A 104,336-nucleotide genomic window follows, 5' to 3' on the forward strand; every position below is an offset into this window, starting at 1 on the left:
AGAAGCTCTAGCCTGTCCGTCGGTTAAGCCGTTGCTGTTCCCGTGCCTGCAATTAAACGAACCCGATCACGAGCCATGTATGTACGCAACCACGCATCACCATCCATGATCTCACTTTTACCTGAGTGCGTGCACTATATGCCCAGGATAGCAGGAACGGATTTGAGGCTCCCAGCAATCCACGTCCAGAGATAAAGAGGAGAGAAAAAGAGAAAGAAACCTTCCTTCCAGTCCAATCATAACCTGCAAGATTATAAGCAAATTAATTTGGTTCCCACGAAAAAAATACAATAGTACTAATAGTAAATTAATTGGGGGAAAAACATGGACCTCTCATGGACGCTTTGCCTTTGCACCAAGGAAATCTGGGTCACAGATGGGGATAACCACCACCAGCCAGCTGCAGCAGCATCGGACAAGAGAAGAAGGATCAGGCTCCCCCATCAATCCTATCATTATGATCAGCTTCTTTTACCCACTCACAAGCCTCCTCCTTTGGTTCCATGTCTCTCTCGCCTTTATTTTTTTCAGCCGCCGCATCACATGCATGATACGCATGGCCCATCATCCTATGTAGCAAGAATCTGACTGATGTTTCAATTATCAGAATACGTTGTACCAGCTTCACGAAGATGTTTCCAGGCGCTAGCTATAGCTTCAGTCCACACAAGGACTGAAGCCAGCAAACACTGGTTTCAATTATCAGATGTACTAGCAGAAGTTCTTCACGATACCTTGGGAGGGTTTTCTTTTTCTTTTTCCCTCTTCCAGCTCACCTTCCGAGTTCCGATCATCACAAGAAACATCAATTCAGGTCCCGATAGAAGATGACCGACGCTGGCAGGTGGAATGGGGAGAAGCAACAGCAGTAGACATATCTGCACAGTCAAGAGGAGAAATTTCTAGCACAAAATAGCTGGAAGACAAAATCTTAGATAACACAAGCACACAAAATCTCAATTTAGTGGTTTCACCAGTAGAGGAACCCTAGTGTGTGACACTTCACATGTTTGCATTGTTTAAACAAAGGTTCTTGCGAGATCAATCTGATCTTTAACTCCTTTTTGACTCATAAGTTTAACTCCCTTCTAAGATCTACTTATAAGTTATAACTACAGCATTGGCAGTATAATTTTTACATCCTGATTTGTTTTTCTTCAGTTTCACATGAGTCAACATGTTAAATTCATGAAAAATTGCAGATACAAAGTAACCAATATCTGTGAGTATATAATTATTTAGCTTTACAAATGCATGAAAAATATCAAAAAAAGAGATTCGTCAGTTTCTTCTCACTTCGTCAGTCTAGCAACTAAGTAAATACAAGTACATATATCTTCTTCGATGATCAAGCCACCACCATTTTTAGATAATGGATAAAATCCAGCCTCTATATCCAAAGTGGATATACACAGCCAAATCTAGCCAACACCATATAGTTGCAGTACACGATTGACAATCAAAAAGACATGTTCTTAATCTAACAATAGCTAAACGTGTGCCAATATTATCATGGATAATTAAATGAGAACATACATTCACCAGACGTGCAAAAAGAAATGACAAGATGTGCAGAAGGTACTGATATCTAAGATGACTATGGGTGGTTGCTAGCAGCTAATAATATTTCCTTTTATCATGAAAGTGTGTTTGTTCCACTCATATTTTATTTAGGACACTGGGCATTAAATAAGCATCAGAAGAAAATGTCATCCACAGTGATAACCAGCTGCAAGCACAAATAATCATAACCTCAATTGATTTTTTTTTCTAACACAAGTTCATTGTTCCCTCTTCTCACTTCTGTTACTATGAACCTAACTCGCTATCAAGATGCCCATCACTTTTTCGGATTATCTTCAGCCATCCTGTGACTAAAACTTATGAGCAGATCAAAATGCAAGTGTCCCCTCAGATATCCAAGTGTAAAGAAGTTTCTATAATTGGATCGTTAAAATTCTTGAATCCATCCTTCACCATATGCACGAATCTATAATATGTCAGCAAACTAGAATATACTACGTAGAGAAGAATCATGATGTTTATGAACATTCCAGGATGCCAGATCAACCAATAGGCACTTATATAGCATGAAAAATAAGCTAAGAGATAAACAATGTGTACATATAAACAGAAGAACAGAGGAGCAAACTCCATTTGATGTAACCTAACAAGACAACCTGAAGTAGAAATCAACATATATAATAGCCTTTTCAATTTCAACATATATAATCCAATAGCGAAGATGTCACGAGCAAGGATTATGTGGAGAAGAATCGGGATGAATGGGGATAGATTGGATTATAGTAGATGAAATAACAAGGAATACGGTCCTGAACCTAAACGGCGCGACGCTCTCCGTCGCACTGAGAAGGCAGGCCGATGGGCACTAAGATAAATATTGATCTAATGCCTAACTGACCTGGGATAGGATCCCTCCTTATATAGATGGAGGGCTACTTAATCTAATCCTAACAAACCTTATCTAATCCTAACAAACCCTAATTCTATCTCATGGGCCTAGGACTCCCGGCCCAAAGCCCATGACATTACTCCCCTCTTTTTGAGCAGCTCGTCCTCGAGCTGCAGCAGACCCTGCTAGACTCAAACAAAACACCATAACCTAAACTAAGACTCTTAAGCCTTTTACATCTCGGCTTTTATTATGAACAAAAATAAGAAACAATTCATGCGCAGGAGGACCTGGTCCTACAGAAACCCTGAGCAGGAGGTTAGGCCCACACGGTGGCCAAGAACAACAGCATGCCTCCCACCGAAGCCCACTTGTCCAGCCCAACAGCAAAGGAATAAATAGTTGACTCGGATGCTTCATGGGCCAACGTGGAAACCACCCAGCCCAGACCAGCCAACCCAATTGGGAGAGGACAGAAACCCTATCCTCTTGTTCTTCACGAGGCCACGCCGCCAGAAACGATGCAGCCGTGATCGAGCCGCGAGCTTCACGAACCAACGTGTGGACCCGGCGCGATCTGCGCCATCGCGACGCACGAGTGCCACGCCCACCCGTCGCGCTCGCGACTCGAGCCGCATGCACGCCGCCTGGCTTTGCTCCAACCGTCGCCAGAATTTGCGCCACCAACTGCGGAAACCGTGTCGCATCGCCTGGAAATCGTGCCCGAGAACCGGACACCCAAGTCGTGTTGTCGCTGTCTTCTTCTCCACCACCATTGAGGGCGCCAATGGCGACGGTGCCATCGCCAGTCCCAGCGGCAAGGTCGAGGTTGCGCAGCCACTCCCAGACTTGGCGCCGCGCGCCCTCGCGGACGCAAGGCCACCGCATGCCGGTATAATGGTTCGGCCTCCTCAAGGAAAGCAGCCGGCTCGGTTGACTGAGCCGCCAAGGCCCAGAGTTGCGCCGCCAAGTTCATCATCTTCTTCGAGATCTCGGCAAGACCTTCACTAATGTTGGGAACCGCAGCGATCTCAGCACCCATGGGCACGGAACCGAAGCTCTGATACCAAGTTGTCACGAGCAAGGATTATGTGGAGAAGAATCGGGATGAATGGGGATAGATTGGATTATAGTAGATGAAATAACAAGGAATACGGTCCTGAACCTAAACGGCGTGACGCTCTCCGTCGCACTGAGAAGGCAGGCCGATGGGCACTAAGATAAATATTGATCTAATGCCTAACTGACCTGGGATAGGATCCCTCCTTATATAGATGGAGGGCTACTTAATCTAATCCTAACAAACCTTATCTAATCCTAACAAACCCTAATTCTATCTAATGGGCCTAGGACTCCCGGCCCAAAGCCCATGACAAGCCCATGACAGAAGAACCTTCTTCGAGGAGCAGCTTCCCAACCATCTCAATCTCTTAAAACTATCCAGTATCCACACATTGTCATGACTGAAAACTCATGTGCAGAATCTTTATTTTGCCGATACATCTTTTATCTTATAAAAGTATAAAACAGAAAACACTGAAGAAAAACAGATAAAATCTGTTATCTCGCTTATGACTTATCAATTAACACAAATTAGGTTATTCCATTAAGACTTATAAATCAGGCTGGAAGGAGTAGCTTTAAATTGAGGTGGCCTAAAATTCTTTTTTTTAAAGAAAAAAAAAGTACACATCCACATATATCCCCAAGAAAACAGATCGAAATGTTGTAAACCTATAAATGAAATAAAAAGTTACTAAAACAGAGACTACTGAAACTAAAAAGGCACTACTGATTTTATCTTTAAAAGCTGATAGTGCTGGAGGAATCATTGAAAGAGATCATCACGGTCCTTCACTAGGTCAGGCCGCGATTTCCATAACCCTGGTGGGTTATACTCCGTATAGAACGAATTTTACACAATCGAGAAGGTTTGGCATCTGCCAGTGAGTGACCCTAGAAAATCGAAATTAGAATAAGCAAAATTTAATACCATCTGTTTGTCGCAGAAATTTACTAACACTAGATGTTTCGACATGTATTTGTAACAAACCTATGGTACATTTTTTATCATGGCATCAAACTGCTTAGAAACCACATAATTGAGCATTGCCTGATCAATCAGTTGGTCCTAAACAGCATTTTATGCACAAATCTAGGCGATTGAGATGCTATTCATTTAAGCCAAAAAAAAAAAAGTAACCACTGTGTGTGAATAATTCAGAAGATACCGCTAGTCATGCTGTCTCTTATAGCATAAAGTATGCACAGAAAATCTATATTTATGAATATACCATTATCGAGATACTATTATTTGGAAAAGGTAAAGCAGTCAAAATTTTACCTGGTTTTGCATGAGAACAAAATGAGAAAGCAACAATCGGCTTCTGTTCAATCTTTCACTGTAGTATTTCCATAGAAATCCATCTTGAAATGAAGTGGAAGGCCCAAGCTTTCACTGTGAGCAAAACAGAAATTTACCACTTCTTCGGATTTTCAGCAATCAGAAAGTGAGCAGTAAATCTCAGTAAGGATGGATGGTAGAAAATAGTTGGGCCAAAAAACGTTAAAACATTTATGTAATTAGTACAATGCAATCCAAATAAAAGGAACCTGTAAATTACATCCCTGGAAAAGGGAAAATATAAAAAGGCTAAACAGGGGCAAGCACTAAGCACTCGTACAGCAACGGTTAAAACCAAGGCTTCATGAGGATCAGAAGGTCGTAATGCATAGATGTGCTGATATATGTCCATTGTATCCAAGTCAAATTAATTCATGCCTGCAGTAGATAATCACAATTCCATACTTTACCAACTCCCTAAAAGAAAAGAGAGCAAAGGAAACTGAAAACAAAATAGCAAATGCATACCTATGATGTTACAGGCATTGGACTTTGGCACCCATGCAGCTGCAGAGTATTCTCAGGAGGCTGGGATTTTTTTTGGTCCAGAGCAGGATTAGGAGGAATATAGGCCATTAAGGTAATTAATTTATCAGGTATTAGTGTAGACGACTATTGTTATTAAGTTATCTGTGGAAGGCAGGACCATGGAATGGATATCATCCATTAGATTCATCAGATCGGACGTTTAGGACTGCCTGTGCACATGAAGATCTGGACAGAGCAAAGAGTATATATTAAGTACAAATTAATTGTTTTGGAGAGATTTGGGTTGGGGGAAAGGATGAAGGATCCATCTTCAATACAAAATGATCAAACCAACCAATTGCTAGGATTACTTGTAGCAACCTTTCATGTATGGTAAAAGTTTGAAACTAGTGCTTTTCATGTTATATATAAGTATAGATACAGATATGGTAAAAACAAGGCAGAAACTGCTCTGCGGTCTGCACCAATGCATGGAATGCATAGCATGTAAAAAGTACACTTGTCTTCTGACATATGCCACTTTGATGCTGATAGTTATGCTTATTAATTAACCCATTGTGACATATGTCCTACTTGTTCTAAACTTGAAAAAAATTATCAACTCAAAGGCCAAATCAAGAACAGAAGTACTGAACTGAACTAATAGTGGACAAATGTGAAAATCACTGAACTGAGCAGCAGTACTTTGGAAAACAATAAGCAGACCTGTACATACGCATGTAGCCCAATGCAAGGTACTTTTCTTCGTTAATTGCTAGTGCTAACGGGCAACCAGGCACAGCTCACAGACCATACCCTAATTGTTATTAGGCTTCCATGTAGATATGGCATAGATTATCCTTCCTTTCCACCCTTGAAGGAGCCATCCACTGTCTTCATCAATGACAAAGTCTTTGTGATAGATGTCTTTCACTTTGTCCTTGGCTTTCAGCACAATGTCTTGGTTTAATGGAGACTGGACAAATCCAGCCCTCAGATTCCTCACTTGCCACTGTTTGTATGTCTCCGGTCTCTCGACCCTGTCTGAGCCTTCACATGCAATCACATTGAGTGCTTCCCGGCCAAATAGATCTCTCTCAATTAGTGCACGCTGGGCATCATCCCGTGGCACAGTTGTCTCGAGCATGTCAAATAATGCAGAGAAATGAAATAATGCCTCACGGAACCGTGTGATGAAGAAGGGAACGCTGTATGACCCATTCACAATGCCATGGATAAAAATTGCTGGGTTCACTTGCCTTATGGTATTGAGCACCCTATTCCTAGGACTGTCTACGGCAACTGTTTCATCAATAAGATTTCTGAACCGATACAAACAATTAACAATCACTACTTCATCTTTCTTAATATTGAGATCCTCAACACGGATTGTTTCCCACTTTGATGCAATGCCTTGGTACTCAAAAGGGACACCAATCTTCTCAGCATATTCTGCAAGCCTCTGCCCTGTCTCTTCGATGCGCTCAGTTGGGCGGAAACCTGGCTGAGGTACATCAATCCCTGTGATACGCAGCTTTGGTGGCCCACCTTCCCTCTTGAAGAGACGTCTAATCAGGCACGGCCATTGGAAGCCGAAGTAAATGCCAAAGTCAATGATATGCACCTTTGATGCATTTTTTGTCAAACTCAAAATTGTTTGATTTGAAAGAAAATGTGAGAGCCTCTTGAATGGGCATGCTGCAAGGTAAAGATGGTATGCCTTGAGCATGTCAGAGGCTGTTGTCCGTTTTGCCACAAGTTTATGGTAAAGTTGGCTCCCTGTTCCAGCCAAGCGAGCCTCAAGACCATCTGCAAAGCAATACGCCAATCTCTGGGAGCCATCTCCATTTGGCTTGGCATGCTGCCTTATTTGCTTTAACAACTCATTAGCAGTCCGGCGGTCATCAGCTGCCACTGCCTGAGCACAGTGGATGAGTAGCGTCCTAAGGTCCACCACATCCTTCTTAGTTGGCTTCCGTCCCCGTGATCGGGTCCCACTTGGTCCTTTTGGCTGAGCAACTTGAGAATTCTTGGAAGCCTCAAAACGCATCATTTTTCGAAGATCAGTTGCCTTCTTCTCAGTTTGACGAAGCAGAACATCAAACATCTCAATCCAATCAGGTTCATCAGAACAAAATGCAGACTGTTTACTATTCCGTCCTTCCATCACGTCAAGGTCTTCACTCTGTCTGTTTTTCTTTACCTTCAAAACCTCTGCCTTGCTGCCATTCAGAGAAATAGCTTTCCCTGCTTCTTGACGTTTTGCAACACCACCGGCCTCTAAATCAATCACTACCTTATCGCTACCCGGGAGAAACTTCTGTGCCTCGTCAACACCTCTCCTGAAATCCCATGTTGGAAAGCTCTCAAACAAATACTCAGGGATCCTGCCATTACTAATCAAAGGATCTTCTAGTGTCTCCATAGCATTGCGAACATCACTTGATGGGCCAACCGGCGGTTGAGAAGAATGACCAGACAAGCTCCGATACTCACTGTGTCCAACATAACGGCATTGGCTGCTATCGACCGCACCACTAATGTTGCTGCTAGTAACAGAACTAGCCAAGGAGTGTGGATAGCTGCTAGTGCTACTCTCACTCGGGCTGTCGAGGGGCCAAGCTACCAGCTGGCGGTCAGGGGAGGGCGGGAACTTGTGCCCAAGAATGTCATAGAATGGCTTCGCAGCAGCGCGGAGCGCCGCGGACTCCTCCTGGTACATGCTGACCTTCTCATCAATGTCCTCCTCCATGAGCATGCGGCTGATATAGTTGAGCGACTCGTCCGAGATGAACTCCCAGTCCTCTGGGTTGTCGGTCCCCGAGCTGACGGCGGCCCTCGACGCCGTGGAGGAAGTGGCGGAGCTGGGTCCGGCGTCCATCTGGGGCACGATCGCCGGCTGCGGGCCGGCGAACCTGAAGTAATCGCTCTGGCTGCCGTGATCCGTGTAGCCATCATAGGACAAGCCACAGAACATGCCAGATAGCTCCCCGAAATTGTTGTCCAGACCCATCGATAGCCTCCAAAAATGGCACACCTGCTTCACCTTTTCATGGTTAGCGACAAGCTCAGTATACTCAACTTTTGGTTTTCAGCTGATCAAAACCACAAGTGATAAAAAATCAGCTGAACCACACGAATTTGTATCGGAAAAACAAACCGCTAAACTGTTTTTAATTAAAACTACAACACAAGCAGCTATTGATACCACACCACGCATCAAACAAATCGGAGAGAAAAGGGGAAATCAGCAGCAAGCCGGAGCCCCAGATGGATTCCCAATCTCTCCACCACACCAACCCAACCCAACCCTCTCATCAAATGGAGCAGCGGACGAGAGAGAGAGAGAGGAATGAGGAGCACCTCACCTCCGGTTCGGTCCCAGCCGAGACGGGGACGCACGCGGCGTCGCTCCCTCCAAAACCTTTTCCCCCTCTGCGGCCCACCGGTTACCGGGGCCTTCTCGCCGGCGGCGAGCGAGATGCGCGTGGCTCCGGGGCCTCGCGGCTGCTGCTGCTGCGGATCGGAGATGGCGGTGCGTGCGGATCGAGGAGAGGAGGAGGAGGAGGAGGGGTACAGCTACAGCGGTGGAGGAGGAACACGGGGAAGAGAGACGGGAGGAGGGAGAAGGAGGAGAGGGAGAGGGAGTATGGGGAAGAGGGCATCTTGGTCATCCGCCATTTCCGACCTTTTTTTAAAAAAAAGAAAAAAATGGAGCTCTTGATGACACGTAAAGCGCCCTAGTGGTAGCAAGCACTGTGCTGGATCGCTGGTACTATTATTACTCTTTTTTATTCTCTATTCGTACAAGGTATCCTCTGTGCAAGAGGGGTTTTTCTAGAATAAATTCCTAGGGAGTTTGAACTAAAGAGTGTTTAGGCCAAGTGACGTAAAGTTTTGGTGTATCACATCGAGTATTATATAGGTATCGTATGGGGTATTGGTACATTAATAAAAAAACTAATTACAGAATCCGTTAGTAAACCGCGAGATGAATTTATTAATCCTAATTAATCTGGCATTAGCAAATATTTACTATAGCACCACATTGTCAAATCATGGAGCAATTAGGTTTAAAAGATTCATCTCGCAAATTAGTTGCAATATGTGCAATTAGTTATTTTTTAACCTATATTTAATACTTCATATAGGTGTTTAAACGTTCGATGTAATAGGGTAAAAAATTTTGGGGTGGAATCTAAACAGGGCCTAACTTTAGTGCTATTGCTTCTTCCATCTTAAAATACACCCTCCAATTTCATAATTATTGGCTTTTTAATAATAATAATAATACAACCTCTAAAATAAATGTATATAATAAATAAATACAATTTTACTTTTATTATAATGTAGTAATTATAAGATAAATCTATATAACAATTATATTGTTATAGTATCTTAAAACTAAATGTTTTTTAAAAGAGTAAATTTCAGAAAACTACAACTTTAGTGATAAAACTATCAGTTTGCTGCAACATGTTTCAGTTTGCTTCAACAATAGCGTGGGAAATTATCACAAAACTGCAACTTTTATGTTATATGCTGCTACAGTACATATAGGTGACAAATGTAGTTGTTTTCTAATAATTTCTCACGCTATTGTTGCAGCAAACCGAAACATATCGCTAATATTGCAGCAAATTGATAGTTTTGTTACTAAAGTTGTAGTTTTCTAAAATTTAATCTTTCTAAAACTACTGAAAGATAAAATTTTTACCTCAGTTTTATCCAAAACGGTAAGAATTATAACCGGAGGGATTACTACGGATTTGAATGGATCTATTGTTCATGTTCGTAGTACCGGTTTGCAAAAGGAGTACATACAAATTTCATGTGTTAGGACAAAGACTTTTAACGCGTCAAATAAATTTAGAGAAATACTACATGATAAGTATTATATCAATTTAGAACGTGATAGCTAGGTACTATGTTGTATCAAACTTTATATCAACATGTACCATACTTAGTACTGAGTAGTTATTAAGTCTGGTACATACAGTAACTATGAGGACTGCAGCCTGATGATCCATGTGCCGGTACTGGTGTACCATGTGCTAGTCATCCCGTATATTTACATGATAGAAGAAATCTGCTTATATAAGTAAGTTAATTGTACTAGCATAATACTCCTGCGTTGCAATAGGTAAACTTTTTTTCTTAATTATCTAATATATTATCATTATACTAATTTTGTTGTCTCTTCATAAAGAGGAAAATTTTCATAATATTTTATTGTCATATTTTCCTTTCGATGGTATCTATGATATGAGGGGGCTAAAAGAAAAACAACTCACATTTCGTGGGTCCCGCATGATAGTTGGGTGGTGGTGGCGCCGCTACCACCACTATCATCTTTTATATTAGTATAGATGCCTATTATTTAATATCTAGTTACTTCTCTAATCTTTTCGCAAAATTTTGTTGCAGAACGTTCTAAAACACCATGTAAATGTTGATTTTGCCCCATATTCTTCTTCATTTCTGCCGATCGATCCGAGTCCAAAGCAAGAATGAGAATGGAGTCCATGATCGAGAGAGCCGTGATAGTGAAGTTACTGTAAAGTGTTCCCGCTTTTCAACTGGATAAATTATTTTTGTAGTGTAAGTGTCTTTTAGCAAACAATGCAAACTTTTTTTTTTTGGAGAAAATAACCGCAAACTTTGAGATCTTCAACCAAACCAAGTGTTATTTTTTTCCACTGGTGTATTCCATCAAAGTTCGTATCTTTCAGCGCCCTAGCTTATAGAAATTGGTGTCCTTTTCTTTTCCCAGTTTCCACAGCTAAACGGTACGTTGAGCCGTATGGGTGTGAGCAGCTACTCCCTCCGTCCTAAAATATAGGGGTCACATATATTTTGGGACGGAGGGAGTAGCAGTGTCTCCACATATATCAATTTATTTTGGGACGGAGGGAGTAGCAGCTAAAACCAAGGGACAAATAATCTAAGATAATGAGATCGAGCAAGTGGCCAGCTTAATTAGCCGCGGCCATTCAATCATGTCAATGCTTAATTCGATAGTATGGCGAAGCGCTGAGAAGGCAAGATGTCAACATGGAACAGCATATATTGGATTATTAATTGAGACCTCAGTTCACAATCGAATAGCAGCCTGTCAATAGGACATTTGAGAGGACAAAAGGTGACCAAAAAATGGGGGCCAAAAATCTAGCGACAGAATTTTAGCAAAACCATTATTATTTTTCAAAATATATGTGGTTTCATAGGTATACATAATATGTGTCTATACTATTACTTGTGTCAAAGCAAGCAATTTCAAACCCCAAATCATCCTTTCTTGAGTATTAAATTTTTTTCTAGCTATTTTATAGTTTTTTTTCTTATAGAGATAACTTCATTTGCACTACCGTCAAAATTATCACTTGATTGTTAGGAAGCTTTTTTTTCCCCCATTGAACCATGCTTCAGTAAAACTCTGTACCTCCATCGCCGAAATCCATCTTCCGCGTGTTGCATATATATATATATATATATATATATATATATATATATATATATATATATATATATATATATATATATATGTCAAGGTACTAGTGTTATTGCACTCTACAATGAAATGGACCTTGAACTCATCTCATGCTTGAGGAAAGTGGTATATCACATTTCATTTGCACAACAAGCTTAACATACATGACCAAGTGTACTTTTTTTGGAACAGCAAGGGCAGGATAACTGCCACCTTTATAATAGAAAAGAAGAGTTTATTTAAAGGTGATGGATGTACAACAAATTTTCCCTTAGACATATAAGATTCTCGTGCCATGTGCAATTTATGACTCCTCTCACTCTTCCCATCTTGGTTATAAATATAAGTCAAGCTCCAACTATGGAGAAGAAAAAAATACCAAAGACATCAAATCAAGCCCATTAAGTGCAACACAACCATGAACAGATGAGCAATACATGTTTGCTACAAACCTACGCCGAAACTCAACTAAAATCTCCTTTTCCCCATCACGATTTTTCTAGGTTGCGTCCTCCACATGATGAGGATGGGAGGGGAGGTGTTGGGAAAACGACGTTCAGAAACTTCAGAATCTAATTGCCCGGCGGCATCCTCAGCTCTTCTAAAGTGGTGTTTGGATCAGGGATTAAATTTTAGTCTATGTAACATTGGATGTTTGACACTAATTAAAATTATTAAACATAGACTAATAATAAAACTAATTGTATAAATGAGAGCTAATTCACAAGATAATTTTTTTAAGCGTAATTAATTCATAATTAGCATATGTTTATTATAGCATCACATAGGCTAATCATGGATTAATTAGACTCAATAGATTAATTTCGTGAATTAGTCCAGTATTATGAAATAGGTTTTATCATTAATCTACGTTTAATATACTTCTAATTAATGTAAAACATCCGATGTGATAGGGTCTAAAATTTAAAAGTGATGACTAATTGAGCATCCACGTGTCATCCCACTGTGCTCGTTAATTAGGAGTGTTGATCCGTGAACCCGACTCTATATGTTGGTTTTGGAGTTAGAGAATAAAGCACAACATAGTTAACTAGCAAAAGACTTGCATGCATGCTTAACAAAATGCCTATATATCATGCTGACATCGTTAATTCTTAGCGGCTATTTTTTCATATGGACTTCTTGATTTGGGACTCATCTGGAGGTTGAAGCCATATAGCATGCATATAGGAGGCCACCAAGATGCAATAACGATCCTAAAAGGCTTTATGACGGATATAACATAAATAGGTTGGAGGAGGTTGCGGGTGTTGGATTTGTACACCAAAGGAAAGATCGCACGGCAATTCGGCAACAAAGATGTGGTTAGCACATCTCAGTTCTCAGGTCATCTCCGGCACATATTAAGCGATAGATTATCACATAATTAATTAAGTATTAATTAAAAAAATTAATATGGTTTTTTCAAGCAATTTTCTAGAAGTTGAGAAAATCTAAAGTCTTCAAACCTGCATGGAAATGCAGCTCCCACGGTATTTTGCACTGGCGTGGCCACTGTCGCGTTGCGACACGTCAGCCAGCGCCGGAAAACGGTTGGATTTCACGAGCACTCATGCCTCCGCGTCATCTCTATAAATTTTGCAGAAAAACCCTCGTGTTTACAGATATTTTGTTATACGTAGCTGATCTTCCCCATCTCCATCAGGCTTGGTAAGTTTTTGTTCTTTTTAGTGTTCTTGGTAGACCAATGAAAATGATAATGGTGTGATGTGCAAATTGATGAAGGTGTGGATGATATGATGTGCATGTTGATGTATGAATACATATGCACTTTTTTTGTGTGTAGATGTAATACACGTTCTTGAGCAGTGTACAGGTTCTGTGATAGGGTTTATTACTATCTGTCAAATCTGAGATGCATGTTCAGTCAGTTATTTACGATGGTACACATGAACGAGGATAGCTATATGCTATTGTTTTTCTTTGCTATCAGACCTCTTGAGTAATAACCTATTGAACTGCCCGATAGACCATATTTCTTATGTATTCATCTATTTTGATTCAAAGATATCAGCTTCAGAGTTCACTTCACCTTCAACTTGCATGGAGCGCGTCGGCGCATGGTTCTCCTCAACGAGTCTTGGCTCTGCCGTGCCCCTCCTCGCGCCGCCCCTCCGTGTTGACAGCCATCTGAGGTTGCCTCCCCCGCTCCACGGCGACCTCTGCCTCAGCGCCCTGATCCACAGCAACCTCCACCTCGGCTGGAGCTGGGAAGGTCCTTTCCACAACACGGTGACCTTGGCCTCAACCTGTTGATGCTACGCTCTGCTGGGCAGTGAGGCCCTCGATGTGGTAAATCCATTTATATGCCAATTGCTTTGCCAGTTGATAACTGCATTGATGCTGTAGCTAGTATGTCATATGCTCGCAATTTCTAACTTCTTTCCTTCTTTGATTTAACAAACAAAGTATAACCTTGCTCTTTTTAGTAAAACAATCTTTCTCTAATGAGTACTTGTGAGAACTATGTATTTCCACGCTTCAGTTAATAGAAGAGCATGCCTTATTTGATAGTATTTGCTTATGAGAACTCAACATTATTTTTATCCTTGGAAACAGTTGGCTTCAAAACTTATATGCTTTTTTATTTTCATATGAGCAAGTTCAGATGCATTTCATTGCGCAGTTCCAGTGGAGCTGAATGTAGCACTGGGATTAATTATTTTGTACAGAATTCAAATGCGACTTAATATTTGAATAAATTCGGTCTTCATTGAAGTGAGGTTTAATATTTATGAAATATATTACAGTTGCTTGGGCATAATGTGCTATAAATTTAGATATGTTAGACTATGTTATCAAAACAAAATGTACATATCAGCATTAGGGAACAACATCCGACAAAATTTGGTTTCAAATACTCGAGCTATATGTACTTTCTCCTTATCTGAACATATTGATGAGTGTTTTTGACTTTGTGGCCATCGGTCCTGTGATTTTTCTCCAATACACAGAAATGGCATTGATTTATTTTGGAAAGGGAGTGTGTGCGAGTTGTCTATTTCAAGAATAGATTGGATCTATCCGGCTGCACTTTAGAATATTTTTTAGTATTTTTCGAATAAATAAGAAAAGGGTACACGATCTCGACGAATTACTTCTGAATAAATGCAGAAATCATATGAAAGAACCATAGCATTTCGCGACCTATTGGTAAATCAAATCAACTTTGATTCTCTATAGACCAATAATACGAGACCATTAACACGGTTAAAGCTAAACTGCTTGAAGTCTAGGCAAAAGGGGGTACTCTTTCTACAACTATATTAGTATTAGTACCAAATGCTTTAAACAGGAAATAGCTAATGTAGAATTTATCTGATATAGAACACTCATATCGATAAAATGGTTTGAACTATTTACTAGAAGGGGCACTCTGCCCTTTTTTATCCAATGCCGAATCGATGACCTATGTATAAAAAAAGGAGAAAGTTTTTGGATTTGAAGAAAAAAGTAGGAATTCTATCCATTTTCATTTTCCATTTTTCTATTTAGTTTTTCTTAATGAAATTCAAAATTTTAACTAAAGGGAAAATACAAATAAAAAAACAACTTTGCTGCCCACGATAGATTTTTATCTAGGCGGAAGAGTCCTCTTAATATTTATCTAGTCTTATATGGGTTTCGGTATATTGAAATATAAACAGAAAAGAGAGGGTAGAGGATAGGCTCATTACATTAAAAAAAATATGGAAGTAGCCATAGGAAAAAAAGAAAAAAGGGAGCGTGAGAGCCAACTGAATCGAAAGATTCATGTTTGGTTCGGGAAGAGATCATAAAAGTTGTAAACTTAATAGCAAGGTAATCTACTTTCATTAAAAGATTTATTAGATAATCGAAAACAAAGGATCTTGAGTACTATTCGAAATTCGGAAGAATTGCGTAGAGGAACCATTGAGCAGCTCGAAAAAGCTCGAATTCGATTACAGAAAGTCGAACTAGAAGCGGATGAGTATCGAATGACTGGATACTCTGAGATAGAACGAGAAAAAGCAAATTTGATTAATGCCACTTCTATTAGTTTGGAACAATTAGAAAAGTCTAAAAATGAAACCCTTTATTTTGAAAAACAAAGGGCGATGAATCAAGTCCGACAACGGGTTTTCCAACAAGCCGTACAAGGAACTCTAGGAACTCTGAATACTTGTTTGAATACCGAGTTACATTTCCGTACGATTCGTGCTAATATTAGCATTCTCGGGGCCATGGAATGGAAGAGTTAAATTAATTAGGCCTTGAACTTCTACTTTCCTTTAGAATTTAGGCATTATTTTTCCCCTTGCTTCCGAAAAAAAATAGTAAAGAAACACTAATGGCAACCCTTCGAGTCGACGAAATTCATAAAATTCTCCGCGAACGTATTGAACAATATAATAGAAAAGTAGGGATTGAGAATATCGGTCGCGTAGTTCAAGTGGGGGATGGGATTGCTCGTGTTATAGGTCTTGGTGAAATAATGTCAGGCGAATTAGTCGAATTTGCAGAAGGGACTAGGGGTATTGCTCTGAATTTTGGAATCCAAAAATGTTGGGATTGTATTAATGGGCGATGGGTTGATGATACAAGAGGGCAGTTTTGTAAAAACAACAGGAAGAATTGCTCAGATACCCGTGAGCGAGGCTTACTTGGGTCGTGTTATAAATGCTCTGGCTAAACCTATTGATGGGAGAGGCGAAATTGTAGCTTCGGAATCTCGCTTAATTGAATCTCCTGCTCCGGGTATAATTTCCAGGCGTTCTGTATATGAACCCCTTCAAACGGGGCTTATTGCTATCGATTCGATGATTCCTATTGGGTGCGGTCAGCGAGAGTTAATTATTGGGGACAGACAAACCGGCAAAAAAGCAGTAGTTACAGATACAATTCTCAATCAAAAAGGGCAAGATGTAATATGTGTTTATGTAGCTATCGGTTAAAGAGCATCCTTCATAGCTCAAGTAGTAACTACTTTCCATGAAGAGGGGGCCATGGAATATACTATTGTAGTAGCTGAAATGGCGGATTCCCCTGCTACATTACAATACCTCCCTCCTTATACGGGAGCAGCCCTGGCTGAGTATTTTATGTACCGCGAACGGCATACTTTAATAATTTATGATGATCTCTCCAAACAGGCACAAAGCTTATCGCCAAATGTCCCTTCTATTAAGAAGACCCCCCGGCTGCGAAGCTTACCCAGGGGATGTTTTTTATTTGCATTCACGCCTTTTAGAAAGAGCCGCTAAATTAAATTCTCTTTTAGGGGAAGGAAGTATGACTGCTTTACCAATAGTTGAGACTCAACCTGGAGACGTTTCCGCCTATATTCCTACTAATGTAATCTCCATTACAGATGGACAAATATTCTTATCCGCAGATCTATTCAATGCTGGAATTCGGCCTGCTATTAATGTGGGTATTTCCGTTTCCAGAGTAGGATCCGCGGCTCAAATTAAAGCCATGAAACAAGTAGCTGGCAAATCAAAATTGGAATTAGCTCAATTTGCAGAGTTACAAGCCTTTGCACAATTCGCCTCTGCTCTCGATAAAACAAGTCAGAATCAATTGGCAAGGGGCCGACGATTACGAGAATTGCTTAAACAATCCCAAGCAAATCCTCTTCCAGTGGAAGAGCAGATATCTACTATTTATATCGGAACAAGAGGATATCTTGATTCCTTAGAAATTGGACAGGTAAAGAAATTTCTGGATGAGTTACGTAAACACCTAAAAGATACTAAACCTCAATTCTAAGAAATTATATCTTCTAGCAAGACATTCACCGAGGAAGCGGAAATCCTTTTGAAGGAAGCTATTCAGGAACAACTCGAACGGTTTTCCCTTCAGGAACAAACATAAATTTTGCACGTCTACTCTTGTTAGTAGAAGTAGTAGAGGAGAAATCGTTGAGAAAGATTTTTCATTTGAATCATGCAAAAAAGTTTTCTTAGTTTTTAGTATAGTTATTTAAAGAATAGATAGAAATAAGATTGCGTCCAAATAGGATTTGAACCTATACCAAAGGTTTAGAAGACCTCTGTCCTATCCATTAGACAATGGACGCTTTTTTCATATTTTCTTCTTTCTTTTCATTTTTTATCGGACCAAGAGAAAAAATTGTTAGACCAAAACTCTTTTAGGAAAGAAAAACAAATGCATATACAAATGTATGATGCATATATCATAAAGAAGGAATATGGAGCGGGTAGTGGGAATCGAACCTGCAACCCCACGGTTATGAGCCTTGTCAGCTACCAAACTGTTCTATCCCCCACCGCCCACGGTCCATCAGGTATACGGGCCCCGCAGGCACCCATGGTCCATTAGGCCTTCACACGTGACCATCGGGCCAGAGATGTTAACCTAGTCTGGCTCTGATACCAATTGTAGGATCGTAAAGGGCCGTTCCCACCCCAAAAGCTAGCCTTTGAGGTGAGGAAAGGTCCTTTACGATCCTACATGGCAAACTTTTCCTTCACTTGAATTTCTCCATTCCAAACTTAAATACTTAATCTAATTGTTTTCTCTTTCCTAATATATGTCTTGCATTTTCTTTTCTCTTAGCCTATATCTTAAATTACACCATTTAAGATCTAATTCATGTTCCTCATTCTTGGTTTCAGATTGCTCGAACTACAGTGGACATTAACCGTACTGCATTTGAGGGCCTCATTTTTGGTTGCCCTCACCCGGGCAGATGTGGGATGCAGCCTGTGGTGAGTCCAATGAATTTGCACCGAGAGTGGACTGCTGCTGGTTACTCATAAATTATTCCTGAACTTGGTTTTATACCCTTATATCTCCTCCTTAATAAAGCGATAGTAAATAGAAACAGGATTGACCGCTCTTTGCTTTTCATTTTTAATTAACAATCCTTGATGTCATTTGTAATGTTCCTGCTTCGGTGGCTGTTTTTTATTTTATACCTGTAGATGATTACAGGAAAAAAACATATATTGATAAGTATATGTCATTTGCTAATTCCATTTTATTGTACAGGTTGGGAACGAGGTGGCCGAACTGACCTTCTGCTTGCTTCCTGCAGATGACGATGGTTGAACAGAGTTGCTCCCTCTCCCGGCCTCCCACCATCTTCTCCTCTCTGTCTCTCTCTCTCTCTCTCTCTCTCTCTGACCATCACCTCCATCGCTGTCAGGGTGATGCTTGAGCTTAACCAGTAGGGTCAATCTGATTGCACTCCATCTCATTTGTGAGTTGGTTCTTCCCTTTCTTATCTACCTTGCATCAAAATTTGTTCACTTGCATTCTTTTGTTTTGCTTCAGGTCAAATAAGGTTGAATATGTAAATAATTTACCAACATGATGTTTTCATATTGGTTGGTTTAGTAAGTTAACACTTAATACCAATTAATGAGATCATAGGTTTTATGCATAGATCATCAATAATAACGTAGAGTGACCTCCAGTCTATTTATTTAAAGTGAATGTTGGGTCCCTACTTTTATCCTTTTTTAAAACTGTAGGCTCCAGGCCCAAATGTATTTATTTGAAGTGCATTCCTCAATGAGCTATGGCTATATTTTACCACCTAGAGGGGTACAAGTATCATCATAATTAGTTTATTGTCATTTTTCTTATTTTAATTTTGGTGGATCGGAAACGCCAATCCTCCCATAAGGTGACATAACATTTGGCTACCATGGCCTTCGTTCTCTCCTTTTTTTTTTTGGCTTTGTGCACTTTGCATCTGGTTCGTTTTCCCGTTTTACCGTTTTATACAATCATGGCCTTCTCTCCTCATCTGCATTCTCCTTCGTAGGTCAGGATACCTCATCATGCGGTTAACTTTGGTTAGTGAAGCCTCTGACTATGATCATCTCTTATTTTTAGGAGGTATGATCTTCTTGAGTTCTTTCAATTGAGTTGCACTGCCTCTCCCAAAAACAGCATGATCCTCCTCTGTTGTGAATTTGCATAATTCCAAAATCCAGATTGTACTGCTGTTGTCATATACAAATGCAATTTGTACACGATAACTTAGTAGCATGTCTCGAGGATGACAAAATATTAGTTACTTATACCAATTGCATACTGGTTCCCTTATATAATATAGTACTTGTGTTGTTTTTAAAAGAGGTATTAAGATTAGATTACCAAGAATTTTGTCTAGCTTATAAATCATGATCTCCTGCAGATGTGATGGCATATTAATTATTCTATTGCACACATGCATATTTCCATTCAGAAAAACAGAGAGGTACATCAACTGGGCATAATCCCATTCCATTGCTTTCCATATGCAGTTAAACGGTTTTGTTGTCATTTTTTTTGAGAATATTGTACCGGTGATATTCAAATCCATTTATGTTGTGTAGTACCAAAGTATCGTGCATCTCTATGATATATCTTCATCATAAAGAAAAGGATTCAGTTTACAAATCTACTAAATTTCTGAGCTCGATCTTTCTTGGATCAAAGCTAGATATAATATGTTTGTGAGCTCAATATTCAAACTCATCTAATTATTTCATAGTGTACAAAAAAAAGACATAACATGCATGAGAGTGACCTATGCAAAGCAATAACAAATAGTTAAATACTTCATGTTAATTCTGCCTCTGTGTATTTCTACTTTTCTATTTTGATGTAGAGAGTATTGTTAGCTTCTCCTGGCATTGGATTGTTACAATAATTTGCATTTGGCATGACACGCTTTATATCTCAATGTTCCACTGCAGGTTCATGGAGATGATGATGGGTTGCTTCTTTATTGAGCCCTACCCACTCTCAGGGTATGATGTGTGTTGCCTCCATACACGTTCCCATGAACTATACTGCTTATGTTTTATTTGATATGCCTTTGGATTTAATGAACATATTGACGTGGCAAATTATGAGCAAAGAACAATAAGCTTCTGTAATTATATATCAATAGGATTTGCAATGAAGATAACTATGTTGGCAAAATTGGTTGGAAATTTATGTTGCCTTCAGCTCTATAAGCTGAAAATTTTGTTGTGGAGTAGATTGGTTTGACAATCAACTTATTCAGCTCTGTATTCACCACTAACAGATCATTTTAGATACACTTGATTTTGTTATTATTTACAATCCCAATCCATTCACCCAGAACAAACAGGAAAGGGAAGTTTTGACAAAATATAAGTTCCCCTGCGAGGGAAACAATTTACTGCTGAAATTGTCTATTTACAGTACTTTGGACACATATATGCATGAGAGAATATAGCACCTCGGCTGATGGTCTTGGGGGTGGCATGAATGATGGCAACAATGGCATTGGCACGTTGATCTCCTTGCCGGGCTGGTGGCGCTGACATCCTCCTACCCCACCCTTGCTGCGCCATCGGTTGTCCAGGTGTCTCCATGCTGGTCGGTTGGTTGCTCTGGTGGCACAGCTATCAATCTCCTTAGGTATGACTAGGTGGTGGACGCTGCTGATCTTGTGATACAACGGTTGATTCGGCAAGGAGAGGCTTCTAGCTGGACAGTGAAAAATTATTTGTGTATCTTTGGTCTTTTGGTCTAAGTTGAGGGTGGTTTGAATCTTAAATTATTGTACTACTGTTTCCAGAGGCATTTCGTTTTCCTTTTTATTATGATTTAAATATGTTCTTGAGGTATAATATGCAAAACATATTGGTTCAACTTACTCTATAATTTTGTATGCAAATATGGCTACTCTGGGTATGGAGTACCTACTATAAAGATAGCTTATTTGTCGTGTAAAATGAGCTAATCATACTATATACAGGCTACATTGAAGTTTGGCTGGTGGTTAATTATAGTAGCTGTACAATTTGATGTTATTCCAGAACTTAATGACAACACTGATGCAATATTAGTTTTGTGATGATTTCCATTTTTCTTTGCCTATACGTAAATAAACATCAATAAAAACACAGAATCCTCCTGGCACCATTGGTGCAGCGCGCAAAGCGCGCGTCCACCGCTAGTATAGTATAGAACACATCCTAATTGGACCATGCAGCTGGTTCCCCTTCCCCTGCCGACCTGAGTCGAAAGCAAGCTAGACAAGAAATCAAGTCCATGCATGGCAGCCTAGTCGAGATCTGAATTTTATCTTCTTAAATAGTACTAGTAAGAGAAAAGGAGAAGTATAGAAAGTGACGTTATTTTAAGTTTCTCCCATCCTACCCACTGCCAAATATATTATTTAATGGGATAAGTGTAGAAAATAACCATAAATTTACAGCCTCATCTTTTGGTTTATGCTTATGCTTATAAGCTAAATTTTGAATTTTCAACTTTAAATTTGGAGTTGATTTTGAGATTTTTTTCATCGTAGTTTATTTTTCAGCCTTTACTTTTAAATCGCTAAGAACACGTACATAAAAGTTTTATTTATAAATTATTTTTCGTTTACAAATATGTCGTTTCGCTTATTCCGTCAATAAGCGAAACAATGGAATACTTAAGTGTTATACAGCCACTACTCATTTTACAATTTTTACAATCCTACCCCACTGCTCATTTTACAATTTTTACGAAGTAGCCCCTAATATTTTCTGATAGCATAGAATAGTCTAGTGTTTTAAATAAGTGATTACGGAGTATCATATAAGTATATACTTAAATAAACAAACAAGTAATACTAATATTTGATTAAAATATATTTTGTTTTTGACATTTATAATATAATTTTTTTTACACATAGCCAAGCAAGTGTATTTTACTAGTCTCACGACAATTTGCACAATTAGCCCAGTACTCACTCCATCTATTTTTGATAGGCATATTTTTAAAACTGAAAAATTTACTTTGATAGGCATATTTCAATCCAACCACCTATCCTCTTAATAACTTTCTCAGATTTAATGCGTGACTCTCCATTCTTCCACACAAGATTGGCTACATGGGCATCGAGAAATGTAAATATTAATAAATCGCTCGTTTACGAGGAATAACTAGTAGCATGTTTAAATGAATGTTAAGTAGAATTACTTATCATTGGTCATTGTGCCAAGATAAAATATGACTATCAAAAATAGATAAAGTAGATGAAGGAAGTACATTACTCATGATTCGTTCACATTTGATCGTCATATATACTCTGGACATCAAGTCCAAGGACTACATTTATATATCATCGAACGAGCTATGTGGTCGCTTCGTTTCCGCTGAGGGAAGGAGAAGCAACGAGCATGCAAATCGATTAGAGCAGGTACAATAGCACGCTATAAGCCAGCTGCAAATATATTTTAATAAGATAAATGAGGAGAAGAGAAGCAGCGGGCTACAGATTTATAGCCAGCTGTAGCATAAACTCCAAGACGAATTGTGTGTATGACAGGTGGGACCAAATATTAATAATGTAGTATGTAACTATTGTATGAATGCGCTATTAGATTAGCTATAATTAAATTGGAGCCGGTAGTTGGCTATACTATTAGAGTAGGAGTATTTGCTTCTGTAGACCGCATGCAAACATGCATGCAACTGATGCCCATTAACTCACGCTCATAGATAAATGAACATGTACCACTTCAATTAGTTATCTGCTGATCAATTTAAAATAACCTTAAAAAAACTTATATATGCTGATTATTTGTGAATCGAAGAAGTATAATATATTTATGATTTTACCATAAAGAAGAGAAAATTCCTATGCATATGGAAGTTTAACCAATCCATTCTATGCCTCCGAATTTTGTCCACTCCCTTTATACCCATGAACTGTATTTTTTTTTATCTCTTTCATACCCATTCCATTAGTTAACCGTCAGTTGACTGCGTAATTCCTATGAAAATTAAATGACCATTTCGCCCTTAGACATGGAGAAAACATGGAAATTGTAGACTAGCTATATTGTTGGAAGTGTATAATTTTGTTATATAAGACTAATATATATATATATTCATGATTTTATCGTACATGAGTTATTCATGGCAAAGTTTATTTTTACATAATGACATAAAATTAATATTTATTTACTTATTAAAAGAGTATACGTAGTATTTTTATGGTAATTCAATATACTTTTTTTTCCTTAGTATAGATTATGCAGGAATGCTTACCAAAGCTATGTTTATCATTTAAAAAATGCTACACATAATTTTTTAATATATATTAAAATTTCTATGTACAACAAACTTATGAATATTTTGGTCACAAAACAAATTTCTATACTTCCAACAATATAGTCCATAAATTTCTACATATTCCTCACATATTAAGGGTCAACTAACGGTCAATTAACGGCAAAGGTATGGAAGGGATTCTAATCAAAATTCAGAGGTATATAAGGGAGTGAAGAAAATACAGGGGCACAGAAGGGACCGCATAAAATTTTAGGGGTGTGGAAGAAATTCTCTCTCTAAATAAAGCACCAAGTGTGGTAGTGGAAATTAAAACACTCAAGCCATTAAGACCAACAATCAAGCACGGAGCCATGATAAACAAAATGTCTTACAAACATGCATATATATATACTCCCTTCGTCCCTAAATATTTGACGCTGTTAACATTTTTAAACATGTTTGACCGTTCGTCTTATTAAAAACTTTTGTGAAATATGTAAAACTATATGTATACATAAAAATATATTTAACAATAAATCAAATGATAGGAAAATAATTAATAATTACTTAAATTTTTTGAATAAGACGAACGGTCAAACATGTTTATAAAAAGTCAACGACGTCAAATATTTAGAGACGGAGGGGGTATATACCAAATTTCATCGTATATATCTCTTTTGCCCTCAACATATATATATTTTTGTTTCCTGGTTATCGTTGCGTGGGAGGTATTGGGAAGAAGGCGGCCGGCAACAGTTGCACTGACCCGTAAGCGCAGCTGCACCGCCAATTCCATCGATGTGCAGCCCATCGGCCAGTGGCGGAACGCGGGGGGGGGGGGGGGGGGGAGGGGGGGCAGGGGCCATGGCCCCTCCCAATAAAAAGAAATTTTTTTATTACCTCCATATATGGTGCCCAGGTCCAGCAGGCCACCGTATGGCCCAATTCAGTCCGGCTGGCCCATCTATATCTCTGTGTATGTATGCAAACAATTGGAGATGCAACCGTAGGAGCCATAGCCGCTCGGCGACGTTTCAGCTTCGCATCGCAGAAGTCCATTCGCGACTCCGTCCGTCCGCCGCACTGGCAGCACTGCGGCACTGCCATTTGCCGACTACCGGTGCTGCACGCCGGCATCAACAACATCAACACCGACAACATGGCTGACTCCTCTCATGTTCCTGTTCCTCCTCCAAATCAAACCAATGTAAGCAGGCCCTATTTCCCTAATCCATATCTCCCAATCTATTTTTGATATAATTTCTTGTCTCATAATAGTAGCATAGGATTTATTTTTGATAAAATTAGATCAAATTCTTATAGGAAACCAAGGCAAAACCTAAAAGAAAGACGTTGCATTCTTTCTATAATAATGACGGCAGATTTGATTATGGATGATTTCAATACAGTGAAAACTCGTGCCGTCAAGTTTAAATGAACATATAAGTATATTGCCCACTTTTATAAACTATTTGCTTTTATGTATTGCCAATGCATGAAAAAGAAAAGAGAAATTACTAATTTTTTCAATTGTCAAAAGCCAGCTGGCCCCCTTTGATTTTCTGTCCAGCTCCGCCACTGCCATCGGCGATCACCTATTGCGACCCAATGGAACCGTGGCTAACACATTCCTCTCGTGTCACTCCTCCGTGAGCACGTACGACGCCCTGCACTGGTTGATCAGGATAGTTGGCCGTTGCCTTCACTGTGAGGTGCGATCGAGATTCTACAAGAGCTAGTTGTCGTCTTTTCCAGAGGCCACGTACTTCAAAGCAAGGGTTTGCTCTTTTGATTTTGGTAGGACCCAAATTTACGAGATTTCATGATTCTCGTTTTGATTTTGGTAGGACCCAAATTTACGAGATTTCATGATTCCCGGTACTTTTTGACCGAAGTTATTTGCAATTTTAACAAATTTTGACTGAATTAGAATAAACTTTGACCAATTTTAATAAAAAATTGATAAAGTCCGAAAATTTCAGTTGATACAGTGACTTGCCAGGGGTTTCGAAATTTGAAGCCTGAGTGACAGGTTCCATCACAAAGAATTTGAAACCAGTTAAGATATGTCCACTTTACAATTCTCTCACAATTTTAATTTGCGTCGATACGATTTTGCTTGAGAAATACCTCAAATCATCCCGCGAGATTTTCCTCAAAGACAATAAACTAATCCCTGCAGGCACCGTTATGTGCAATTCATGCTTCCTCCCACACTCGTCCTACCTTCGCTATGAAATAAAGCTCTAAGCGTAATGGTAGAAAAATACTAGAATCGTCAAATCACACTATTCACTATGAAATGAAGCTCCAAGCGTGACGGTAGAAAAATACTAGAGTCGACAAATCACACCATTCACTATGAAATGAAGCTCCAAGCGTGACGGTAGAAAAATACTAGTCTTCAAATCAGACCATTCACTATAAAACGAAGCTCCAAGTGTGACGGTAGAAAAATACTAGAGTCGTCAAATCACACCCTTCACTATGAAATAAAGCTTAAGTGTAACAGTAGAAAAATACTAGAGTTGTCAAATCACACCCTTCACTATGAAATAAAGCTTAATTGTAACAGTAGAAAAATACTAGAGTCGTCAAATCACAACATCTAAAGCAACACGACCATGCAAAGGTGAGCAAATATGTTTCCTACTACTAGTACAAACACACACTCTTCCCCTAATATGGTATGTTTGTGTCTTGAGCTCCATAGTCCACATGAGGGTAGGAGCTAGTGTCGGGAAGAGAGCGACCATTGCACGAACCTTTGTACAAGGGATCACGCGATTCAGCTAGCGGAGCAGCCGCATCCATGCACGGCGCTGCCGAGTGACCACCGTTATCTCACAACCCAATAATGAACCAGTGATTAACAATGAGTACAAGCTAAGTGTCACTAATCCGTGAACGCGGCAGTTTGCACTGGTTGATGAGGAGTGTTTGCCCCGTGTTAGTATTGTTTATTTCTATGATTTCAGAGGATATATGGTTTATCAACTATTTATCACTTCCTCCTTCGTTTCATATTATAAGTCGTTTGTTTTATTTTCTAGCCAAACTTTTTAAAATTTGACCAACATTATATAAAAATATAATAGTATTTCCAACACAAAATAAACATATTATCAAAATATATTTAATGTTAGATTTAATAAAATTAATTTGATATTTTAGATGTTGTTAAATTTTTCTATAAACCTGATCAAACTTAACAAAGTTTGACTAGAAAAAAAACAAACGACTTATAATATGAAATAGAGAGTATATTATAAGTAAAATTATATTTTAGTCTTAAGAGAGTCTATATATAGTACCGAGTTCGTCTAGAGCCCTTAAAATTGTAGAGCCGACCTAGTGGCAGGATGGAGGGTTGATTCAGTCGGAGGTCATAAGATAGTGTGCAACATTATAGTTGGCTAGCAGAGCAACTAGTTACTGGAATGTCTAGCGGGCTGGCAGTATTTGCAGTGAGATCTCTAGGATTTTTGGGAGTCCTTGAACTTGGGGATTCATTTAGAAGTAACTTTAAATTAAAAGTTTTGAAGCCATCCGGTGTGCGTGGTTAAGTGATTTCACTGTTTGTGTCTGTTTTTTCTTTTAGATTGGGAAATATGGTTCTCCTCAACTTCTCCGGGTTCGGCGAAATTAAAACCTCCAAATTCCGCTTGCAAGTTTGTGTTTTCAAGGCGAGAAGCTTTTCGGTAGAGCTTTGGAAAATTTTACAGGTCACATATTTCATCCATTTGAGTTTAACTTTTCTATGGTTGATTATAGTTGATTCTTGTGTGCTTCTAAGCGTGAAAAAAAATCAAAAAATTAAAAAAAAAATCCGGGGAAGAGGGCGCTAGCCACATTAACGCGCTCCCCCTGCCACCTCAGCGTCGACCCGCCACGGTGGTAGGAGGACGGCGCCAGAGAGGCTGGCGCCCTCCTGTTGAACGATGGCGCCATCGACTCTGACGCCCTAGAAAGGATCATTTCCGGGATAAGTTTATTTAGGGGTCTTTGTCAAGTGAGTTTTCAAGAGAACCAAATTGTAAAAAATCCATGTCTCAATGCTTAGCTTTTGACAGGCCACTCATGAAAAGCGCTGAGAAGGCAAAGATGGACACATCGCAGTTGATACCAGCAATTCACAATTGAATGGCAACGTGTTGCATATGATAATGACAATCTAGGTTTTAAGTGGACCTCCAACTCACCTCACGTGCAAAGGAAAACTATATGTTGATTATTCAAAGGAAAATTGTAAAATGCGTACCACCATTACCAATAATGTCTAAGAGGAATATAATGGTGGTGACAACAAATCTGACATCATCACCACATTACTCATTTTACAATTTTTACAAAATAGTCCCTAATATTTTTTAATATCAAAGAATAGTGTAGTGTTTTAAATAAGTAAATATCATATATTTAAGGAAAAAGTACGAATTACCCCCCGAACTATCGCGGTCGTCCGAATTACCGCCCTGAACCACAAAACCGGACATTCCTCACCCCTAACTATGCAAACCGGACGAATTACCCTCCTCGAATCAATTTAGAGCGGTTTTGTCCAACGTGGCGCACACGTGGCAATCCAGTCAGCGTTTTTTAATTAAAAAATTATGGGACCCGCATGCCATACTCTTCTCTTCTTCCCCTCTCTCTCTATTCTCTCTCTCTCTCTCGCTTTTTCTCTCTCGCAGCGGACGGCGCGGGGACGGCGAGGACGGAGGCAGCGGCAGCAGAGAGGCGAGGCGGCGGCGGAGGCAGTGGCGGCGGCGAGGCGAGGCGGCGGCGGAGGCAGCGGCGGCAGGGAGGCGAGCTGCGGGGCAGGGCGGCGGAGGAGGCGAGCGGTGGTGGGAGCTCGCGCTGCTCGCGGAGGAGGCGAGGCGGCGGCGGCGGCGGAAGAGGCGAGCGGCGGTGGGGTGCGGCGGCGGCGAGGCGAGGCGGCGGCCGACAAAAGATGGGGGAGGGGAGAGGCGCGGCGGTCGGCGTCGCCGCCGGTGGGTCCGCAGCGGAGGGGGCGCAGCTCGACCGGGCTCGCCGGCCGCCTCTTCCCTCTCTACCGCCTCGCCTCGCCGCCGTCGCCGCCTCCTCCGCCGCACCCCGCCACCGCTCGCCTCTTCCGCCGCCGCCGCCTCGCCTCCTCCGCGAGCAGCGCGAGCTCCCGCCGCCGCTCGCCTCCTCCGCCGCCCAGCCCCGCCACTCGCCTCCCCGCGCTCGCTGCCTCCGCCGCCGCCTCGCCTCGCCGCCGCCGCCGCTACCTCCGCCGTCGCCGTCCTCGCCGCCCCCGCGTCGTCCCCGTGAGCCGTGAGAGAGAAAAAGCGAGAGAGAGAATAGAGAGAGAGGAAGAAGAGAAGAGGATGACATGCGGGTTCCACAATTTTTTAATTAAAAAAACGCTGACCGGATTGCCACGTGTGCACCACGTTGGACAAAACCGCTCTGAATTGGTTTGAGAGGGGTAATTCGTCCGGTTTACATAGTTAGGGGTGAAAAATGTCCGGTTTTGTGGTTCAGGGGGTAATTCGTACGACCGCGATAGTTTGGAGGGGTAATTCGTACTTTTTCCTATATTTAAATAAGCAAACAAGTAATACTAACATATTTGATAAAAAAAATATTGTCTTTGACATATTATAATATAATTTTCTTTTACACATGGCGCGGCAAAGCAAGTGTATTTTACTAGTCTCACATGACATTTGCATAATTAGCCTAGTATATTACTCCCCCATTCACATTTGATCATCATATATGCTCTGAACATCAAGACCAAGGAGATTTATTCCGGTCCAACAAAAAAATACCTCGAGGTATACCAAATTGTTTCTAATCATTGGATCTAATTGGACGGGATGGACATTGTTAGATCAACGATCGGAAATGATTTGGTATCGTGAGGTACCGGTATCTCGAGATATTTTTTGTTATAGCGAAGCAAAACTCTTAAGACTAACATTCAAGCTAGCACGCAGCCATGATGAACAAACCGTCGATCTTACAAACATGCATATACATAAGTACCAAATTTTACCGTATCAATCTCTTTTTGCCATCAACATGCATATTTTTTCCTGGTTACTGCTGCTGCGTCCTCTTCCACATGAGGATGGGAGGTGTTGGGAAGAAGGCGGCCAGGGTCTCAAGAATGGGCTGCTCGGCAACAGTCGCACTGACCCGCAGTCCCACACGCAGCTGCACCGCCAATTCCACCCCCAATGGAACGGTGACTAACACCGTCCTCTCGTGTGTGTCACTCTACTACAGTGAGCACGATGTCCTGCAGTGGTAGATCAGGATAGTTGGCAGTTGCCTTCCCTGTGAGCTGCGAGATTAACTCTGGAAGAATTTAATTTTGTCTTTTCCAGAGGCCATTTTTTTCATAGCAAGGTTTGCACTTTCGATTTCAGTAGCACTGAAATTTATGAAATTTCATGATTCTCAGTACTTTTTGACCGAAGTTATGTGAAATTATAACAAATTTTGACTGAATTTAAATAAACTTTCGCCAAGTTCAATAATCGTTTGAGGAAATCCAAAAATTTCGGTCGATATTGTGACTTACCCAGCGGTTCAAAATGAACGAAATTTCGAACCGCGATTCCAATCACTGGTTGACAGCACCGCGTGATTAATTACAGAAGAAACGGGTAATAGAATGCCTAGCACGTCGGCATCATTGCTAGTGTCATCTTTAAGACTTTCTCAGACACCTAGATTTCTGGGTTCATTTAGAATTTAAGATTGAAGTTTTGAAGCTATGCGATGTGTATGATTATATCGTTTGACTGGTCGAGGGTATTTTTGGTTTCGATAGTGCAAAACAGATGAACTCACGACATGTTCGAATCTCGATCGGTTGTGCTTGAACATTATGAGGTTACGACCATAACCCTAGCTAACTCGTACTCCCTCCATTTCTAAATATTTTTTTTTACCTTGAATACTGCCAGGACTTTGCCCAGCAGTGCCGTTTCTAAATATTTGACACCGTTGACTTTTCAGCATATGTTTAACCGTTTGTCTTATTAAAAAACTTTTGTAAAATATGTAGAACTATATGTATACATATAAGTATATTTAACAATGAATCAAATGATAGGAAAAAATTAATAATTACTTAAATTTTTTTAATAAGACGAACGGTCAAACATATTTAAAAAAAATCAGTGATGCCAAATATTTAGAAACGGAGGGAGTATTTGACAGTGCGTGCAGTCCTTATAAGTCAATGTATTGTCCATTTCCTGGGCAATTTTGTTCGGTTCCTTTAGTGATCTCAAAATTTCAGACACCTCGGATATTTTTTTTAATTGAAAGAGATTTGTTTGTTTTATTCTAATTTCTTCGCATCTAGTGAAAACTTGTTTAAATTGCTTCATATTAAATAAAAAATATCTTACAATTTTAATTTCCATCGATGGGATTTTGCTTCAGATATATCTTGAGATTGACAAAGTCAACATTATAAATGCAAGCGCACGTGCAAGTCTAGAATTTGAAACAAGTGATAGGTTCCATCACAAAGAATTTGAAATCAGCTAAGATATGTCCACTTTGCAATTCTCTCACAATTTTAATGTCGATACGATTTTGCTCGAGAAATACCTCAAAACCCTCCCGCAAGGTTCTCCTCAAAGAAAATAAATTAATCTCTGAAGGCACACATATGTGCAATTTATGCTTCCTCTCACACTCGTTCTACCTTCACTATGGCCGTGTTTAGATTCAAAATTTTTCTTCAAATTTCCAACTTTTTCATCACATCAAAATTTTCCTACACACACAAACTTCCAACTTTTCTATTATATCGTTTCAATTTTAACAAAACTTCCAATTTTGGCGTAAACTAAACACAACCTATGAAATAAAGCTCCAAGTGTGACAGTAGAAAATACTAGAGTCGTCAAATCACACCATTCACTATCAAATAAAGCTCCAAATGTGACAGTAGAAAAATACTAGAGTCATCAAATCACACCATCAAGAGCAACAGGACCATGCAAAGGTGAACAAATATGTTTCCTACTACTAGTACAAACACACACATTTCCCCTGATATGGTATGATTGTGTCTTGTGCTCATATAGTCCACATGAGGATAGGAGCTAGTGTCGGGAAGAGAGCGACCATTGCACGAAACTTTTGTACAAGGGATCGAGCACACAATTCAGCAGAGCAGCTGCATCCACGGCCCGGCTGAGTGATCATCGTCAGGGGCGGGTCCAGAATGAGATTAGAGGGGGACTCATTTTTTTCTTCCTTCTTCAGCCCCTCTATTCTTCTTTCTTTCCCTCTTCTTCTCCCTTCCCTCTCTCCAGGGACGGATCCAGCATGGGGGTGGCGGGGTCTCAAGCCTCCATTACTGGTGTGAAAACTATAAGAGCGCCCACTAAAATTTTTACAATATGTAGATGGGAGGAGGACTGTAACTCTATCTAGTTTGCTCAGACTCTACTGCTATTTCTTTTTAGATCAGCCACTGCCTTTCTCCTTCTATCAATAGTGACCTAGCGGGGTAGAGAAACTCGAATCCCTGCATCACCTATGTTGGATCTGCTCTTGGTCACCGTTATCTCACAACCCAATAAAAACAGTGATTAACAATGAGTACAAGCGTCACTAATCTGTGAACGTGGCGATTTGCACTTTGATGAGGAGTGTTTGCCCCGTGCTAGTAATATTTATTTCTATGTTTTTAGAGGATATATAGTTTATGAATCATTTATTATACTATAAGTAAAATAATATTTTAATCTTAAGAGTATATAGGGCTGAGTTTGTCCAGAGCCCTTAAAGTTGTAGAGCCGTCCTAGTGCCAGGATGGAGGGTTGATTCGGTTGGAGGTCATAATATAGTGTGTAACACTATAGTTGGTTAGCAGACCAACTGGTTAGTGGAATGTCTAGCGGGCTGGCAGAATTTGCAGTGACATCTCTAGGATTTTTAGGAGTCCTTGAACTTGGGATTCATTTGGAAGTAAGTTTAAATTAAAAGTTTTGAAACCATCCGGTGTGCGTGGTTAAGTGATTTCACTGTTTGTGTCTGTTTTTTTAGATTGGGAAATATGGTTGAACTTATGACGTGTACGAATCTCAATAGTGCCAGAATATATTTGAGGTTATGATCATGAATTCAAAATGTGTTTTACAAATAGTTCTTTTTAAGAGTAAATTGTATTTACGGTGCATTAACTTGGTATGTGGATGTAATTTGGTACAACAACTTAACTTTAGAAATGAGCGTCCTAGTGTAACAACTTAAATTTGGTGCAATTTAGTGTAAGAACTTTATAAGTAAGCGTACGATTGAAATAACTTGCAATGTGAGTGCGATTTTGGTACAATAAGTTAATGCAATGCAGCAACTTAATTGTTTTGAGAACTTTTTGTTATACAAATTTAATTTTTAAGTATACTAGCTGGGATTTGTATAAGCATACTTAATTTTTCATGTTAATATCTAAAAGCCAATTAAACTTTATTATGTAGAAAATTTTAATTGCGGTTGAGATTTGGGAAGGTGAAGATAAAAAAAAAATCAAAATCAGTGGTGCAAATTGGATATCCATTGTAATTATTAAAGATTAAATTTAATATTATAAGGTAATATTAGTAGGATTACTATGTGATGGCATATTGACATTGTGAAAGAAAAATTCCCATGGCACTCGTTAACCAGAACAACACATACTTAGCCAAGTTTGTATACTAAAATACTAAATTGTCACGTTTTTTTATTAGAATGCACCCACATACCAAGTTGTTATACTTGGTCATTCAATTATTAAGTTCTTGTACTATATTGCACCCACATGTTAAATTATTATACCATGGATGCAATTTACTTTTATATATAAATCAATGCATTGTTTCAACAACTATTTCCTGACCGAAACCACCATGTATAGTCAAACATGTCCCCTTTTTATTGTTTCCTATTACATACTCATTTTGACAACAACAAAATTTAGGCATATAGTATAATACTACATCCGTCACAAAATATAAGAGATTTTATCAATGCAAATGTATAGCTAAAATTTTTTATGTTTTAGGATAGAGGTAGTATAATGTTGTTTTTTTTCTAAGTAGTACAACCTGTACAAGGCATCCTTTATGAAATAGTGGTCTTAGAAGAAATTTTAGGAATTGAGCTAGTTTTTATAAAAGCTTTGTAAACTTCATGTGTTTGGAGAAAGACTTTATAATGCATTAAATATATTTATAGGATAGAAGGAATATGCTTATATATACAAGTAATTAAGTCAATTGCATATTCTTTTGTATATATCTAGTTACTTTCGTAATCTTTTGGCAAAATTTTGTTACGAAACACTAAAATTTTGGATTAACTTGATGATGTAAAAAAACATGGTTGTGCTCTAATGCTTTTTTTTTTGTGAAAACGCTATGTAAAATATTGATTTTGCCCCATTCTTTTTCCTTTCTACCAATCCCAAGTGTATGCAAGACCGAGAATGGACCCATGACTTCTTAGTCCTGCCTTTTTAGTTTACAACACAAGACAAACTCAGAAAGGTACAATAGTGAGTTCTTCAACCGGATATATTATTTTAATGGGGTAACTATCTACTAGCAAATAACTACAATTATTACAATTATTTTATGAGAGAAATAATCTCAACCATGAGTATATATCCTATAGCAAAACCAAGTTTGTTCCGTGGTGTCTTCCATCAAATGACGTATTTTTCGGTGTCCTATATAAAATTTTGTGTTTTTTTTGTCCACAACTAAACAGTTGAGCAGTACTGGTGTGAGCAGAGCAGCAACTAAAACCTAAGGACAAATAATCTAATACAGATCAAGAGCAAGTGGTCAGCACTTAGCCGCAGCCATTCAATCATCTCGATGGTTTGATAAACGTTTCGATGGGACTAAAACTTTCTAGTCTCTGTCACATCAGATGTTTGGACACTAATTAGAAGTATTAAACATAGATTAATGATAAAACCCATTCCATAACTCTAGACTAATTCGCAAGACGAATCTATTGAGCCTAATTAATCCATGATTAGCCTATGTGATGCTACAGTAAACATTCTTTAATTATGGATTAATTAGGCTTAAAAAAATTTTCTCACGAATTAGCTCTCATTTATGTAATTAGTTTTGTAAGTAGTCTATATTTAATACTCCAAATTAGTGTACAAACATCCGATGTGACAGGGACTAAAGTTTAGTACCTGATCCAAACACCACCAAGCACCGAGAAGGCAAGATGTTAACATGGCACAACGTATATACTCTCTCCATACTAAAATATAAGTATCTATAAGTTATTTAAAAATAAAGAAATATTTTGAATTGCTTAGATTCCCTTCCAAGCACCACATGGCTAAAAATATGAGTTCCCATGCATTGTAATCAGTGCATTAAAAATGCTTATATTACGGTATAAATTTTAAATCCTAAAAATACTTATATTTTGGAATGAAGAAAGGACATTGTTTAGACCACAACTCACAATCGAATGTGTTAACCGTGAAATTTGATAAGCCCCTAAGAGAATTATCACATCACCAATAGTCGGATTCCTGCTATATTCGGTTAAGGAAATTAATCTATTAAAGAAAGCTTATCCAGAAGTGACCGAGTTCAAGGAGGATGTAGCATGACAGGTTATCTATTAATTCTAAATAGTTTGTTAGTTTCCTTTTATCTTTAGGAAAGTGTGTTTAGTGTCCCATAAGGACTTTATGCTTTCCTTTTATCTTTAAGAAAGTTTCTTTCTTGTCCTATAAGAACTAGTATCTACCTATGGGTATAAATATGTACACCCGGGGTCATTGTAATTTATCTCTCGATCAATACTACTCTCGGTGCATCGCCACCCTCTTTTCTGAGGTTTTACTTCTCAACCGGCGAAATTTGGCACCTGGCGCGGGGCTGCATCGGTTCAGTTTGATCTCCGGCGAAGGGGTAAGTGCTACGTTCCGTCGGCCGTGGTGAATCTATCGGCTACATTGGTGTTGTTCAAGGCTGCATCCCTTCGATCTCTTGGATCGCTCTGGTTTGGTTGATATATTTGCCTACCTGATATCTTAGTTCTATCTTGTAGACCCCCGTTTTTATAACAGGAATCAATCGTGTAAACAGTACCATTTCCCTGGATCAAGTAGTCTGGTACACACGAATTCATAGCTGAAATACCAAGTGCACATATACGAGAGTCTAGTACGAATTATTACATCATAAGCCCGCAGGCACAGTCTTAAATCATCGGACCGAGCGGTCCGGAATACATTCCAAAAACAGAAGTAGGTAAGGCAGCGGCACACCATTGCCACAGGCAACGACCGTAGCTAAGACCTACTGAGCGCCATCGTCTTCATCACCCTCCTGGTAATAGGCATAGGGATCCTCCGAAGCTTCATCTCCGACCTCTGATTAAGTTTATATTTGCAAGGGTGAGTACCAACCGTACTCAGCAAGCCACCACAGCAACAATGCATATGACAGGGGTATTCAAAGGATGGCTATGGTTCTTTTGCGCAAAGCAAGTTTTGTAATTCTTTTCACAAACCTAAGACCTAACACAGACTGATCAACTTTTAGTACTAGTGTTCATATTAAACAATGATGGTTCTGTCCACCATCCATTGTGATCCAAAGGATAGCTTCCTGCCATTGAGTCATCATGGTTTTCTGAGGACGTCTACATTCCCGCCTCTCAGGAAGTGGCTTCATCAGTATAGAAATCATCATGCGATATCCCATCCCACACAAGTTAAGAATTTAGAGTCTAGCCAAGTGTAATACATGTCCTGGTGCTCAATAACCGCGAGCACGGCTATTCGAATAGATTTGGTTTACTCACACTGCAGTGGATGTACACTTTACCCGCACTCCGCGACTGCCCAACATATGAGCCTCGTCCCAACACATGAGACGCGTCACGGCAAAGCTTTTCGATAACCTCGCATTGGCAGTACCCGCTCCATGAACTTTACATCCTCATGCACTCTAGGCGTACACGGTTTCTAGCAGTGAGAGGAGTTCTGGCGCACCCGGGAAGGAAAGACTCACACATGCATTAAGTTATAATTATGTTTAAATTCTCTCATGGCAGTCCTACCGATGGCGACACCACTGTAGACACCCGCCTCGCGGTTCTACCAATGGCTGCCCCACCGTAGAGCCCCTGCCTCACACATCAAGAAACCACTATGCATGGATACTGCATCCGCTCAGCTATCTATTCCGCTAGGTCTATACCCATATGAGAAGTGCGGTTGTACGGGGGTCGTTTCATGCTTAACTTCATGGCTCGGTCCTTAATTGACCGGGGACGGTACCAGCCTTTTCCGGATACCACCCAAATCCTCCGTTCGCCCCAGTCGAAAACAGTTGTTTAATTTTATTTCTCCTTTCACAAATCATGTCATCAACATCATGGCAATGTGGCGCTCATGTCTCCACATGCCGCATCTCAATTACCTTCCCAAAGGTAGTTGCCCAAGCATATAGCATTTGACAAATATGAGTATGCATGATTCTAGAGTGGCATCTCTAAGCATTTGTCATAGTTGACTAGGGACTCATACGTAATCATGGTTACAAGGGAATAAGGGTAAACAATAATCAAGGTATGGCATATTCACAAATAGGATGTTCATCATTGCATGCAATCTTATTTGTAAATAAAAATAATTTCACAATTGGGATCAACATGTTCAAAGAATAGTGATGACTTGCCCTGCTTAAAGTCTTGCGTGTCTTGGCCTTCACTTGGATCCGCAACTCCCTCGGGCTCTATAGTTACGTGTGAAAATTAATTTGAATTCGGTTAGAATTCAAATAAAATCCAAGTAAATACAAATGGAAGTCGAATGCGAAAGTCGATTCTTTTATATTAACTTTACTATTCGCGAACTAGGGCAAACCCAATTTCGATCTATATATCCTAAACTATTTTGCGGGTATAAATATTTTGTTATCATAAGTTTTTAATTTAAGCTACCCGAGCATTATATTCATATAATAGGTTAGAAATTTCTATCGCGAGCTAAATATCGGACGGAATTCTAAAATTATCTTATAATATTATACGATTTAATTTAGTCTATGACTAAACGATTAAATATAATATACGTCTAAAATTCCTAGTGATTAAATCCGAATTTTCTACCGTGAATCGATTACTTATAGAGATTACCCAAAAATAATCTATAATAGTCTATAAGAATTCATCTAATTGTTTAGTTATTAATTACATCTAAATTACTACCGCGGATTGATTTCTTATGGAAATTACCAAGAATAATCTATAATTTATATTAAATTTTGCAATTCTACGACTATAATTAATCTATAATTAAATTCTAATTATTTTAAATTTTCTAAACTATTAACCTCCCTATTCTATTCCCCTTTCTTTTTTTTTCTTTTTCTCTTTTCTTTTCTTTCTTTTTCTCTTTTCTTTTCTTTCCTTTTTTCTTTTCTCTCCCTCTCTTTCTTTTTCTCTTTCTTCTTTTCTCTCTTTCTCTCCCTCCTGGCTTCTTCTCTTCCTCTCTCTCGGCTCTCTCTTCCTCTCTCTCTCTCGGCTCTTGCTACCCGGCGGCGATGGCGGCGGAACGAGGGGAGGGGCGGCGGCTTACCAACGGCGATGGAGGCGACGGCGGCACGACGACGGCGCACGGCGCGGCAGCACGAAGGCGGCGGTGCGGCGGCACGAGGGCGGCGCGACGACGGTGCACGGCGCGGCGGCACGAAAGCGGCGGTGCAGCGGTGCGAGGGCGGCGGCGCGGCGGCACGAAGGTGGTGGCTTGGTGGAGAGGGAAGAGGGTAGAAAGAGGGAGATGGAGTGGGGGAAATGGAGAGGGAAAAGTATTTATAGGGAAGAGGGGGAGAAGGAGAGGGGGAGGGCGGCGGCTTATGGCGACGCGACGGGCAACACGCGGCGCGGCAGGCGGCGATGGCGACGGGCGGGCGGCGCGGCGCGGGGCGCGAGGCGGCGACGCGACGGGCGAGCGGCGCGGCAGGGTGCGGGGCGCGAGGCGACGACGCGACGGGCGAGCGACGCGCGGGTGCGGGGCGCAAGGCGGCGACGCGACGGGCAAGCGACGCGCGGGCGCGGGGCGCGAGGCGGTGAGAGGGCGGCGCGCAGCGACGGGACGACGGCGCGGCGATGGGACGGGTGCGTGGCGCGGGCTCGAGGCGCGGGGCGACGGCGCGCGGCGGCAGGCGGCGATGGCGACACACGCGCGGCGACGGACGGACGGCGGGCGCGTGGCGCGAGGCGACGTGATGGCGGCGCGGTGCGGCAGCGGCAAAGCGACGGCGCGCGGCGCGTGGGGCGCGAGGTGCGCGACACGACGGTGACGGCGACAGCGGCGATGGCGACGGCGCGCGGCGGCAGACGGCGACGGCGATGGCGCGGGGTGGCGGAGACGCGGGCTCAAGGCCGGCTACGGCGCAGAGGTGGGAGAGGAGGGGAAAGGCTAGGGACCACATCGAACGCCTACGCCATAATGAATAGTGTATTTTCCTATTTATCCCGATTTTAGTTTATTTCCTATATAAATTTGATTCTATAATTTCTAAATCTTGCATAAACGAAGTTTACTCAATATGGGTATTATCCCAACCAATGGATCCACTCTAGATTAATTGTACCCATATTTTATTTTTATATCATTTACTTGATTTTAATTAGAATTAATTCTCACCCCGTCGTATTTTCAGATTTAATTAATACGAATATGATCGCGATAATATTTTATTCATTTCTATCCTCACCTCAACCTTTATTTTAAATTATTATTCAGTTATTTATTTTGCTCATTTAATTTTAGGTTTTATTCCTAATCAATTGTTCTTTATTTGCGTTCTACAAACTCCGAAATCAAAATTCAATGGAATAAGCGAATAAAGTCAGCATGATGCAATTTATTTAAAAAGTTTTATTTTTGAAGGCCCATATTTTTAGAGTTTAGATTTTTGTCGGTCGAATTTTCAAGGTGTTACATATCTATAATTGCATTGTGTTTAGAGACACATTGGTTTAGTTGGGACTGTCTCGGTTAGGTCTGATGTTCTGTCTTAGCTGATATATCTCTACAATCACAATGCTGTTATAAATAGATTTGTTATATCCATCACATTAGACAGATCTAGCGGCTCATCGAGTATTAGATTATCATATATAATCTCGTGATGCATCGGTTAGATCCAACCTACTAGATTGTTGTTGATAATATAAATCTTGTTAAGCCGAAGGTTCATGCTAGTGTTTTATCGGAGTGCTGGTCGATAAGTTATATGGACATTGCATCGGCTTATAAGGATTACATACAAGTTAGATTTAGCCGATCGCAACAAAGGTTTCAATGTGGATTTAAGGACATCAGGCTTTTAGCCGATGTATGCTTTAACCATCGGATCAATACTTATCATATCATATTATTATGAGCCGATTGATTTCTATTGGATTATATTATTGTTATATTTTATTATCATCAGCCGATTGTCTTTATATCATTATCTACATTAGACATATAGCCAAATGCTCAAAACCCTATCGACATCGGCGGGAATCGGCATCCATCGGCTTGTCAGCCGATCAGCTGTGTTATCTGTTGTTTACAATCTTGTCAGTTGCAGGATCAAACTGACAATCACGCCTGCATATCATCAATCTTTGGATCTACACTGGAGCTAAGCAGATCTCCTAAACTAGTGTGTGTTTTTGCATCAACAGAATGGCAGCTTATGTTGCATATATATGTGTTGGTACTAGTGGTAATTGCAACGAAATTTCCATTTTTTTAAACTTTCTAATTTTTAATTCTAAAAATAAATCATTTTAAAACTTGTTTTCAAGATCTGAACATTTTAGCAACGTCAGTTGGACTAGCATGGCAAAACAACATTGCCACGCCAGTCTAGCTAGCGTGCAGCGTTATTTGGTCAAACAACCATGGCTGACTTGGCAAGATACAGTGTTGTTTTGCCATGCCAGGCGGGCTGGCATGGCCAAAAGGTTCAGATTTTGGAAATAAGTTTTGGAAAGGTTTATTATTAAATTAAAAAGTTGAAAAGTTAAAAAAATAAAAAATATATATATATTGCAATCTAGATTGAAATGGACCTTGAACTCATCCCATTCATAAGGCGGTAAGGGAAGAAATATATCACATTTCATATGCACAATCTGCGTAAGGTGGTAAGGGAAGAAATATATCGCATTACATATGCACAATAAGCCTAACACACATAGAGCTGAGTGTAGTCATTTTCTTTTGAACGCGAAAGGCAGGGGAGCTATCTTCTTTGCATTAATTAATGAGAGTTTATTTACAAGTGATGGGGTGTACTGCAATGTTTTCAATGGATCACAAAGGTTTCTTCTACCATGTGCAATTTATGATTCACCTCACTCTTCCCATCTTGGCTAGTGGAGTAGTATAAAGGAAGATCCAGGTGTAGTTAAGAAAAATACCAAACACTTCAAATCAAGCCATTAAGAGCAACCCACAACCTTGCAGTGAAGAACAAGCGTGATTCCTACAAACATACACAAACTCAAGTGTATCCCTTTAATTCCCCCCATCACAATTTTGCTAGGTCGTGTCTTCCACATGAGGATGGGAAGTGTAGGGAAGAAGACAATTTTGCTAGAATCTTTTGGGTTCGGAAGGAGGGGTTGGGAGGATCAAGATCCTATGCAGTCACTGCACCGTGCCTTTATCATTTACATGTAGGTCCGATGTATCGTCGGGTCCACATGTCAGTGACAATAGCACAATAAAATCGACTGTAGAGGATCTCAATCCGGGTTGAGAACCCATCCTCATCAACATATAATTAATTAATTATTAACTAAAAATTTTTAAAATAGATTAATATGATTTTTTAAACCAATTTTCCTACATAAAATTTTTGCGGTGTGTCCCTGTAAAGTGCGAGTGCGAGGCTCTAGGTGAATATAGAGGTACAAGTGAGGAGACTGTAGGACGTGATTAATTAGCAGAACATTTGCTTGATGTAATGCCTAGCATATATGTGAAATTTTGGGATTCATCTATAAGTTGAAACCGTCTGACACACTCAGTTAAATTGTTGTTCAAGACATTTTTTTCTTTTAGACAGTACAATATGTGTGAACTTATGGCGTGTACCCGACTGATCCAATCTTAATCGTGTCAGAACATAGTTAAGGTTAGGACCATAACTTGTGACTAACAGTACATAGGTCTTATAAATCAATGCGTTGTGTCAAATACTAGAAAAAGTTTGGACTTTTCCGGAGCCCACAATCAAACAATATAATCGAGCAAATAAAACCAAGAGAAAATGATCTAAGAGGATAAGATCTATCATGCAAGTGGTCAGCACTTGGCTGCAACAGACCAATTTTGTGTCAATGCTTTTAGCTTTGACAAGCCACTCTTGAAAGCGCTGAGAAGGCAAGATGGCACATCGAAGTTGATACCGCAATTCGATCACAATCGAATGGCAACGTGCTGCATATGGTTATCACGGTGATTACTTCAATCTAGATTTGAAATGGACCTCCAACTCATCTCACGTGCAAATTAAGGAAGCCATACATCGCATTTCATTTGCACAACTACTATAATGCTTAATATGTTGCCTCTAAAAATGCCACATAGGATTGGATAATGAGGTGGAAGAAATAAGTGAAGAAAGAGAAGGTGAGCCATCCCTCATACAAGAGGCAACCTCCATACAAACCCCAAGAAAAAGGAAATAAAAGAAAGAGAGGATTGGACAAACAAATAAACTAAAATTATTTATGTTAGTATGCTAGAGGTGGTGTAGATGTGGTGTATTGTATATATCACTTCTTATATTACATGGATAAAATTAGATGTGACAACTACCCTTACTATAAAACTTGCCAAGGCTGCGTCGTTTCAGCCTCTTCCCAACCCCTCTTTCTCATTTTCCACGCACACGCTTTTTAAACTGTCAAACGATGTTTTTTTCTACAAAAAGTTTCTATACGAAAGTTTCTTAAAAAAATCACCAAATTAATCTATTTTTTAAAAAAATAGCTAATACTTAATTAATCACGTGCTAATAGATTGCTCCGTTTTTCGTGCGTGGAAGATGGGTTCCCAACACCCACTAACGAACACAACCTTAGCCTACCATACATGCTCTGGGTGTGCTATTATTTTCCTTATTATAGTTTAGAGAGTTTCTCCTACTATACGTGCAATTTATGATTTCCTTCACTCATCCCATCTTCTCTACTATAAATAAAAACATCTTACAAAATCAAAGCCATATATTCAGAGCAACGCAAGCAGGCAGCCATCAGTCATGCACCGAGATGAACAATAGTACATCTTACAGACATGCATATATCTTTTTGCCCCCATCACATTTTTTTTCCCGGTTATTGTTGTGTCCACCTCAACGTGAGGATGGGAGGTGTTGGGAAGAAGGCGTAGTCTCCCGAATGGGCTGCTCTGCAACTGTTGCACTGACCCGCAGGCTGCTGCACCACTACTTCCACAGCCGTGCAACCCATCCATCGGTGATCACTGTCCTGTCGCGGCTCGACGAAACGGCGGCTAATCGGAGAGAAATCTGATAGTTTAACACTTTTTTCGTTGTCCAATTGCTTAATGGCCACTTGTGAGGATGATATATGGAATCATCTGATTAAGTGAAAGTGGATAAATATGTCTTTTTCTTTTAAGAGAAAGACGGCAGGAGTTTTGCCGGTTATATTGGAAGGAATAAAAAACAGTATAAAAATTTAGATTAATGCATGGCGCAGAGCAACACATCCTCAAGGAATAGGGAGATGATTATTAGGATTTAGGAGAAGTGTTAACAACTAACCAGGAGAGAGATCCAATGAAGAAAGAGACTTCAGGGTGGTTTGAAGGCCAATTCTCTGTGGTGGTGACATCGTCTAGGATGAGTTCAGCGACTTGTGATACACTCTTTTGGCGACTTGTGATACACTCTTTTGGGCTCCTTTGAAGATTCTCTCATTTCTTTGCAGCCAAATTTACCACCATCTTGTGATTAGAGCACCCCCAAATTGAGTCTCCTTTGATTTGTTGTTCCTGAATTTGAAATTGTAAGCATCCATGTTTGCAATACCTCTTTGGGATGAGATTTTGGCCCAATACCCCCAACACGCAGGGAAGTGGATCCTCTGACGTGAACTATACACTGACGTGGTCACTGACAGGTGTCAATGACCACGTTCCTCTGACTTCACGTTAGAGGATCCTAATCCCGCACGCAGCAGGAATTGAGTAAGAAGATGGGGAGAAAGTGTGAAAAATGCAGTTTAGTGCCCTACAGCGCAAATCAAGTGTCTGGATTTTTTTGCTAATCAATAATTGGATAAGACACCGTTGGCAGCAGCAAGCCACCGGGGATGGGAATGGAAGGAACCGCCATGGGGTTTGGGATGGGAAGGAGCCACCGGTTGCTGCTGCCATCGTCATTATCAGTGACCTTGATCCTGTGTGCCGTCAAGCAAGCTGCTAGCAGTTGCTGCCCTTTCCACCGTTCTCGCCCTTTTCCATGAAAGTGTAATGGATCGAAGAAAAATAAGTAGCATGTGCTATGAGTAAAAAACATAAACTTTTTGTGTTATTCTTTTTTAAGTATCGGTCTTATTTTTATGCTATGTATCAAAATTTCTCTTGATTTTTTATGTCTAATTTTCTTTTAGACAGGCAACATGTGGTTGTACTTATGATGTGTACGAATCTCAATTGCCCGTACAAATTAGGGTTACGATCATAACCTTGTGTGTTTGACATAATAGTTATTGCATAAGTCAACGCATTGTCTCAAAAAAAAAGCCATCTCTTGAAAAAAATCATTATGCACGCCCATCACCATTTTATCGTTCCTTGTTATACACCATTATATTTGGGCCATGGTCAAATTTAGGCCTATAATAGTAGTAGTATAATGTTCCCAAACAAAACACCTTAACTCCTTTGAATTACGTACTTTATGCAGTACACTATTATAACACTTACAATACATCACATCATCTTCATATCAAAGCCTTCAATTCCCCTACCAAAATGAAGCTTCGTCTTCCTTTCGATGTATTTCTTATGCGCGTCCTGGCATCTTTCATGCTCTCCAGCACTGACGGATTACACACAGGAGGAGAAATGTATTTCCATCATCAAAATGAAGCTTCATACTTTTAAGTTATTTACAGTTTGGAGTATTTCTTGAGTGTGTCCCCTGCATCTCTCACGCTGCCTGGCACCGGCAGATTACATAGAAGAGTAACTCTGGATTCAGAAATCTGAGGCTCTTTCTCCTTCATGGATGGATGATGGATCCATCTTCTACAGCTTCACCTCCCATACCCCTTCAGAGTTCATCCATTTTTTAGCGCTAAGCACAAGGCTGAAGCTTCTTGAAAGATCAATAAGCAAGACATGTGCATGGTACGGAGGATATCACTTTTTTTTTTTACCTTGAAAGAAAACTTGTATTTTTTATTGCTCGATGTTGAATTGGCTTATCTGGAGATAAATTTTGATAGTGTTCGAGACTATCAAATTGCATTGTTTTTCTTTTATTTTTCTTGTATTTTTTATTTACCAATGTCCTGAACTCTTTTGTCTTCTTTTTTCGAGTCCACAGCTAAACAGTTAAGCCCTATGGCTGTGCAGCAACTAAAACTACGGGCAATAATCTGAAATAATGAGATTGAGCGAGTGGTCAGCACTAATCACTGTTTTTTTTACGGGCACTTCATGAAGCGATGTGAAGGAAATATGGCGCAACTAACACAATTGATCCCGAGATTCACAATCGAATGATAACAAGTTGCACATGTTATTCAAGAGAAAATAAAATATTTAAAATTTCGACCAAAATGATACCGATCAGGGTGAGGGGTACGATAAAGCCGAAATTTCAGTCCAAAATTTTGAACCTTGTCATCGCCCCGTGAGATGGAAGAATTCTTCGACAGTATGTCTAGCAAGCTAAGCATCATTTGGAGTGACATCTCCAGGTTACAACCATGGTTTGTACTTAATACTGGCGCATGCAATTCCTCTAAATCAATGCATTTGTCTAAAAGCCATTTTCTGAATACTTCTGTTCAGTTTGTTTGCCATCTCAAAGTTCCTGGCCCACCTTGTTGCCTTGTTGGCATCTGCGTGCATGCACAAAGAGATACCACCGAACGCGCATGCATGCAACGGCAAGACTGAAGCACCCATCTTGCTCCTTGCGTTGAAATATACTTCCCTCTTTTTTCTGAATACACAAGATGCACATCTTTGTATTAAGAGAAATAAGAGTATGCACAAGCGGAGCCAAAAAAAGAAAATTAGGAGGGGGACGGGAAACAGGAGAACAACAAATAGCTTAAGCCTATTCTCGTGAGATCAGAAGGAAACGACCTAGAACAAAACCAAAATGGTTTACACCGGCAGCGCTGCGTGTGCCAACCGCCAGAGAGTCGCTTCCGCCACCATAGCTCGGGTTATCTCTGACCAGGGCCTTTGCTGAGAGTTGAAAACCCTATTATTTATCTCCTTCCAGATTGTCCACGCAGTAAGGGTTACGATTGTGTCAAATCCCCGCCTGCTAGCCCTCTCCACTTTAAGGCGGGAATTACAGAGCCAGAGATAGAAGGAATTTTCATTCAAGGGGAGACACTGTGGCAAACCAATATTGGAAAGGACGACCCACCAAAGCTGACGAGACTCCGGATAGGCGACCAAGATGTGATCAATAGTCTCATCATGTTGATCGCAGAGCACACATCTGTCCGGGTGAGGCAAACCCTTGGAACGCAGACGCCAGACAGTAATATACTTCCCTCTTAATTAGATGAACCGTTTAACCAACTAACTTTACCCGGGAAAAAGGCAAATATGTGCAGAGAAATCACTCAGCGTCTATCGGTCTATGTGGTTCACGAACGCGAGAGCCTGGGAACTACCCGCCTTGGCCGGACAGTGAATCCGCTGATATATGTACCTGTGCCATTTTTGTTATGTATATGGTATCCTATTTGTGTCTATGTAAGCCTGTCATACATTTAACAAATTTGGAAGTTCAAACATTCATTTTCAGAGTTTTAGGGATCATGAATATATCTAATGACAAGTGTAAGGGCCGCCCATATATTTTACCCTTATTTTAGTTAGTGTCCAAATTATGTAGAACCATGTGAAGATCTTGAATTGCTCTCATGATAGCAGTCAATAGAGCTGTATATCTATCATGTTTCATTTTATCCATTTTCCTGTTATATGCATGTGAACTAAAACTATAATACCTATCATGTACCACCATCATCAATACAGCATTTTGATGTCGGCAATACTACTTCCCTCTCCTGTTTCCTTGGCTATAAAAGGATATGATCCAAATGTAAAACACAAGGAATAAAAAACAAGAGAGACGCCACAATGGTGAAGAAAAGCTAACTATAACATCGATGTTCAGGCAGAGGTTGAGTTTTCACTTCCATGTTGTATCGATCCATTTTCTTCATTTCATTCAGCCGACCTAAGCATGGGAGGTTTCAGGAGAATGATTTCTACGGTTTCGAAGAAACAGTGTCGTGTGTATTGGGCAAGGAGAACAAGGCCCAGGTGAAGGGCAAAACCTAGTGATCAAGCGGCTGAATACTGCTAGATGTTGCATTGGCTTGTCTGGACATTACATTGCTACAGTTCCTGAGGCTGAGATTAATTGTCCGGGACAAGCTGCAGATTAGCGGTGTTTATGTTATTCTTATCCTGTTGGTGAGAGTATTGAGAGGTCAGATCAGCAGGTCGACATGTTTGCAGTGTTTTATAGGAGTAACATGGTCAACCCCATTCAGATTGTTGTCGACTGTCATTACACATTTTTTATGCACTAAAGCTCTCTTATTTTCTGCCGAGACTCGACACGAATTGTTTTTGACAATGTAAGTCTTATAAATCAATGCATTGTCTCAAAAGCCAACTTCTGCCTTCTTGGGCAATTTCTTCAGTTCCTCGGTGATCTCAGACCCTTCTTAGATATTCTTCAATTAGCCAATAATTTCGGTTTTATTTTAATTCTTCTAAGGTGGCTAATTTTTTTTTGTTTGAATTGCTTCAGACTAATTAAAATTTTCTCACAGTTTTAATTTCACTCAAAGAGATCTCACATACCCTATTTAGTTTTTTTTCCTAGGATGAGAAATTAATATATACCTTTGCCTGGCACACATATGCAGTAATTAACTCTAGGTGTTTAGTGAGAAGTTATCTAATTTTACGGAACCCATGCCGCCATCTTTTCATTAGATGCGGTAGATTCATTTTGCATGGACGACCCACATGCCAATGACCCTAAATCCCTAAGGTCACCGACTTAAAAGTCAAGGATCTCGTTCCCCTTTCAATAAACACTATAACTCACCTACCCACCCTCCCAAGCAGCCCAATACATAATATCGTGTCCTCTCGTTTTCTTTATTGTCTCCATATAAAGGGTTCAAGCTGACATGAAACATTGGAAACTTAGAACAGGGTGAGAAAGCTAGGTAGTGGTGGTGTAGTGCTTGATTCCGGAGAGATATATGTGTGTGAGAAAAACCTAGCTAGCTAGTTGCAACAGGGGATTATTCCATTTGCTAGTACATCTTCATGTCATTTGTTTTCGGTCTATTGGGCTATATGCATTGTGGATAGGAGGCATTGGGATAATTGTATTCGCAAAATACTGGGTCGAAACACAGCATCTTCACGTGAGAAGGATTTGTTGTTCAATTTCCTAAGCCGTTCCAAACAAACTCCGGGTAACATGCCTACAACCTGTCAGCCTTAAGATTGAAGAATGACCAAACGAGAAAGACAAGCTATCGTCGTGTACCTACATCCTCTTTTGTTATGCATAAGGTGGCGCATGGTTTGGAGCATATTCGTTATAATATGGGATATGCAATGTAAAAGTGTAATCAATGGAGCTGTATACCTTTGGAGTTATATTTTACTAAAAACTCTGTTTATATGGGTGTAGTAAGGAGGCTAACGTTCATAAATTAAAATATGTATGCATAACAAAATGATAAGCACCACAAAAGAACATCAACTACAGCACCGGGGACCTTGGACAGTTGGATTTACTATGAAGTGCATCAGAAACTTGAAATTACTCTGATTAAACCCAATGTTGTAATGGTCAATTGGAATGGTGAGAATTTGGCATATTAATTGTAGTTGCGAATTTGATCTCACTTCTTAATATTTTTGTTAAAATTGTGAAGGGAACAAATTAATCTTATCATATCAACATACAGTTAGTTTTTCGGGTGTTTATTTTTTAGTTCATAACCAAAATGTATCACACCTCACGTACCACTGTATGTGATGATCTTGATTGCTCTCATGATATCAGTCAAGGAAGGGTTATCTATCAATTATTCCAGCTTCTCTTCATTCATTTCCCTGTAATCTACATGTGAAAAAACTCTAATTTGGAAGAGAGATAAAACCTAACTTGTACCAATCCATTTTTTTTGTCAACACAACTTCTATCCCCTGCTTCTTTCCATCTAGGTTATATAAGTACGAAAATGTGAAGTACAAGGAAGAAAAGAAGAACCGCAATGGTGAAAAAACACAAGAGACCGTTCCTACTTTCTTCATTTCGTTAAGCCAACCTAGGGATGGGAGGTTTCAGGAAAATGTTTTCAACCACCTCAGAGTAATTAACCAAAGTTATTTTTCTTTCCTTCGAGAGAATTCCAAGCTAGTTGAGATAATTTGAGAAATTTGGAATGTCAAATGCCAATATTTTGATGCTACAAATTAAGAGAGACCTCTTCTTTTTTTTTCCAGTTTCGGGGGTCATACTAGTCCGAAGTGCATATTAGCTTGGTTAATTTTACCATCCTTGGAAATGTACCGGGAGATATCATATTTTCTAGTGTAAAATTTGGTGTCTCTAGGTACTAATTACCTTGTTGTACCAAAATTTTTAGTGTAAAATTTAGGTACCTAAGGTATTTTCTTAAGAATTGTAAAATTTCTATATTGGCTTATTCAAGAGGCTTGCTAATCGCAACCGAGCCTGGTTCTTTTCTCCTCCATTGTAAGGTACACTCAATGGCTCAACTCAATTGCTTGTCAAAAAGGGTGATTTCCACATCAAAGGCCGGGTACAGAACTGCAGCAGTACAGCCCCTTGCTCAAACAAATCATTTATTTGATGACCAAATTTCATTCAACTATATTGCCTCTGAATCGGCCTCTTTTTTTTTTTTTTTGAAACACAAGTAGGAGCTCTCCTATTTCATTGATTAGGAGGAAAGTACATGGCCTTCACCTGTCAGCTCAAAAGCACTAGAAGGCAAAGGAGGACCCTGTGGCGAGCCAGGGACAACTTCTCCGGGAGAAGCAAATGATAGAGTGGCTAGAACAGATAACTCTCAATGAGGACGATCTGGGCGTTGAGGTCTTCGTTTTGGAAAAACACTTTTGTTGCACTGCTTCCAAATATTACAGCATATGTATACGAAAACCCCGTCTAATCTTCTCATGTCAGCTTTCCCAAATCCATGGATGCTTCGTGTAGATGAAAACTCCGTTTAATCTTCTATAAATCAGCTACATTTTGACATTTGGAGGTTTTTACTTTTGCTCAATAAAGCATGGCTAATATTTTTTTCGAACAAGAGGGCAGGAGGACCGCCTCTTTTCATTAATAAAGGAGGAGAGAAGTGGTTTAATTACCCCTAGCCTCCTCCTTGATCTTTGCTATGAGTGTAGCGGGGGTTGAAGCGATGTGCTGGAACACCCAGGCATTCCTTTCCTTCCATATTTCCCAGCTGACCAGCAGTATTAGGGTGTGAAGTCCGCTCTTTGGTACTCCGTTCGGTTGGCCTACAACCGTCCACCAGGATTCCACTGAGTTTAAGGCGTTCCAATATTCTAGTGGCAGGTTGATCTGTGCCCATTTCGCTATCTCTCCCCCATATTCTTTTTGTAACTCGACAGTGTGCCAGAAGGTGCACTGCCGTTTCATCGCATGTTCGATATAGTGGGCATAATCTTTGGTTGTCCCATCCTCTCCGCTCTAATCTGTCAGCCGTCCAAATTTTGTTTTGAACCGCGAGCCACGCGAAGAACTTGCATTTTGGGGGACCCCAAGGCTTCCATATTGAGGTTCATAGGGTGACATTTGTGGAGCCATTAAATTGTAATTGGTAAGCTGATTTTGCGGTGTAGACTCCTCTTGCAGTGGTCGTCCAGGTTATCGTGTCTTCCCCGTCGGTAGCGCCACTCCTTGTAATTGCTCCCAAAGCGTCACGTATTCCTCAAATTGGTTTGTTGTCGTGAGATTGGCTATGTTGATATTCGCTATCCACTGGTTGCTTGTTATAGCCTCTTTAACCGTTGCTCTTTTCTTTCGCGAAGCTTCATATATGCGTGGTGCTATTGCTTTTGGCGCTGTTCCTTCCAACCACATTGATTCCCAAAAGCTTGTTGTTTCCCCATTGCTCACTGTGACGTGTGATTGCGGCAAAAAGTTGTCGGTCCCCTCATCGCACGGGATCTCCATTCCTATCCAAGGCTTATTTCGGTCTGTCCACTCGTGCCATAGCCATCTCAACCTCAGTGCTCTGGCCAAGCACTCCAAAGCATGTCTAATATAGTCTACTTCTAACATTGCGAAACATTACATGTGAGGCCTACATATCATAGTCACAATTAGGCGAATTTTGTTTTAAATGGTGAAATGGGTGAAATTGACCATCTATTTCCATGTCAAAGGCCGGGTACAGAACTGCAGCAGTACAGCCCCTTGCTCAAACAAAACATTTATTTGATGACCAAATTTCATTTAATTATATTGCCTCTAAATCAGCTTCCTTTTCTTTTTTGAAACACAAGTAGGAGCTCTCCTATTTCATTGATTAGAAGGAGGCCTTCACCTGTCAGCTCAAAAACCGAAGAAGGCAAAGGAGGACCCTGTGGCAAGCCAGGGACAACTTCTCCAGGAGAAGCAAATGATACTATGACAGAGTGGCTAAAACAGTTAACTCTGAATGAGGACCGGAGAAAGATCACCCTTTGTTGCGCTGCTTCCAAATATTCCACGAGATGTATATGAAAACTCCGTCTAATCTTCTCATGTTAGCTTTCCCAAATCGTTTGGATGCTTCATGTAGATGATTTAATCTTCTAAATCAGCTAATTTTGACATTTGGAGAGTTTTACTTTTGCTCAATAAAGCAAAGGCTAATATAGTCTACTTGTAACATTGCGAAACATTAGATGTAGTGAGGTCCACATATCATAGTCACACTTAGGCAAATTTTGTTTTAAATGGTCAAATGGGTGAAATTGACCATCTATTTCGCCTCAAACGCATGGTTTGGAATCCAAATACTTCACCATTCACCCTTTCTTTTTCTTTTTACACATTTAATTTTGCGCACGACCAAATTTGGTCATGATGAACAATAAAATTGTCCCAAACCAAACACCTTGACTCCTCTGACATATACATTATTACAACAGACTTACAATATGTCACATTATCGTGAGATCAAACCATTTCATTTCCAGCATCGAAATGAAGCTTTGTACTTTTAATTATTATTATGTTTACAGTTTAGAGTATTTCTTGAGCGCCTCCCCTGCATTTTTCACGCTCTCCGGCACCGGCAGATTGCAGAGAAGAGTCACCCTGGATTCAGAGATCTGAGCCCCCTTCTCCTTCGTGGATGGATCCAATTTCCACAGCTTCACCGCCCACACCTTCAGAAGTTCAGAACTTCAGATCCATTTTATGATTCCAACACAATTAATTATTCTTTTAATTACTGCCAATCATCAGGCTGAAAGCTCCTAGAAAAATACTCGACATGTGAAATGTACGGAGGAGAAGATTTAATTTTTATTGCTACATGTTGAATTGGCTAGCCTGGAGATAAATTATTTTGTCTGTGAGGCTGTGCTTGTCTGGGACAAGTTGCAGCCTAGCCGTGTGTATCTTATCCTCTTCATAAGAAGATTGAGAGATCAGCACGTCGACATGTTGCAGTGTTTTATTATAAGAGTAACATGGTCAACCAATCCAGATTGCTGTCACTACAACTTCTTTTTTTCTGTATTAAAATGTCATTTATTTTTCTCAAATACACATCTCTAGCTGTGTAGTAGCTGACAACTACCCCATTGATTTGTGCCCATAACTTATCAATTTTGATCACAAACAGTCTACAGTCCTCACCGATCTTGGGAGAGAAAAATACATTGGTTGCCTGTCGCTGTTGGCTGTACCGGCTTGTTTCCCCGGGCTCAAAGTTGACAATAAATGATACTCCCTCAATCCCAAAATATTTGGACGCCGTTGATTTTTTAAAAAATGTTTGACCGTTCGTTTTATTTAAAATTTTTTTAAGTAATTATTAATTTTTTTTATCATTTGATTTATTGTTAAATATATTTTTATGTATATATATAGTTTTACATATTTCACAAAAGTTTTTGAATGAGACGAACGGTCAAACGTATTTAAAAAAGTCAACGACGTCAAATATTTTGGGATGGAGGGAACGATGAAATCTGTACTAGCACTGTGTGATACCTGATATTGTCGATGGAGGTAGGCCCAGTAAGCAAAGATCTAGGAGTACTATAGTAAACAGCAGCATCATAGTTTGCTCTTCAGTTTATTACTTGGACTGAGAAATGCATAGGGGTCTTCTAGCTAGCTCTATAAGGTGGTGGGCTAGACGACTTGGGTTCGAAGCCTCACCCCTTCTAATTATTTGATACTACTCCATAATATTTGCATTTTTTTGTTTATTACTCGGAATCTCGGGGTATGATGCTTTTTCATCGCAGTTTATATTTTAAGCATTGGCTTTTAAATTATTGAGTGTGTTTGAGAGGAGATGAAAATAAAAGATTAAGAAGATACGCAAATTTAGGTGATTATTGCATAATTAATTAAGTATTAATTATTTTAAGCATGAAAAATGAAATAATATGATTTTTTTAAAGAGACTTTTCTATAATTTTATAAAAAATATATTGTCTAACAGTTCGGGAAGCGTATGCGAAAAAACAAGGCTCTTTTTATATCTATCTCGGATACTCTCAAACATGAAAGTTTTTACTATATTTTTATATATCTCATAATGAATTATATGCGAAACGAGAGGAACCCATCATCAACAACTTCGTATGGGGATTTAAGAGGCGGCTCGCTTGCATCATTAGGTATGGCCAGCACGCACGGAATGACAGGTGGTGGTGCCTTGTCTTAATCAAGTGGTACTAATCCGGCACCTACTGATTAATTAATCGGCGTGGTTAAATCAGATTAAACTAGGGGTGTGGGTAATTACTACTAGTAATTAGTGATGAACTGGCTGGACGGATGAGTTAGTTGACTTGTGGTACTAGTAAGCAACCAATTGGAGAATAGTGTAGTGAGAAGTCACCGATGGAGTGGTAGGTTAGGTGATGGGCGATGATGAGGTAGGTAGGTAGCTAGCATAGCAGCAGAGAAGAGGAATTGAGGATGATGGGTGAGGTACCTGGGTGGAGCGGCCGACGTGGAGCGGGGCGGCGCGGACGAGGACGGTGTCGCCGAGGGCGGCGCTGCGGAAGTGGTTGATGCTGAGCTGCACGCCGGCGACGCGGCTGTAGCCCGACGCCATGTGCGCCCCCATGCTCGCCAACCCCTCCGCTATCAGCGCCGACACGCCGCCGTGCAGCACCTTGAACGGCTGCGCCCCATCCATCCATCGATCAGTATAACAATCACACGAATTAATCCAAGGCTCGGGAGGGGAGGGGGAGTGGGCGTGGCGCGTACGTACCTGGCAGCAGGTGGGGGTGACGAGGAGGCGGCCGGTGACCTCCGCGGGGGAGACCCGCTCGATCTCGAACCCCATGGCGTGGAGCGCCGCGTCCAGCTCCTCCGTCTTGGGCCGCGGCGCCCGCGACGACGACGACGTGGCGTCGTCCATGCCGGAGCCGGACCGGGTAAACGGAGGCGGGAGACTGCTAGTAGCTTGGAGGAGCACGCGCGGGGAGCAGTAGCGAATTGAAGCTACGCTATCTCTCTCGGGGTCGGGGAGGGAGCTGAGCCTGAGCGCGACAGAGGGCGTGGGGGGAGGAGAGGAAGCCACGGAATTTTGTTGGGTCGCTATTATAGATGGACTGGCCGGAACAGACCGGCGGACGGCGGAGGCCACTGGTCGTTACGACGTGCTTATTATTATAGCCTGTGTTTAAATGCAGTATCACATCGGATATACGAACACATAATTAAATTATTATATATAGTCTAATAATAAAATAAATTATAGATTCCATCTGTAAAATCGCGAGACAAATTTATTAAGTCTAATTGGTTCGTTATTAGCAAATGTTTACTGTAGCATCATATTATCAAATCATGACGTAATTAGACTTAAAAGATTTGTCTCGCAATTTACACATATTTAAACATTCGATATAATGGGTGTAAAACAGACCCATACTCTGGCGATTTATGTCTCTTTCTGTTTTTTCTCTTTTTATTTCCTTCTTTTCGCTGCTCGCTTTATCGTTCGTTGGGGTCGTTCATCATGCTGACGTGCTGCTTTGCTCCGTGGGCAAGGGCGTTCGTACGTTCAAACTTTAATTTTAACCAATTTTATATAAACTAGCAAAATACCCGTACTTCGCTACTGATAAGTTATTTGTTAGGCTAAGTATTGATTAGATATTTTGATGATAATTAGAATGGATAAAAACCACTATTGCATATTGATATACTCATGTTCTCATAATACCCAAGATGGTCGTGGATGCACCATCGATCAAACTACGGTGAGGACTGTGGTATGATGTGTCCCACGATTGGACTCATCCATTGATGGTGGACATTAGCAACGAAGAAAACGCGACCGACAATATGGTCCTGGTAGAGAAAGAGAGAGAGACGCCAACGGCGACCTCCGGTGGTGAACATGACCAGATGAGTACATCAAAACGTGTTTTCGGACGAGAGGGTTCTGTTTTATTTGAACACATAGGAACAAGAAAAGATGGAGAAAAACAATTAACACTGTTCATCTTTCCTAACCGAAATAAGAAACAAAATAGGAGAGACGATAGGCGCCGATGCTCTGGTGACCAAATGGCGGTGAAGAAGGTGGCCGGACGTGTCCCACGATGTGACTCCTCTATAGATGGTGGTGGTTGGAAAAATAAACCAAAACAGCAGGAACGTGGCCGACGAGACGTGGTCCCAACAAAGAGAGAAACGATTTGGTAAAAAAGACAAAGAGAGAAACGACAACGATGAGCTCTATTGATGAACACGGCTTGGTGAGCGCATCCAAACGTGTTCCTGAATGAGGGGATTCTGTTTTCCTTGATCGTGTAGAAGAGAGGAAGCGCAGGGGAGAAGAGGGGCGTTGGGAGGAGGAGCGTTAGGAAGGAGAGGGGCCACAGGGGGAGGGGGATCGTGAGGGAGAGATGGTTGGCTACGAGAGTGTCGGAGGGTGAACTCCTCCACCAGGGAACCATGAGGCCCCCCTTTTTTGGTTCGGCCGGGAGCAGCGTGTGAGATTCGAGGACTTGGTGAGTGAAACTGTGTGATCTTGAGGGGGTTAGGCCCCTCCAAGACGATGAGACAAAAGGGGTTTATACAGGTTTGGGCCGCTGAGAAGCGTAATACCCTACTCCTGTGTTATGCTGATTGTGGGAGAAATTGCAAGATCTCCCTGTTGGAGCCGAAGGTCTTGATCATGAGGGGCAGAAGCTGCTCTAGAGTCTAAAATGGCTCATCCTCTCCCCCCTCCATCCGTTCACCCCCCTAAGTAGGCCTGGAACTCCTTTTATACCTTGAGGGGTTACCACATGGGCCCAACAACCTAACTTACTGGAGAAGTATTACAATCTTTGCATTAAATGCATGTCTTGCCGCCTGACTTGGGAAGCCAAGCGCACGTCATCTTGATGATGGGGCCCGTCAAATCTTGCCGCTTGACACGGGGGGTGCCCCTGTCAGTCGCCATTTAATGGTTGAGGACTTCCGGGTTCCCGTTCACACCAGGAAACATGAACCCTGGTCAATTCAGACCGGTTGGACCAGTTCTGACCAGAATAAGTGTCACACCCCAAAGTTCTTTCCCAAGCCTAAATTGAAGTTATAAATGGTCTCAAGAAAATACTTGTGTAAATCAAGAGAAAACCTTAATAAATTAACGCAAATAATAATCGGAATTGGCATGTGGAATTTTTCTTGAGTTCTACATGTCAAAACTCACTAACAGGATTTTTAGTGGAATTTTCAGAGCCCTAGAAATAATTTTAACCAATTAAAATTGAGCACATGCAATTTTAATCCCAGGAAAAATCCTTTTTCCTTTTTTTTCCTTTTTCTTTCTTTTCTTTTCTCTTTTTCCTTTGAATGGGCCGCCGGCCCATTCCTCTTTTTTTCTCCCCCTCCTCCCGCTGGGCCGGCCGAAGGCCGAGGCCCAGCTAAGCCGCGCGGGCCGGCCGCCCGCCTCCCCTCTCTCCCCGGGACGCCGACAGGTGGGCCCCACCTGTCGGGGTCGTCCCCTTCCTCCGGCCGCCCGTTCCCACGTCGCCACCACCGCCGAAATCGCCGCCGCGCCCACGTCCCGCCCCCTCCGGGCCACGTCGGCCGCCCCGGTTGTGCGCCGCGCCTCCCGCGCCCACCTCCCCTCTCTCTCCCGCCCGCGCCCGCGCCCGAGATGGTCGGGATTCGATTTTCGAATCCCGCCTCTCTCTCTCTCTCTCTCTCTTCTCCCACTCTCCCACGTCGGCCGGCGATTCCCGCCTCTCCCGGCCACGTCCGGCCCCCTCTCTCCCTATTTAAGCTCCGGCGTCGCCCCCTCTCTCTTTTTCCCCATTTCACCGAACTCCCTCGTGCTCCCCATCGCTCCCGCGCCGTGCATCCACCCGCCGCCGCCTTTCCCGCCGCTCCGGCCGCCGCTAGCCGCCGCTAGGTTCGCCGCAGCACCGCGCCGTCGCCGCCGTCTGGTTCGCGTGGCCGAGATCCACCCCGTCCACCCCTCCTTCGTCGAGGTTCGCCGCCGGAGCGCCGTTCTCACCGTGCGACAGTGAGAGCCGCCATGTCCGCCGCCTTCGGCCATGGTTTCCCATCGCCGTGGTTCATCTCTCTCCCTCTAATCTCTCTCTTCTCCTTCCTTAGGGCACCCCGAATCCCGTCCGTCGGTTGCCGTCGTCCTCCCGTGGCTCGTCGTCGCCGTTCGCCGTCGTCTTCCTCCACGCCGGCCACCCTCGGTAAGGCTTCCTCTCCCCTCTATTCCCCTCCCTCTCCTTCCTAGCCGCCGCTTAGCGCTGCCGCCTTCGCGTCGCCTTCGCGCCGCCGCCTCCGCCGCCGGTTGCCGTCGCCGGCAACGCGTGCGCGTGCGCGCGCCGTCGCCGTCGCCGTGGCCGGTCGGCCGGCCTTGAGCCGAGCCGAGCCGGGTCGCCGCCGTCCGTCCGATCAGCCCCGGGGCGATCTGGGCCGTCGGTCCCGTGGACCGGCGGTGGACCACCCGCGTGGTCCCGGTCCACGGTGGACCGCCCCCCCCCTTTGAGCCGCTGCCGAGTGGGGCCCGCGTGCCGGCGCCCCTTTTCCCTCTCTCTCGAGCCGCTGACTGGTGGGCCCCGCATGTCGGCGCCGCCCCCCTGATGACGTCAGCCCTGGGATTTATTGCGCAATAAATGATTTAAGGACTTTTTGTTATAGTAATAAACACAGTGAATCTTCTAAAATTCATAACTAATTCATCCGTGCTCCGTTTAAGCCCATTCAAGTCTCAGTAAATCAAGAAAAATGTGTAGAATCCATTAAAAATGGTTTTGTTCTCTGTTTCAGTAGCCTTATAGCCTGTTTGCAATGTTTGCATTGTATGTCGCTAGACTCCGGTTCTTCCGACGCTCCGGTGTATTTCGAGATAGTCGCCGAGGTTTCTCCTGCAGCAGAGCAAGGCAAGTCATGCTTGTCACTTGAACATGTTGATCCTATATTGCAAATGCTCTATTGTTTTTCTTCAAATATTGCATTGTTTTATAATGTTACGATGGGGTGTTTACCTATTGTTACAGCCATTCTATTTTGATACCATGCTCCTTTGTTAGCTTGGGTTATAACATGAATAGATTTTGGACTAGGAATTGCTTAGCCATGCTTAGTTCCACTAGCACACAATGGGGAAAGCTCACTAAAATATAGACTTTAGGTTCAATTGGTAAGGTTGGTTTAGTACCACCGTTTTGGTGTTGGTTAATTAAAATGAATCACATGGTGGGCTGTGGGTGCATGGTTTTGCTAGTCGCACCCATGGCAGTTAAGGACCGGTTCGCGGGATGCCCTGGAAGAACTTATCGTACTTACCACAAGCCAGCGTGGGCAACAGCTGGGCTTGTAGTGTAGCTTTCCTCTAGTCGACGCACCCAGGCAAGGGTGGGCGTGATGGAGCGGGGCGGGCCCTGCGACGGCCTCTGTCGTTTCCGGATTCACCTAGGCACGAGAGGGGACTGCCCATTGCCCGCTGGGGACGGGGGTGAAACCTGAGGTGTGGTGTGCTTGGCTAGAGGGGGTTATGCGAAGGGTCCTGTCACGGCCTCTTTCCGGTATGTCGTGGTGGCATGTCGGCACACGGAAACGTGTCGTGGGGCTGTGTCTTGTGGGTACAATTGTACACCTCTGATCAGAGTAAAACTATTCGAATAGCCGTGCCCGCGGTTATGGGTGGTCAACCAGATTCACCGTGATTAGTCTCACCCTAGTTTAGTCTAATGAAATTGGATAGTATAGGTGGATGGTTGGGCCTGTTGCAACGTGGGATAGCGTTGGACAGCGGATGATCAATATTAATTAATTATTACAACTGTTTAAATCTTCCAACTTCTGTTTATAAATGCTCACTTTATGCAAATGAACCACTCTAGCTCTCCTTTGATAATTCCCTGCATCATATCCCCATTCCGGTATGACTTGCTGAGTACAGTGGGTAGTACTCAGTCTTGCTCTATTTTTCCCAACCCCAGAGTACGAGTATGTGTCAGATGGAGGTTTCTCCGAGGAGTAGGCTTCGTCCGTGCCGTCGAGGATGCCTGTGGAGTGGTGTTCCCGCTGCAGTTCTAGTCAAGGCTTAGCTCCTGCTGTCTTTCGTTTTTTCCGCTGTATTTATGTAAGACTTTTATAATGTTTGTAAGACGTGGATCTGAATGTCAACATTGTCGTTTGTGTACCCCGGCCGGTCCTGGACGGGGATTTTAATGCACATTCTGCTTGGAATTCTATTCGGGAATTTCTGGGCGTGACAATAAGAGGCTGTGAAGCCCCTCATTATTATGATGGGACGGGATGGAGCACGCCGCCTGACACACTGACAGGCACGGGGGTACACAGTCGCCGTCCCATCGGTCATTCGATCGGTCACAGACCGGTCAGATGCGCAGCACGCCGTGTAAAATGCGGCATGGCGCGACTGCATGGACCGCTTTAAATGCAGTTAGGTGGGCGTTAGGCGCGCCCACCTAACCCTGTACACGCGGGCTGATACGTTGAGGGGGTCGGGGGAGCCCGACCCCAAGCTGGGAGGGGGCAGCCACCACTCCACCCCGAGCTCGACCCTCCGCGGGGGAGCCACGTGGTCTTGGGGGCGGCCCGATCCCAAGCTGGGAGGGGGCAGCCGTAGCTCGACCCCAAGCTGGGAGGGGGAGCCACGTGGGTTTGAGGGCGGCCTCCTCCCTCTAGACGTGATACCCCTGGGCCCATATCACCGACAGAGAGGGAGGAAGGTGGAAGCAGATGGATGGAAGTAGGCAGAAGCGAATGCGCCGTAAGAGGGAGGAAGGGAAGGAAACGGATGCTAAGTGCGCCGGAGGGAGAGAGGGAGGCAGAAGAGGAGGCGGAAAGGGAGAGGGGGGCGGCGCGCGGGAGGGAGTCGGGATGGACGGACGAAAAAAGGGAGGAAGCCTTACGTATTTTTTAATTAGGTATATAGATATAATAGTATTTAATTGGGTTGCAGGAAAAATATAGGAATTTAACGACAGAGATAGACTCGAAGAAAATTTTCCAAGAGGTTGGACCTCTCGTTAAATTTCCTCTAAAACCTACAATGCAATGAAATATTCCATAGGAATGGTTTGGAAAACTCTAATCCTTTGAATAAAAGGATCGAATAGAAAAATTTGCTACAGAATTTCAGTCTTGTGAAATTCATATATAAATCCTTTGATTTGGAGGGACTCTAAAAGTTGTAGTGGTCGCCTAAAAAAGGTGTATCTGCTTTTTTGACCATTTTCTCCGTTGTGCTAATGCGTTGAGACTTGAGATTAGATGCTGTCATCTTCTTTTCTAAGAATGGCCGAATAATTTGTTATAATTGTTTTAAGGCTATAAATGATTGAATTAATTATTATAAAGTTTAAAAATTGAATTTAGACGGTACTCTATGAAATTCATATACATAGTTTTTTTTAAAAAAAATCACACCGTTTAAGATTCGATAATATAATCCGTTTATCAACAACCTTTTTTTTTCTATCAATGCATCAGATACTTACTCAATTTAGGACCGGACAATCTAGACAGAAGTAGTACGAGGTTAAATTTGTATGGGACGGGGTAATCACGCAGCACTACTATATTACTCCCCCCTGAAAAAATCAACCTCGAACCTCTCCTAGGAGAATGTGGAGGTGTCTATATATATTGTTATAGAAGAGGTCATATTTCCTCCTAGATTGAATTTTTTTTTACGGAGTAGTTGACTACTAGTACGTGGCTCTAGCACAGAAACGGCGATAATGAAGAAAAGAAAAAAAACGCTAAAGAAACAAAAAAAAATCGGTTTAAAGAATGCTTACACAGCTACTACACGTTGGTCAGAGGTGGTGTGCGTGCGCGGTTTACACGTTACCTGTAGCAAGAAAAAGTCCACTGTATTTGGGTCGTGGTAGGCCCAGTTTGTGGAATCTGACCGATAGTTTAGTACTATACTTTTAAACCAACCGAGGTAACTACGTGGTTATGAACTTGTGCCCATGTTACAGTAGTTAGTACTCCAGCTCATCATTTTTTTAAAATTCTTACCCATAATAATTAATTAAAGAATAAGTTCATTATGGATCTCTCAATTTCACTACTACGAAAAGAATTTTTTTTGTGCGGTAAAAAAAGTTTTCGCGTGTGGGTGGGTGAGCCACACGCACCCAGGTATATGCAAAAATCACTATTTTTGCCTACGAGTGGCACACTCGCACGCGAAAAATCTGATTTTCGCGTTCGGTGTGGTTATGTTGCGCACGCAAAAATTAAAAATCAAAAATGAATCCAAAAATACGAAACCCTAACCCTAGCCGTCGCCGTCCTCCTTGTGGCCGTTGCCTGCTCCCGTCGCCGTCACCAGATCCGCCGCCCCCATGCCTACCCACTACCCGCCGACGCCACCCTCCCCTCTGGCCGCACCGCTGTCGACTCTACCCTCCCCTCTGGCCGCACTGCTGCCGATGCCCCTCCCCTTCGCCGGATCTAGGAGGGAAGCGAAGGAATGCTGCTCACTGACATATGGCTCTATGTGGGTCCCACTGACTCAGCTTGTCACGTCACATCAACTAAAATTGGGTATAATACTGCTTAGGATGTCGGGTGAGCCGGTTTTGTAAATTAATAACGGTATTTGGGTTTAGGGGCGAAATTCAGACTCAGCAAAAATGTGAGAAACTAAAGTGAACTTAGTTACATTGATTAATGACAGTTTAGGCCCTTAACCATGTTGGTCTCCGTCAGCCGCTCTTCAACTCGGCCCAGTTATTCGTGGGCCAGCCATCCTGGCCCATGTACCGTCAGCCGAGCCATTACGACGCTGTCCCAGAACTCCACGTGGGCCCCACCTGTCAGCCACAACCCCCGTGCCCCGTCCCATCGCCACCGCCGCGCCGCCAATTTCAAACGCTAGAAGCCGCGGACGGCGGCGGCTAAAAAACCAAACGGACTCGCCGCGTCCGCTTCGTCCAGATCCGCCTCCGCCCTCCGCCACCGCAGGTAAATCCCCAAATTTCAAATCCTCCTCTTCCCCCCACACCTCCACATTTTCTAGGGTTTCCATGCCCGATCTCTAGCCATGTCCCGCTCCTTCTTCCCGACCTGCTCCTCCCTCAAAGGTGGGTGGGTTGGGTCTGGCCGCCGCCGCCGCCGCCGCGGCTTTCGGCGAGATTTTGGTTGGGTTGGAATGCGTACTGTGCGTTCTCACATTGGGGGTTGATTTGTGTGTTTTGGTGCAGTGGAAATGGAGGAGATGTGCAGGGAGATGGACGAGCTGAGGTCGGAGGTGGAGGCGCTCACGGCGGAGTGCCGCGCCAAGGCGGAGCTCGCCGAGGGGCTCAAGCGGGCGGGCGCCGAGCAGGCGGCGCGGCTCCGGGAGGCGAGGGCGGAGGCGGAGAGGCAGGCGCGGGAGGTCGCCGCCCGGGACGAGGAGATCTCCTCCTCGGGGGAGGCGCGCCGGGAGCTGGAGGCCAGGCTCGCGGAGAAGGAGCAGGCGCTGCGGCACCTCTGCGCGGCGCACGAGGGGCTCAGGAGCAGCGCCAGGGAGAGGAGCGATGCCCTGGAGTCGGAGAAGCGGGAGCTCGTCGCGGCGCTGGAGGAGTCCGAGGCGAGGCGGCTCGAGCAGGAGGCGGCCGCGCGCTCGTGCGGCGAGGAGGTTGCCCGGCTCAGGAGGTTGCTGTCGGAGAAGGAAAAGAAGTGCTCGGAGGCTGAGCAGAGGGCATTGGCACCGAAGGAGGTGATGATGAGGGACGATATGCTGCTGAAAATGGAGGACCAGAAGGCCGCCATCGAGGGGAAGCTCAAGTGGAAATCTGAGCAGTTTAGGCACCTCGAGGATGCACTCAAAAAGGTACAGGATGAATTCAGGGCCGCGAAGAAGGAATGGGGCTCTGACAGATCAATGTTGGTTGATCAGATTGGCACTCTTGAGGTCAATTTGGATTCCAAGACCAGAATGGCTGAGGATTTTCGGTCAAGGCTCGAGATGTGCAGCCAGGCATTAGCCCATGAGGAAGGCCGCCGGAAGCTGCTCGAGGCGGAGATGTCTGAATTGAAACACTTGTATGGTAATGTGGTCTCCGATTATGAAGAGGCGAGGTCCACAATTGAGTCGCTTACTGCAAAGCGGGATGGGGAGATCGCATCGTTGAGAAGCTCACTGGCTGAGAAGGTCACATTGCTCAAGGAAATGGAGTATGGGAAGGCACGTCTTGAGCAAGAAAATGAGGATATGCGATCTTCGTTGAAGGAACACCAGGAGGCTCAGATTGGTGGTGCAGATGCTGTAGTTTCGTTGAAGGTTCTGCAGCAGAAGTTCCGAGCTCTAGAACAGACGCATAGAAACTGCATTGATAAGCTGAGAGATAAAGAGGCAGAATGGAAAACACAGATGGAGAAGCTTGGGAGTGAGCTGGATGGATGCTTGTCACAGTTAGATTCTAAAGATACACTTATCAAGCAAATGCAGATTGAGCTTCTGAGCAGTTATAGCTCCCTGGAGATGCAAGCTGTGCAGAATTGGGAAGCTTCAGTAGCTCTTGTTATTGTAGAATCAAAACTTTATGATTCTTGCTCATATTTTGAAACGATTCAACTGGATATGCAGAAGAACTGTGCACAACTTGAGCACAATTTTGCTGCTGCAAGAAAGCAGTTAGAGGAAGATAACTGTGCCATTGCTCAATCTCAAGCTGAGCGGGCACAACAAGTTGAGGTAATAGCAACATTGCATCAAAGAATTGAGCAGCTTGAACACATGGAAAAGGAACGCGAAGAGATGCAAAGGCAGCTTGATACATACAATCTTGACAATGCATCAAGAGATGTTCACTGCTTAAAAGGTGAATCTTCAGAAGAGGAAAAAGGCCTGCATGAGAAACTGCAGAAAGCATTATCTGATTTGGATGAAGCATACTCTGCAGTTTCTGAGCGGGAGAGTGAGCTGAGCCAAATAGAAATCAATCTTCATAAGCAAAAACAAGCAATGGAGCATTTGGAAGAGCTCAAACTTTCTATGGAAAATGAACTAAAGGGCTATATGGATGAGAACAATGTACTGAAAAGAGATCTTATTGCAACAACAGAAATTGAAAAGTCCCTAAGAGAAGAAAAGGAGAAATTACTAGGTGCTCTCAATGAAGCAAACTCTGCCCTTTCTGAGAAGAACTGTGAACTGAGACAATTTGAAATCATTCTTCATCAGCAAAAGCAAGCACTAGAACATTTGGAAGAACTGAGAGTCAATATGGAGACTGAAATCAAGGGCTACATTGATGAAATTTGTGTCCTGAAGAGGGATCTAGATGCTACCCATATGGCTAAAATAGAAGCCGAGAAGACTTACAGTGACGAAAATGAGAAGTTGCTATGTGCTCTTGATGAAGTAAACTGTTGTCTTTTGGACAAGAAGAATGAGCTTGACCAAGTCACAGAAAATCTTCATCAGCAAATGCAAGCAGTGGAAGAATTTGAAAAGTTGAGAGTTAGTATGGAAACTGAGCTAGGGCGCTACATGGATGAAAACTCTGTGCTAAAGAGTGATCTGGTTTCTGCTCTTAATTCCAAAATGGATGCTGAAGAGTCTCTTAGGGAAGAAAAGGATAAGTTATGCAGTATAATAGATGAGAGGTGCAGGAATATTGACGAGCTTCAGCAACACATCGCTGTGCTGGAAGAAGAAAATTTAGATAAAAAGCTTGATGTGGCAGGTCTTATCAAGTCAGAGGCTGACAGGTCCATTCAAGAAGTCAATAGAAAGTACTCTGAAATCGTTGAGGTCTTTGACAAAAAGCTTTTGGAACTTGAAACAAGGCTCAGTTTCTTCGAACAGAAATACACATGCAGAGAGCAAGAACTCATGGAAATGTTTGATCAGGAGGAAGCTGATTGGTATACACTAATTGCAGAAAAAGAAAATGCTATTTCTGAAATTCAAGAAAATGTTGAATCTGCTCAAGTTGACATTAAGCACCTAGTCGAATCTGCTGCAGAAAAGCTAGCAGAAGTTCAGGTTGAGGTTCGGCAACTATATTGTTTAGCAGGAAATCTTAATTCACTCAATCTTATCCAAGAGCATGATAATTTGTTCAAGGACATGCTCATTGAAGAATGTGAAAGAGAGCTTAAGGCAGTGCAAGTAAATTTAGCGTTGGAGAAACAACAGTCCAACAATTTGAAGAATGATCTTGAGCAACTCAAAGCCAAGGCAACTGCAGAGATGTTAGAAAATGCAAAGGAGCATCTGGAAGTTGCAAATAAGCTGAGATCTTTGGAGGAAAGAAAAGAAGTACTGGATGAGCATGTAGGAGAGTTGAAGTCTAGGACAAAGAATATGTGCAATGCCTTTGTTCAAGAGAGGAAATATTTATTTGATGAGTTGACTGGACTGGTCGATACCATTGGAGCAGCAATTCATGTAGATGAAGATCTGATGACAAGCTTGACAAAGATCATGCATAAAGTTAATAATGAAGAAGCCTTCCGGAATTCTAGTAGCAAAGAAATGCTTAGCTCGGAGAATATAAATGCGAGGAATTCTGCACCCTTGGTCAGGAATAAATCTGTACAGCTCCCAGATAGAAGATTACCATTAAAGGAGCACAACTATTAGCCTTCGTAGCTGAGGTCAGATTGTGTACTGACATTGTTGTTATCTTAGCATCCTGTCTCTCTGGATCCACATAGGCTTTACATGCTACCTGTAGATTTGTGCTGCCATTTGTGTTGTGTTGTTTATACGCAATAGCTATGCTCATCCTACATTTCTTATGTATCAGCTTTACCTTTAAACTAATTTATTATTTTGACTACCTAGAGGAATGAGATTATTCCTTTAAAACATGTGCTCATTTCATTATTTTAATCACCATCAGCTGTGTTGTGATCAGCAGTTGATTGCTTAGATGAATATTTGGCATCAGATGTAAATCTGCTAGTTACTTTTAATTGCTTGTGCATTTTCCTAAGCTCGTAAACAGCAAGTTCTGAAATGTTCATGTTAATACACCTGAGTTGACTTGTTTGAATTGTTGAAAAGCCACTAGAATAGCTCTGAAAAAAATTGAGAGAATATCCAAATGAGGTGCTGCATCATAAGAATTTTTCAGTAGCAAGTAGATTCTCCCATTCCCTTGTCTATGAGGAATCTGCTGTCAGTTGGTATGTAAGATTACGTATGAAAATTTTTGTTTGTGCAATTACGTCTGTTGTAAATTTAGTGAAGTTTTTTTCCTTAAAATTTCTCATTTGTAAGAGCAACCTGCGTTGCTTATCATAGTGATTTTCTCTGGGACAGAAATAACTAGATAGCATACCAAGGCTTCAACTGGTAAGGTAAGCAGTTATTTTTACATGTTACAGTTTCACTAGTTTACCGAGGGAGTGAAACTGACAAAATCAGACCAGAATCTCCTGGTAAGGTCATGCACTCATGCAAGTAAAGAAGAGGGCTGACTTGTTACATGGTTCTCTAGTCCTTTGCAATATACTTTGTCATCTCTCAAGATGCATAGTTTGTGGAGCTGTATTCCTAACAAGATGAATATCTTCATTGGTTCCTGGTGATTCAACTATATGTCCACTTTTGAATGAATTTGAACATTTGAAATAACGTGTCTGGTTGGGTGATGAACTCAATCTTTGATTCTTTTCTGTAGGACTGAAGAACCTGTGGCCTGTATTCTTTAATTACTCTTTCTCAGTTTATATGGTCACTGAATTTTTCTTGTGCATCTTTATATGCATGATTGTAGCAGGTTTGCCTGTTTGAATTCCTATCGAACTGTGATCTGCTAGTTGTTAAATATTCAGATTATTTTTTTGTTCTGTAGCCTACTGCCCTGTTAACTTCATAACTGATGTTCCTGTTATTTCATCCCCAATGTTCATTGTGAGGTTAAATGTAAGTTTTGTGGTGGCGTTGTCAATCTGTAGGTTCTTATTTGAACTTGTGAAATTTTGACATACCAGGATGCTACCTGCTATTATACGAGATTAGGCGCTCAGTTGTGTGGGTTTTCTTCCCTGTTATCATTGAGTCAAAATGGCCGTAACATCTTGAATCACTAGCAACTGGCCAATCCAACACTCTAATAGTGCTTCCTATTTTCTGCAGGAATTCACTGATTAAGTAGGAGTTGTAATCACTCCGTTATTTGATACATATCTCAGGACCATTATCTCAACAGTTAATCTGATCTGCAGGTTATATTGCTCTATAGGCTTATAATGCAGAGTTGCGACCCATACACATAATTTCAGATGAAAATACATCTATTTTGTCTTCCTTCTGGAATACAACCTGAGATTTTGTATCAACTGGTCTGATCATACCCTTTGTGCTCTTGGACAGGGCTTAACTGAAGTTTAAGGTAGCTGAAGACAACATGACCAATATTTGCTTCAGAAAAGAGGGTCTGCACTGGAGCAAACAGCCAAGAACAGTCCAAGCTTGCTGCAAGGAAGGTAAAAGCCAATGATAATATCATTTGATCATTACATATGCTCTGCATCATGTCTCCATCATGCAAGGAGAATCGTTCATCGATCCTTATTTCAGTCGTTTTGCTGAATTGTTTTCAACAATTTTTATCGAGTGCAAATCAATTTCTGTTTGGCCTTAGAATAACTGATTAAAGTTTTTGCCATTTTCTAATGTAAAGTTATGACAGCCTAAGATATTGCATGTTGTACAGCCTAAGAATCCCCTTTTACACGTTACAGTTTCACTCATTTTAAGGAGATATTTGATGATGCTAAAAAAACCAGATGAAAACCTTCTTCCCAGGAGAATGCAAACCAGTAAGAACTGCATCCTTACTAACCGGCCTTTGGTCTGTTGAAACATACTGGGGCCATACCTCAAGATCCGAAGCTTGTGCATCTGTATTAAATTGGTTTGCAGCTCTGACATGGGCAAAATCTGAAAAGCATTGTTGTTGGTTGAATACTGGAGCGAAGTGGAGAAAAACTGCTGAAGAAATCAATCATAATGTGTGGGGGATAATACACCGTCTGAATGGCTGTTTTGTTCATTCTGAACCTTCTCCTGGATACAATTACTTTCAGTATTGTATAGAACTGAGGACATATTAATAGGCTCTTTGGTCTAATTAAATCAAGGTAACTTCTTCGCTGATATTCAGTCTGAGTATGCAGTGTTTGTGGTCTAAGGAAATCAAGATAACTTCACTTATAATCTGTCTTTAAATGCAGTACTTGTGGCTGATATCCGGCTTGCAAACAGACATGCTGGAATCGTGGACAAGGAATTTCATATTCCATTATTTTGTGAGAAAGGAAGCTTCTGCACTCAGCTGATTGCGTAATTACCTTCTCGTTTTGCGTAAAACACTTAATCTTTATCTTCATCTTCATCTTCAGAAGATTCAAACACCACCTGAATCTGCTTGCTTTATTGAATTCCCTGATGAATCATTGCCCCATGAAACGCTGCAAGGTTGTCAAGCAATCATAATTATCCATGAATTTTTGAAACAATCAACAGCACACATCAGTCTTAAACTGCCCGTACCATTGTTCAGAATTTACTTCATTTATTTATTTACAGTCAAAGAATCAATCTTAATCCATCAATTCATCCCGTGGTCAAAACTAAAACCACAAATCGTCCAAACTAAATATTGGACGAAGATCAGGATGTTGCAATGGCAATTACAAGCATTTACAGCTTCAGTTCTGATTTCTGAAGATAGAAATTGAATCTTCTCAATTTCTGTAAATATTATCTACAAGAGGCATGGTTACTGGTTACAAAGACTAAGCCCTAACTATCACTCCAACTCCCAGCAAGCTCTTCGGCTGTCCATCTCCATGGCCACCATGGCCGCCTTCGCCGCTTCTTGGCCGCCGGCCGGTCGCGCGCCATTGACGTTCTTGGACATGGAGGGCAGCGGGCGCACCGGCCACGCCGGCGGTGGCAGGTCGCGGCGGCGGTGGCAGCAGCAGCAGCAGCAGCAGCAGCTCTGGCGGCGGCGGTCGTAGAAGCACTGGTGCGAGTGGCTGCCACCGGCGGCGAGCTCCTGCGCGCTGCGCGCTCGCCGCATGGGCGGCGGCGCGGCGGGGAGCCCGGCGGCGAGCCCCATCTCGCTCCGGGCGCGCCGCATCATCATCGGGGGCGCCGCGACGGGTGGGTGTGGGCGGCGCCGCTGCTGGACGCCGGCGGCGGCGTCAACGGCGGTGGAGACGAACACCCGGAAGCTCGCGGACGGCCGCGTCGCCCTGAGGCGGTCGTACTCGTCGCGCATGTGGGCGAGCTCCTCGTCGGAGGTGACCGACACCAGGAGGTCCTCGTCGGGGCCCTCGTCGGCGAGGCGGTACCTGACCGCCGTGACGGCGGCGGCGCCGGCCTTCTCCGCCAGCCGCGCCGTCAGCTCGCGGAAGGGGACACCGCGCGGCACGGCGAGGGCGCGCGTCTCGCTGCCGACGTACCGGAGGCCGCCGCCGGGGCCGCACGGAACGAGGCGGCCGCCGTGGCTGCAGAGCAGCCTCATCATCGCCTCCTCCTTCGCCGCCGCCATCGGAACGATTCGATCGATGATGGATCGATCTCGGAGTGTCAGAAGGTGAGGTGAGAGTCTGGAAGGTGAGGGGGGAGATGAGATGAGATGTGCGCGGGGGCGGGCGAATCTGGCGCGAATTTATCGACCCCGCCTGCGCGTGCGCAACCGTCAACGCGTCGTTCGAAATCCGAATCGGATTCGACATGGACCCTGTCTCGGGGTGATGCTTTCGTTTCGTGGGCCGAAATTGCATATGTCGGCCCAACGGACGGATAATTCAGGTTTTCCCAGGAGTATTGGGGATTTGGGGGTGCTATCATTTGCATAAACTGGAAATGATATCCTAGCGATTTTAGTAAAAATATACCATTTTATCATATGTTACTCTACCAGATATTAATGTAAGTTCGATTAAATAAAAGAGTTGTGTTAAAATAGAAATCTAAAATGAAAAGGAAATGGCTTGAAATTTCTCTTTTTTTTCTAAATAACCGGGCATGCGAAGTTTCATATTGGTACAATAGGAAAAATAATTATAAGATCTATAACAAAAGAATAGCCAACACACGACAACTCCTTGAAACACATCAAGAGAAAGTACTAGCACCAAACCAGTCGCCATTGTGTGACTGATTGTCGCTAATTTTAAAAGGTGCTACAAATGCCTTGCTGAACACCTACTCCAAACAGAAGACCGTCGATGGGCTCTTAGTCATCTTCATGGGGAAGAGTTAATGAAGGAGAGGGTGAGAGAGAAGATATGCTTATCCCTTGTGCTAACCTAGTAATGACAACGTAGAACACACAGCTAAACTAAGAGGAACCAAGGAGGTAAAGGTGGTCAAACAGGACCTCCTAGACGAAGCCTCCGGGACGGTAGTGGCGCTGAAGACGCCACCATCATCCGTAAGCCAAGACCCAGGCACCCAAGCCTGTTTAGCCCCATAGAAAAAAAAAGAAAAATCATTGAGCTCTATGGACCTTTTACCCGGCCATGGCCAAGTGACCCAGAGCCTAAGGTCCACCTTGAGGACGACATACCCTGCTTTGAACATCACCAATAGTTGCCAAAATTTTTGTTCCCTAAATCTCTTTTAAAAATCTCTAATAAGTATTTGAGGACTAAAATACATACTTCACTCCAAGAGATAGCCTACCTGTTTGGTAGAGCTCCAACTCCTAAATCTAGTTTTCAGGAGTTAGGTCTGGAGTGTAGTTGTGGAACTGTCTAAACCCAGCTCCACATATCTAATTTCATTTTGTGAGAGAGCTCCACCCAGCTCCGCTTCCATTTTAGGTGGAGCTGAAACTATTCGGCTGAGCTCTAGCTCCAGGAAAGGTGGAGCTGGAGCTGGAGCTGTGCCAAGTAGACCCTTGACTAGAGGTGGACCACCTCCAAACTACCAACTTGATCTCCCCTCGTCCTACGTGATCACGCACGCCCCTCCCTAGCTAGTCACGGTGGATTGGGAGCCGGTGCACTCCCCCACTAGTGGAGTAAGAGAAGAATGGAGAAAGGGATTTCAATCGGCTTGCAGCTGACTTGGGCAAAACTTAGAAACCACCATTGTTAAGTGGAGAAGAACCAAGAGTGGATTGTAATATCTCGAGGAGAAGTCCTCTTGTATTCCTTTGCCACTCAAACCCAATGTAAATGGTTGTAAAAAAATTCAAAACTTTTGATAATGTAGAATATAGTGATATCCTGATATTTATCACTTCACTTAAAATCAAATTCGAAATCAACCTACATATTGAGAAAAAGAAGGGACACATTCAAGTATAAATAGTGCACATACTGTTCATATGTTGGATTTGTCTTTTTAATATCTTCGATGTATGAGTTGAGTTTAGACTTAAAAGATTTTGTAAAGTTTATATGTTGTATGAAGTGTCAAATTTTCAATGAAATATTCATAACCATTGGATAGTTTTTTACCGAACTAGGGAACATCCCCTCAAGGAATCTGCATACTTTTCCCAGAAAAACTGCTGAAGAAATCAAGCATAATGTGAGGGATAATACACCATCTGAATGGCTTGTTTTGTTCATTCTGAACCTTGTCCTTGGATGCAATTTCTTCAGTATTATAGAACTGAGGACATTCTAAATTTCTAATCGGCTCTTTGGTCCAATGAAGTCAAGGTATGCTGATATTCTGTCTTGAGTATGCAGTATTTGTGGTTCAAGGAAGTTAAGGTAACTTCACTTACAATCCGTCTTTATATGCAGTAGTTGTGGCTGATAGCCGGCTTTCAAACAGACATGCTGGAATCATGGACATGGAATTTCATATTCATTTATTTTCTGAGGAAGTAAGCTAATTTCGTATTCAGCCGATTTAATCTGATTGCTTAATTGAATGCTGATCGAATCTGATTGTTTGATTGAATTTCCCTGATATTTATTCACTGCGCCATGAACTCATGCAGGCTGTGAAGCCAACATATTGTAGATGTAACTTTGAAACAATCTACATCAACATCAACAAGCAATAAACTGTACCTACCATTGTTCAGAACTTTATTTATTTACAATCCAAGAACCAATCTTACTCCCATCATTAATTACATCCTGTGGCCAGAACTACAAATTACTGAACCACAAATCGTCCAAACTAGTAATAGACGAAGAGGACGTTCCAACCATTGGCAAACTACAAGAATTTACATCTCCACTTCCGATTTCTGAATGAATTCAGAAATCGACAAGAATAGCTATGATCTACAGAGACTAAACCCTAGCTATCACTCGAACTCCCAGCAAGCTCTTCGGTTTTCCAACTCGAAGACCACCGGACCTGTCGCCTTCGCCGCCGCTGACACCGCAGGAGCCGCCTGTCGCGCGCCATTGACGTTCTTGGACATGGCGGCCGGCAGCTGGCGCACCGGCCTCGCCGGCTGTGGCACAGCCGCGCACTGGTCGCGGCGGCGGTGGCAGCACCAGCAGCAGCTCTGGAGGCGGCGGCGGTTGTCGAAGCACTGGCGCGAGTGGCCGCCCCCGGCGGCGAGCTCCTGCGCGCTGTGCACTCGCCGCACGGACGGCGCGGCGGCGCTCCGCCCGGCCGGCGGGCAAGGCCGGTGCGCCAGGCGCCCGGCGAGCTCCTGCGCGCTCCGCGCGCGCCGCATCATCATCGGGGGCGCGACGGCTGGCGCCGCTGCTGCTGGACACCAGCGGCGGTGGAGACGAACACCCGGAAGCTCGCGGACGGCCGCGTCGCCCTGAGGCGGTCGTACTCGTCGCGCATGTGGGCGAGCTCCTCGTCGGAGGTGACCGACACCAGCAGGTCCTCGTCGAGGCCCCCGTCGGCGTGGCGGTACCTGACCGCCGTGACGGCGTCGCCGCCGGCGCCGGCCTTCTCCGCCAGCCGCGCCGTCAGCTCGCGGAAGGGGGCCCCGCGCGGCACGGCGAGGGCGCGCGTCTCGCCGCCGACGTACCGGAGGCCGCCGCCGGGGCCGCACGGCACGAGGCGGCCGCCGTGGCTGCAGAGCAGCCTCATCGTCGTCTCCTCCGCCGCGCCCATCTCGATCAATGGATGGATGGATGGATCGATCTCGGAGAGATCGAGTCGAAGAGCACGGAGAATTGCGGGGCGAATTTATCGGCGCGCGTACGCGTGCGCGCGCAACCGTCGACGCGTCGTTCGAAATCCGAATCGGATTAGAGTATTAGACGTGGACTCCGTGGGATCGTGGGTGAGGTGATGTCATCGTGTGATACTGATGCCTACGTGGGCCGGAATTGGATATGTGGGCCCATGGGAAGACATATTCAGGTCTTCTTCCCAGGAGTATCACTGTATCAGGGTGCTCTCATTTGCACAAATTGGGAAAAATAATATCCGTAAAATTTTAGTAAAATAGAACATGTTGTCGTACTGTTACTCGACAAGGTTTTAATGTAATTTTCGAGTAAACAAACGAATTTTGTCAAAAATGAAATTATTGTTACCTGAAATTTGTCTTTGTTGTTTTTCGTATACTCCCTCCGTTGTTTTTAAATATAATTTTCAAAACAAACCTCTATAAATCTTGATTTAAAAATAATATTTTTACATTTTTTTTAGAGGAAACATAGAACATTACTCATAAGAAACATAGAGGTAGGCTCCCCTGAAAAAAAAAAACATAGAAGTAGGCTAAGGCCCAGATTGACAGTCCAAGCCTGTTTAGGCCCACCCAAAAAGAAAAGAAAATCATTGAGCTCCATGTACCTCTTACCCGGCCATGGCTAGTTGGCCCAGAGAATGAGGTCCAACCACCCTTGACGATTTTTAATTTTTATATTTTCCTAATATTTTTTTAAATATATATATATTTTGGTCCTAAAATTTTACAGACCTTTACCTAACGCTATATGAGAGAGCGTTTTTTTTTATAAACACCCTTCTAGAGGGCCTTTTTTACGATGTTGTAGACGTTCATTGGCATATGCTAATGATCACCCGTTGAGGAGGCCGACCATTTTGCAAATAGCCCTTGCAGCTCTTGGAGAGGATGGTAAGAGGGTCGCCTATAAAATTGATACCCTAATCGTTTTGCATGCGGCTCCCTTTAGCCCTCCTAAAGGGTGGCAAAAAAAATGACACCCTTGATTATTCTGTAATCAGCTCATTTATCGCTCTTTGCCTAGCAAAATGACCAATTCATCGGCGGGCGTCTGTTAGCATGCGCCAATAGCCATCTGCAATGTCATAAAAACATCATCTGTTCAAGAGGACGTTATGGTATAGATCTGTGATGCACATGGTGACTTTGTGAATATGAAAATATGTTGACCCAATCTTTGAATGTGCTCATATGTATTGGGTGCGTATGTTCCTGTGAGCGTCATGCGTCTGTAGTGTATTTCGGAAAAAAAAAAGGGGGAAAGAAATCTGATCTAGTAAGATAACATATATTATTCAATCTAAAACTGGAACCATAAAAGGACAGCCGTCAGATACGGATGGAGGGAGATAATGGCGAACGGCAACCCTTGCTAGCAGCCTAGCAGAGGATACGTATCTGGAAATACAATCTGGCAACTGGCAAGGAAGAGCAACTTGTGGGGAGCATGCGAATTAATTAATCTATGCAGGTGAAAATGCAGGTAGGTAGGAGAACACAGATGGGAGTTCATAGGAACAACCGAAACAACAGGTAAGCCACGTTGGTCCTCGATACACCATTGATTCTGATAATATATAGTACACCACATACATGATATGCTACATTATATTATAAAATTATAGTATGCTAAACAGCTAAAGTACTTTTGATGATAAAATCTACTAATATATTCTTCCCCCACATCGAACGCAAATGCTATTTTATTTGCCAACTTGCACTGCCAGCGACTAAAGTTTCACCAAAATATGACTATATATCACAAAACGCGCGCACAAAACTTTTTTTTGAAAAAAAAAAATTGCCAAAGGATCGAACACGAGCAGCAGCAAGTCAAAATTGGAGACTTTGTTCGTGGGCTGCCATAAACTTCCAACCGTTGAACTGTGTCCTTGACCGAGACGTCTACGTGCTCCCAGCTCAGGTTTGTGTTTGCATACTGTTTCAGACCACACAAAGCTTTAATTAATTTGCCTCTTTTTTGTTTGAACGAACTAATTCTGTCATCTTCGTTGAAGGATAGGACTTTTGGCATTGCGTCGATCGACAACGCAGTTGACAAATGCAGCCAGCCGCTTTCATGAAACTATGACTTTCTAGTGATCTTTGTGAACCAAAGTCAGAAGAGTTGGAGCTATTGCTCGATCTGGAAAGAGATATAGTCAGCTCAGTTGTTGTGGCACAGTCAAATAAACCCACAGGTTTTGTAGCACCAACCATTTGTGCTGAGATGGAGAGATCAGAAACTATGAGCATGCATCAAGCAAATAAGGGCCTGTTTAGTTCGCGAAATGAAAATTTTTGGATGTCACATCGGACGTTTGACCGGATATTGGAAGGGGTTTTCGGACACGAATGAAAAAACTAATTTCATAACTCGCTTGAAAACCGCAAGACAAATTTTTTGAGCCTAATTAATCCATCATTAGCACATGTGGGTTACTGTAGCACTTATGGCTAATCATGAACTAATTAGGCTCAAAAGATTCGTCTCGCGATTTCCCCTCTAACTGTATAATTAGTTTTTCTTTTAATCTACATTTAATGCTTCATGTATGTGTCTAAAGATTCGATGTGATGTTTTTGGAAAAAACTTTTTGGGAACTAAACGGGGCCTAATTGAGACATGCATACTGAGTAGGAGTACATTACAAATTAACACTGAAACAGTCAAGCAACCACGTACATATAATCATATAGTATATATCTCTAAGCAAGCATACCTGTAGAAGAAAAAAAAAATCCAACCTGATTGCGGCAAATAGGAAAAAAGAAAATATCCATCCAGTGTGAACCGTGGACTTAAGCAAATGTTATCGTGTTTTCTCTGCCATGCCAACACTCTTAGGTTGTGTTTATTTCACGCTAAAGTTAAAAGTTTGGTTGAAATTGGAACGATGTGACGGAAAAATTGAAAGTTTATGTGTGTAGAAAAGTTTTGATGTGACGGAAAAGTTGGAAGTTTGAAAAAATATTTTGGAACTAAACACGGCGTTACTCCTAAAATTTGTGTGCTTAACTTGTACTCCGTCCCAAAAACAATCTGCGTGTTCAGATTTGTTGCTAGGATTGAGTTTTATTTTTTTAAGGACGGAGAGGTATATATTTTAAAAGCATGTACAGAGACTTGATGATTAATTTTCTGAAGGATATTTTCGGTCCAATTGAAAAGATAAATTCGTTAAATATATAGAATGTCTCAAAGACCACGAGCTTCTAACATGGTGTTAGCAAGAGTGAAAATCTAAAAATTATGCAACATTGAATCTTCAATCATTGATAGCGTACATCATACTCTGGGCTTGTTTGGTTACAGCTTCAACTCTACCTCTATCTCTCCTGTAGCTAGAGCCTAACCAAACAGTTTCAGTTCCACCTAAAATAGGAGCAGAGCTAGATGGAGCGCTCTCCCAGAAAGAACTAGAGACTCCACTCCAGACTCAATTCTCGAAGCTAAATTTAGGAGTTGGAGCTTCTACCAAGCAGGCCATTTATCATCACCCAATCATCAGGTTCGAAGCTTTTGGCTTGAGGGACATTTTTAAAATATATATATATATATATATCTTAAATTGTGCGGAAAGTATTCTCTAGCAAATTACTAACTTTTTATTGTGCCATTCAACTGTAACATATTTTTACGGTGTCTATCAACAAATTATACAAACTTTGAGTGTCATGTGATAAAATTTGCCATTCCAATATGGCTGCTCGTAGTGTTCAGATTTTATCTTAAATTAGAATACAATTATCTCTTGATCTACTCCGTCTCAACTAATAAAAAAAATACTCAATTTAATTTTATATGACTTCTTAATACTCACTTTGAAAAAAAAAATCAAATATGATTTTAGAACGGAGGAGTGGCTATGTGCATATGTACATGCTCGAGGAGTTTAAGATTTTATAAACGCTTTCTAACTTCTGGTTGCCTGGTTGGTTTTCTGAATTTCAAAAGTACAGCTTCTTAGAATCAGATGAAAATTTAAGTCGTTTGGAAGAGTCGAAGGTGTTAGGAGAAGCTTTACGGCTTTAGAAACTCGGACTAGGCACTTCACACCGTGAAGTTGAAACTCAAACCACTCTATTGTTGTCTACTACTACTCCCTCCGTTTTACGTTTTACAATGTAAGTCATTCTAGCATTTTCCACATTTATATTAATGTTAATAAATCTAGACATATATATCTATCTAGATTCATTACTATCAATATGTGAGAAATGCTAAAATGACTTTGTCGACGGGTGATACCCGTAGACCGGATATAGAGGGTATTGGGGTACGTTGGTACAAGGATCTACGTAGTACGACATCAAGCAAACAAAAGACAAGAATTATACTGGTTCAGGCCCCTTGATAAGTAATAGCCCTAATCCAGTTGATGTGGGATTATATGGTAGAAAACATAGGTTACAAAGGGAACAAGGGAACTTGTCGGATCCGGTGAGATTGTAGTCGAGTTGTTTCGACTAGCTCTCGATGACTTGGCTCCTCGTAGGCTCCGGCTTCGTAGGCTGTGTAGGTTGTGTTGGCTCTGAGATTCGATGTCCTCAACCCTCCCCAGGGGGTTCCTTTTATATCGCAGATCTAGAGGTCTCCACGTAGAACTCGGAGGTATCGGACCCTATACGATACGCCAACGACCCAGTTCTGCCCGAGTAGGATTCTTCCCGTCTGTAGATTCCGTGAAAGGTTTCCTTAGAATATACAAAAAATATCCGCATGAGCGTAGGTATATCATATCGATATGTAACGTATATCGAAGGGTAAAGGGTATGCCTAAACCGTAACCCTGACAGACTTATATTGTAAAACGGAGGAAGTACTATCAAAGTCATCAACCGATCAATCTCTTTTTTTAGGCTTATTTAGTTGGTAAAAAAATTTGCCCCTACATATCACATCGGATATACGGAGGCAGATTTGAAGTATTAAACGTAGTGTAATAACAAAATAAATTACAGATTCCGCCAGAAAACTGCGAGACGAATTTATTAAGCATAATTAATCCGTCATTAGCAAATATTTACTGTAGCACCACATTGTCAAATCATAGCACAATTAAGTTTAAAAGATTCGTCTCGCAATTTACACGCAAACTGTGTAATTGGTTTTTTTTCCACATTTAATACTTCATGTATGTGTCTAAACATTCGATGCGATAACGTGAAAAATTTTGTTTGGGAAATAGATAGGCCCTTATTTCCTACTCCCTCCGTCCCAAAAAAAAAGACAAACCTTGGGTTTCCGTGTCCAACGTTTAACTATCCGTCTTATTTAAATAAATTATGAAAAAAATTAAAAAGACAAGTCACGCATAAAGTATTAATCATGTTTTATCATCTAACAACAATAAAAATACTAATGATAAAAAATTTCATATAAGACAGACAGTTAAACGTTGGACACGGAAACTTAGTTTTTTTTTTTTTTTTTTTTTTTTTTTTTTTTTTTTTTTTTTTACGGAGGAGTACATGTGACGAAACAACTGGCCGGCCGGACCACCGGCTAGTGTACGGACCCGGCGCCGGAATGCGCGGTGGGGCGACCCATCAACGAGCCGACACGGGTCTCCAAGTTGCGCAATATTTAAACCAGCAGGCGTGGTCAACGCCCGCCCACATGCGACATACGACTCTCCCCCTCCCCTCCTACTCCCGCAAGTCCAAGTGCTGAGCTCCTCCCCCAATAAATCCGCCCCGCCCCGCCGCGCCATGCCCGCGAGACCCCACCACGGCGACGGCCATGGCGAACAGCAAGAGCCTGCTCCTCTGCTGGTGCTCGCTCCTCCTCCTCCTCCTCGCCGCCGCAGCGCCGCCCGCCCTCGCCCTCCCGCTCTGCACCGACTCCAGTGAGTAGTGTGATTCCGGCGTGCCGTTCCTCTGTTCTGGACTCCTTTTTGTTTTTTGTTGTTGAGTTTTGTGTGTGGTTGATCGGGTGCAGGGGCGCCGGTGCCGCTGAACGGGACGACGCTGGGCTTCTGCGGCGGCGGGGGGAGCGGGAGCAGCAGCTGCTGCGGCGCCGCGGATGATGCCGCGCTGAGGAAGCGGTTCGAGGCGATGAACGTCTCCGACGCCGCGTGCGCCGGGGTCGTTAAGTCCGTCCTCTGCGCGGTACGCACGGATCGTTACTACCTCTGCTTATCAATTTATCATGAGTTTCCGTGGCCGTCTCGTCTTCAGGGGAAAAAAAATCTGAAGACCAAAAAAAAGAAAAGTACTAGTGTTGGTTCAGCAGTTTCTGCTGTTTGGGTTGCATACCAAGTGTTCGATGTTTTGCCTGGTCAGGCTGATATTCCGGGGGGAGGTTCTAAGCTGAGCACTTTTTTTTTTCATTCTCGGGGATGATGATAGTGTTGATCAGTCGTATTAGCATTCCAAATGTTGGTAGCCGAAATCTCTAAACCAAACTCATGAACCACCCTCACAGCGAACAACTTAACTGAATCCTTGGGCATTATTCTTCCCATGTTGTGATGACTGCTGAGTCCACGCGCTGCACACCTCTGCCCAACACTATCACTCGTTGACTTCATAGAGGGATGGGCAGCAATCCAAGTACCATTTATTCTTGAATCAGATATTGGATAGGTGTGTTGTGATTCAAGACTCTTAACATACCAGGATATAGCCGTACTCTTATTACTATAAGAATCTAAAAAGGAAAAGCAATAGAATTTTCATGTAAACCGCCTTTGGTTCTAATAAAAAGTTCGTCTAAATCATTAAAAAGGAGGTGTGACTGGGTCATGCATGGGGTAAAGCCATTGGGTTTTACTGTGTATAATGATAATAACAACAACACTGCCTGACTGCCATGTGATGATCAGTACTTGCAGTAGGACATGGATTTCAAGAGATATTCTGCTGTTTATTTTTTCTGTGAGCTGATAGTTACTACTTATTTGTTGCTCGTAGACATCAATGCTAAAATATTTTCTAATCTTGTATCCAGAAATGTAATCCATATTCGGCTGAGTTGTTCAACTCAAGCTCAAAGATTCGGATGGTTCCCGTCCTGTGCAATGGATCAGCTTCAGCTAGTTCTACTCAATCGAAGGATTCTACACAAGACTACTGCAAACTAGTTTGGGAAACATGCAAGAATGTGACAATACTGAATTCTCCTTTTCAATCTCCTTTGCAAGGTGGTGCAACATTACCTAGTTCATCATCAAAACTTACTGATGTTTGGCAGTCAGAAAATGACTTTTGTACATCATTTGGTGGCTCATCTGACAACCAGTCAGTATGCTTAAATGGAAATGAAGTTTCATTTAGCACTTCAGAACCATCACCCAGTCCTAAAGGGGTGTGTATTGAGAGAATTGGAAACGGGACATACTTGAACATGGCTCCTCATCCGGATGGATCCAACAGAGTTTTCTTGTCTAGCCAAGCAGGTAAAATATGGTTGGCAACTGTCCCAGAACAAGGCTCTGGAGGCATTCTGCAATTTGATGAAGCCAGCCCATTTATTGATCTAACTGATGAAGTCCACTTTGATTCTGAGTTTGGACTCATGGGTATAGCATTTCACCCAAAGTTTGCTACCAATGGGCGCTTCTTTGTTTCTTATAATTGTGACAGAACTCAGTCATCTAACTGTGCTGGTAGGTGTTCATGTAATTCTGATGTTAACTGTGATCCTTCAAAGCTTGGATCTGATAATGGTGCCCAGCCATGCCAGTACCAAGTTGTTGTTGCAGAGTACTCTGCGAAAGTCTCATCATCAAATGTTTCGGAGGTATGCATTTTGATACACTCTTCTGTGCAAATATTGACATCAATGCTCTTTGCTTATCCTTATTCTTCTTCCATGTGTTCTCTTATTTTCGAAGACACAATGCAGCATGTATATAAAATGAAAGAAGATATCACAGAGTTGACATTTCAGTAGCATTCTCATCATATATTTATTTTCTAGGCAACATCTGCTAATCCATCCGAGGTTAGAAGGATATTTACAATGGGACTGCCATATACAGCCCACCATGGGGGACAGATACTTTTTGGACCTACAGATGGATATCTGTACCTTATGATGGGTGATGGTGGAAACAAAGGCGACCCTTTTAATTTTTCTCAAAATAAGAGATCACTTTTGGGGAAAATTATGAGGCTTGATGTTGATGGCGTTCAAAGTAAGTTAGTAATATGGATTTTGTTTTCATGGTTGTTCGTAATGTCATTTCATTGACTATTCCATTATTATAATTTGTTAAATTGATGCCATGTGTAACTGTTTCATCTCCATGTTCCTGTTGTATAGAAAGATTATTCTGTTGGAAATTTTATAATTGCTTTATTCAAATGCCCACTATGTATAATTTAATATTCTTTCCTTCCTGAATACCAGGGTACTAGTAACTATACTAAATGAAGCAGCCTACACTAAGAAAATGATAGCATTAAAAATTTGCACCGTTTGGTGTTTACATAATTATTTAATGTGCACATGTTTCTGAATGGTTGAGATTATAAAAAAATATAGCTGACAATGGTAAATTGTAATTTTGTGTCTGCGGTCCTAGTTTGATATCAGAATAACATTACGTGACTGTTTACATTTGTCAGCCAAAGCTATTTTATCAGGTGAACACACTGTCCTTTTGGAACTTTCTGGATGAAAATAGTCATGCCATTACTGCATCTTCATGATATGGTATTTACTTTTTATTAGATTATTGCTCCTTCACAGTATTGTTGCTTTTCAGGCCAGAGTCAAATCATTAACCAGAGCTTGTGGGGTAATTATTCTGTTCCTAAAGACAACCCATTCAGTGACGACCGAGACTTACAACCAGAGATTTGGGCCTTGGGCTTGAGGAACCCATGGAGATGTAGTTTTGATTCTGAGAGGCCTTCCTATTTCTACTGTGCAGATGTTGGGCAGGTAATGTTTCTGAAAATATTGGCAAGTGGGCAACCACTTCATATTGTCATGTGCATGTTACACAACTCATTTAAGTCTCTTCTTTGCAACTGAGCTCTTTTAATATGGGCTACTGAACTAGATTTGGACATGATCATGCATTCTCTTGCTAAAATTTCCATTTTTATGTAAGGGTTTGTAGTTACTATGCACATGTTTAAGCCTTTTTAAAACCCCATACGGGTCCATATTTTGTGAAGATTCACATATGGGAAATCGTGTAAGAATCTTGCCTTGTTTTCATCATCTATGGTATTCTTTTGCAGTATGTACTGTTCTTTTTGCTCATTATGTTTGAAGGCTGAGAATTATTTCGGGTACAATATAATATGGACTGTCAGGATGCATTTTGATCTGACCATTTGCTTTTATTGGCATTTTTACCTTGACATACATCCATAGGATTTATATGAAGAGGTAGATTTGATCTCGAAGGGTGGAAACTATGGATGGCGTGCATATGAGGGCCCATACATTTATCATCCAGAATGGACTCCTGGAGGGAATACATCGCTTAACTCTATAAATGCCATCTTCCCTGTTATGGGCTACAGCCATTCTGCTATCAACAAGAACACTGGGTCTGCATCAATTACAGGTGGATTTGTTTATCGAGGGTCTTCTGATCCCTGCCTATATGGAAGGTTTGTATCTGCTATTAGTTGGTTTCTTAACATTTCATAATTTTGGAGCAAATGACGTAAAAAATGACTCCATGCAGCATGAGTAAAGTTTTCCATGTATCTAGTTTCATTAGGTAACGTGTACGCTGGAATTCATCATTTAGAACCAGTTACACTACCTATTCACAACCAATCATGGCACATGCTATATTTCTATCATGTCAAGCCAACAGTGCAACTTCACTTTTTTTTAGAACTTATGGTGCGCAAAATAGTTTGTGCATTAATTGTAAAACAAATGCATATATACAGTATATTTCTAATGAAAAAATAAAAATATGGATTGAGCGTGTAGAAAAGCACTTTGTTGGGCTTTGCAAGACAGAAGCATATAACATGTTAAGTGCAGAACTTTTCACTCTGATGCTTATTCATCAATCCCTATTTTTGTAGGTAGTCACCCTAGTACTAGTTTTTGTGTATACCATTTGCAGTTACAATAGCACCCTAACCATACATTTGCATCTTTGCACACCGACATATATTCATCAATCCTTCCATTGAAGAACATGACTTTAATAGCAACTTGAGGATTGATGAATATCAATATCATTCACATTTACAAGCTGCATAGTAATTAACCAAACGACTATTTGTTCTTCTAGTAATGAGCCGTGATAGTAACATATCATCTATTCTGATATATATTAATCAATCCTCATAGTAATATGCATATTGCCAGTATTGTTCTTCTAGTACTATTATTTGTGTTTACCATTTACAATTACAAGTTGCGCAGCAAAATTAGCTATAGAAATTACAATTTCTATCCCCTTGATATGTGTTCAGGTACATATATGCTGATCTTTACGCGTCAGCAATGTGGACCGGCACAGAGACCCCAGAGAGCAGCGGAAACTACACCTCAACTCTGATTCCGTTCAGCTGCTCCAAGAACTCTCCAATACCCTGCGAATCTGCATCAGGCAGCAACCAACCATCGTTGGGCTACATTTTCTCCTTCGGCGAGGATAACAACAAGGATGTCTTCCTTCTAACATACAAAGGCGTCTACCGAGTTGTCCGGCCTAGCCTCTGCGGCTACACCTGTGCCGCGGAGAAACCAGAGACCAACAACAATGAAACGTCTCCCTCAGGCTCTTCATCATTAGCTTCAGGAAGGAGGATAGGGAAGTTGGCAGTAGTAATGGCGTTTATTTTGTGTGCATTATTCTTCTGAGATGTCCATCCCTGTTAGCTTGTTATATATCATGTATGGTTTCTTTCGCACCTTCTGTACAGCATTGACGAGCCCTACACGTCTGTGTGACTGTTTGTGATTATTAGTAGTATTTGGTTGTGCTTAGTTCTCAAGTGGTGGGCTTGTGCAATGTAGCATTGTGATGACTGAAAATTAATTAGCCGTGCTTGCCTTTAGGATTGGGCAATGGGCAAGAATATTTGGCAAGTGGAACCACGTTACTGTTATAAATGAAAGTTGTACGGGGGGTAAGCTTTGTTCTGAACCTTTAGTTTTCGGGCTTGTTTGGTTTGGTGCTAAATTATGTCCAACTAATTCATTGGTAATTTTGAATAGTGCATCTATATGTTTGGATTGGTGTTAAATTTTACCAACACCAGTTCTTAGGTAGTACAAAATTTGTCCACCTAAATTTGGTAGTGCCAAAAGTTGTCTAAACTTTGATACTACCAAGATTTTGAGATTTTGGTAGGACACCAAACCAAACTGGCCCTTCATCTTCTTTTTGTTTGAAGAAGACAAAAAAATAAACTCACCATCTGGACATTCTTCTATTCCATCAAGGTTATCTTATCCTCCTGTGTTCCATCACTTCTTCCAGGTTGTTCCTGTACCTTCCTGCTCATTCGGTTGACATCAGTCATTCGGTAAGGCCATCCCCAACGGGTATCCTTGGCTAATAGCCTTGCTGACGTTGTCGAGCTCACGTTTCTTTTCACGCCGGATCCGTCTCGCAGCAGAGAGAAGCGACTCCTCTGTGAGGCACGCGTCTCCTTGCGCTCCTCATCTCCTTTTCATGGAGCCACAGGTCGTGGGCTCGTGGCTACACGTTAGGCGATGCTATGGTTAAGCCTCACGCTAATGATCCTTGTTGCAACATAGTCATTTTCCTCCTTCAACCCTCGGCCTCGTCGCTTGGAGGAGGCCCACGGTAGTGGGGAGGAGCCGGAGGGGAGGCGCGGTTTGGAAACGGCGTGGTGGTGGAGCTCCCTGGAACGAGTCGGCGGCGTGGTGGGGAGTAGGAGGCAATGCGACCCACCAAATCCAGCTGCCGGCATGGTGGACGTGTTAAGAAACGATAGGCAAACAAACGATAAAAAACAATAGATCAATCACAGAAGACACGAGATTCTAACGTGAAAAACCCTCCCAAAACAGGAGAGAAAAACCACGGGCGCCAGCCAACAAAATATCTTCACTATATCTGCAGTGAGGTTACAACGCCGCACGACTGCTTACAAGAGGTATATATATGGTGAAACCCTAGAAGGGATGACGATCCGTTTCGCGGGGGCTCCGCCCCCCACCCCCAGGCGTCCCCAGGTGCACGGCCCAATGGGCTAGCTTCAGCCTCCGCTCCACTATGGCAGAAGCACCTTTATTAAGTGCAAATGAATTTGGATCACAACTCAACAGGACGGTGACAGGTGGAGGGAGAGAGAGAGGTGGCGGTGACCTGGGGACGGCGCAGCCTACCTAATCAGGTTGCTGGCTTGGTGGACGGTGAGGGACGGAGGGAGAGAGAGGCGGCAACGACCTGGGGATGACGCAGCCCACCAGATCTAGCGTGGTGAAGAGGAGCTCCATCGGCGACAGTGACAGGAGAGCTTGGCTGGGAGGAAGGAATCGTGGGTGGCGACGGATGGAGGTGACGAGAAGTGAAGATAGTTGCGCAGTCTAGAGGAGGGGAGAGGTGGTCGGTCGATGGGCATAATAATAAAAGAGGGGTAGGTGAGGAATACCACACTCGTGGTTTCGTAGGCTGGGACACATGTGTTATGTACTAGAGTGTTTTCACATAGTGCCCTCAAATTTTAAAAGGTTTATTCAAGAGTAGCTTTTATTGTGAGTAGAATGTTCCATGTGTGATCTTATGCTATATGGTCCAAAGGAGACCACTACTATCGGTGGCTTTTATTGGGGATACTCTAATGTTGTTAATTGAGTTTCTTGTCCTACCTTCTGTCAGAGAATGGAAAAGGTGTCTTTGGATGTTGCTAACCTCATTCTTCATCATTGGGTTGGTTGTCCCTCCCCTTGGAATCGTGCAGAGGTGCTGACAGCCAGACGAAAAACTAATAAGAAGAAAAGATTAGCCAGCTTTGTGTAGTACGAGCTACCATTTGTAGACAGGATCACAGGAAAGAGAACTATATCAAAGTCTTTTCAAGCATCCAATCCCTTTGGAGATCTCTGAATTTGTCAACGATCGCCGCGAGCTCGACGTCCGGTCGGCCTGTATAATCGCTTCTCGCCCCTACACCTATACGCACGAAATGGCAAAAAGAAAGTACAGGAAGGGGATGTTGGAACGATCTAACTAACTAATTAAGCAGCTAATTAAGCCCGTGAACATTGCAACTGTATTGTACTAATACACCTATAGCTAGGTGACAATCTCTGCTTTTTGACTTTGTCCGGCTAAAGCTTCTGCTCTAATTGGAGAAATTTTAAGAATATTGTTTGGAACGAGTTCAAGTGTATAGGAGAAAATATATAAAAGGTACTGCACTTCAATATATAAAAGGTACTGCACTTGAACGTTAGGGAACGTACAATTCCGACTAATGAAATGTCTCATAGTACTCATATCGCAATCGTAGAGGAATAATGTTGTTGTCTCGTCAAAAAAGCAACTTCTCGGGCATTAGGTGCCGACAATGAAACGTACATAGCGGCAAAATGCTATTTAGAGTCGTACGATCTCTTTTACAGTTATACATGTACTGTGTAGAAGTCAGAATGGGAAGTCAGTTGAGTGTAAAATTTTGTATATTTGCAATGAATGGACAATTAACTACTGCTCTGTTCTTACTTTTGCTAGCTGCATGTTAATAAAACTTATTAGTAAAAATATATCCATATGAAAGTAATTTTTTTATAACAAATCCATTTTCGTGTATTAAATTCTAATATTTATAATATATTACTAACGTAAATTAAAGAGGTTTGACTGTAATGTTTATATCACAAAACGGTATTTGTTTTCAAAACAGGTTGGCTATATGCAAATATAGGACGCCATCTTTTAAGAAACGGAGTACTTTTCTTTTTAAACAAAATAGAGGTCTTTTTCTTAACAACCATAATAAGTCGGTTCTGCTATTTAATAGGTAACACGCGACAATTTAATTTCCAGTGAAAAATATTTTATTTTTTAGCCATCAAATATTTGTGCTGTGGGGAGAAAATATTTCACCCACATGCAAAGGCGAGGGGAATTAAACTCATGAGGTGCCGATCGCAACCGTCAAACCCTAGGTACCACTGCACCAGCTAATAGCTTTTTCTGTATACATCCAATTTACGTGTAAGTTATAGATTTATAGTATAATTACATATAAGTCATAATATAATTATGCTCTAACTGCATTATAAATTTAAAATTACATCTACTACGTACTTTCGAATGTTAGTACTTCCTAATAATAAGACTAATAAGTACGAATACTAAGTACGTGTGTGTTTGGAGGGTGTTGGTGGGCAACCCAGTGAACCGCCTAACCAGTGCCGCTAGCAAGCAGGGTCCCCCCGAGTCCCTTGGACGCTGCCGGCGCTCACACGAAAAGGAAAATCTCCCCCACGTAATGCCTCCCATGTCTCCGCGACACAACCAAACCCCGCAAATCCCCTTCGCCACTCCGATCCCTCCCGCGTCGATCGATCGGCTCTCGTCGCCCGCACGACGCCCCTCTTCCCCCGCTCCCGCGCGTCGCCGTTCACAACACCCCCCCTCCCCGCTCCCATCGTACGAACTCGTACGACACGCCTCCGCATGCGAGGATTTTCCCTGCCGGCTACGCACGCCACCACGCTCTCCGTGACAACGAGGCGCCAACCTCCTCCTCACTACCCGCGTCGTGCTCCCCCTCCCCCACTCATATAACCGTCCACACCCCGCTCCTGCTCCCGCCACGCCATTGCATCCATCCAATATCCATGGACACCCACGCCGTGCCCCGCGCCGCCGCCACCGTCGACCTCCGCTGGCTGCTCTCCGTCGCGGCGGGGGCCGTCTTCGCGCTCCTCCTCCTCCTCGCCGCCTCCCCGCCCTTCCCGCTCCGCCCCGCCTCCCTCTTCACCACCACCTCCCCGCGCCGCGCGCTGCCGCCGCTCTTCGTCGAGTCCTCCTCCACGCTCTCGGCGCCGCCGCCGACACCGCCACCCTCGCCGCCGCGGTTCGCCTACCTCATCTCCGGCTCGGCCGGGGACGCGCCCATGATGCGGCGCTGCCTCCTCGCGCTCTACCACCCCCGCAACAGCTACATCCTCCACCTCGACGCGGAGGCGCCCGACGACGACCGCGCCGGCCTCGCCGCCTTCGTCGCCGCGCACCCGGCCCTCTCCGCGGCCGCCAACGTCCGCGTCATCCGCAAGGCCAACCTCGTCACCTACCGCGGCCCGACCATGGTCACCACCACGCTCCACGCCGCCGCCGCCTTCCTCTGGGGCCGCGGCGGCGGCCGCGGCGCCGACTGGGACTGGTTCATCAACCTCTCCGCCTCCGACTACCCCCTCGTCACACAGGATGGTACACTCTCTCTCACCATTAATGCCACTCCAAGCTCTTCCTTCCTACTACTCATTAATTGTTGCCGTTAGCGGTTGGATCAAATTCAGTTCATCCGCATTTCCTGAAAATTATTGGTGTTCTTGATTGGACTCCGCATTGATTCTTCGAAAATTGTGGTTAAGATGCTCATTAATTTACTGCAGATTTGATGCACGTGTTCTCCAAGCTGCCACGCGATCTCAACTTCATCGATCACACAAGCGACATCGGATGGAAAGCGTGCGTGTTAACTGAACAGTGCCAATGCATTATTCTGATCGGTTCCTTTTGCTGATTGATTGCACTGTTTATGTGATTATTTTATCAGATTTGCAAGGGCGATGCCAATGATCGTGGACCCAGCGCTGTACATGAAGACAAAGGGTGAATTGTTCTGGATTCCCGAGAGGAGGAGCTTGCCGACAGCATTCAAGCTCTTCACTGGTATGATAAGATACTGTCCTGAAAATCTCTCAGTGGAAACCTGATGCTGCAGTAAATTTGTCCATCATTGCACTTGATTAGCATGATAGTGCTGTAGTTTTTTAGAGGAGAAATGTTACTGCTTTTAAGTTCTTCACTGGTATGAGTGGCACCATGAGAAGAAGTTCAACCCAAAGGATCTTTGGTACAACAGAATTGCAGCTGTTGCAGGCTTGTAGGTGATGTTTATTGCATTGTTGATTTTGGAGCGTTGGTGATGTTGTTTACTCGTTGCATACCAAAGATTTCAACAGGATAAATTGCTTGTTCTTGCAAATCATATCCTGTTGAAAAATTATGATTTTTCTGTTGTTCTTAATTCATAATTCCAATAGCTGTTTCAAACTTGACTTTGTCTGAACTCTGAACAATTGAAAGGTCTAGATTCACTAAATCTCAGATAGTTGGCCTTCCTAAAAATAAGGTGATCCTCTCTAAGTTCTGAATTAGTGGAGACCATGTTTCTTCCTAGGAAGCCAATAAACGCAGCATTCCTGTGTCTGATTGCTTCTCATGGTCTTCTAATTAGTGGAGTATTACTAGCTAGTTAGCCTAATTAGTATGTGTAATATAATGGCAATCAAAATTAACTTATTGATCTTCGCTAATCCAGTTGATATACTCAATTCACAGGTTCGCGGAGTAATAAACTGCCAACTTTATTTGAGCTATATAACATTGTTTTATTTTACTTGCGGCACATTTAGCTTCTCGGTCCAAGAAATGGTGCGGCACATTTTTATATGAGATTAATAATTTATAAACAGTGCTACAGGAGAGCAGGATAGCAGGATGACCACCTCTCAACCACAACCTAAAAACTACTAAAAGAAACATAATAGCTGGATAGTAGCAATCATATTATTCATTAGAAAATTATATTCATCGGATTATTATTATTATTTGCTCTATGGATCAAAGAAAGTTGATGGCGTCTTTGCTTCCTTCCTATCAAAGAGTCAAAGTCAACAGTGAATTGGTTGCTGCAATGAAATGAATAAACTTGCCAGCTATCTTATGATGGCCCATCATATTTATGCTATAAATCAGTAATATAATATGCTCCATCATATAATAAATTCCAAAGTTTTACTATGCAAAATGCACCATTTTCCTCTGCCATTTCTCCTCTATCTGCAAAGAAGAAGTCCTGCTCGCTCACTGACTAAATGTCGTGAGTGATAGATGATGTGGCCGAAATAGCGTCCCAGTTTGAAGAAACACCTGCGTTATGATGGTAGAATCATGTGTATATGAATTCAACCACCATGGTTCCACAAATATTATGTACAAACAAATATGCTTTTAATATATAGTAGGAATTTAGCGGTGCTAGAATATGTAGCTGGTCTCCGTCTCTTTGAGCGTGTGTGTCTTCCGTGAAATAAAAAAAAGTCTAGTTTTAATCTTTTTAGAGATAAATTTTAGACTTCCGTGAAAGTTCAGGGACATTAAAAAAAAAGAGAGACATTTTTCTTACTCCATTCGAAATCAAAGACTAAAATGCGAGATATCTGCAGGGTCAGCGTGGATGGTGCTATCGAGGCCGTTCGTGGAGTACCTGATCTGGGGGTGGGACAACCTCCCGCGGACGGTGCTCATGTACTACGCCAACTTCATCTCGTCGCCGGAGGGCTACTTCCACACCGTCGCCTGCAACGCCGGCGAGTTCAGGAACACCACGGTGAACAGCGACCTCCACTTCATCTCCTGGGACAACCCGCCCATGCAGCACCCGCACTACCTCGCCGACGCCGACTGGGGCCCCATGCTCGCCAGCGGCGCCCCCTTCGCCCGCAAGTTCCGCCGCGACGACCCCGTGCTCGACCGCATCGACGCCGACCTCCTCTCCCGCCGCCCCGGCATGGTCGCCCCCGGCGCCTGGTGCGGCGTCGCCGCCGCCGCCGATGGCGACAGCAACAGTACTACTACCGGCGGCGCCGTCGACCCCTGCGGCGTTGCCGGCGGCGGCGGCGAGGCGGTGCGGCCGGGGCCTGGCGCCGACCGGCTGCAGCGGCTGGTGGCGTCGCTGCTGTCGGAGGAGAATTTCCGGCCGAGGCAGTGCAAGGTGGTGGAGGCGAATTGAGCAAAGCTAAGCTAGCTTAGCATCTCGCCATCGAAGATCGATCTCTCGTCGATGGGATGAAATCTTGATATGATCATGTGAGATGAGAGCGCAAAATTGCCTGAATATTGGGAGTACGATCGATCGATCTCACGTACGGCATATAGGGTGCATGACACCTGAATATACTGATGATGGTGTGTGCATATATAATTTGTATGGTGGCAATGTGGCATGCAAGAATGCATGATGCTAGGTTGTCAATTAAGGTATACGTGTGTATACTGTATACTGTAAAAAGAAATAGAAATACTACCAGCATATATGGAACGAAGAATGTGTGTATTATCCGACATTTTAACACACTTATACATTTGTTTTTAGAAATTGGAAGAGTACAAGCTAAGTACAATTATTTTACCCTTTTTTTCAAACTAGGAAGGTAGCCCGCGCATTCGCGCAGGCATGTGTCGTATGTTAAGTTTGAGATACTTATAAAAGTGAAATATTAACCGGAGAACACCTCCCATAATTTCTCTATAAATTGTTTTCGTGGCATTAATTGCTTTTATAATTTTATAACTTGTTAAATCATATTTAAGTAATATCTATAAGCAATTATTTATAATCATCTTCATCATTTGAAAAGAAGGTAGACTTACTTTATTTAGAAAACATGTCAACGTAAGTAAAAGTAAGTTGTTTTTCTTTTTTTAAGTTGCATATATATTATCATAGTTTACTAAAGGATGAATTGGCTGGGACATGAAGCTCTAGTAAATGTATGGGTTTATATAGCCTAATATGATTGATGTGGTTTGAGAGACGATCCATCTGTGAACATTTCATGTAGAGCGAGTGAGAGGCTCCACGCAATCTAACATGAATACGATAACGATGAAATATAATTGCACAATAATATTTTTTAAATGTGATGTACCATGAATATACGCTTGTTTTTTTATATATAAGATAGATATAATGGTTAGAAATAATGGTACAATTGATTTAAAAGGCATAGGAGTATTCCATATATGTAGCTTATGGTTGTTTTAATTATGTGGTTGGTGACTTACGAACACTCTGGAGGGCGTTTAATTGATTTTTGTTATGTACAATGATTTAGTATAACACAATACATATTTTCAATTATTTTTCATGTTTATTTAGTGTTCATGCAAACGGTAGGATCTACCTTCAAATGATATATTTTAACTTTTATATAGCAGAATAAAGCTAATGAATGTTTAATTATAAATAAAACAATAGTTATGACTGTTTTTATATTATGTTAGTTAGAAAAAAATAGAAGAGGTGATAATTGCATTGGAGAGGAGAGAATGCGATAGCCAGAGTGGGAGGATAGTGGTATTACGAAAGACAGGATGATGGAAGGAGATTATTGTTTTTAAGATAGATCAAATGTATCCTATAATTTTGAGTTATCTATTTTTATAAATACATTTAATCTTAGATCTAATTTAAAATACTTTTGGTGTTGTATTTTCTAATTAAACTACTTAATATATTCTAATTTTAGTGCATTTTATTAATCAGAAGGTTTAAAAATCTATTTGATAAAATAATAATAATTTAATAATTTATTGGTTAAAAATATTCAGTCTAGTTTGAATTTAAATAATTTATAAAAAAGGAGGGTGGACACCGGCCTTAGAACACGAAGGATGTCCGTTTCTACAAAAGTGTATAGGACGGTGATTTAGTTTTATTTTTTTGAAAAAATATTATTATAAATTGTGATTTCCATCCAACTAAAATAGCATGAAAATCATGAAAATAGGATAGAAAAGGAACAAAGGGGAGGGCGTACACGAAAGGAGTTCACGTACATGGAAATGTACTTAATGACGTATGATATCAGGTCCACCATATAATTGTAAATCTTATAGCTAAAAATCTAAAATAGTGGGTTCACCGGTTAATTAGAATGCCATATGGCGGTTTAGGAATGTTTTTAAAAGTACACGTGGCGGTTTAGGAGTATTTGTAGGAAGACATGGACAATAGTTTTTTTTTATGTACGTACATATGCATGTTTTCTTTTTTTTCCAAATAATAGTCTCCTGTACATGCATATATACATACATATATTTTCTCCGGATGAATAGTATATGTTTATTTTTCTCTCTTGCAAATACACGTGAGATTAGAAGAGAGGGCCGGGATTAATTACTTTAATATGATTTGATCTAATCTATTCTACACCTGTACATGCGTGACTACATATAAAAGGGAAAGTGATGTTACGTGTGGGAGGGAGGAGGTGGAGGTGGAAAGATTTTTTTTAAAGATAAATCTGACGGCTTAAAACAATGGGTCTACCGATTTTAATGAAAATGGATGGATAGATGATTTGCTTTTTTCTTAGAATTTGTAGAAATTTCTATTATTTATTAGAATGTCATGTGGCGATTTAGGAGCGTTTGTAGAATGTCATGTGGCGATTTAAGAGTGTTTATAGGAAGTTTAATGGACTTTTTAGTATATAATAGATAGATTGGTAATGGGATATATTTGTATTATTTTCTTGTTACTTACAACGAACTACAAGGAAACCGACCTGTACACTGCCTCTCTAACAATGAAATCAGCCAAAAACGAAGCACGTTTTGTCTATGGTCAGTTCTTCACTCACTACACCTGGTCTCAGAGTTAGGATTGCTTCCTTTTATTTTCACGAATATTAAAGAATGACCTAATATCAAATAAATAGAAGACTCACTACACCTGGTCTCAAAGTTAGGATTGCTTCCTTTTATTTTCACGAATATCAAAGAATGACTAATATCGAATAAATAGAAGAATCGCTACACCTGGTCTCAAAGTTAGGATTGCTTCCTTTTATTTTCACGAATATCAAAGAATATCCTAATATCGAATAAATAGAAGGGGCGAGACCTCGAACCCAGACCAACTAGCCCACCACTTTGTAGAGCTAGCCGGCCAGAAGACCCCTGGGTGTTTCTCGCTTCCTTTTATTTTCCACCAAAGAGTTATGAACATGGATAATTTTACTATTCTTAAGTAAAGGTATCAGGAGATATCATATTTTTTAAAGAAAACTTGTCACCTCTAGATATTAGGTATCTTAAGATACTAAAATTTATACATATTTTCTCAGGTACTATAAAATTTTTGAAAGGACATACATACCAAATTCTCAATTGATGGTATCCCTGAGGTCTTGTTTAGAAGGGCCTCAATTAATTCTAGCTCATCCACTTCGTATAAAATCTCAAACACATACAAGCGGATAGGAATGCATTTTGGCCCATCCAAATGAAGCCGTACCTGAAGAAGTCTCTGTTCATACATGTGTACGTACGTGCTCTCGAGTAATACTGATAATTAATTAGGCGATCCCCTAATTCATTACTTCACAATTCACACGTTGGCATCAAGGGAAAAAAAGAATAATTCATTCCCAGGATACAGTATCTGTTTTTGACAATTTGGATGGGCTATATGGGCCACGATTGCCTTTAATACTGTGGAAAAGTACATATGAGGTCCCTCATCTTGTCATCGGATTTAAAAAACATCCCCAACTGCAAAACCATATATATTTCATCTCTCAACTAACAAAATCGGATCTCTCTAAATTCCTAGACGATTTTGACTCTGGTTTTGTCCTACGTGGCCGCTCAGTCATAGAACCCACGTGGGCCCATACGTCAGTCTTTCCCCTCCTTCTCTCTCACTTTTCTCTAAACAGGCCAGCCGACGGGTGGGGAGGAGGCCGGCGCGGTGAGGCCGGAGAGGAGGGCGACGGCGGCCAGCGACGCGGCAAGCAACGGGCGATGGGCGACACTTGTATGCTTTCATTGGCAAAAGTTCGGTTTGCTTGCTGCAAATTCCTGCAACAACATACGTGGTATCATAGATTGTCAGTACTGAGAGGTCTTAGTGAATTAGAACTACAATAAATAAATCGATATTTTCTATATGTACTCTGACTTATTTTCCCAACCAAAAAAAAAAAGCAGGACCTCATAATGTCGAACAACGAACGATCCCCAGAAAAAAAAAGAAGAACTACACATCTATATATTCTCAAGCCGGCTGGTTTGCCGGGTTATGATTGGGCCACTTGGCGCTGTTAAGATGTAAGATAAATCAGGGATTATGGATGGTAAAAAGAAAAAAAGAAAACACTTGCATACGCTGCCCCACTCGAGCTTTCTCGAACGAAAGTGCAGCAAGCCAGCAACATTCTAGAGAGGCTTCCGAATTCCGATAATCCGATCCACCTGCCCTCAAATATATTCAACCGCACAAGTGATTCATGTGTATGGTTAAGAACAATAATCACAAAATCTATTTCGAGAGGCATCTCGATTTAGACTTAACGAGCGATGCGGATAATTACATGAGAAGTACTAGTAGCGTTACATACATGCATGCAAGTAGTTTTTGCTATTAGGTTGTGCATATTTTTTTTTCTTCTTATGAAATTTTCTCTTAAATTAATTATCTGATCTATAATTCGATTACGCCGTTGTGTTCATAACAATTAAATCTTTACAACAAGATCTCACATGATTATATTTTGATGAAAAATCACAAATTACTTTTATGATATGTCTAAATTACTTTTAGATTTCACTAAGTTACTTCTTAGACATACAAAAGTAAATTCAGTAAAGCCTAAAAGTAATTTACATATATTATAGAAGTAACTTAGAACAAAACGAATGCAACTTTGGCATGTCATTTGAAGTAAATCCGTTGTAGAGATAAAAACATGACTCTATCTAGAAATTAAATTAATCAGCACAAATTATTGAATTAACTAAAAACAATAATAAAAGTAATCACCTCAGAGCATTATGAATATATAGAAAGTATTTTAATCAAATCTAAATAAGTAACTTATATATATGATAATTATATATGTGATAATTTGTTCAATGAAAAAAGGTATTAATTAAAGTTACTTTCTTTTTTATTATAAGTTACTTCTATAATATATGTAAATTACTTTTAAGATTTACTGAATTTACTTTTGTATGTCTAAGAAGTAACTTAGTGAAATCTAAAAGTAATTTAGACATATCATAAAAGTAATTTGTGATTTTTCATCAAAATATAATCATGTAAGATCTTGATGTAAAGATTTAATTGTGACGAACATAACAGTATAATCGGATCGTATATTGAATGAGTAGTTTAAGAGAAAATTGTATTTGAAGTATAGGTGGATGGTGTCTCTTATAGATGGAGACAAACCAGCTATAATACCTCCATCAATAAATACATTGATTGTCCTGTGTTGCTAAGAAAAAAAAATTCTCCCAAAATGATTGCTCGTTGCCTTAATTTTACGAGCGGCTCATTTTGTTGGCATGTAGAATTAAAAAATGGTGTGTAAAAATGATTTTTATTAAGTAGTATTAAAATATGTGAAGCGTGTCAATTAGTAGCATCTAAGAAAGCTACCGTTATGTCTTTTAATTTTTCTGACAATTATTAACGTAGGAACAAGTTTCGTTCAATGATATTTTCGAACAACTTTCTAAAGGTATACAAAATAGAAAAAAGTAAATAACTAAATCAAATTAATCACAGAAGATAGGATGAAAATTCATAATCCTAAGAGTTAATAGATTTTCAAGAGTGTATACATACATGAAACATTTAATTCATGAATGTCACATTCTATAAAACATGCTTTTTAAAAAAAGGAGAAGTATATTACATCCTATTTGATGAATACTTATTTCCTTCCTTTTCCAAAAATTTAAAAAAAATAACAAAAAAATCTGGAACTCTAGTACATGCTTAACCCTCCGACGATTCCTTTCAGTTTTACTTAGGAAATTTAGGCCTTGCCTCTATTCGTCCCAAAATAAATTAATTTTTCATCCATCCCACACATACTAATACAAAACTCCCAAAATACTATAATGCCCCTACTTTATCAAATCCAAATTTAACTATTCTTCACTTTATCTACTCGCAATATAATTATTCTCTAATTATTTAAGATTAAACTTATTCTAGGATAATAAAGGGGGATGACTAGGGATCGGTCGCCCGATCAAAATCTTTAAAAATCGGGCGCTGACGTCAGCATGACGTCAGCGTCCGATTTACGTGCAAAACTATTTTAAACTGATTTTTCTCTTAAATTACTTATCCAAATCATGATCCGATTGCACCATTAAATTCGTTGCAATTAAATCTTCAAAACAAGATCACACATGGATATATTCCGACGAAAAAAAATTAGCTTATTATTGAATTTTTTAAAAATGTTGCACGATGTTCCACCAGATATATCGGAATTGTTTTACTAAGTAGATCGAAAATGTTTCCCTCGTTTAAACCGGGTGTTGTTTCACCTTATATAAAAACAATGTTTTAGCAAATAGTGAAAGAATGTTTCAGTCCAGTGCAACATTTGATCTATACATAGTGAAACATTGTGTATACACTAGGTGAAACATTTTTCGGTGAAACAAAAAATAAAACGAATTCCCTTAATAGGGGGTTTCCAAAATATGTGGGTTTTTTTGTTGCAATGGAATATTTCAGTTCACTGCAACATTAGATCTATACATAGTGAAACATTGTGAGTACACTAGGTGAAACATTTTTAGTGGAACAAAAAATAAACCAAATTCCGTTAATAGAGGGTTTCCAAAATATATAGTTGATTTGTTGCAATTGCAGGTAAGGCAGGCACTATGGTGAAATCCAGTAGCATACATGTAGGCGTGTGGGGAGGGCCGTGCGGGGGGAGCGCCCGATCCGGCTCCCCCGCGTCGGGCGCCGACGAAGTAGTACTAACGATTAACGGATAACTAAGAAGTATGTACCTAATATAACCGTATTATTCTGTCACGTAGTGTGTAAATCTTTTCTCATTTACCTTGTCTAAAGCACATAAGCATCTCCTATATACTAGCACAATGGTGAGCGATGGAGAATACATACGGGCCATACAGACACCCTCTGCCCGTCCTACAACCGTTCACCGTGCGGCGAAACCGTGTGGACCGTGGCATCTATCTATACAGAATGGTTTTGCAAGTTGAGCTTCTAAGATTTATACTCCCTCTCTATTTTAATTTAATGTATGACGCCGTTGACTTTTTAATAAATATTTGACTTTTCATCTTTTTCAAAAAATTTATATAATTATAATTTATTTTATTGTGACTTGATTTATCATCAAATGTTCTTTAAGCATGACATAAGTATTTTTATATTTACATAAAAATTTTGAATAAGACGAATGGTTAAACGTTGGTTAACAAGTCAACGACGTCATAAATTAAAATACGGAGGGAGTATGTACGTAGTATTATAGTTTAGGATCGTCAATTAAACTCGTTGTAAAGAGGAGGAAAAAGTAAACGTACTTATGGCCGCTCAGCTCGGTCGGAATCTCCACGGTCCAAGGTTGGGAAGGAACGGTCAAAAGCTCGATCCCCCGCGGCTCCCGCCTCGCGCGAAAAGAAGAAAAAACATTCTCCTCCCCTCCCCTGCGACGTGGATCGATCCACAGTTCAACACCAGCATGCAGCGACGACAGCATATGCCACCATTGCAACAACCTCCTCTGATCCTCTCTCTCTCTCTCTCTCTCTCACACACACACAGCCTCTCTCAAAAGCCGGAAAAGCTAGGCCGCCCGACCAGTGTAGCGAGAGAGCTAGCTCGGACTACACACTAGTATTCTATGCGCTGTGCCAGCCAGGGTCTGGAGATGATAGCGATGCGTCCATCTCTGGAGAGATGTTGTGCTGTGTTGGGTCGCGAGGAGGGAAGAAAGCAGAGAGTGGATTGCGACAGCGCGTCCGGGCCGGTTAATTCCACCGGGAACTCTCAAAGCGACGCCGTAGGGGCCGGCAGAATCCGGCGCTGTCCCCTTGGCGCTCGCCAGCGCCATCACACGGTCGCTTTCCCGGTTTATCTTTCTCGATGCCCAGCCAGGAGCCAACAAGGCGTTTCTTTGCTTGTATATATATGTCTTTTACTGGAACAAGGATTTTACGTTATACTACGATCCGTGCAGTATACATTTGGTTGAGGGAGACGCACGGTATAACATATGGAATCTAACAACATCAATATGCTTCAAACAAAACATATAACAGTTGATCTTGCCCTAGCAAAACAAAATACGCCCTATTTTTAAAATGGAAGAAGTAAGAGAGGAATGCTTATGTGTTGATGATGTTGGCATAGATATGTATCCCAACGTGTACTCGTCTAGGGCTGTTAAAAAGCTTAAGCCCCGCGAGCTGCTCGAGCTCGACTCATCCATAGCTCAATTCGAGCTCCAGACGACACGAGATGAGCTGAGCCCGACCATATGCCAAAGCTCGCAAGTTTTGTTAAGCCGAGCTTAAACTTATAACGAAACTAACAATATATGGTTTTTATTATCTATTTAAAATATTATGAGATTAAATATGTTATTTGTATGTATCTCACACTATGGCTTGTATTGGCATCATATATTTATCTTATTCCTTTTCTCCTCTTTCATTAATGTGATAAATTAAAAATAATTATACTTTTAAGAGATTATTCTTGAAACAAACATAATTCTATTTACAAACCAATCTCAGTACTTGAGCTCAAACCAAGCTTGTGTGAAAGCTCGACGGACAAGCTCAAACTTAGATAGGCAAGCTTGCTTGAGCTCGGTTTGTTGACAGCCCTATACCTGATCATCGAAGTTGAAGGGCTCCTCAAAGGACACTACATTAGCGCCTACCACATTAATCTTGGTGTGGATCCAACAGTGAGAAATCCGACTTATCCAACCAAAAGTGTGTTGAAAAAAAAAACTCCGAATAAAGCAACGAAAAAGAAAGCTCAAATATCTAATACAACTAGATGAAACAAGTACCTCGTATTTAGAGCATAAGCATCACTATCAGAAATCTCTTTATACTTGAAGGAACCTCCTTATACTTGAAGGATTGAGATTCTCCGACATAACATCAGATCCCACCGTTCAAGAGCACACATGTCAGTGACTACATCAATGAATCTACCTTTTGTACTAACAATGACACGTTGTTTCAACATTAGCCACCACAAAGGAGTGGCATTTTGATCGAATCCCTCGCACATCCAAATCATTCAACCCATGCGCCCATGCTCAAGCAACTAGACATAGCCAGTACTACAAAGCGACCGTATCTGATAGTACTATGACTAGACCAATATTCTGCCGTCGGTAGTAGTACCAAGTACTAAACCCTGCATTGCATTGTAGTCATCATCACTTCATCAGTTTGTTCAGACAGAGTAGGTCCCCTTCCATTCCACAGATCACCCATTTGAATACTCCATCATCTCTCTGCCTGCCTCCCCTGCATCCATTCCATTCCGATGATCGAGCTGGCCCGAATCCTGGCTACTTTGGAACTTCCCTGTCTTTCTCGGGCTCTCACCCAAATTCATTTTCATCGTACAATCTAAAACTAGATGTAACATATTCTAGTATAATAAATCTAGATATATATCATATTTAATATTAAGTTGGTTTTTTATGAAACAGAGAGAGTATCTATTTATGCAGTTACGCAGAGAGCTGATCTGATCACGACGTGACCCTTTCCTCATTTCTGCTTGTTGCTTGCTGCTTTTCGAGTGAACCAACCAAGAAAGAAAAGAAACGACGAGCTACTAGTAGAGTATAATAGTCATTCAGTCAGGTGTATGACTCGCCACGTTGCTATCGATGCACATCAACATCAACCTCTGCATCGAAAGCTAAGCTAATCCGATCTGAGTATATATATGTGCGTGATCAGATATAGTCGAATAGTCCATAGCCAAATCATACACACATAATTTCTTCCTCTAGACATTAGTCCATTACCAGTTTAATTACCACTTGTGTTTTTCAGCCTCTTCGTCTTGCTCCCAAGAACTCGCGAAGTTGTTGGCTAAAGCCATGATCTGTTCGTCCACACGGTACACCTCATCGTCTCTTGTGTGTCGCGAGGAGATCACTAGGAGGAGATAGCATCGTAGCGGCGGCAACCGGCGGCGACAGCTTATTATTACAGGAGAGAGGTTGCTGACGAGGAGGCCAGTGGTGATCGTCGTGGTCACGCCTGAGCAGCAGCAAGCTAGCTAGCTAGCGGCAATGTGCGGCGGCGGCGGCGGCGGGCAGATGGTGGTCGTCGTCTTGCTCGTCTGCGTCGTGCTGGTGTCGTCGGCGGCGATGGCGGGTGGCGCTAGGACTGGGCCGGTTCATCTTGCCGGTGGCACGACTAGTAGCAGTAGTGCTCCTGGCCCGGCCGTCGCCACGCCGCGAGGTGATGCCGCCGGAGCTACGACGATGACGGCGACGACGACGACAATGACGGCGGCGGCGACCACGGCAACGTTTGCGGCTGATCCGTACAAGGATAGCAAGAGGAAGGTGCCGAATGGGCCCGACCCGATTCACAATAGGTACTCATCTCATCTAATTCTATATATTTATCTTTCTCGTTGCCACACTGCAAATTTAATCAAGGATGCATATGTGTTTCTAGTCTTACTTTTTTAGTGCAAGCATGTGAAGTTAGCTCTGAAATTCTGCTGATTAAGCAGTAGTGGGCTAGTGGTTAACCTACAACTCGAACAACTGTAACTCTGTTCTGCAGCCTTGTCCGAGAAAATGCATAAACCTATTAAGCAAATCAGATTAACACACCTACTAAAGTGGGCTTAACTACTCGATCTTGAGCTCGTGACCTGTCAAATGAGTAGGTATGTTATGTAGCATGTCATCACACAAAACATCAGTGTTCAGAAAAAAAGAGAACTGGTTAATTAGCTTTGAAATGCGCTGTCAGATATGTGCACTGATTATTGAGAGCATCCAAGAGGCCTCTCTGAAAAGAAGAGGAATGCTTCGATGTTTGCGCATGTCGTGACTGACTGACAGTCTCAAAGGAGTCGGGCAAAAACGCCCAGCACAACACAAGAAACAACAAATGATTGCAATACACAGAAACAAGTATATACTACATTTCTATGCAGTATATATGTATCTATCCATCCATCCATCAATCCAAGAATTATTCCTAGCTACCAATCATATAAGCATGCATCCATGGGCCCCATTGAAGCAAGCTAAGCTAGCTAGTAGTCGAATTCACAAACTGACCTCGGTTTTCTGAATTCTGATTCTTCTTTTCATCATGATGTTCTCCCCTCTCTGCATGTGCCTAACCATCATTCTTGCATTTTGCCTTTTTTCAGGAGAGCCAGATGGGGAGATGCACCAGCGAGGAGAGTGTAGAACAACTACATGCATCCATATTCATGTAGAGTGTCGGATCGAAAATCGAACACATGAAACTGTCCATTATAGGTTTTGTAAAAGAGGATGCAGATCTCTGAAGAAAACAAGATTTGGTGTTGAATGGAAGGTTTCATGCCAGGTAGATGATGATGATGATGATGATCACATTATGGACGATGGTGAATAGAACAGCCATGAAGGGTGGTGGTGCTGATAATGATGGTGGCAGGAGGGGATTTATATAGTTATAAGCTTATATAAGTATTCTTGTATAATATATTAGAATCAGAGAGGGAGCTGAAAGTGCAAAGCCATGGCACATTTTGCTTTGGCCAAAGTGCATGCTCTCAATCCTCTCCACTCTCTTGGTGAGATTTTGTTTCTTTTCTTTTCTTCTTCTTGTTCTTTGGAGGGGTTAATGGTGTTAAAAGGAGCACTCCAACTCCAAGAGCTAGCTAACTTTGTTAGCTACTTCATTTCACACAGAGTAATTGAGTAAAGCTCACACAACAACTTCTGAACAAAGACTGAAGAATGGCTCAAAGCAAGTTTAATAGTATAGCCAACTACTAGCTCTAATTCATCTATAGCCAATCTAATAACTCATCCATACAATAGTTACATACTACACTATTAATACCTGGTCTCACCTGTCATACACATACTACGTCTTGGAGTCCGTGCTACAGCTGGCTACAAATTTGTAGCCCGCTTCTCTTATCTCTCTACATTTATCTCCTTAAAATATGTTTGCAGCTGGCTTATAGCATGCTATTGTACTTGCTCTCATGCATGGTGCTTTATTTTTTGTATTTTTTTGTGCTTTCCTTCTTCCCAATGCATGGCCTCTCTTTATAGCAACCCCTCCTTGCTGTGCTTGGAAAGGAATCAAAGGGAGAGCAGTAAATCTAACAATGCAAGTGAACGAATGAGTGATACATCCATCATTCACCAATTGAAACCAAGAAACCGAAATTCCAGATAGCGAGGCAGGCAGATCCGCAGAGGTATATAGGCTTCTGAATGTCTGATCATTGGAGAGGGGTCAGCTACTATTCGGAGGCCTAGAAAAAATATACTTCCTCCCTCCCAAAAACTAAAATGAGATGGAACATAATCTGCATATGTTGTATTAGATTATGTTACATTCCACTCTAGGTTAATTTTTATGTGACG

General features: G+C 41.8%; 8 protein-coding genes and 2 pseudogenes across 18 annotated transcripts; 6 read left to right on the forward strand and 4 right to left on the reverse strand.

Annotated features, from left to right (window-relative positions):
* Positions 1–4,961: 4,961 nt before the first annotated feature.
* On the reverse strand, positions 4,962–8,963 carry LOC127766505 (scarecrow-like protein 9). Of its 2 annotated transcripts, none has more exons than XM_052291559.1 (4): positions 8,654–8,963; positions 6,012–8,322; positions 5,286–5,531; positions 4,962–5,195 (listed from the first exon to the last, which is right to left on the reverse strand). In XM_052291559.1, the coding sequence occupies exon 2, from the start codon at positions 8,296–8,298 to the stop codon at positions 6,103–6,105; it is 2,196 nt and encodes a 731-aa protein (XP_052147519.1). In that variant the 5' UTR covers positions 8,299–8,322; positions 8,654–8,963; the 3' UTR covers positions 4,962–5,195; positions 5,286–5,531; positions 6,012–6,102. The 2 variants fall into 2 exon arrangements, with proteins under 2 accessions (XP_052147519.1, XP_052147520.1); XM_052291560.1 differs by having other exon boundaries at positions 8,649–8,963.
* A 4,682-nt stretch (positions 8,964–13,645) lies between these two features.
* LOC127766377 (uncharacterized) lies at positions 13,646–18,956 on the forward strand (annotated as a pseudogene).
* Positions 16,026–18,039, forward strand: LOC127765330 (ATP synthase subunit alpha, chloroplastic-like; annotated as a pseudogene).
* Positions 18,957–45,715: 26,759 nt separating the features above from the next.
* Positions 45,716–54,981, reverse strand: LOC127765042 (1,4-dihydroxy-2-naphthoyl-CoA thioesterase 1-like). 2 transcript variants are annotated; one of them, XM_052289840.1, is made up of 3 exons: positions 54,619–54,981; positions 54,334–54,525; positions 45,716–46,049 (listed from the first exon to the last, which is right to left on the reverse strand). In XM_052289840.1, the coding sequence occupies exons 1-3, from the start codon at positions 54,766–54,768 to the stop codon at positions 45,909–45,911; spliced, it is 483 nt and encodes a 160-aa protein (XP_052145800.1). In that variant the 5' UTR covers positions 54,769–54,981; the 3' UTR covers positions 45,716–45,908. The 2 variants fall into 2 exon arrangements, with proteins under 2 accessions (XP_052145800.1, XP_052145799.1); XM_052289839.1 differs by lacking the exon at positions 45,716–46,049 and adding an exon at positions 52,157–52,543.
* A 7,809-nt stretch (positions 54,982–62,790) lies between these two features.
* Positions 62,791–69,441, forward strand: LOC127767946 (uncharacterized protein At4g38062). Of its 8 annotated transcripts, none has more exons than XR_008016537.1 (6): positions 62,791–62,944; positions 63,065–66,449; positions 67,939–68,058; positions 68,176–68,288; positions 68,592–68,945; positions 69,039–69,440. XR_008016537.1 is itself a non-coding variant. In XM_052293437.1 (3 exons), the coding sequence occupies exons 1-2, from the start codon at positions 62,905–62,907 to the stop codon at positions 66,433–66,435; spliced, it is 3,411 nt and encodes a 1,136-aa protein (XP_052149397.1). In that variant the 5' UTR covers positions 62,791–62,904; the 3' UTR covers positions 66,436–66,449; positions 67,939–68,164. The 8 variants fall into 8 exon arrangements, 2 of the variants coding, with proteins under 2 accessions (XP_052149397.1, XP_052149396.1); XR_008016534.1 differs by having other exon boundaries at positions 68,611–68,945; XR_008016533.1 differs by having other exon boundaries at positions 68,176–68,945; positions 69,039–69,441.
* LOC127766378 (uncharacterized) lies at positions 69,212–70,363 on the reverse strand. The gene is made up of 2 exons (XM_052291433.1): positions 69,834–70,363; positions 69,212–69,275 (listed from the first exon to the last, which is right to left on the reverse strand). Exons 1-2 carry the CDS (start codon positions 70,361–70,363, stop codon positions 69,212–69,214), a joined length of 594 nt encoding a protein of 197 aa, XP_052147393.1.
* Positions 70,364–73,476: 3,113 nt separating this feature from the next.
* On the reverse strand, positions 73,477–73,869 carry LOC127766379 (uncharacterized). Its single transcript, XM_052291434.1, has one exon. It carries the CDS (start codon positions 73,867–73,869, stop codon positions 73,477–73,479), a length of 393 nt encoding a protein of 130 aa, XP_052147394.1.
* A 5,720-nt stretch (positions 73,870–79,589) lies between these two features.
* Positions 79,590–85,044, forward strand: LOC127768823 (HIPL1 protein-like). The gene is made up of 7 exons (XM_052294477.1): positions 79,590–79,806; positions 79,899–80,068; positions 80,910–81,701; positions 81,882–82,098; positions 82,672–82,850; positions 83,292–83,533; positions 84,362–85,044. The coding sequence occupies exons 1-7, from the start codon at positions 79,701–79,703 to the stop codon at positions 84,750–84,752; spliced, it is 2,097 nt and encodes a 698-aa protein (XP_052150437.1). The 5' UTR covers positions 79,590–79,700; the 3' UTR covers positions 84,753–85,044.
* Positions 85,045–88,408: 3,364 nt separating this feature from the next.
* LOC127765781 (beta-glucuronosyltransferase GlcAT14B-like) lies at positions 88,409–92,393 on the forward strand. The gene is made up of 4 exons (XM_052290738.1): positions 88,409–89,304; positions 89,490–89,565; positions 89,654–89,769; positions 91,329–92,393. The coding sequence occupies exons 1-4, from the start codon at positions 88,713–88,715 to the stop codon at positions 91,892–91,894; spliced, it is 1,350 nt and encodes a 449-aa protein (XP_052146698.1). The 5' UTR covers positions 88,409–88,712; the 3' UTR covers positions 91,895–92,393.
* Positions 92,394–99,102: 6,709 nt separating this feature from the next.
* LOC127765570 (uncharacterized) lies at positions 99,103–103,240 on the forward strand. 2 transcript variants are annotated; one of them, XM_052290494.1, is made up of 3 exons: positions 99,103–101,661; positions 101,770–102,322; positions 103,118–103,240. In XM_052290494.1, the coding sequence occupies exons 2-3, from the start codon at positions 102,012–102,014 to the stop codon at positions 103,155–103,157; spliced, it is 351 nt and encodes a 116-aa protein (XP_052146454.1). In that variant the 5' UTR covers positions 99,103–101,661; positions 101,770–102,011; the 3' UTR covers positions 103,158–103,240. The 2 variants fall into 2 exon arrangements, with proteins under 2 accessions (XP_052146454.1, XP_052146453.1); XM_052290493.1 differs by having other exon boundaries at positions 99,103–102,322.
* The last annotated feature ends 1,096 nt before the right edge of the window (positions 103,241–104,336 follow it).

The sequence above is a fragment of the Oryza glaberrima genome, chromosome 3 (assembly GCF_000147395.1).
Source record: "Oryza glaberrima chromosome 3, OglaRS2, whole genome shotgun sequence".
Taxonomy (NCBI): Eukaryota; Viridiplantae; Streptophyta; class Magnoliopsida; order Poales; family Poaceae; genus Oryza; species Oryza glaberrima.

Bases quoted from the DNA above. Each gene is read 5' to 3' on its own strand.
- LOC127766505 (XM_052291559.1), bottom strand. From the start codon at position 8,298: ATGGGTCTGGACAACAATTTCGGGGAGCTATCTGGCATGTTCTGTGGC.
- LOC127765042 (XM_052289839.1), bottom strand. From the start codon at position 54,768: ATGGACGACGCCACGTCGTCGTCGTCGCGGGCGCCGCGGCCCAAGACG. The intron at 54,526-54,618 runs GTACGTACGCGC...GATGGGGCGCAG, and splicing joins TCACCCCCACCTGCTGCCAG to CCGTTCAAGGTGCTGCACGG. The intron at 52,544-54,333 runs GTACCTCACCCA...GAACTTCTGAAG, and splicing joins ACGTCGGCCGCTCCACCCAG to GTGTGGGCGGTGAAGCTGTG.
- LOC127767946 (XM_052293437.1), top strand. From the start codon at position 62,905: ATGTCCCGCTCCTTCTTCCCGACCTGCTCCTCCCTCAAAG. The intron at 62,945-63,064 runs GTGGGTGGGTTG...GTTTTGGTGCAG, and splicing joins GACCTGCTCCTCCCTCAAAG to TGGAAATGGAGGAGATGTGC.
- LOC127766378 (XM_052291433.1), bottom strand. From the start codon at position 70,363: ATGGCGGCGGCGAAGGAGGAGGCGATGATGAGGCTGCTCTGCAGCCAC. The intron at 69,276-69,833 runs GTGCTTCTACGA...ACAACCTTGCAG, and splicing joins GGTGGCAGCCACTCGCACCA to CGTTTCATGGGGCAATGATT.
- LOC127766379 (XM_052291434.1), bottom strand. From the start codon at position 73,869: ATGGGCGCGGCGGAGGAGACGACGATGAGGCTGCTCTGCAGCCACGGC.
- LOC127768823 (XM_052294477.1), top strand. From the start codon at position 79,701: ATGGCGAACAGCAAGAGCCTGCTCCTCTGCTGGTGCTCGCTCCTCCTC. The intron at 80,069-80,909 runs GTACGCACGGAT...TCTTGTATCCAG, and splicing joins TTAAGTCCGTCCTCTGCGCG to AAATGTAATCCATATTCGGC. The intron at 82,851-83,291 runs GTAATGTTTCTG...ATACATCCATAG, and splicing joins ACTGTGCAGATGTTGGGCAG to GATTTATATGAAGAGGTAGA.
- LOC127765781 (XM_052290738.1), top strand. From the start codon at position 88,713: ATGGACACCCACGCCGTGCCCCGCGCCGCCGCCACCGTCGACCTCCGC. The intron at 89,566-89,653 runs GTGCGTGTTAAC...TTATTTTATCAG, and splicing joins AGCGACATCGGATGGAAAGC to ATTTGCAAGGGCGATGCCAA. The intron at 89,770-91,328 runs GTATGATAAGAT...AGATATCTGCAG, and splicing joins AGCATTCAAGCTCTTCACTG to GGTCAGCGTGGATGGTGCTA.
- LOC127765570 (XM_052290493.1), top strand. From the start codon at position 102,012: ATGTGCGGCGGCGGCGGCGGCGGGCAGATGGTGGTCGTCGTCTTGCTC. The intron at 102,323-103,117 runs GTACTCATCTCA...GCCTTTTTTCAG, and splicing joins CCCGACCCGATTCACAATAG to GAGAGCCAGATGGGGAGATG.